This window comes from Photinus pyralis, unplaced genomic scaffold, assembly GCF_008802855.1.
Source record: "Photinus pyralis isolate 1611_PpyrPB1 unplaced genomic scaffold, Ppyr1.3 Ppyr1.4_LG6, whole genome shotgun sequence".
Taxonomy (NCBI): Eukaryota; Metazoa; Arthropoda; class Insecta; order Coleoptera; family Lampyridae; genus Photinus; species Photinus pyralis.
In genome coordinates, this window is record NW_022170663.1 from 37408368 (window position 1) to 37547547 (window position 139180).

Here is a 139180-nt window from a genome sequence, read left to right on the forward strand (position 1 = left end):
TTACATTTCTTACTGTCCGATATAATATTCGTTTCTACCATACATGGACGCGTTCAAATAATCTCGTATAAATCTACATTTTTTTCTTCGCTGAATTTTTGTCAAACAGCGTTAGCGTCCAGTGTTAGTTTCATTTCTGTACAGGTCAATATTCTGTCGCAAATGCAAGTAAAACAAAATCAAAAGAACGTCTCTCAAACCATGAGTTTGTTTTCTATTTTTTCTGAGCAATGACTCAATGAGTGATAGAAGCTACGATAGAAGGGACCAAAACAAACGTTTTTCCCACTGAACTGAAGCTCCAAAAGGGCTTCGTCCCCAAAAGTCCGAAAATTTGCGTTCATAAAAAATTCTGAAATGTACCATTTGGGGTATTCAATTCGTTTTTACACTTATCACCCACCAAAACGTAAATCCATATCGCCAATTGTATCAAAACTACGCAGGGGTGCGCCTAGTTTGGTTTACACATTGTATGTTACTGTCCAGCGACTTTTATAAATAGATCAAGAGCTTGGCATTTCAAAGCCTCTGAAAAGTTCTTGGATCAATAAAGTATCAAGTATCAAGGCTCTTGAAACTCCTTCGAGGTACTTTGAAAGTTAAACCTCTTCAAAACTAAATGTTTATTAAGGGCTCCGCCAGGCTTTGGAAGACTTTTAGAGACATCCAAATTAGTATAGTGTAAACCCCCAGGTTCTACGCTAACTTCACACTACAAAAACACGGAAATAAAGTCAACCCGGCAACGTTTAAAAATGGCCACCCGAATGACTATTCCCTCCAAAACTAAACAAGATCTCGCTTGAATTTGAAAAGTGGCACGTGATAAAACATCTAAGTCAGGGACCCCTTACGTTAGTTGTAGACAACGCTTTGACCTTAAGCACAGTAGAGAAGGATCGTAAAATAACACACTCAAATTGTGAAAAGTTTGTTTAATAATGATCGCAATTATTAAGATTGTGAAAGCTCGGAAATTTAAGTCGAAAAAAATTACATTGCAAAAATAAACTTTGAAAATGGTAGTTCACCGAATAAAAATAGAAATAGGCTGGGAAAAAAAGAACTTGCCAATAAAAAAACCAGCCGTCAAATTAATATCAAATTGTTTGTAATGTTGTGAATGCGTAACATAGAATTATAACATCACAAAAAGTAGCAGGTAAACTTGAAGAGGTAACATACAGGTTAAAAACAAGTTTTGGTAATTATGGGTCAGGTAAGCAGGTACCAAGATTCTAAGAAAGGGTGAAATACACAGGATGTGACTCATCTTTGGTGCAATAAAGTCCTTTTGTTAAAACGCATGATGGAAAATTACATGGGCTTGTAGGCAAATTTAACTAAAAACAAGATATGTGGAAATTATTGAATCGCCACTCATTTATCGCACATAGATTCTAAACTGAAGAGCTTTGATTAGCGTAATCCCGCTCCTGCAAGATAGGTAGCCCGCCCCTGGTTTCGGGGTTTCGAGCCTACAGTTAAATGTCGAAGACAATCACGGAATTACGTGTCGTAACTCAATTTTGACTACAGTTTTTACCACCCCCGTGACTGCTTCATTCACGGAGAAAAATGGTTAGTTACAAACAACAAGTCCGTACATACATCAAACGAATCGGTAATTTCCACATATTAAAATAAAATGATCAAAACTTATATGAATGTTACTTCAGGGACAAGACCAAATAATCAACATCAATAAACATATATTACGCAAGCATTACACCAAAAACGTAAACAATTACAAACAATAGCATAACGGTATCAGATATGTGATTATGCATTGCGGTTAGAGCAAGTAAATTTCAAAAACAAACATTCAAACACACACAAAAAATAAAATGCGGCATACAAAACATAAATACGATATAAAGAAATGCAAAGAGTACTACCTGCATTAAAAAAAACACAAAATAATAACAAGCATTTATGGAGCGACGCGTTCACGAATCACGACCTTCATTCAAGACAAGATGCCAAACGTAACCCCCGTTCGTGCTTTCTAGATGGCGCAGGCAGCTTTTCCCCACCATTGCATGGTTGCCAACTCTCAAAAATGTATGTATCGTCGTAAGTTGTATATACAGGGTGGAATCTCTCAATAGGAAAGAACTATTGGTATGACCTAGGTATTTGAGGCGTTCGTTTTATTTTATTCTGGCTCTCAATTTAGTGTTAGAAGACCCTTCAAGTTCCTTTAAACACTATTAAAATTTGTAGGGCTCATGTAGGCACGTTGAAACTGTGGAAGACATTGGAAAACGTAAGTGTTAACTCACAAAAACTTAAAGGCTCTTAAAGATTATTAAAAGCGTCTTGAAGTGAGGAGACATTGTCTAGGACTCTATGTAGCTCTTGGCCATTTTGAAAATGTATCAAGGATTTTTAAGGCTCTTGAGGAATCAAAAACACTTTCAAAGTCTCTAGACGTTTTTGAAAGCCATTGGGAACTCTTGGAGACTCCAAGAAGCGTCCAAGCCCTTGACCTGGAGGCTTTTGGAAGCTGTTAGAAATTGTTGGCGACCCTCAGGGCGCTCGCACACGAGCCACATTTTGCAGACCACAGAATTGACCCAACAACATTTTTGGTGGTTGACTTGCTGTCATATGAACAGCATTTGTAGTTAAGACGACTACAACGTGACCACCTCAAACAAAATAGGAACGTTGTTTTGTCCTATTTTTCGTGATGTCACGTTGTGGTTGCCAACTTCAATTTTGTGGATTTCTACCGCCATTTCGCTGCGATCGTAGGGGTAGAAATGAATTCCGGCTCGTCTCGGTTCAGTTGAGTACAATCGCAAGCGGCGACAGTGGACGAGACGACCATTCGGTGGAGATCGGGAACGGATTGACTGCAGATGCGCGTTCCGACTACCGTAAACGTTATTTCGTTATCGATCCGACTGCAAAATGCGGCTCGGGTACGGCCACACTTACAGGCTTTTAAAAACCTTTAATTGCACTTAGAGATCTTTAAAGCATGTAAAAGGCCTTAAAGCTCTTCACGATTCGGATGTAACAGATTTTTAAGAATTTTAAATGGTTCTTAAGCGACAATAAAGATCTTAAAGACTCTTAAAGTCTAATGTCTCAATAAGATTCCAAAACACTCCCTTTGATGACTGTTGAAAAATCTCTTGGTTTGTTTTAAGCCTCTTGAAGGCTGTTAGAGACTGTTGGATGCCCCGGAAGATGTATATAGGATTAAATATCATTATGTCCACCTGATTTTTTAGAAGGTCTCCTATGTTTTGGAAAGACTCTTGAAAGTTATCACAGGGTTTTAAAAATGCGTTTAAAAGTTTATAATGACCTCGAAAGATCTTTAAATAACTTTGAATACTCTTATATTATATCGACACTAATTATTAACGTGTTTATTGATTATAAATACAAGTAAAGTAAATTTGATTTGGCGTGGATATTATACAGGGTGTAGCACCTAAGATCCCTCGGATCATAACTCATTTACCATAAAAAAGACCGAAAAAAATCTTAGAACAAAATTGTACACAATTATCGCCGGCATCTTTCTAAAATATTTTTGATCACCAGGGACGTTCTGTATTCCAGTGGCGTATCCAACTTGCATTTTTTAAAATGAAATACCCCATCTTTATTAAGCGGCAAAGCAAAGCGATGAAAGCTTTATAGGGAAGTCGATGGTGTCCGTCTGTCCGTGAACACGATAACTGTCAAACGCTTGGACCGATTTTGTTCACTTTGCACAGTTGACCTACATGCCACAAGTAATAAGCGTATTGAAAATAGGTCAAATCCAATGACCCCGTGGGGTCACACGACTCTGTCCCTGCCAAACGTTTGAACCTATTCGGTTGAAACTTTGCACAGTAGACTTATATAATAATAAATAATTTCAGACAAAAACCAAGTCGAAACGCTACTTTGTAAAAAAAACGCTCTTTTCCGAACCCAAGTGTGCCATGATGAAACAAAAGATGTTCAATTCTCACAATTAACAGTACAGTGTCGGCAGTGCATGATTGTTAGCGCATTTTTAAAGAATTAAAAAAAAGTGCTATTGTTTGCGTTTTGTCCGTCCGTCCGTCCGGACCCACTTCTGCCGTTTCGAACTACTTCTAGGAGAATGATCCTAGAGTCCTGGAATTTTTTGCAGTAGGTAGCCTATACCTTGAAGGTTTGCCAGACGGCCATAAAATATCGCTGTTTAAAAGCCCCCCCCCCCCACGAATTATTTCCTGAGATGCCGTTTTTGAAAGTAAAACGTGCATAACTTTTACATACGATAACCAATTGGTCTCAGATTTTTGCATACGCATGCCTTTAGTGGTGCCAAGTTAAACTTTAGGAGGGGGGGGGGATACACATGTTGTACCCTTCATGGTATTCTAATGACAGGTCTCATCGAACCGTAAATGACGTAGCTGCTTAGCAACACCCGAGGGGTAGTCAACCCTGACTCAATGGGCTCACATTGTACCCGTACACCACGAAGATTAAATCTTAAAACGTGGATCTTGAAACTCGAGTCTTTGGTCATGAAGATTAAAGTTAATTCTCAATTTCAACCTTGATTCAATCTCAAATCATTCACCTTGACACTTAAATCAAAATGGACTGTGAAATTCAAGCTCCAATCTTAAAACAAAATTTAAAGCTTGAATAACAAAATGTGAATGATGAATGTTGTTTACATATACTGTTGTGTAAACAACATCATGTAGACGTTATTTCGGTCTAAACACCAAAAATAATGACGGGACATCTTGTATATAACAATATTTCAATTTACTAAGTGTAAATCGGGAGGAATATTTACGAATAAGCACAGAGGTTGGTTATTTGATTTGAATTTGTGTCTCAGTATTTTTTTCCTTCCAGAATTGTTTGTAATTGCGTTTTTTTTGTTTTCGCTAATGCACAAAAGGTTTTATCTGTTTCTTTTGCCACAAGTCATCTGACGAAATTTAATTATCGCACGTGTTCTTAACACCGATAAGATGTTTGGAATAATTGAGCGTTATTTTCGGCGTAATTGGGGAGGCGCGACGCGTTCTTTTGGAGATGGCGTTATCAAGTCTAATTATGATTGGCGTTGATTTGAAAGGTCTTGAGGAAGGCGATTATTTTATAGTGGAAGTGGTGTTTCTTTAAATACTGAAATCAAGGAAAAAATGAGGCTGGTTCGCGACGGTTGGAGAGCTCTTTTGTTATTCGGGCGCCCGATGTGATTGGTTGAAGACGTAATTTGGATTGCTATAATAATCTTGTGCAGAAGCAAGTTAACTGAAGTTGTGTGAGAAGTTTAAAATGGTGTGTACGTTTTTTTTAAGCTTGTAAAGTTGAAAAAGCATACCGCAAACCTTTATATGACCTAATCTGTATTATTAAAAGAGAAAAAAGAACGGTAAGTAGTTTTAAGATTTCTTATGTTATTTGTCGAACGCCTGCGTGAGGGATATTATGTCCAAACTTGCTAAGCTTTTCTTTCGGGAATTTTGTTTTAATCTTTCATTTCATTTTCATATGTTCAGGGTGAATTCTTGTCTTCTTGTCGTGTTCAAAAATTGTTTGAGCTGTTAATAAAAATTTCTGTAGTGACTTTTCGGAAGTTGAGGATGAGCTCTGCACATATTATTCAAGAAGTAATCTCGGTGTGGCTCCCTGTGACTCTTATTTCTTTCCAAGTCTCACAAAACACTCAAAGGGGCGTCACTTTTTATCGAATGACAACTTCGAAATTGCTGTGGAGTATATTTTGCATAATTGCCACAAGAATTTTTTTAAGGCATAGTGGTATTATAAAAACGATAGAATAAGTGTATTAATGTTAAATGGTCTTACGTTGAAAAATAAAATGTTGTTTGTCCTCTAACCCCTAGGTAGTAGATATTATAAAGTATACTCCGGTCGTAAATTCAACCTTCAAAATTGAAGATGCAACTTAGTACTCAACCAACACGTCAAAATAAAGCGAACTAAGGTCGTATGTTAACACCTTAACTAAATACCTAAACATGGAAGAATTATATAATCTCCTATTTTGGTTGGAATTTACAATTCAAATTCATGTTTTAAAACTCATCAGATTCATAAAACGATAAATGGACCACTCACAAACCAATATTTAAGGTACCCATTAACATCACAGCGCCTACTACTACGCATCAGCAGACGCACAACTTAAGGAAACATAAATCAGTAAACATTTCTTCTTCTTTAGTTATCACATCAATTTGTCTGTAGGTCGAAAATGTAGACAATTACGGCTACTGCCTTTCAACGTGGACCATTAGTCGCCCCTATAAATATGTATTAGATTATATTGTGAGGAATTTCGCCGGCAAGCCATTTGCTATCGAGCGAAGGCGAGATCTCCCTAGTTATGTAAGCTATTTCTTAGGACTTAATGGTCGAAAATAAAAAGAAAAACTCGTTTAGCGACTTGTGTAAAAGGAATCGCCGTCTAAAGTTTTATATTTCTTGTGCGTACGGTTTCTTACTTATTTGGCCTGTGGTTTACTCCGAAAAGCCGACACCAGAAGTCGCATGTTTTTGAAGGGGTGAAACTGGATAGTCTCGACATTCATATAAATCAACACTCGTTTCATAAATTTGTAAGTAGTGCGGACTTTCTGTCTTGCCGCTGTGGCGATAAAAAATTATGTCATTAAAGAAACCGCGCGGTAGCTGTTGTGAAAGAAGGGAAATGGTGATCATAAATTCTGCAATTTACTATCCAGTGTCATTTTCATTTTACTACTAAACTAATTAGCACTCTTTCTACAACCGGTACGGCAACATAACGGAAAAAAATATTTAACTCTTACGTAGATCTGTAGTCATTTAAAAGGTACATACAGGGCGCTTCAAAATACCCGGGCCAACCACTGTGATTCTCTTTTCATAAATATTGTTATTGGATAAATGGATTTTTTGTGGTAAAATAGAGTGACAGAAGAACGATTTTAGTCCATTCATGCCCACCATAAAAGAAATTTCAGAAGTGTAAAAATATATCGGGTGTTTAGACCACTGAAACCGGAAGTGTTATTTCGAGCACTCTGTTTTTAGCGCATTTCCACAAAAATAAAAACAAGTTAAAAAGTAATCGTAAACGATTTACATAAAGCGCATTTCCACTTGCATTCATTTCCCATTTGTAAGATGCAACTTCTGTTAAAATCGTAAAAATCCGGCCACAAATATGAAAGATAGCGTTGCACATGGGCAATCCATTGTTGACGTGCTACTTCAATTTCAGTTTATGAGAAGAATTTCATGTCAATGCTTTTCTAAATAAGAAAGTTGGAACTGCGCATGCGCAAACCTAAATTTTGAAACTAATGTTAGATTTTCCTTTGTTCCAAGCGCCTAAGTATCAAATTTCACTTAAATGGTTCCATAGATAAAAAAGTTGACACTGCGCATGCGCAAAACCAAATTTTGAAATTGGCGTTTGATTTTCCTTTATTCCAAGTGCCTATGTATCAAATTTCATTCAAATACTTTTATAAGTAAAAAGTTTGCAATTCGGTTTATAAATGGTCGAGATGCGAAAAGGGCACTGTGAATTTTGAATCGATTCGATCCAACTTTTGGCATTGCGTATTATATGGCTAAAGCTATGCCCCTATTGAATTTCATGCAATTCAGTTCATAACTAACGGAGATGTAAAAGCGATCGAACATTTCTAAACAAAGTTATCGTTCACACGGACAGATAGAGGGACAGACAGACAAAGGAACAGACGGACAGACCAACAGGCAGACGACAGATAGCAATGCAAAATTATAAACGATCTCTAGGATCGTTAATAAACGGCAAAAGTGTAAAGTTATGGAACATGTAAAAAACGGTTTTTTGTTTTTTTTACAATAACTTTTTTTGTAAGCGGTACAGGAAAAATTCCTTCCTTGGTACAAGACTCGACACCATAACGAAGCAAATAGCGAAAAAAGTAGAACAATAGCTCTTAAGATAAAGAACTAGTAGCGTCGCAAAACGAGCGGACGGACGGACGGACAAAGTGGCCACAATAGCGCATTTTTATTTTTATTTTTGTGGAAATGCGCTAAAAAATGCGCCATTGTGGCCACTTTGTCCGTCCGTCCGTCCGCTCGTTTTGCGACGCTACTTAGTTCTTTATCTTAAGAGCTATTGTTCTACTTTTTTCGCTATTTGGTTCGTTATGGTGTCGAATCTTGTACCAAGGAAGGAATTTTTTCTGTACCGCTTACAAAAAAAAGTTATTGTAAAAAAAACACAAAACCGTTTTTTACATGTTCCATAATTTTACACTTTTGCCGTTTATTAACGATCCTAGAGATCGTTTATAATTTTGCATCGCTATCTGTCGTCTGCCTGTTGGTCTGTCCGTCTGTTCCTTTGTCTGTCTGTCCATCTATCTGTCCGTGTGAACGATAACTTTGTTTAGAAATGTTCGATCGCTTTTACATCTCCGTTAGTTATGAACTGAATTGCATGAAATTCAATATGGGCATAGCTTTAACCATATAATACGCAATGCCAAAAGTTAAATCGAATCGATTCAAAATTCACAGTGCCCTTTTCGCATCTCGACCATTTATAAACCGAATTGCAAACTTTTTTACTTATAAACGTATTTGAATGAAATTTGATACATAGGCACTTGGAATAAAGGAAAATCAAACGCCAATTTCAAAATTTGGTTTTGCGCATGCGCAGTGCCAACTTTTTTATTTATGGCAGAATTTAAACGAAATTTGATACATAGGCACTTGGGATAAAGGAAAATCAAACGCCAATTTCAAAATTTGGTTTTGCGCATGCGCAGCGCCAACCTTTTTATTTATGGAAGAATTTAAATGAAATTTGATACATAGGCACTTGGGATAAAGGAAAATCAAACGCCAGTTTCAAAATTTGGTTTTGCGCATGCGCAGTGCCAACTTTTTTATTTATGAAAGAATTTAAACGAAATTTGATACATAGGCACTTGGAATAAAGGAAAATCAAACGCCAATTTCAAAATTTGGTTTTGCGCATGCGCAGTGGCAACTTTTTTATTTATGGAAGAATTTAAACGAAATTTGATACATAAGCACTTCGAATAAAGGAAAATCAAACGCCAAGTTCAAAATTTGGTTTTGCGCATGCGCAGTGCCAACTTTTTTATTTATGGAAGAATTTAAACGAAATTTGATACATAGGCACTTGGGATAAAGGAAAATCAAACTCCAATTTCAAAATTTGGTTTTGCGCATGCGCAGTGCCAACTTTTTTATTTATGGAAGAATTTAAACGAAATTTGATACAGAAGCACTTCGAATAAAGGGAAATCAAACGCCAATTTCAAAATTTGGTTTTGCGCATGCGCAGTGCCAACTTTTTTATTTATGGAAGAATTTAAACGAAATTTGATACATAGGCACTTGGGATAAAAGAAAATCAAACGCCAGTTTCAAAATTTGGTTTTGCGCATGCGCAGTGCCAACTTTTTTATCTATGGAACTATTTAAGTGAAATTTGATACTTAGGCGCTTGGAACAAAGGAAAATCTAACATTAGTTTTAAAATTTAGGTTTGCGCATGCGCAGTTCCAACTTTCTTATTTAGAAAAGCATTGAAATGAAATTCTTCTCATAAACTGAAATTGAAGTAGCACGTCAAAAATGGATTGCCCATGTGCAACGCTATCTTTCATATTTGTGGCCGGATTTTTACGATTTTAACAGAAGTTGCATCTTACAAATGGGAAATGAATGCAAGTGGAAATGCGCTTTATGTAAATCGTTTACGATTACTTTTTAACTTGTTATTGATGTTTTCAGTGGATTAATCGTTTTTATTGCACATAATAAAGTATGATTAAAATATCTTTTCTGAAATGGGTTACTCACACCTAATTAAAGATGAGTGTCGATGCTCTATTATATACATTGTACATCTAAGAAATGAACTTGACTTTCGGAAGGTTAATCCCTTTTCAGAACGATTTCGCTGTCACCGTCATACGCTGCGTGATCTACTCTACATAGGTAAACACGTGAGTCACTTCCTTTTTTAAATCCATCTTAAACCCTTTTACAGAAACAAGATAAACTCATCCTTGTCATGCTTCAGACAGTAAATAAACAATATAGCTGAAAATAGCAAGGGGCGCACTGCACGTCCTTGTGGTGCCCCAGTCTTGTTACAAATCGGCGATGTTTTTTCTCCTGAGAACTCGCATTAACAATGAGATTGTTCTCATGCTAATTGCAACCTTACTCGTTTGAGCATAACGCTTTGAAAGATGAATGAATATGACGTAAGTAACTTAATTGTGTTTTGCTACAATTTTACGGATGTATTTGACGACACCGGGAATATTCTCAACTTGATTTTTGGTTTGTTTTCAAAATTTCATCCTAGTCATCCACGTTCAGTTATTTTTCTCGTTATTGTTTGCCTAGTCGAAAAGTTCTGAACCTTTCAGAGCATTTAGAATAGTCCGCTGGCTTGCGCAGTGGAATGAATGCCCCAGTATGGCACTGGGAATATTTGGTCGATTCAGCGCCTTACAAATGTCAAGAGGCTTCCAAATTTCCAGAACCTTCTAAGAATCTTGAGAATCTTCAAAAAAGTTGCCTCGGGATTTTCAGAATTTTGCTCAGGGATTCAAGGATTTTTGGGAATCGTCCATGCAGATTCTTCAATACTGTCATCGCTTTTAAAATTGTGAAAAGTATCAAAATTTCCAAATCCTCGACGAACTCAAAATTCCCGAATTTACAGAACCATTACTTTATTTAGCCATTGGGAAGAAATAGATTCCTTGAATATGTGTAGCAATAGTAGCTTTCAAAAACTTCTATAAGTACTTCTAAAACCAAAATCTTCAGACTCTATTCATAGGTTTTAGAACCTCCAGATTCATTATACATGTTCAGAAAAATTTTGACGCTTCAAGACTTTAGAATCCTCAACACTTTTTACAAGATTCAAAACCTTTCGGGTCTTCCAATACAAAAGCTACCTTCAGAAACGATAAAATCTAGACGGTAATTCGTATATGAGTTATCAGACAAAATTATCGGCATTATTTTAGATCAATACAAATAAGTAGATTAGAATTAAAATTATCTCAACCATACTTTGCACATCTTTTGTTAAATAATACCTTAGATTATTTACATTAGCTATCTTGGCATACGTGTCTGTTAAGAAAGATATAATTAGACATTTACAGTTACTTTCCATCATGTGTTTACTTTTTAATCTTAAAGTAGAGATATAAATTGGCCTGTGTAATAAGCAATAAGAACGATGCACGGTTATCGTCACGTGCAGAATACATACAATAAATAGTTACGCACCGTCATGCGTTAGGAATCGCGAATGAATTTATTTATTTTAAATAAGAGAAAGTCACCGTATTCCTAAAATAGTATATTAAGAAACAAGTCTTTAAAGCACGTGCAAAGCCACGACGCGTAGCGGAGTGCTTATAAATGTTGCAAGTACTTTAAACACCACTTGTTTCTTATAGTATTTTTTATTATACCTGCAATATAATTTAAAAATAAGGGACATTGACGTTATATTCCTAATTAAGTGGGCTGATTATTCGGAATTGCATTGGAAATGTCACTTGATTTTTGCTTATAAAAACACCGTCTTTGTAAATAAAATGAGTTCGGTTGAAAAAGATACCGTCCATTCAGTGGCTTGTTTCAGAAGCAGAAAAAGTTGGTACCTGCAAAACCAAAATCCAGAAGCCTATTATAACGAATTTGAAACGCTGTTGGCGTAGATGAACAGGAAGCATCTTTCAAACAAAGACTTAAATGCATTGTTAATGCTGGCATATACGCACTTGGAAAAAGCGATCTGAGAGTATTTTTTATCTTTTTCCTAAATAAATAGTTTCATGTGTCATATTTGAAGTGACGTTAATTAGCAACGTTTAAAGCTCGGCGTTCTTTAATCGTCTTTTTTCGTACGCTCAGGCGTATGTTTTAAACAACCATTCTGAAGTTTGAGGTAAAATAAAAAAATTCGTTTGATATAAATGTTATGTAAATAACGACCGTGCTCTGAAGATGAAGCTGAGGGTTCTGCAAGACCTTGCAGAGGTTTCTGACTAACAGTTTTTCTAAACGTGGGATTGGTAAAAGGAGATGAAGTTTATTGGTAGAACGAATAAAAATGGCTGTATTTGTAAAATTGGGAAAAGTGGAGATTAAAAGCGGGAGCTTGCGGGAAGGCGTTCAGTGTGAATCTACGGTAGAGTTCGTGACGATAGGTTACATGTTAGCGCCGCAGAAGTGTCAAGTCAAGACAATTTAGTGAGCATTACCTGATGAGACCGCGTTAATCATCAAAAAGAAAGGAGATCATGTTAAACCGTGTGAAAAGCAGAACACCTAATTAAACTGAGGGGCGGCAAAGTAACAGCGGAGTGACAAAATTTCGCATAAATATTAAGACAAGAGTGCGCACTCCAGCAAGAAAAGATAAAAGTTATTAAATCAATAATACACGTACCGTGCGAGTTGAGTTCGAAGGGGTGCATTTTTGTGTGGCGGACCAATATTATATTAGCCAATGTTGACTCCACCATCATGTCCAAGGCTACCGCATTTCCTTTGTCGGTATACCCACTTCCGACGTTTACCCGCAAATCGCGTTTGAAGTTTTGACTTCACCACCAGTCAGATCTTGTCGTGGAGTTACCACATTCCCTTTGCCGGCACCCGCTTAGTATAACACGCTCGGCGATGGCACCCAAAAGTCGCCGACCCCACATCATGTAGGTCCGTCCCTAAGTTGCTAATTGCACGACCCCGGTAGGTACATTTACACTCCTCGCCTTTCTAGAAGAATTTTTCTACGGACCCGCATTTTCTGCCAGCCAGCAAGCCAAAGTGAGATTAAAAGCTACCTTTTTACAAATAAATTTGCAAAAAAACGCTAAAAAGTGACTACAGGCAGTCTGGAATTCTGTAGTCGGTCCGTGTGCTTTTAACTAGATTCAAGTCAAAGAATCGAAACCAAAAACATTTCCCGAAAGCGCATCGAGAACTCCTAGTGCATAAACAATCAAGGACGTACTTAAATTTCCCCTCTAATAAAAAATATTTCCATATCAAGCTTATTAAGAATACAAACCCCCAATGAAGACCAAACTAATAATTTCCCTAATCCAATAGTGATCGCCATGTTAATTCATAACAATTCCTAACATGTAAAATGACGAACAAAAATCGCACCGATAATGTAGGTACATGTAACAAATGAAACAATATTAATCTTACCTTGACTGATGCAAACGTTGACGTTAAAGCAAAATGAAGAGAAATAGACAACCCGATCTATGTCGGTAATTAACTAATTAATACTTGAAGAGCTTAGTACAACGGCGCTAGTAAGGTACAACGGTCTCTTCAGGAGATCAGCGTACGCAAACAAAATTGTAACGCGTTTCAGATCAAATCGATAGGCGACGACAATGAATTAGTATCAAATGACATTTAGCGTTATAAGAAAATTTACGTTAACCCTTGTAGAGGAATTATCTAATAATTATGAACTTGGTTAATCCCACAATTAATAACTTTTTCTAATTGACCTATTGACCCAGTTTCTTATCTCAATAGCAGATTGGGCGAGATTGCAGGTTGAACTTGTATTCGCTTGCGGATTCCATCGTCAGCCGTCTTGCAAATCAGGTGACCTTGGGACGTAAAGTTGAATTTGAAATTACACTTGAACTTGAAGAGATGCAGAACACAGTTGAAACTGAAAATTAAAACCCAACTAAAAACCCTGAAAGAAATCACATATACCAACGTCGACCACAAATATCAACATACATGTAAACAACAAGAAGACTATTTCCTAAAAAGAATACACGAGGTAACGAACAATTTAGCAACTGGATGCCACTTAACGTATTAATAGGTCCACTTGTAGGCTCCAAACTGAGAGAGAGCCCGCCCAGAAAATAATATACGTAGCAATTTGAAATTTTTAACCATATGAACATGTGCACTTGCAAAAATAAATCTGTTAAATTTTTAATAAGGGGTTTTTAAATATCGAACTAGGGCGTACTTTCCACTCAGATTTGTTTGGATTGATTATTTAATATTAAATATTCCGAAGTCTAGATTCCAATGCTATTTCACTACTTTCGGAGACCAATGATCTACATATTAAATTTTCTTTTTTTCCTTTGCTAATACATACTGTAGCGAAGAAATCCGATAGACATCGAGGCGCCATGAAAGATTAGTCATCGACGATCAAGAACGAAGGCGGATGTGACGCAATATGTCCGGGAAATATGACGTGTTTGGTTCTAGAACAATTGAGAACATTCATAAGCGCCTGAGAACGCTCGAGTTGTCTATATAAGCAAATCGAAGTAATAAATACTACGCGCTGTTATAAATTATGTAACTTTTCATACAAAAAATCTTCGATTTTCATTTGCAACTTCCCTTACAAAAGAAACCCCATAACCAATTCGTGAACTAGATAGATAGTATACTATTAGAAAACCGAAGCCAACTTATTGAATTTTATTTTGCAAATAACGGTTTTCGATTAATTGCATTTTAGGTACTGTTTTTAATGTAGTTTCCTTCTACAAGTTTTTTTTAGATAACACCCATGATACTTGTTCTATTAAATTCGAAATATTTTGGAGGACAGTTTACAACTGCAAGAGGTTAATGAACAAATAAAACGACTATATGCACCAGCGAATGCTCGGACCAAGAATTTTAATGCACTAAAAATCCCAGTCAACTTTGGTAATTTACTACTTAAATAAAACACTAGAGAATTATTTCCAGTTAGCCTCAGATGGTTATTCAATTAAATACGCGATTAATTAACATTAAATCCGGCGTTGAAAGTTCATCAATTAATAAAAATGGATGTTTGGTCCATAAAAATTAACGAGAACTAAGCAGAATTTCGTGACAAAACGAACAACTTTGTATTATTAGCAATTTGTATATAAGATAATTGTAAAAAGCATTATGTTTAGGTAGCAAAGGGGATTTTTGTAGCAGGTTTACCCTTTATGTGTCGTTTACTCTCGCGTCCCCAGCATTTCATTTATTTTACAAAAAACTAAATTTTAAGGCAACCATTTTATGAAACACATAATTATAATTATAATTAAATTAATTAATTATTAAATCAACATATAAAATATATGAATTTCCACCTGGAGCATTGCGATGATTGATTTTTTTTTAAATATTTACCAAGGAAATACAAATTTGACAAAATCTACAAGGGTGGCTACTTCCTAAGCAAATAACCTTGGGGACAACCAAGGTGAGTTTAATGTAAACGTATTTGTAATATAACTACGAGTATTTATTCGGAATTACCCTTCACCATCAAGATTCAAGACAATGATCTTGACTTCCACGTGAACGAATTCTAAAAAATACAGCACGACGTTAATGGACCAAAGTTTTTAAAGATTAAAAATAAAAAATCTTAAATTGCGGCTTTGGTCACTATTTATTTGAGCGGGTTAACGAAAATATCGCCCAGAACGTTTCCGAAACCTTAAGCCTTTATCTGATCTGGGTCAGGGATACTTTTGTCTAATTACACCGCTCAAAACAAAGGAATTAGTTTTAATTCAGGTAGATCAGGAACAAACTATTTTGATATCGTTTTCTTATCAGACAGTAAATTTCCATATAAACTTGAATAATTCTACTCATAGTAGTTGCTTTTACTGCGGAAAATTTCCTGAGTTTACGACCCTTCACGTGACCATCTCATTTACTCATCTTCCCACAACTATTTCATGAAAGGAAAATAGAAACATACTTCACCTTTATTTTTAACGTGTTATTCAGGACAATATAAGAACCCAAAAGTCGTATTCCGGTTCATTCGATTTTTGTTCACAATATTATGGAAAAACCTACAGAATCTCCAAATTCCTCAGATCCACAAACATCCAGATCCTTCGGTTCCCTAAAATTTCAGGCACGTGGTGGAATGTAACGAGAGCCCCTTAACGTATTTCTTTGATTTGACTATTAATTTTTTGAGACTTATTGATATTTCGTGGTGCAGATTTACCCGTATTGGGACGGAAAAGAATAAACTTACCGCAGAGGGTGCTGAGTGTTGTAGGACAAGATTTTTGGTTTCTATGTCTGATTGTGACGATATGAGTCTTACGCATATTTGGCAGGAATTCTTAAATTTTTTGGGTGTATTACGTGGACTACCGGTGCTTGCATTCGGCCCTGACTTTTAAATACGTTGGAAAACTAAAGGCGCCAGTTAGTCGTGGTATATGGAGTGATTGTTTCAGGTTGCAGGAAGGATGTTTATTTTGCAATCGTCGTTCTGGGTTTCTGGGTCGTGTGAGATTTGAAGAATCAGCAGGCAATTATTCCAAATTGGGTTGATTTATATTCGTCACGGAATCTGGTTGGTTGTGTAAAGCCAGTTGATTGGTGCAAAAGGTCTGCATCAAGGTATTGGCGTTAATGAAAAAGTGAAGTAGTGGGAAACTGGTTATTTCGTCAGGCAGTTCGCGTTAAGCCGTGAGCAAAGTTGAGCCAACCACCTGTAAATTACCACCGGATGATTTTATATGTTCCGTCAGAGAATTCGCGTTAAGTCGCGACCGAAGTAAAGTCTACCACCTATAAATTACCGCGAGTATGATTTATTTGTAAAGAAAATTCGCGTGTATAAATGAGGCAGGGTTAAATTAATACCTTAAATGAGCGCAGGTTAGGTTTATATATTGATATGTTACCCTCATATAAGTTGCAAGTTGCAGGGAAAATCATGGGCTTGAACTATCCAGAAATAAATATTTTAAGGGCGCATGCATCGAGAACATACATTCGCGTGGCTTCCAGGGGACGGGGGTAAATTTTTTAATAGTCAAAATTTTGACGACCGCACGAGCAAGTATTTCGGAGGAGGCTATTTCAAGACGAGTGGGGATTAAATACTCTGGTGACAAATATTCCAAGGGGAAATAGTCGGGGTCGAGCCAACTATTGCAAGGGCAAGATTTTTTGATATAAAGATACTGGGGGCACTTTCGGGAAAAAATGCTGGTTGCATATTTTCGAATTCCGATTATAAATGGTTGGTAGGAAAACGTTCCAGAATCAAAAATCGAAGAAGTGCATTTTCTGTTGATAGATATTCTGGTGGCGAATATTTTCGGAACAAATACTTCAACAGAGGATAGTACAGGAGTACTTTGAAGATGAATATTCCGAGACCATTATTCCCCAGATTAGTTCTGTAAATGAATATGTAAAGCGAATATTCTAGCAGCGAATATTTCGGATGACGAATATTCCAGAGGCGGTTATTTTAATAGCAATGTTTTCTGGGTATGAATATCCCAAGGGCCAATATTCTGGAGGAAAATTTTCTTTAATTTGAGAGTATTTCCGGGGATCAAAATATTCCGGGAAATCAGACACGAGTTTCAAGAGCATAGAGAAGATAATTGAAAGGCGAGTTTCCTAGAGCAGGATTTTTGTGGTAAGGCTTCTGAAAGGGAATATTCCGGGCGAGTATATAAAGGGTGTACTTCCTAGCTGCAAAAAATAGTAAATGGAGATTTAGAGATAACATTTTTAAAGTTGGGGACAACCAAAGTGATTATAATGTAAATGTAATACAACTACGAGTATTTATTGCGAATTACCATTCACCATTCAATGGTCTAAATTAGACTTATCTTATCACGTTAACAAATTCTTAAAAAAACAGCACGACGTTAATGAACCAAAGTTTTAAGCATATCTGTTTAAGACTTTGAAAGGTGTAGTATATTTAACCCCAGGTTCTATGTTAACTTCACAGTACAAAAACACGGAAATAAAGTCAACCCGGCAACGTTTAAAAATGGCCACCCGAATGACTATTCTCCCCAACACTAAACAAGATCCCGCTTAAATTTGAAAAGTGGCACGTGATGAAACATCTAAGGCAGGGCCCCCTTACGTTAATAGTGAACAACGCCATGACCTGAAGTACACTAGGGAAGGAACGTAAAATAAAACACCAAAATTGTGAAAAGTTTGTTTAATAATGATCGTAATTATTATGATTGTGAAAACCCGGAAATTTAGTTGATGTACGTTAATGTAAGCAAAATAAGCAAAGCCAGAAGGGTGTCGTACTCTCGCAAAAGTAACTGCCAAGGGTAAAAAGAGTACGACGAAGAAAAACCTTGCAGTTTGATTAAAACAGTCCAAAAGTTAATTAACAAAATATTTTGTAAAAGTTTAAGCAGTAGTTAACAAAGATAGTAAATGCATATACACAAGGTTGGTTACGCTCAAGGTTAAAAGCAAGTTTTTGGGGACAATGGGTCAGGTAGGAGCAGGTACCAAGATTCTGAGAAAGGGTGAAATACACAGGACTCATCTTTGGTGCAATAAAGTCTTGTAGGCAAATTTAACTAAAAACAAGATATGTGGAAATTATTGAATCGCCACTCATTTATCGCACATAGATTCTAAACTGAAGAGCTTTGATTAGCGTAATCCCGCTCCTGCAAGATGGGTAGCCCACCCCTGGTTTCGGGGTTGTGAGCCTACAGTTGGATGTCGAAGACAATCACGGAATTAGGTGTCGTAACTCAAATTTGACTACAGTCTTTTTTTATCGCCCCCGTGACTGCTTCATTCACGGAGAAAATTGTTAGTAACAAACATCAAGTCAGTACATACATCAAACGAATCGGTAATTTCTACATATTAAAATAAAATGATTAAGACTTACATGAATGTTACTTCAGAGACAAGACCAAGTAATCAACATCAATAAACATAAAGTTTTCTGGCTATGAATGTTCCAAGAGCAAATATTCTGAAGGAACATTTCTTTTCATTTGCGAGTATTTTTAGGTTGAATGTTCCGGATCAAAATATTCCGGGAATGCAAACGCGTGAAAAACTTTTCCGGGATACATATTCTAAGGACGAATATCTCGGAGAAGATTATTGAAAGGACACTTCTCTAGAGCAGAGTTTCTTGTGGTACGGCTTCTGAAGGGGAATATTCAGGGCGAATATATCTTTTCTGCGAGTGAAAATTTCCAGCAGTAAAATCCTGGGTTCAAGTGTTGAATATTCTAAGAATGAATATTCGATGAAAATGGTTTTGAAGGCAAATATCTCGTAGGGCGACTATTGCAGGGGCGAGATTTAAAAAAGAGCAATTTTTAGAAATATACGGACTGTTTCAGAGTAAGCGTCATTTTTTAACCACACTATTTATATTTCAAAATGCACGATGGTCATATCAGATTTTCATTTGAATGAATTATTTCAAAATGGCGACTTCCAACTTTTGTTTTTTATGGAAAGCCACCATTTTTTCGTAAAATCTTAAAAACAATATTTTGGCGAGATAGTCTTTCGTTTTTCTTTCGTATTTTTTTCCATATCAAAAAGCAAACTAACTCCTTAATCTAGTAGCGCATGAATGTTTTACAATCGATGTTATTTTTGTCCAAATATCAAGTAGCTGTGGACACAAAAGAGGCATTAAACTTTATTTTGTAATTAGTCCTAGTCTGAAACAGGCTGGTTCTTCTGGGGATGAGTCAACGGACGAATACTCATCATTAATCATTATTGAAAGGCGGCGAAGGGGGGGGGCGGTATTTTCTAAACCCCCATTTTTCGGGGCAAAAATCTCGACGCAAGTATTTCTAAGACTAATATATCATAGGGGGGGAGTAAATATTTAGAACTTTAGAAACGCTTCGAGGGCGCAAAATGCGAGGGTTTTTGTAGATGAATATTCGAGGAGCGAATAGTTGGGGAGGTGAATATTCCAAAAATCGAAATAATCGGCTTCCTATTTTGCGAAAGAAACTTATGGTTGGAATTTAGGGGTGAAAATTAATCACTTGCGGTTACTGCTAGGATGTATTTTAAAGTAGAGGAATGTATACAGTATGTTCTACACAAGGGGTCCGAGGCTATAGCGACTTTAGTTATGTATGATTTAAACCTTATATTATGCTCGTCGGGCGTAAATGCCGGCCCCAGAACAGCTGATGCCGGTCTACTATCGTATGTTTTTCATATTAAACCATACGATTGTAAACCGCCATCAAGTGTGCTGTGACCGGCATTCTCTCCTGGCGAGCATAATATGTTATTAAATGGACAGTATTATCTACACCTAGTAAAAAAACAAATTCACCTTTATTTACATATTATGATGCCACTGGCATTTTTTAAACATTGATTGATAATTTGTTTGCGAATTTTAAGTAGTTGTCATTGGTCTAAATTTTTAGTAGGGTTACTTTACAAAATTTTTGTAAAAATATAAAAACATATTTTTCCAGCAAGACGGTGCCCATGCCCATAACGACAATATTAGTACAAATTGTTTGAACGAAATGATTGAGCAGAACAAGTTGTTTTGCCACCTGTATGTTATCAAAAAAAAGGCAGCCTTCCACGAGATCTTGAGTGCTGAGATCTCAAGCCTTCGAACGAACGGACGTACGTAACTCACGCCTTTGGCTGTACTTTTAATGATAAACATGCTAAAAACAAGTGTACACGTGCTGAATAATGTTGTGTATATGTAAACACTGGTGATTCACAACGGTGAGTGATCGTACTATGAACTCTTAAACAAAATAATTATTGAATTTTGAGAATTTATTCAAACATTGAATCACTCCATCACTCCAGGACATTGTTCAAGCGGACTGACTACTCGTAGCTGTAGGGTTTGGTAATCACACATTCAACAAAATCCCAAAGCTGGTTTTTATTTAAAAAAATTCATTTGCATAATTTATGTAATGTTTGTTCTTCTCTGATCCAACACACATTTATTATTGTACCACCTATACTTCCTATCAACAATTAAGAAATGACCTCACTAATAGGTCGGGATTGATAAGTATAATTAAACAGTGATTAGAAGTGCAATTAAGCAACCCGACCAAAACACAAAAACCGATTGTGGAAGCATCCCGAGGCGTTCCACAAATTATTTCGATTAGCCACTTAAACAACAATCTGCATTGCTATTAGACGAGTTCAAATCTACTCATATAAATATTCAATAATTTCCGGAATAAGTATTTAATTGTTCTACATTGAACCTTGAATAATGCAAGGTCATTTTCTTCGTTTGAATTAATTTGACGTCATAAATATAATTGCGGTTCCGAAATATCAATTAAAAGATCTTTTGATCAAATACAGTGTGTTCTGTTAGCACTTACTTAGAAATTTGAATTGAAAAGACCGTCTATTCGTTTATCGATTTGTCTATTGGCACCACTATCTCCGAAGGGTGTCAATAGCAACCGTTAATTATAACAAGAAGTCCATGGTCCATGAGTAATATTGTTAACGTTGCTGGAAGTGGATTTGCTGATGCTGATCTCCAAGTCTATAGAACATGTGATGAAATCATTAAATATCTTGCTGTAAACTTTTATAATGAAATTGTCTTCAATCCAGATGCAATGATGTCAAAATTTGATGTCCACTCAAATGTTTTCAAAATTGTTACCAAAAGATTATTTTGCTCACTTTCGTCTTATCCGTTCTTCTTCTTATGTATGTGTTTTCAATTTGCTTTATTTAATGTTTTGTTTATTGTAAATTTTATGTGGTGGAAATTTCAAAATCAATTGCTACCACTGTCAGAGCCATCCAACCTAGAGATCATGATCGATACTCGATACCAAGACTCAATACCTTTGAATATGGGGCCTATTAAATTAGGTGAAGTCTAAACAGCCCAAAAATCGCTATGCGAATAACGAGGACAACTAAAAATATTTGAGTCAAATTGTGCCAAAGTAGTACAGACGCAGCCATTTCGATTATTAATTTCCAAGTTGCTATTTTTAACTAAAAAAATATTAAGATTACGCAAACCGTTTGTTTTACTTTGAAAGTAAATCGAGCATGTTTGAGTGGGACACAATTTAGAAGAATACAAGTTTAATAATAACAAAACGAAGTTATAAAATGTATGAATGGCCATATAATTAAATTAATTCAATGCAAAAGGTAATTCGGACACGAATAAAACAAATTGAGTTAGATGATATGCGAAATGTAGTGCAATTTGAAAATTTTGTGGAAATGAAGAGGTACAGTCTACTTCAATATATTACTATGGAAATTACTACTAGTATCAAATACAACCACTGAACTATAATTATTATTAATTATTATATATTATTAATTATAGGTACCTATAATTATAATTATTAATTATAGTTCAGTAAATACAACCAACAGTAGACACCAATAGTGACTAACATCTTGTACAGGGTTTTTCAATATATTTTGACTCTCACTTATTTTCATTAATTTTGGGAACACAAAAAATTTTAAATAAAAGTTTTAGTTATTTTAGAGATAAATTGCTCCATTTTATATTGTTGGGACTCGATGGTAGTAGATGGTAGTTAAAAAACAACAATAAGTCGTAAGTAAGTTTTCTATTGGCGATCAATTTCGACGATTATTATTGTCATCTTCAGGCCATGCTACAAGTTATATAATGAGTTTTTAAAAATTAATTTTACAGTTAAATTACCGTCATGTAGTTATAAAAATTTTGTAAACATTTTTAAAAAAACAAAATTTTTATAACCACATGACGGTAATTTAACTGTCAAATTAATTTTTGAGATTTTTATTCAGTCTGGGGGGAGGGGGTAGTTTAAAAAATAAGTCATTTGGACTCGTTATGCTTTTAAAGAAGCGTTTTTTTTTGTTTTTTTTTGATATCTCTCTTTTAGCCATTGTTCTGTTTCAAAGGCCCACGCTGTATATAAAACAAAGTCGTGCATGTTACACCACTTATAACTAAAGAACGGCTGGACCGAATTTCATGATTTTTGCCTTCATGGATTCGTCTCCGACCCGAATGGCGGAATAACTATTAAAATATCCAAAGAATAACAAAAAATTTAAAGAAAATTATTATAAAAGTGATTATGATTAATGAGAACAACCGTCAAATCAAATCTTACCAAAAATGAAAAACTATCAAATTAAAAAGTGACAGGTATATGTTATTCGCTATTTCGATTAAATGTAAAGCACGTGGTAGGTAAAATGAGCAATCAACGCTTGCCGCTTAAAAATAGGTAATACTTCAAAGTATTTAAGGTGTAGACATTATAAATACCATATATAAATAAAAGTGAAAAAGGCTTATCTGTCTGTCTGTCCCTTATGTCTGTCTAAACTGATCATCCGATTGGGATGAAAACTTTGGGAAATGGTTGGACATCCGACACGTGCTCGCGAAATTTTCTGAGTTCCCACGGGAACGGACACAGGACAAAACAGGATTTTACAGTCAAAAAGAGACTGGACATTAAAAACGTAGGGTTTTTGGAGGTTAATAAGATGTACTCCGAAAGAACTTCCCGAAAGTTAACCACAGGAAAGGGAAAAGACGGGATTTTCCAAAGGTGGTAAGGGCGCCGGAACTGCTACTTATTGATAAAAATAGGAGCCCAAGCATAATTAAAATACTATAAAGGTTATATATGAATAATACGTTTCAGCCTATTGCGCGAGTGTGTACGGGGCGGTTTAACCCCCCCCCCCCCCGCTTCGAAAGATTCGGTTGCTGATGGCTGGACGTGGGCGATTGCACCGTGTTAAAGTCTTGGGTTGGCCGAATTCGTTGCGAAATGTGGTAGGGGGGAGGGGGAGTGGGGAAATGTTCTCTTGTAGCGTGGTGGAGTGGGCGAGAGGAAGTGTCTTGGTAGAGATCTGGGGGTGGCGATTTTCGTGTGGCCTTTCTACGATTGTGTTCTGGTCATAGGTCACAGGATCAAGTATGCGTTTATGCCTGCGTTGGAGATTACTCGATATTATGGTCCTTCCATTTTCGCTGGAATTCTCTAATTCTCTCGTTGCGAGGTCTCGGAATCTCCATTACATCGTCCCTTGCTTGGAACTGCACCCATGTTGATCCGAAGTTCGCGTACCTGGATCGGCAGCGGTGCTGGTTGCGGTGGACTGTACGGATCCGTTCCTCGCGTTTTTCATCTTGACCGATGGGCTTGAGTTGAGTTCATATCCTAGCAGGGCGTTGCTCGGCATCGTTCCCGTGGCGGCGTTTTTTCTCGTCCGGAGGGTGAAGAGGATGACGCGGAGCTTCTTGTCCCACATCTGTCGAGGTGTATGCGCAACCCCTTCTTGATTTCCTGGTTCCGCCTCTCCAGTGGGTTGGCTTAGGGGGGAAGATGGGTGTCGTCCAGTGGTAACACCCCCAGTGTCGGAGTGCGGCATCCCAGGTAAAGGAGGTGGCGACGGTGGTGATGATTTGTTTCGCTTCCGGTGCTGGGCCGGTGGAGGTGGTTACAGTGCGCCTTCTTCTTCCGTGCTGTGAGTTTTAATAGTAATCGTAGGTTGTGGTGTTTGGGCGCCACTTGACTGTTGACCGGGTCCAGGCTGTCGGTTAGAGCTGGTGGTGGTCCAGTATTGTATAGTACACTCCGCCTACTGAGTAAAGGTAACACGTAGTAGGAGTTGAGTGAATCCATTCAACGCTTTAGTCCGAAAGTAAAGTTTGGTCCTTTAGTCTATGCTACTCTAATCGATCAATTTCTAATAAGTTGTCAGTACACTTGGAAGTTTCATATCAAACAAGCAGCATTAGGTCATCAAACTTATTAGAATAGTCCTTGCGGTCAACATCAAAATGGGTAAATTAGCTATTGTCTTTTAATTAAGATGGTGCTTATTGATATGGAAATATGCACTAGCTCGAACTTCACATAGAAAAATAACTATTTGATTGCACAATTGTTTGGATACCAAAATGACGTCAAAGAAAATAGAACGGGCCCAGGAAATTAGCTACTGATATGAAGCACAAATATCGTCACCATGCAAAGTCCTTAGTGCTTCATTGTGCTTCACGCCAGAAACCGGCCACACCTACGGTTCGGTAGATAGCCTCGAAGTCGGGTACTGGAAGTTAGCCACAGCAGTTCTTGTTATTGAAGTCGTGATGGGTGAGAATACTTAGCGCTTGTGCAAAACAAAAAAACAAAAACAAAAATAAAATATCCATAAAAGAAAAATAGAATTTTTTTGGCACCATTCCTTTTACAGTTTACACTTTTACAGCTATACAGCACTGTTGGGACCACGAAAATTTTTACACCAAAAATTGACACCAGAAGGCAAAAAAAGTTGAGAAACGCTGTACTAAGTTTATGGCAACGTATAATGTTCGCATAATTCACTATACAGGGTGTCTTAAATTGAGTAGGATAACATGTTTTTTTGTTATTATTATAAGTACTTACAGATTCGGTTAAATGGCAAAGTTGTGTAGTTTTTGTGCTAATGGATATTCCAATGTGATGTTTTGAAAAAAATTAATCGTTTCGTAGATAATTCAGAAAAAGTAAAAATCGCCATTTTTAAAAAGTTCATATATTTTAGTAACAAAGAGAGCTATCGAAAAAAGTTTCAAATAAAAGTTGCAAGATTCGATGGGATAAATAATAATTCCATAGCCGTGTCGATGGTGACTATGCGAGACAATAAACAATTTGGTTTCAATCATAATCAGCCATGGAATTATTTTCATAAAAATACATTGTAAACTTCGAGGCAAAATGTAAGGTTGATTCCCAAAGGAAATACTCAGTGTTTAGTATAAGTGGATTTTGTATTTTTTTCTCTATCGAGTGACGTAAAAATCCAATATGGCGTCCATTTCAAATAAGGAAACAAGGAAATCGCCATTTTCAAAAAATTTTTTTCTACGTTCATTGAATTTATCCTATTCAATCTTGCAACTTTTATTTGAAAGTTTTTTCGATCGCTCTCTTTGTTACTAAAATATTTGAACTTTTTAAAAATGGCGATTTTCACTTTTCCAATTATCTACGAAACGTATTATTTTTTTCAAAAATATCGATCAGCATCAAAAACTACACAACTTTGCCAATTTAACCAAATCTGTATGTATAAAAATATCAAAGATAGACATGCTATCTTCCACAATTTAAGACACCCTGTATACGTTAGCGTCCCAACTTCAACTCCCGGGATTTCGCCCGCGGAAAAATTCAGCTGTTTTATTTATTTTCCCCGATTTCGAATCACCTTACCTACATAAAAAAACCCGGTTTGTTCGGGAACTAACATGATTAGCATGAACAACAATTTCCATGGAAATTATTAACGATCCTCGAGATCGTTTGTAATTTTGTATTGCTGTCTGTCTGTCCGTCTGTCTGTCCGTGTGCACGATAACTTTGTGTAGAAACGTCCGATCGCTTTGAAAATTGATACACATGTTCTTCAGGATATAAGAAAGGTCGCTATTGTTTTTCGGCTAGACTATCGGGCCAAAAAGTTACGGCCCAAACCTCCAAAAAAGGGTTCCTTTTATAATTCTTGTTACAAAGAACATATGAATGTCCGGTTTTTTGTGTTACTAAATATTCCTTAAACCTCAAGTAACCATGCAGATAAAAAAAATTGCGCATGCGCAACCCAAGTTTTGTATTTGCGCACGCGCAATTTCAAATTTTTTATTTGTGAAGATATTTTTTTAAATGAAATCCTTTAGATTTAGATAGGCACCTCAAATAAAAGTAAAACTAATGCCGATTTAAAAATTTGTTTTAAAGCTATGCAGATCTGATGGAACAGAATCAATCCCTTAAGGTGTGTTGTAAAAATATTTGCGAAAATCTCGAGGATCGTTCGGTATTCAGTTCTATCGGATTTTTATTCTCTGAAAATCTGTGCATAATGTGTACAGTGAGCGGCTAAAATATGGAACAAATTTATTTGAAAAGAAAGTGTTGGGCTAAATGCTCACCCACGTCTATAATAATTTTTTCTTGTGCATTTTTGCACTAAAAAGAAAATATACAGGGTGAGTCAAAAAATTTAGGATGTACCTAAAATTGAACTGTCGTTTTTTTTTACTTTTGCTCCGAAAGAATTAAAGATAGGTAAAGGATGTGCTACATGAATTATGCGTAGAATTTGACACAAAATTCAAAAATGTATTTGTAAAGATACTGTTCCATTTAAAAAATCAACTTTAATATTTTAACGCACCCTGTATATTTTCTCTTTAGTGCAAAAAAAATGCAAAAATGAAAAATTGTCATAGAGCTGTACGAGCATTTTTTTAAATCCACACCTGATTTTGAAATGAATTTATTCCATATTTAACCGCCGCATGTTGTTAAGTTGAACGCCTTTGGGTTCACAGTACAAGCAGGAAGTGTGACATAGAAAATAAGCATATTATTTTCGGTATTTTCGGACAATAAACGAGTGAATTTGGTTTCAATCACAATCGGCTTTGGAATTATTGTCAGGAAATACACTAACTTCAAACCAGAAATTCAAGATTAATTTCCAAATAAAATAATAAGTATTTGGTATCGCCGATTTTGAAATTTTTTATTCTATCGAGTGACAACATCAAAATCCAAAGAAATGAGATAGTTGATGTGATTTACTCTACAACCCACAAGTCATAAAAATTTTATTTTAGCACAGAAAGCTGAGAAAAAATCACAGGGTTGGTTAAATTTTGATATGAAAATAAATGAACATCGGTGCATTTTCGAAAATGACATTTTTCGGTTTTTTTGGCCATAACTTTGGTATTTGTAGGGTTACAAGAAATTATATATAATAATCAGCATAAAATTCTGCATAACTTTGCCCATTTAACCGACTTTGTATCTCTTTACGGTTTACGGTATACCTACTATAGTGGACGTGAAAAAAACTCACCCTGTATGTATGCTGCAGCTACTCAGTTAGGGAGAAAGAATGGCTTTTCGGTAAACAAGTATAAATTGTCCACAACTCTTGTACAGATAAAGCGCATTTTTCGTTGAGACCTTTAATTATAATACAATGAGAGATTAAATTAATTTTTAAACCCCCCCCCTCAGGCCCCGTCGCTCACTGATCTCGAAAAAGAGTCGCACGGGAAAGTGATAGTTTGTACAAACCAATTTATTTCGATTAGACCTTTCATTAGAATACCGAAAAGAACCGTTTTCTACCTACTGGTGCCCTTCTTTCTGTCCTCTGATCAAAGTACGGGGTGGAGGGGGAGGGGGGTGGAACTAGTTTTAGCATTCATGATACTCTAGTGAAAGGTTTCAACAAAAGGAATTAATTTCTACCAACCATAACCCCCCCCCCCCCCCCCCCAATGCGCTTTATCAGAGTGTGCACAATTTATACTTGTTTATTATTGTCCACATCAATTCATCAAAATCAATACACGGTAATAACTCTACAGGGTAATTACTGGTTTTGAGGTTATATACCTCTCAGTAGGTAGGTGTGGCTGGGTTCCAGTGTGAAGCACAAAGGAATACTAGCGAAGCACTAAGGATTCTGCCAGATCAAGACATTTGTGCTTCATTAATGAAAAAGTTGTGGCTAACTTCCGACCTCTAACTTTGAGGTTTTCTATCTCCTGAGCCGTTGGTGTGGCCGGTTTTTTGCTGTGAAGCACAATGAAGTACTAAGGACTTTGCATGGTGACGTCCTTTGTGCTTCATATCGGTGGGTAGCTTCCTGGACCTTTTAGATACACCACATCCAAATTGCGAGTGCACTCCAAGATCTAGATCGTGTAAGTCTAAAACCAGAACCACTTGGGAAAAAAGGTCCTAGCGTAGATCCCTGTGACGCACCACAAATTGCGTAAGAGCGACTAATTTATCTGTTTAAATTTGTTGAAATTAAAGTATGGGAATGCTTCATGCGGGATGTTTTGCAAAATTAAACTGATTATGTGTGATCATTTTCTCGTCAATCAAGTGGACAAGCTGTGTATTGCGAAAACTGGTTCTCATACCAGTCGACAACATACAAATTGCATCCTTTAACCTCGATGGGCACTCAGCAATGGTGAAAATCGAGTTTAATCACATTATTCCGCTTTGTCGTTACGTTATCATCACGTATGGTTTGTGGAAATTCATACAAAACGTTCGGATATGCACATTACACGCAAAAATACGATAACCACTTTAAACTGGAGATACCTACGCAAACAGAACTTTTCTAAATAGTGTCAGTTTCTGACGTATTTTTCACCTGAAAAAACAATACTGATACCGTGCAGAGCGGTGGCTCTCTGTATCTCAGTTAATGACGATTCGTTCGCCATTAAGAGTTGTATAAAGTACACAGCACGTGAACTATCTCTCTAAAAGTCAAACTCTGGGGGAAGTCGACAGCATTTGCAAATATCACCACAAAGAAATCAGTATTACTCGGTCTCGGTATTCACCTGTAACGGGCCACTCACTGTGTATGGTGCGGTCTTGTACTACTCGTTTATTCAGGTGCATTCATTATTTATAATTTTTTCATTTGTAATTACCGACATTGAACTTTTTTTTTAAATTTTTTTAAAAACTTTTACCTACTGTGTGAATATTGGCGGCGGTGTTTTTAGTTTATACCGTGCAGCGGTGGTTGTCCTTTTTATTTTTTTAACAAGTAAGTACTTTTGATATTTATTTATTTAAAGACGTTATCAAATTAACTTTCATTAATTAGAAAGTAACTTTACCTTGCGATTTATATTTGATAACATCGCAACAATTAATGTTGTATAAAATTTGTTCACGCTCGGTTGTGTTGTAAGATTTATCTTGTGGAATTTTTTTTGTAATTCATAAAATTCCTTGTACGCACTTGCTGTTGCAATTTGCAAACCTTATTGCACTCCTTTGTTTATCTATCGCAACAGACTAATCGCTGTCGGAGGAATTTTTGGATGGTGAATTAAACCTTAATGCCGCGGATTTAGATACTGTCGCGCTACTATTTTTGCTGGGGCTCAATATTCGAAATCGTTAGCTAACGTTATTTAGATTATAACAGAAAATTTTCCTTAATGAGCTTCTCTCGCAATTAAAACAAAGGAATGTTTCACCAAAATTTCTACCGACGAATTTCAATCACGTTACGTAAGTGCGCTTTTAGCAACTTATCCAAAAAAAATCGCATAGTCATTGTAAAAAAAGCGCACTAATTATTAATTATCACCGAGGTTGTGATTGTTTACGAATAATATCTGCTTTTAAAGCATGTAATGTTTTATTGTTATACACAATACGTTCTTCGATTGTAATTGAAATTAATTTTATATGATAAGAACGTATATAATGTCACGGTTACATCACATCAATATTAACTTACACCTATTAATTTGTTACATAATCGAACTCTTGTAAATTAAAATCTCCAAGTTGTTAAAAACGGATAAGCATCAAAGAAAAATTATAAGACGATTTGGCCCTCATTACGGCTCCGTCCCCCGATTGAACGACTAATGAAAATTTCGTTAATTGCCACAGCTTAATTTAATAGCCACAATATAAATGCAAATGCACAATTGTACATCAATTCGCGTTGGAAAACGTTCAATATCTTTTTATTGGCTTCCGTGACTGCGAAGCTCCCAAGCGACGGACTGTTAGCCGCTCCCGAAACGTGGGCATTTCTTCGGGACGATGTTATGCAACTTGAGGAAATTAAGTCGGTGGCATGCGAAATATCTCAAGGAAAATTGCAGTAAAATGTCGGCACTCAGCAGGGCCAAGCCAAAGTAGGGAGTGGTAGCGGTGTGAAGAAAAAAGTTCACAACTTTTTGGTATTTCTGACGTCTTTACTCGAGACTTGTTCCCTTTGTCTTTTCCGTTTTATTCTACCACTTTGACTGACCGAGCGCTCCGGTTGCCGAAGTAGTCACTTACTTTTCAACTTAAAAAAAAAATGCTAAGTGAGAGCTTGGGGATTTCCGAAAGATTTTGTTTTGCTTTTGGAACGACACTTGATTTTAGAAAATGGACAATTGTTTAATTATACTCGTATATCGCTTTTTAAAAACAAATTAGACTTGTTTTTGGTTTCAGTATTTTTCCAGTGGAATTTTTTTGCAATTTCAACCTTAGAATTTGTCTCTCATTAAATCAACAATCGTACAGTAATTACACATTCCTACAGTACATTTTTGATTCATTTGCATGAATGTATCTTGTTTCTTCTTCCATTGAACCTTCCAAGCTGTAACACCGATTTCGATTAGATATTGCGCTAGGGGGTAAGGGAGAAGAACCAACATATCAGAACGTTTATAAGAATTACCCAATTCCTTCGAAAAAATCAAGCTAACTTACCAAAGAGGGAAGGGGGGCTCTTCTGTTCTCGCAAAAATCTTAAATTTGTTTAACTTGCGTAACGTTCCCCAACGAGTCTCTGTTGCTCCTGCAGTTCGACCATTAACTTCTGCCGAATCCTTGACACACCTTATCTACAGTGTGCTCCAAGAAGTCGTAGCCGTACGGGTACGCCTAAAAGATTATTGTCATTTTAAAATGTGTGCTTCTTCCGAAAATACATCAGTAGGTCGAGCTGTAGGTTGATTTTCGCCCAGGGTGGTCAAAAAATTGCAAAATAGGAATCATTAAGATCCACGGCGTAAAATGAACTGCTGATTAGATTGTGTAACAAAGTCGTAGTCGATACAATGTAAGAAAAAGACGGAAGCCTGCATTCTATCACGCTTTCACTACCGAAGTCTTATGGCGTTTTTGTACGAAAATCGCGATCGCGTGCATTTACCTCAGAACGTAGGAAAAACCAAATTGGATAAGAAAAAATTATATAAGGAACATTGTAGATGACTAAACTTCACACGCAAAGCACCGCGACGGTATACTCAAATTTTCCTTAGACGTCGTCACTATGTACACAGCATCTTTGCAATCAATTGAAAAGAATAGGTAAGTAGTCATATGGACAGTGCTTCATTGTAAATTGTGAGATTGGCGCAATGTAAACGACAATTTCGATTGACAGGTAACCTGAAAACAGAAAAAATCCTTTGAAAAATGTAATTCCAATGTTTATTGTGGTTTGAAATGATTTTTTTTTAATTTTGTTAATACGTTGGCATCACAATATTCTCCAAAACAACAGTCGTTCGCGCAAACTAAAGATAATTCGGGTATATATCTCTTCTACCGTTTATGAATAACAAGGATTTTAACGAGTGAGTGCATTTTCGTGTTGATATCTGCACTACCTTTCAATAATTATTATTTGTAGATGGTTTAAGATTCTTAAGTTTTTTGTACAAAATTACATCCTTTATAATATGTGGAAAAAATAATCGCATGATTTTTCCAACGTTTACGAATGTGTAATCGATTCAAAACCAGCTTTGAAATCGAGAATATGTCGATCAAAATCACTAGTGGACTGCGAACATCAAAGAACTCACTTAAGTCGTGCATTGATAGATATTGTGGAGAAACATACACATATTTAAATAGAAGACATATATCGTCGCAGACTTTTTGTGAGCAATTTACTCTTCAACCATTTATTTTGTATAATTTTTTTCGGTTTGTCTAGCGTTTTGCATCAAATGCGCGCGATACTGATTTCCGTAAGAAAACACCAGTCCATACGCCCTTCTTATTTTACGGATTTAGCGAAATATTAAATTACATCCAGATAAGAACAAAAATTATCTAGAATCTTGTATTACATTAAGGAAACGTGTCTTGTCGTTTTCCTTACGAAATTGGTGAGAAAATGAAGATTTTGCTCTACCAACTTAGACAATAAGTGAGAAAGACAGCAAGATAAAAAATGTAGATCCCGAGGTAGATCCGATGCTTTAATGCAACGTGAGTGTATTTCTTCCAGAAAAATTGAAACACTTACTTCGAAGCTTTTGGAAACAAGCAAAATTTTGTCTGCCTTTCAAAACAACAAATAACGTTTTTATACGGTGTACACACTATATAATATACAGGGTGTACCATCCCCGGATACTATTTTCCTTTACCATAAAAGATATCAAGAAAATGTAGGAGCAATATTGTGCACAATTACTACGAGAGATTAATTAATTAATTAATAATTTGACCCTCGATTTGACCATTTTTCGAATTTTTTTTAGAGAAATTAAATTGCGCCGCCGCCGCAAAGTTTTGGGTTGAGACACAGATTAAGATCTCAAATATTAAGCAAAAGTATATGATCCTACTGCTAGAACAACTCTTATGAAACGTTTTGCTAACTTTTAAAGAGATTTAAAAATTCACAGATTTCGAAAACCATGAAATGATAATGGTATAACGCCATATGTGAAACACAAATAACTCTTATTCGTTCAGATCACAGATTTAACGTCAAGCTTCTGAATAACTTTCATAACATGTTCGTAATATCTACTATTAAAGGATATGTGCGATAATTTTAGATTGGAATTAACAAAACAATTACGCACTATTAAGTATGTACCGTATCGACAGTATCCGCGACTTTTCCTGAATCTACCGATTGCAGTCGAGTACGGGACAATCATCACTTGTTGCGACACCATTGACTTTTGGTTTTGAGCGAAAGTCGTAATTTTTCTACCCATATACGAACATAAACATTTCCAATGTTCAAAGTTTAAGATTTTTGTTGGAACAGAAGAACCCTCTTTAGTAATTTAATTTTGTCTATGTTTAATCCCATGTCGTCTAAACAGAGCGTAATTTTCGTTAGGATTGATTTTATCAAAGGAGAGGAGCAATTCTTACAATATATAATTTATACAGAGTATTTTTTAATAGATCCGTGGTTAAAAAGCTTCTTAACGGTAACAGTCAACATACAGAGTCGCTTTCCTAATAATTATACGTATGTGCAAGTGATATCTGTGCTGGTCACTGCAATTTTTTTCATTTCAGGTTTGTCCGGTTTTTTTTTAAATAGAAAGTGATTAATTAAAGACATTGTTGCTAGTATTTTTAAACGTAGGTTTTTATCGTATATTCAAAAATAAATAATATACAGGGTTTGCTATTTAAAAAAATGTTTGGGGTTATTATACCGGGTGTATATTTTAAAACCGAACATAGGCAAATTAACATGGGAATAACGTTTTGTTCAGATCGTTGCTCCCACTTAGAGCTTAGAGGGTTTAGAATGACACCAATCAAAAGAAGATTTTTTCTCTAACGAATTAGTTTATTTTCACTTGTATTTCTCATTTTTATTTTTATTTTATCAAAAATTCGGCAATAAATCCAATTAGCAAAATCATGTTAAGCTATGGAAATTTCCTAAAGAATTGAAATAGGTTTTCACACATACGGAATGGAACGCTCATTAAAATGCACCGAAAACAAATATCGCGTACTAGAGTAAATATTTCCGCTGTAGACGTTGTTTATTATAAATACTTTTCCCTCACTGAACCGCATTTTACAAAAAAATTAATGCCAGTTGTCATAAATTGATATTGATTTCGACGTTTGAATCTGCTTTTTGATTTTGGTAAGTGGATTTATTGCCGAATTTTTTATAAAATAGTGAGTAATGCACCTGAAAATGAACTAATTCGTATATCATTAGACGAGGAAAAAAATCTTCTTTCGATTGGTGTCATTATAAACCCTCTAAGGTAGCATGGGGAGCAATCGGGAGCAACTATCTACAAAAATCCCTTTTCCCATGTTAATTCCTATGTTCGGTTTGGGAATATTCACCCAGTCCAAAAAGTGCAAAAAAATTGCGATTATGGTCAAATTCTTTGCTTTTTACTCTAAAATTCTAATATAATTTGAAGAAAATCGGCTCATAGATAACGGAGATATGTAACCGTTCAGGGACTTTCGGTGCACTGTATACAGAGTGAAAATGTTGTCTGGAATACTGAATATATCTTCAAAATAACACTTTTTTAAAAGAAGCTGTTTATGGTATCCAAAATTACTCGTATAAACAGTTTGCTACCAATCTACGTACCTATTTTAAGTTTGTGGTCAGTGGCGTGCTTCTGCATGGTGGCGGATTTTCACCTGGGAAAAATGGGAGAAGGCGTGTCGAGACGGCAAAGTTAAGACGCCGTGGTGGAGGAACTGAGGCGTATCGACTATCGGTTTTTTGCGTTGACATCGTAGTTCGACGGCGTTTCTGAAGCGTCGACTCGCCCCCCCCCCTTCCTCCCCCCAATTGATCAAATCGGTTCGGAGTTGAATGGATGATTCTTGGTGCAAAGAACATGACATGGGAAGCATGCTCACTCATCAGCTGCACAACATTTACATTCATTTACAAATCTGGTTAAAAAAACAGTAAAAGAACGCGCCTGGAGTAGAGGCAACCAAAACTACTCTACGGCAGAGATGAACTTGAAGCGGAGGTGCGAGAAGGTTAGCACTGTCATTGGAAGCACTAACGACCCGTGTCCACCGTTAGTGCTTCGTTAGTGTCTTTTAGTGCTTCATATTTCGCAACTACGCACAATGCCGTTTCACAAGTACAGGGACCCTCCGATTTGAAAGCACTAACGACATGGTCCGTGTCGATTGTTAGTGCTTGCTTAGTGCTTCGTATTTTGCTTGAGCGCAGAAAATCGTTTCGGAGATATAGGTAGGGGTCTGATGAAGTGCTGATTATATTTTTTGAAAGCACTAACCAAAACGGTGTCGACTGGCTCCGTTAGCGGCATATAGTGATCCATACCTTACATAAGCGATCAACGCATTAGCAGTCCAGAAACAACATTTATTTTGTAATTCGTAGTCGTCGCGGTACAAACATAAAATTGAATTCTACAGCAAAAACAAGAAAACTGCGTCCATGGAATAAGAGAGAAAGGGGAAAGGGAAAGAGGCACAAAAGATATATAGTTTTGGACACTCTGGAGTTGTATAGAAGGAGACCAGAGGAACAAGGAAAAGAAATAGGAGGAGTGAAATAGTATGGGGGGTATTAAAAAAGCAATAACGTGGAAACAAATAATTGAAGAGGAGAGAAAAATGAAAAGAGTGGTGAAACAGAGAGTGTACAGGAGAGAGAAATGATGGCGAAGGAAGAGAGGAGGTTAAAGGAGATTAGATAACCAGAGAGGTGATGGAGCAGCATTTAAAAAGGTCAAAGAGAGAGGAAGCGACAGGGAGAGAGAAATACGAAATAAGGCCACAGATAGGGGCAAGGAAACGATGCGGAATCTAGTAAATATGATATGGAAAGAAGACGAATTACCTGAAGAATGGAAGAACAGGGTAATAGTGCCGATTTTCAAAAGGGGTGATAAAGATTGTGTGGAAAATTATAGGGGAATCACGATAATGACGAATCTATGCAATGGTACCGAATGAAAAATTAGAAAGTGAAATGGAAGAGAAAAGGATGTTGGAGGAAACAAATGGGTTTCACAAAAGGAAAGGAACGATCGGCTGTATATACAGGGTGGCCCAACGAAAACGAATAAAAAATAGGTTTTGAAACAAACGCAAAACGCGCCGATTTTGATTGGAAGGGCACCATCTTTTACTTTAAAATTTACACCTCTGCTGTCAACCCTCCAAGCAGGGTTGCCACCCCTTCGATAATTTAAATTGAACGTTGGGTCGAGTGACATATCATTGGAAAGGGCTCTTCATTTCCCACACGCCTATGGTTTTGTTTTCAAATTTGAGCGACTCTACATAATAGTAGATATGGAAAAAGTAAGACAGGGCCCAAGTGGAGGGGTAGTAGTGATACGAAGAAAGATATGTTCCCTAGCATACGCGGTCGGCGTAGTGATCATGGCAACAGAGGTAGAACAAATGAAGGGGTGTTGGGAAGAATGGGGAGGTATTGGGAAAACGAAAGGGGTGGAGTTAATTATAGAAAATTTCAACATATGAGATTTGGGGGGAGGGGGGGGGGAGAAAAAAAGAGATGAAAATGTAGGGAGCTACCAAATGCCAAAAGGTACAATGGGGCACATGCACAAATCAGAGGCCTATTGAAAACAGGTATAAATTGTGCACAACTCTTGTGCAGATAAAGCTCATTTTTTTTAACCGAAATAGCTTTTGTTTTGACATCACCAATGGATATATTTCTTGCAGACGTCTTAATCGCCCTTTGTGAGTACCCTATTCCGACAATCCGTTCTTAAGGTATAAGGGAATATTCCCGATCACGATAAGAGGTCGAGGTGGAGGGCTATGGTTGATAGAAATTAATTCCTTTCGTTGAGATCTTTCATTAGAGTACCATGAAGGATAAAACTAGTTCCGCCCCCCCCCCCCCTCCCCCTCCACCCCGTACTTTGATAAGAGGGTGAAGGACGGCTCCGTCGCTCTCTGATCTCGAAAAAGAGTCGCACGGGAAAGTTATAGTTTGTATAAACCAATTTATTTCCATGAGACCTTTCATTAGAATACCATGAAGGGTAGAAAATGTGCCCCCCCCCTTTCCTAAAGTGTAACTTGGCACCACTAAAGGCATGCGTATGCAAAATCTGAGACCAATTGGTTGTCGTATGCACGTTTCTTCAAGATATAGGCTACCTACTGCAAAAAAATTCCAGGACTTTAGGACCAGTAGAAGTGGGTCCGGACAGACGGACGGACGGACGGGCGGACAAAACGCAAACAAGAGCACCACATTTTTTTTAATTCTTAAAAAATGCGCTAAAAAATGGCCATGAGAGACGTGTGAGCGCAGAGGGGTTAAGAACGACTTCAGAACGAGAAATACCTGGCTTATGTACGAAACGGAGATGTGGGGGTGGAAGAATAATAAAAAAAGCTGTTAGTGCTAAACGAAAAAGCACCAAATTATACATTAGAGGATGAAACAAAAATGGAGAAGATAAGGATAGCGTCGGGATTACAGGCGGTAAGGTTCAAGTGAAAGAGAAAGCGAATTAGAAAAGAATGCTTGACAACGAGGATGAACGAAAAAAGAATGCGGAAAGAATAGAAATGGATATGTCGAAAGCAGGAGAGGAATAGGAGAAAGGATGTCAAATGAGCTGAAAAAAGGGACATTGATGCACAAGTTCAACAACAGAGGGCGAAGAGTGCACGAGAAAGCAGTAGTCACAGGAACTAATAAGGGCCTGGTTACCAAAACACTTATACGGTGGAACAAAGAGTATTGAAACAATGGCGAGATTCAGATGCGGGAATGAGGAGAGAGGGAAGAAGAAATGGAAACAAGAAGAAGAAAGAAAATGTAAAATCTGTGGAGTTACCAGAAGGTGGAAAGGACAAGGCGAAGCAGGAGTGATCTGTTGGAAGAGGAGAGGAGAGATGAGAAGTGGATGGTCCATAATAAAGAAAAGAAGAGAAAAAACGCATTTTAGTGTTATTTTGTTGCAATACAAAATGTAAAAACTTGATTGATTGTTGACTAACAAGCCACAAACATTATCATACAGGAGGATCTGAATCGGCTAAAGTGAGTGAAGTGATATCGAAAGGGCCGTTGAATTTTGAACGGTTTGCGGGAAATGGAAGTCAATTTGTGCTTTATGGATAATTCGTCGCTGCTTCCCATCCCATGCACCGTTTTGTATGTATAGTACTTCAATGCGACTATTCCGGTCTTCGGTTTATCCCATACTTTTTTGGATTTTGGTAAGACTCGCTGCCTGGATGGGCTAGAACTAAATTTTGCATGTTCCAACGTCGTGTAACTAAAATGTTATTATGTTAGCCACATTTTGAATCATTCTGCTTCTTCTGTCGCATTTTAAAGCAATAAAATCGTGTACTAGTCATTTTTTTAAGCGAAATCTGGGAACGTGTTTTAAATGATGCTCCCAAATGAGGGCAAAACGACCTCTTATCATTGCCACATCGTTCCTACACGTATTCTCTCCGTCTCCATGACGTTAACATGTTAAAAACATCTTGTTTGCTACAAAATTTACTTAATTACCTACGTCTTTAAATAAATATTAAACGTTGTTAATGTCAAAAGGAGTTTTACAAACAGAGTGTACCGATAATGCTTCACCTTCAAACTGTCACCCCCGTATGTTATACATTGCAGTATACCCGATAACGCAAACTGCGCTGAAAATGACGTGTACTTACCTGTGATAAAAAAAATTGTTTTCAAAAATTGGTCATGCAGTCGTAAAGTACGTACGATAAACCAGTGATAACATGAAGCGTTGCATGTACGGTTATTAATGGTGCAGAATTTTGCTAATTGGCCTCTAATTAAATTTTATGGAGCGAACTCCATTAATTTATTTTGATTTCCACCGTTAATCTTGTAATAGGATTATTCAAACAACCCGATCCACAAACATATTCTAAATTCCTTATCTTGCATCTGGACAAATTTACGACAGGCACATTTTCCGCATTGTGCTGGGACGAATTGCCTAGATCAATATGTGCCCAGAAGATTTGCGCTAATTTACGCCTCGAAAATGGGCGCTAATTCACTGCAAACAAATCCATTATAAAACGTTTCGATTCCGACACTCATTAGAAAACCAAGTATGGTCTCTTAAGTAGGTAAAAACAATTACTGAATTATGTATGAGGTATCAATTTACCTGATAGTTTCGAACGCATGTCGAAATCGGTGCGCCTGCGATGAATTTCTAAGTTTTTTCTTAGGCAGTAACCCGAATTTCCTCCTTTTTCGCCGAGGGATCACTTACGTCTGGCAAGAGAAGGTGTGGGTGGCAAAGAGCGAAATTACTTGTAATTCACATTTCGTACGGTCGTATTTCATTTTGATTTATGTGTAATTACCGTCGATGTTTCGTAATTTACTGCCATTTCATGAAGAATCGATAAAGTTGTAAATATTATGTAAATCTTTATTATCCTTCAGGTACAGTGAATGAGCAGGCATGCTCGTAATTCATTTTCGAGTACTTTGTGCCAGTTGGTCAAAAGCACAAGCGTAAAACCTTCTCTCGCATTATCTGCATTAACACACCGGAAGCTCAAATAATTTTCCGTAGGAGCGCAAAAGCAAGTTTGACAGTGAATTTTGAAAGATGGTTGAGGATTTGAATTAGGAACAAACTGGGCTTCATGTTTCTCGAAATTTAGTAGATAACGTTTTGTTTAATCAATGGAATAATTTACCAATGTTCCGCAGTGTTGTAATGTCAATTTTCCCCTTGCACACTTAGGATTTTAATGGTGGATTTATAAATCATGATCATTGGTTCACTAATCTCAGGATGGTTTCGTTGGTTAGCAACGCGCAATAAACCTTTGTTTCTATTGGTTATTTGTTAATGATTGTAGAAACCCACCACAACAGTTAGCAAAAGCACTAATTAATCGTCTTTAAACTTTTTACCGGTTGCCGTTAAATCCAGAATCTTATCATCGCCCCGTATAAACAAGAGAGGTGGCCAAATTTAGTTGGTAAACTAATCATAACTAAACACTCCAAGTATAAACAAAATGAAACGTTCTGTATCGAGAAAAAAATTAATTTTCTGTAGTTAGCAAAATTAAAGTAAAATTTGTAAAATGGTCCAGTAGGCCCTGACTTTATTTGGATAATCTCTTGTTTTGGTTAGTGTAGCGAATATACCAGCAATTCCGATAGATATCCAGTCGGCAATCTTTGCGAGAAGTATGACGTGTTTTGTTCGAGAATCTTCTAGAATGCTCGAGAGCGTTCGAGAACTTTCGAGAAAGAAGGACGTTTGCTATGTAAGCAAATCGAATTGCGTTTCAGACAGTTCCAATTTCAACGCCGACGTAATAAATGGTTCGCGCTGTTATAAATTGTGTCATATTTAGGAACATCCATTATAATCCAAAAAACAACTGGGACACGTAATGTAAAACCATAGCATCTTGCGAATGAGACCACAGGTGCCCTGAATAATAGTACAGAATGTCAACCGGGGCACTTGAGCCATATAAAACAAGTTAGAAGGAAGATAATCACACATTTCTGAGTCAATTTCCTCTAAAATCGGGTGGCAATCATGGATTATCCAGAAGAAAACATTTTCAAATAAATTTTGTCCTGTACCGTGCGTCCTATGTTTGTGAAACTTTTAATACTATCAACAGAATCAATCTAGCTACGTTTGTTTCTGAGATACAGAGTGAAAACGAAAAGTTTTACGTTCTTGGATGTAATCATAATCTACATTGCCTAATTTAGATATTTTACGTACAATCCAGTGGCGTAGTAAAAAAATTTAAGATTTGAGAGAGATTTGATTTGGTATTTTTTTAAATGTAACACCCTGTACATGTTAACGTCAATTTTTTTGCATTATTTTTCTTGATTACATTGATGTACGACGAACTATATTTTTATAAATTTTAAGCATGAGTCAAAAATAAAAACCCTATTGTTTGCGGTTGCGAAACATCATTGTAATCAAAAAATGACGTTAACATATACAAGGTTTTGCATTTAAAAAATACCAACTTTGGATCAAATCTCAGAAACGGTGGTGCAAAAATTTTTTACTACGCCACTGAATTCTAAGTAAAAATATGTAAAATAGGCAGTTTTTGCCTTTTTTTCTATCTTACATAGGTAGACATCACAGTCTCAACAAAAATAGGACAAACGGTACAATAAAAAAATACGAGAATTGCCAAGATATGAGTACTACAACACAAGAACGGATTTAAAAAAAATTGTAGTCTTTTCTCTAAAGTTGAGAGAAAAATTGTTGCTGATTAACCGAGAAAAAAATCATTTTATTTGTCACTCAGTTGTAAACGTTGATTAACAAGACAAAACGCAAACGGGTAAACGTCATGTTTTAACGCTACTGACTTGTAAAACTGACGGCTGACCTGTAAAAATTTTACAAGTTAGTAATGTAGTAATTTCATTGGCCAGAATTAATGCTAAGTGTCTGTTACATGGATAACATGATATTTTAGACATTTCTTCAAGATCAATTTAAGAATTAATTATTTACGTTTACTATTGTTTATAAATGAGTAACAAATAAAATATTTGGGCATGTAAAATTTAAAAAATATTAATTTTTCAAACAAAAACAGTAAAGGCAAAAAACTATTTTGAATTAAATAAAGTTTGTGTCTAAATTAGAACGAAAAAAAGTTATTAAGTAATTGCGAACTTTTCTCAAGAAAGGAACGCTAGCAGATTATTTGTTGATATTTAACACGCAACTATCAAACAATAAAAAAAACTTTCCGCTACACTAGTGGATATAATACTTCCATTGACGTCCCCTTGAAATGATAATTCTATTTGGCAGATCTACTACTGTAGAAAACAAGATGTCGCCAAATGAATTGTGCGAATCATATACGGATTTAGGAAGTTATAATTCTAACCTAATTTTTTTAAATAAAGAATTTTAATATAAGAGTACATTAAATTCTCTTTCCAAACACATATGATATTAAAAAAAAATTAAAAAAATTCGAAATGATTAAAAAAAATTTTTAATTCAAAGAAATGTTAAAATAATTTAAAATGTCTAAAAATGATTTCAAAAAAATTTTTGAATTATTTTTAATTTTTTGTGTGTTTAGCATGAAGTATTTTTCAAATTTACCATAAAAGGTACCGAAAAAATTATCGCCGACATGTTTCTAAAATATTTTTGATCACCAGGGACGTGCTGCAGTATTCCATGGTGTATCAAACTTGAATTTGCACACCCCATATTCTGTTACTGATCTAGAAAGTACTTATTTTTTTATGTAACATGTTACATCCCATTTCTGCTTGATTTTGGAACATTTTCGCAACGCTGATTAAAAAACAATCAAACACTGCCGACACTGTACTGTTAATTGTGAGAATTGAACATCTATTGTTTCATCATGGCACACTTGGGTTCGGAAAACAACGTTATTTTACAAATTGGCTTTTCGACTTGGTTTTATCCTGAAATTTTCTTATGGAATGAGTGGTTTTCTTTGTATCAGTGGAAAATTTGTAGTTTTGGCTACCCAGAGGTATAATATGTTTAGGGGGGTGCCATTTAAAATTATTAAAAAATATGACAAAAATGTTATTTTTTTGATAAAGTACCTAAAAATGTGACCGTGGAAGAGGTCTTAACCTGTGCATCAGTTCAAAAATTACCGCCTGCGCGATTTGGTTTCCCTAAAAAAATTTCGAAAAACGCCACTGGAATTACAGTACGCCCCTGGTGATCAAAAATATTTTAGAAATATGGCGACAGTAATTGTGTACAATTTTGATATCTTTTATGGTAAAGGAATTATTCTCCGAGGAGTCTTAGGTGCTACACCCTGTATAGAGTAGGAGTTTTCACATTCGGTACGAAAATCGCTTAGTTGTTGTTGTTTGTGGGGCTTTTGAACAGATAATAACCTGGGGGGAGGTACCCCACAGATCACATTATATCTCTGAATACCATAAAATCATTATGTGATTTAATTACTTACCTTTGTGCTAATCATCAAGTTTGGAGCTAAAACACTGAAAACAATAGCGTTCATTTTCCTTTCGAAACATGCGCTCAAAATCAAACAAATCGGATAGTTAACTCCTGAATGCGGTTACCTGTGCCCCAGTGGTCGATCCCAAGACGTATTCTACACGTTTTTCATAACCATGGAGCTCGAAAAAATGGGCCAGTCATTAGCAATAAACATTTATTTAGGCAACCATCCCTAAAGGTGCCTTTAGTGCGACGGAGACTTGGGTATTATGTTATTGGTTAATTTGAAGAGTGGGGTGTTTTTTGTTTAGCAAATGGGGATTTCTCCTCGCGGCTTTTAGATCACGTGACCGCACTCACCCAATAACAGAAATTTCCAATGTGCCAAAACACTGTCGCACTAAAGGCACCTTAAAGGGGGCAAATGAGCGTGGCGCCACGTCGGAACTTTCAGAGGAAGGATCATAGAGCATATGTGCCAATTTTCATAGCTTTACTCAAAAGTGCGAACCTTCTCTCATTTTAAGCACCCAGACTATTATGAAGTTCAAGTCCCATAAAGTGTCATGTGCCAAATATATTTACTAGCCAAGCCATAGCTTTATTGTGTAACTTATGGGATATGATAAAGAATTTTCGTTTGCATTCAATAGAGGGCGTTTAGGCAGGTCGCCGCACAACTATAAAAGATATTATTATCGACGCGAATTTTGAGAGCTGTATGAATTTTTGGAGGATTTCTCGAAGGCTAGCAAGATTTAATTATGAGCATAGCAGAAATTTGAAGGTGCAGCTCGAATGGATAATGATTGCAGCAGTTGGAACATCACTTCTATTTGTAATTTTCATGGTGGAGAATGAGCGTTCACCATCCCTTATACATGAAAAGCAAAATATCTCAAATTTTTGGGTCGCAGATAAATTTTGAGTATTAATTTAGTAAAAAATAGTATGTGGCAAGATTAAAATTCCAATAGCAAAAGATTCGCATATAAAAATGCAAATAACCGAGCCCACCTATACATATAATAAATGTACTGCAACAATCCATCAACGTTATCATGACGACATTTTTGCATTTCGACATTTCTTGAATGGGAACGATCAAGAGAGGAGCGTTGGTGTCTTGCATGAATTGCAAAAGTGTTGGGCCAGCGAACAAAACATTAGCTTCGCATAAATTTCAATGGGTTAATTGTGCAATAGTTGATAAAATGAAATATTCATTAGTTTTTTATAATTTTATGAATGGCAGTTTAGAAGCAATCGATAGGTCGCGAACACCATGCATCATCAGTGCTAATTTTCGTTCTCGTTGAAGAAGCTCTTCCTCGCGCTACCAAACTCATTTATTTACCACCACTCCGTCTGCTTTGTTTTTTACCAAACACATTTTTTAATTCCTTCGCGTACTTAGCAGTTGTTAATTCGGCGGGCATCCTTGGTTGAAGTTATAGTTGAGTGCGAGCATTTGTTTTTTTGTAGATCCAGAATTACTTTTTAATGATTGTTTACATTCTTCATTGGCCAAAGAGTTAGGTAAGTTTTTTTTTGCCAACACACCTTGTTCATTTAACAAAAGCCAACGCCAAAAATCAAAAAATTTTCACCTCGTAATTTCTGCCATTGACGTCAACAATGACGTCAGTGAGGAACTCGACCATTCTTCAAGTGATTTATCATCTTCTGGAAGTTAGTGAAGCGTTTTAGTGGCATCTTCCCTAAGGGCCATGGTAGCATCATCTCGAGTTCGAAACAACTTCCTCTGCACATCAATTAACCTTCAACGGTTGGCTGCCAGTTTCCATTGATACTGAAAACAATTATGTCAATAAATCTCTTAATTATCTAATTGATGGCAGTAACCACAACCTGCGGTTAATAGTCAGCTACAGTAAATAACACTTGTAGATACGCCGTCTTCCGCACAACTTTTCCAAACAGGAAGAGTCCACTTTTCACAGACTTGAATAATTTATTTTTAATTGTTTGTAAAAACGTTAAATTGAATAATTCTTTCGAGGTGAATTTTTTTTAATATTTTGTCGTTAAGATCGTGATTACTTTTGCTATTATCGAACTTTAATCGTTTTAAAATATAGTGAGTGTGCGTTCAAGGATAATTGCAACCTGAAATTATATTGGTATCGTTATGCAATTCTTTTTGTAAACTGCACTCAGTTCACACACACTCGCTCTCAAGAAACGACATCGTCTCTCAAGTGTTGCTATAATGAGTTGTTTTGTAGTGATCTGAATACAAAATGGTGTTCGATTTTTCCAAGTACGCCAAAACTTATATACCATGGGAAGATCCGAGGGACTCGCCGGTTCTCCACCATATACAGCCACGAAAAGTATCCTACTATGTAAGAAATCATCACCAATCACTTTACTCGCACCCATCGCATGCGACTCGTCTCCTACTAATCCAAATTTTTCATCAGCAAAATTAATTGGGGGATCAATATTGCAAATTCGCTTCTTGGTTCAAGTAAACCAAGCCAAGTAAAGCTTCCTTCAAAAAACCGCAGGCGTCCATAAATAACTCCAGATTTGATACGCCCGCCGTGTCATAACGAGCAAATTTATATATCGACTGTACCTACCTGCAAAAAAGTTGCACGCAAATTCCTTGCGAGGTGAACGCCGGGTCGGGATGAATGACCCACCTTTAAGGGACAACAACAAATTTTGACTCCCACCACTTTGTGCAGAACAATAATTACATTGCCAGTTACCACAACCTTGAATTGGTGAAGAGTAGCTCATTTGTAAATATTATATAACTCGCGTCGTCTCCCCCAACCGCTTGTTATTACCAGAAATAAATTCCCTAATTAAGTATTTCGATGATTACGCTTGCCAAGGACTCTTCCTATTTTAATTGGAGCTTCCGATTATTCTGTGCTGCCTAATTAGTTTGGAATAATACACGTCCATAGCAATTGAACTTGCGTTGGGCCAATTCGGAAATAATTACTTCTTACGTTCGGCGCAAAAAAAATGGTAAAATAATAAGAGCTCATCTTCGCTGACCTTGCCCCATGTGGTACGGAAGTGTGTAATGGCACGTTTCCGACGCTCGAATCGCCAATAATGATACGAAAATTGGGTTTGTTCGAAAGACCACGTTGCATTTCACTAATTAAACGGAGAATCGCCGCATTTTGGTTATGCCCAAATGCTTTTCGGCAGGAAATAATACCATCAAGGTTGTCGAGATCCTTGTGGAACATTACATTACTATTTATTAATACGGTTAGTATTTTTCTTTGCCCATTGTTATTTTGTCAATTCCATAATGGTACCTTATTAGAACGATAATGATAGCTTCGTTTACTTAGTATCCTATCAGCGTCCTTGGTGAGCCAAAGCGGACACTCGAGTCCATAGAGCGCGAAAAAAAATCGCGCAAACCAAACTCGAAGAGAAAATCCCAGAGAATTAACATGCGTTCCAAGTGAATGTACTTTACATACCTTCGTAGAAAGTGCCAATAAATTAATTGAGCAAATTGGTGTTCCGGAATAGTCCAGATATGGGAAAACCCGCCGAGGTTTGACAGGGAATTAGCATAAAACGCGCGATTACGTCACCTCTTTCGGGAGGGCCAATTAATTTTTTTTTTTGCCGCGATGGTAATCTATCAAGAAGTCATGCATGCGCGCAAACCGAAACGGGTAGATGACAGCGATAAGTGATTGAGGGAAAAAAAATTGCAAGGCGTCAGATGAAGCTTTGGTTGCGGGCAGAATTACAGGTTTTACTGCCATGCCTTTAGGTACAAACAGTGAGAATCGACTTTGTAAATACCGTACTGGTTTTGACCGGATTAAACTGGCTTCGTGTACACGTTTCAAATATTTCCATTGGACTCATAGTACGCTTTAAAAATTTGATATTCCTAATTTAACCTACTTAGTGTATTTTGCAATTATTTTTGTAATTAAGAAAATGAGTAGGGTGACCAACATTTCGTGACAAAAGAGATTGTTCTGGGCTTCGACGCAATTGCAAAATTGTTCTATTTCTTCTAGATGTCCATGATAGTTACACTCAAATTGTCCGAAACTAAAACGCAAATTTTATACAAACTTGTTTAATTAGTATACACAAGATCGGTTATCAAAATCAAAATGGACTACTTATTCAAAAAATGCCTTTTTCTCTAATTTTTTAATAGGTTATGGTACCCCAAAATCTTCTTTACCCCAAACACCTTTCGAACCAGGTGACCTTTTGGTAGAGCAACGTTGCCTGAAACCCCGCCCGCTTAAAAATAGACCAAAAATAAAATGAAAGGGACAAGGGATGAAAAACACAAATTGGGGAAGCTGCTGAACACATTTCACTTATAAACCCCCGTAACGACCATACAAGGCTTTTGTGCTGAAAATTGAAGCACTAAACAAGAGAGTTGCCGATGATGGTCAGTTCCTAATAACACAAAACGCAAATGCAAAACTCAAAAAACCAATAGCATAAAGGACACAAAAAAATACAAAGAACCCAAAAGATGCGAATGAAAGGACACAAAAGCATAAAGTATATTTTAAAAAAACCAAAAAACATCAACTACAAATCAAATAATAAGGGGGAAAATATAGAGAACACGTCAACTGAAATGGACTATACAGGGTGGTGACTTGCATCACGCATCATAGAAAAATTTTTTACGCTAATCAACCGTATTAGTTTTCAATTTTTTGCATAATAAGGCCGGAAAATTGGAAAAATAGAACCCCCATCTTTTTCAATAATCTGTGATGCCATGGAATTTTATAATACAAAACTACGCCAATATCAGTTATGCCATGGCCATGGAATGTCTGCTATAAAACAAAGCAAATTCTATCAAAAATTATTATATTTAGAACAGCGAAATCAACATAAAGAAAGACCAAATTACTAAAAACGGTTTCCTAATATAACAATTTACAATAAATATTAACTACAAGACAGTAACCAAGTCGATCATAAAATCCATTTCGAACTGCTGCTAATTGATAACTGGATATCTTTTTGTTTTAGAAAATTCCATGGCACCGCAGATATTATTGAAAAATATGCGGGTTTTATTTTTCCAATTTTCCGTCTTTATTATGCAAAAAATTGAAAACTAATACGGTTGATTGTCATAAAATATTTTTTTCTACAAAAAACTTTAATACATTTTTACTCTAAAATAATTTGGGGAGCCAATAATCGCATGTTATGAATTTTACATTGAAATCCCTATGATGCGTTACGCGAGTCACCACCCTGTATACTATAAGATATACGATATACAGTTATTTAAGGACAACTTTGTGCTTACTTCTTCCCTCAGAATTCGATTATCTCTGATAATATCGTAATTTCTTGCTAACACTAAGCATAAAAGGTAAACAGAACAAAAAAGGGACAAGATACAAAATAAACAAACATTCAAACAACCCCAAAGTGATGAAAACATCAAAACAAACGCAAATTCAAAATGCAAAAACCATAAAGCAAGAGACTCACAAAATAGAAAAGTACCTAATAAAGGAAACAAATGACACCAAGCAGAACACGCAAACACAAAACAGCAATACACACTAAAAGCTGAAAATACGTCAATTGGTGATAGTAAAGTACTATGTGCTGCTTACTTCTGTCCTCAAAGTATTTCTTTGGTCACCATAATTGGTTACTAACACAAAACCTAAAATGCGACCAACATAACAGTTGCAAAGGCCAAAAGAAAAACAAGTTAAAATGGTATTCGCCCTAAGGCAAGTAATTTCACCGCATTTTACATGCATTGGTCAGTACTTTCCAAAAGACCATAGCTATGTATGTTATGTTTTCATTTCCTAGAGGCATTTATGGTTAAAATTGTAAAGAAATATCTTCAGAAATTAGGAAGTTGGCACTGCGCATGCGCACATCTATTGTTTACAATATGAGATATGTTTGCCTTCAACAGAAGTATCTGTGATTAAGATTTCAAAAAGATATCTCTATAAATAATTAAGACAGTTGATATTGCTCATCCTACGCACGTTATCGCAATACACACATATATTTACGAGGTCCTACCAACAATTTCCCTAAAATTTAGCGTACCATTACACACTGATGTTTACAATATGCGATACATTTGCTTTTACTAAAAACATCTTTGGTTACAATTTTAAAGAAGTATCTCCATGAATAAAAAAGTTGGCATTATGCAGTTTGCGCATGGACACATCTCATTTTTAGCGTATTTGTTAAGAATTTAAAAAAATATTATTTGCGTTTTGTTCGTTGGTCCGCCCGTCTGTCCGTCCATTCGGACCCACTTCTGCGGTTTTGAACTACTTTTAGGGGAATGGTCCTAGAGTCCCTGAATTTGCAATATGTAGCCTATACCTTCAAGGTGTGCTAGACGGCCATCAAATTTCGCTATCTCAAGCCCCTCCCCCCCCCCCCCATGAATTACTTCCTGAGATGGTGTCGCTGTCTCAAGGGGGCCCCCTGAATTATTTCCTAAGATTTTACTTGCGACAACCACCCGGTCACAGAATTTGCATACGCATGCCTTTTGTGGTGCGAAGTGAAATTGTTGGGGGGGGGGGGGGAGGATGAACACACGTTCATGGTATTGTCCTACGCGACTCCTGTCTGAGATCAGTAGGTACCCGGGGGAGGAGGGACGGGGAGGAATTAATTTTTTCTTTCATGGTTTTCCAATGAAAGGTCCAACAAAAGAAACTGTTTTCAAATACCACCCTAAATTCGGACTCAAAAGTGGGGCTGTTTTTATCCTACATAGTACTCTAATGAAAGGTCTCAACCCTGGTCTCAACGAAAGGCATCAATTTCTACCAACCATAGCCTCCTCTTCTATTCCTTATCGTGATCGTATCGAATGTAAATAATTCCTTATATCTCCAGAACAGATTGCCGGAGGATGGTATTCACAAAGGGCGATTGGGACGTCTGGAAGACATATTTATTGGTGATGTCAAAACTTTACGAGCGAATATCTCGAAAACGCTTTGTCAGAGAAAAGTACCCACGAAGGCAAAATGAATTGTCTGGACGAGGTGTTGGTGAAGTCTCCCCATTTATCATTTGACAAGAAAAAAAAACATGCTACTACCTTATAACGCAACCATTTACTAAGCTATTTCGGTTTTAAAAAATGCGCTTTGTGCACAATTTATACTTGTTACTATACATATGCGATATGTTTGCCTTTACTGGAAGTATCTGTGGTTAAAATTTCAACAAAATATATTAATATAAACCGGCTTTATGGTTCAGTGGTAGAGCGTTTCGCTATAAATCCGGAGGTCGGGTGTTCGAACCTGGGTTGAGGTGAATTTTTCATCTGTGGCAGACTTAAGACCTACTGCAGAGACACCTCTAAATAATAAATATATGATAATAAATAAAATAAATAAATAATAAATAAGAAAGTGGACATTGCGTATCCTGCGCATGCGCACATTAATCGTCAAGATTTTTCTTGCCTCAGGCGCCAGAGCTATATGCTACCGAATTCAAAAAGAACGAACTAAATATATTAATAACAGTTAAGGTCTCAGACGGACAGGCAGACGAACCCACAGACGGAGAAAGTGGCTGCAATAGCGCACCCAACTTCGTTGTAAAATGCGCTAAACATTATAATGAAAAGCAAAAAGCTATATGACGTAAAGGACACAAAGTATAAAAAAAGGTACAAAAGGCGCCATAAAGTTAAAAAACGCGAAAGAAGCAAAAACAATTGGCACCTTATGGTTTAATAAAACTAAAGAAAATAATCGGCATTCTTTCAAAAATCAATTTGGTATTAATTTGTGGTTTTAAGCAGACCTGGCCGGTGATAGTTGTAGGGTACAAACAGTACAAAATGCCCATTGGACAATGAACATAAAGAATACAAAAGACAATATATAGAAATGGCACAAAATACACCAGAGACGAAAAAGATACAAGATACACAAAAGACATAAAAGACACAAAAGATACAAAAGACACCAAAGACACCAAAAAACACAGAAGACATAAGAGATAGGGGAGGCACAAGAGACAAAAGACCCGAAAGACATGAAAAACACAAGGGAAAAAAAGACACGGCCGATACAACGTACACTTAGGACGAACGGTCGGGCAAAGGATAAAGATACTAAAGCTCACAAAAGCCAAATTCAATAGACACAGTACACTAAGAACATGAACGGCAAAGAATATAAAGGGCGCAGACAGCAAGGATACAAAGGGCATAATAATAATAATAATAATAACACAACACAAACACAGACACAGACAATCGTTACTTGATTTTAATCCGTGCGATTAGTTAACCAGGCTAGACCTGAGCTCTCACAAGAAACACCGACCATAATAATAATAGGACTTTATTGGACACAAGATATCAATATAATTGTACATTTACAAGACAGAATGACACAAAAAGTACAAAGGAGACAAACACCACCAAAGACAAAAGTAAAAAAAAAAAGTGGCACCAGGAAATGATACACATAGAAGACAAAAAACGCACAGGATCCACAGATTACAAAAGGGAATGCAAAAAAGTAAAGGAGACGGACACAAATCACGTATTAAAGGGCAAAGGACATAAAAGGCACAACAGGCAGAAGTCAAAAGATACGGGGTAGGCAGAGGGCCAAAAGACACATTAAGCACAACAGGACACAAAATATAAAGGCCAAAAGGCAAACTAAATGCAAACAAGTATAAATTGTGCACAACTCATGTGCAGATAAGCGCATTTTTTTAAACCGAAATAGCTTTTGTTTTGACATCACCATTGGATATATTTCTTGCAGACGTCTCAATCGCCCTTTGTGAGTACGCTCTTCCGACAATCCGTTCTTGAGGTATAAGGGAATACACCCGATCACGATAAGAGGTCGAGGAGGAGAGCTATGGTTGGTAGAAATTAATTCCTTTCGTTGAGACCTTTCATTAGAGTATCATGAAGGATAAAACTAGTTCCACTCCCACCCCCTCCACCTCCCGTACTTTGGTAAGAGGAAAGAAAGAAGGGCAGTAGTTGGTAGAAAACGGTTCCTTTCGTTGAGACCTTTAATTAGAATACAATGAGAGATACACATTAATTTTTAACCCCCCCCCCTCAGGCCCGTCGCTCACTGATCTCGAAAAAAGTCGCACGGAAAAGTTAAGTACATACAAACCCAAAAATCGAGACCAATTGGTATTAGTGGTATATGTAAAAGTTATTATACGTTTACTTTCAAAAACAGCAATCTCCAGGAAATAATTCGTGGGGGGGGCAAAATGTGATGGCCGTCTGGCACACCTTCAAGGTATAGGCTACCTACTGCAAAAAATTCCAGGACTATAGGACCATTCCCCTAGAAGTAGTTCAAAACGGTAGAGGTGGGTCCGGACGGACGGACAAAACGCAAACAATAGTACATTTTTTTTTATTCTTAAAAAATGACTAAAAAGATAGGAAACCAAGAACATAAAATACACACAAGAACACACAGAACACAAAAGATGAGGTAACAGGCAAAATAAGGGCTCAAAAGTTAAAAGAATCTGAAATTTCACAAATGGTGATGGGATAGACGCCAACGACGCCACAATATACGAACAACAGAAAATACAAAAAGCAAAGGAGACAAAGAACAGACAAAACACAATGAACAAAGAAGACGCAAAAGATGCAAAATACACCAAGGACAATAGGTAAAGCAAAAGACAAAGGAAACCTGCACAGAAAATAAGAAGTGCACGCGGCACACAAAACACAGAGAACCAAAACAATATAACAGTAGACAAAAGACACAAAATGTACCACAAAGGTACCATAAACACAAATGTTGAATCTTACAAAATACACTGCCATTTAACGCCGAGTTAGACCTTCCTAAAACAAATATTTCTTTCTGCAATAACATTTTGTTTATCACTGGCTGTTTGCAACTAAATAGAAATTTTCACACACCTTAAACACAATAATAAAGACAGAGATTTTTGCGATACCGAGAGCGAGCTATAATAATGTGGGGCTCTTATGATTGTAAAAGTCGCTCTGCACATCCCAAACTTTTTTTAATTTTGAGATTTCAAAATTTTGAATCTGATGTTTCCAGTAATCAACTTTTTTTTTAATTTAGAGGTCTCGTGATTTTATTGGACTTCATTGAACTAACTTCAAATTCCAACAAAGGATTTTTGAAGGATTAGACTCGGTAAACTTTTCGAATTTTGAGATTCTCAAATTTTGAGTCTGCAATTCAATTCAAACCGTCATTGGGTAAAATCATGATTTCCAAAAGTTGTAGATTCTTGCAGGATCTTAAGGGGTCTTCTTTCAAATTGAACGTCGATCAAACAAAATAAGCTACTTAAGAACACATTGAAATTATACTAATACTTTTCAGATATTGAAAAGTAATGGAACAATCAAATTTTTATAATGCCTCTAATTAGTATTCTCCTAAAGTTGCAGTTGGTAAAACGTATTCGTGGTATACGAAGTAGAGAAATTGTCCGAAATATGTAGATGAATTTGCCTTACATTGATTGAAGGATTTTCCCATATTGTTTATTACTGTACATAGTTATACGGCCCAGCTTTCCTGATGTCAAGGTGCGCTTTTGTTGGTCATAGCGTAAACTTCAAAGTTTCTCAACTTGAGCGCAATTTGAAACGCCGTGTAGAATATTTAATTTCGTGCGAGTTTTCTATAGGGGATAAAACGAATTTGATTTGGCGTTGCTCATATCTGCGAAAGAAAACCACTAATATGCCGCTCCGGAGTACGAGGTCACGTATTTCTCAATGAGAATTAAATAATGTGCTTACGGCAATGCACTAGTTTATTGTGCCTCTTGATTGTTAGTTTTATTTCTGTACCGGTTGCTTGGGACATGATTTGTCAAAAAAATCCAGTGCCTTCTTGATGATGCATAATGTGCAACGTACTTGGTGTAACATAACGCACCATGAAACAACATGATACATAATTTAAGATTACGTAACTTTATTTATCATAGTGTGACATAACATAATGTAAAACTTCTAAGTTTGTGGTATAGGTAATACATCTTTATCCATAACTCCTTCGGATGAATTAAAAAAAACTACACAACCGTCTTGCATCTACTGTCACTTGAATATCTCTTTATGCTATTTAATTTATACCTATTCACCTAAGCTACGTCTTTTCGGTAATCCAAATTACTAAGTTTGGTGATGGTGAATGGACAAGAAGCTCCATTTCCCTTTTCCATCTAACACTTTCAGTGAATGTATTGCTAATACCTTCTGTTCTGTTGCAGATAGTGGAGGGTAGTCGCGGCCTGGAAATGACCGCGTCCCTCGATCCAGCAAACAACCAAAATGGTTCACCGAACGGCGGATCGAACGAGGGCAACCAAGACGGGAAGGTCTACACTCTGAACGTAACGAGAGGATACGACAACGATGGTTTCAACAAGGGCGACGGCGACGCCTTGGGCGCCGTCATGAAACCACCCCGCGAACTGACAGACGAAGAGGCATCTCTACAGGGCAAATTTAAATTATCGCGCAAAGAAAAATGGCGAATTTTAAAGAACGTTACTATAATCTCAACGGCATTTATGATACAATTCACCGCCTTCCAAGGGACGGCAAACTTACAAAGTAGTATTAATGCTAAAGACGGACTCGGTACGGTTTCTTTGAGTGCGGTTTACGCGGCTCTCGTGGTCAGCTGCATTTTTATACCGACGTTTTTAATTAAGCGACTAACGGCGAAATGGACATTGTGCTTGTCGATGATGTGCTACGCCCCCTACATTGGGGCCCAGTTTTATCCAAAGTTTTACACCCTCGTGCCCGCCGGCGTCCTTTTGGGTATCGGCGCCGCTCCCATGTGGGCGTCCAAAGCCTCCTATCTCACCCAGGTCGCCGGGGTTTACGCGAAACTTACCGACCAAAGTGTGGATGGTATCATCGTGCGCTTCTTTGGGATCTTCTTCCTCGCGTGGCAAACCGCCGAGCTGTGGGGGAACCTAATCTCATCACTCGGTAAGTGAAGCGTTTAATGGTTTCTCGATAAAAATCGTATAAATTATAGCGTGTATAGTGTTTTGCAACCGAAAACCTTGTAAAACCGCCAACGTACAAAGTTCTATTGACAGACGGCCAATTTTGTTGTAGCGCTTTTGACGAGAGGTTTCCGACATTTTACGTTGTGGTTTGAACGGCAATTTACTATACACGTAATCATTTTTCGTGTCAAATCATTTATTGTTATGACTTATATTGCTTCGTAAAACTATTGCGAACTTCGGTGTTAATCAATCGCTCCCTCCTCTCCCCGATTTAATATGTTGATATTTAATGACGCGACCTTTAATTAGGTAATTACTCCTTTAAGATTTCCCACGTGTCCAAAACGGTGTATTGTTTCTACGTTTTTAATGAACTCGTCAGGATTTATTAGCCGATTCTCTAAACGTGTTTTATGTGATGTTAAACATAATAATTAAACAAACATTGTTGTTAAAAGTACTGGGCGTTTACTAAAGGTGTAACGTTCGTAATCATATTTGAAACTTTCTTTCGATTTAATCAAAAATTGAAGGGAAATAACCTATGACTATTTCAAATTGTTGCCATCCCTTTCTCACTCATGTGTGACATGTGATGGTCGAGAATAAAAAGTTCGCTTGTAATTGGTTCACAAACTAGTGACGTAAAACTCATAGTGCAAACGATTGTATACAGTTTTTTTCACTACTAGCCTAGGATGACTTAATTATCAACCTTTCTGTAAAGTCGACTTTCTCGGCAGTTTTTGAAAGTGGACTTTATGACGTCATTATTAACTAGCAGCCAATAATGTCAACTGTTACTCTGTCAATGTTAGAGATCACAATCCGAAATTTCGCTCGATAATAAACGTTTCCATACTTAAATTAAAACTGTCACATTTTTGAAAAAATTCAAATCAAATTACTCTCTGAAAATATGACAATAACAGAACAAAATACGGCCTGCTTAACATCTAAAATGAATAAACTATTAATAAACAAATCGTTCACTTTCTTAACAATGTAATAATCTATCTCAGTATATAACGACGGTATACAACATTTTTCTATATGAAAACTGTTTATTATTTTATTTCCCATGATAATATAGCATTTGGTTGTTCTTATTTCATAAAGAAGAGTAACGAAAAACAATTGAATTTTTTTAAAGAGCAATGTACTTTTTTATTAGGCTCGTTTGATTGAAATTTTTTTTATCTTTTCTATGACGTAACATGTTTGCCCTTTTTTTCAAACGTTTCGTGATAAGTTAGGTCACTGCCTTGCAGTTAATGGCGAACATTTATTGCTATGAAAACCGTTTTACTGCTAATTTAGTTTTGTTTTCAAGGTTTAATCAGAAACGTACACGTTCATTTTTTTCATTTTGATGTAGGATATCTAAATTAATGTTATTGATGTAATGACGTAATCAAGAGTTTCTAAATTTTTTGAAAAATTTTTTTGCATAAGGGCCGTTCTAACATGTTACGTTATGAAAAAGAGAAACAAAATCTATTAAATGACCCTAATAAAAAGATACAATACTATTTAAAAAATTCAATTGTTTTTGGTTACTCATTTGTTTTCTGAAATAAAAACAATTGAGTGCTGCCTTAAGAAATATACAGCCATTACATCTGTGCCAACATATGTGAGTGAGATAGCTAACAGTAGAATACCGATATTGCGCACTGAGTCAGTAGATATATTTGACATTCCCGGCATTTCAGTGGCGTGTTTTTTTCCGCACACAAAGGGGTTTACGATTGTTGTAATTCACATTTTCTTTATTACAGTAGAAAATACGAGATGTTTTTAAGAAATACTGGCAGTTGGCACAGATGTTTCTTAGTGCAAGTAAATGGGTGGCTATATCCAGGGGATATGATTATATGATCTAAAGAAATATAATATTAAACAACTTTAATATAGAAAAATCTTGTATAGTCGTTGATATATACTATATTACATACATAGTGGGCACCCTCTATATATCGCGGTAAAGAAGTTCGCACCTTACATCTTTCGACGCATCTTGATGCTCAGGAAATAATACCACACTTCTCTGCTTTGGTATATAACGACGAAGGAATCACTGATAAAGTGTTATACTTACACAAAACATCCATTTAGTGTGTATAAATGGACATATTTGAACAGCCTCGGAAATCTACGGGATATCCTTGAACATCCTCGGATTTCCAGGGACATCTGGGTGATATCTGATATTTTTTTGCAAAATCGGCCGATATATATACACGTAAGCGCATTGGAAAGCTAAAACTATCCACCGGTACTTAATGGCCAGAAATTAGCAAATGTTCACTGGAAATTCTTATTCAATTTATTTCGTTGAACCGTCCGAAATTTGTTTCAGTCTAAATAATTTTCATTTTCATGCCCACTTTCTGTCAGGAAATTTGAGTTTCCATGACAGAGGCAGAGCAGACTACGTTTCCTGCCCCTTGTCACTTTACTGGCCGCAGCTATCACTTTTCGGCGGCACCGTCACTTTACCGGCCGCATTTGTGACATTTGTAATGTCTATAATGACTCCTGTCATCACTGACAGATTGACATTCATCAAAAGTTTCATATACAAATTGAAATGTTATACTAAAATACGATTTCGGGTAAAATTTAGTACAAAACTCGTCAGTAAAACGACCTTACTTGGCTCGGAAATTAAAGTACTCGGCCCCAAGGGGCCTCGCACTTCAATATTTCCTCGCCAGTAATGTGTCATTTTCCTGACTTTTATGTAAATAACTATTATGTACGACTGCTTGATAATACGGTAATTACAGTCGCAATTAGCAGCTATAATTTGCAATATTATGACCTCGTCCATTTTGATAAAATAAAACGGCTGCTTGTCAATGTGACAGTCGTAGTTAGGTGTCGATTCAAGGTAAATTCAAGTATTTTAGAAATACTTGACAAATGCTTGACATCTGTTGTCAATGATATATAGATTTTATCGTTTGTTAAATTCCATGAAATTTTCTTCATTAAGGGTTGTTGCAGTCGTACATAAAGCTTTGTATATATCGCGTCCATAAATAGGTTTTATGTGGACTCGCCATGTTTATTTGCGCCTCGCTCGGCCAAATAACCAGCTCGTCCATAAAGACCAAGTTTATGTACTTGATATATAAATACCTATTGTGAGGTACACACGGTAGCTTTAGCGGACGACGCTAAATAAAATGCTGTTGCCTTTTATGGAATATACACGGGTGTAGCACCTAAGATCCCTCGGATCATAACCGTGAAAGATACCGAAAAAAGTTTTAAGGCAAAATTGTACACAATTACCACCGGCATGTTTCTAAAATATTTTTGATCACCAGGGGCGTGCTGTTATTCCAGTGGCGTATCAAACTTGCATTTTTTTTAAATTGAACACCCCATATTTTATTACTGATTTGGAAAGTACTTATTTTTTTATGTGACATGTTATACCTATAACTTTAACGGCTTCGCTGTTATAACCTTTTTTCTTCAAAATTTGGCAGTTTTTCGGAATTTTTTTGCGAGATACTAAATCGCGCAGGTGGCTAATTTTTGAAGTGAGGCGCAAGTTAAGACCTCTTCCACAATCACATAATTTTTTTAGGTACTTTTTTGGTTGACCTTCGCTATATGTCATATTTTTTTAAAATTTCAAATTACACCTCCCTAAACAAATTATAACGGTGGGTAGCCAAAACTACAAATTTTCCACTGATATAAACAAAACCACACATTCCATAAGAAAATTTCAGAGAAAACCAAGTCGAAACGCCAATTTGTAAAAAAAAACGTTCTTTTCCGAAACCAAGTGTGCCATGATAAAACAAAAGATGTTCAATTCTCACCATTAAGTGACGGCGCAGGAATGGTTGATATAGTGTTTATTCTTAGAGACCGTTACCGGAATTGTTTGCTTGCGTCACGAGTGTACGCTGGGAGATATCCTGGCCGCACACATTCAGATCCAGTATAACGCGATTCTAAAGTAGTAGTAGAAAAATAAATCTTTCATGACGATAAAGTAATATGAAATTTCGATTTTTCGAAATACTGAACTATAAGCACTATGAACAGCATATTTAAGTTATAGGTTTGCTTTTGCTGTTAAATGTTATTTTAAGAGAGAGAACTAGATCTATATATCTCACACTTTGTGATCTGCGACATGCCGAAATTTAGTCATACAATTTTGGGTATTATTTTTTTCCTATAATATATTTTTTATTCATTTATATCAGTACCCTAAAAAAGCGGAAAAAAACTGAAACCGGAATCGTTACCGGATTATAATAGTAGTGTAGAACCGGAACTTATATTTCATGTGGGTTCCAACCCTTGTCTGCAGGTTTACATATGTATTTGGAGTTTTGGTGCAATGCTACGATATTCGCGACATATTTTTTTATAAAAATGGTTCTATATTGTTCTACGATTATTTAGTTACAAATACAGACAACTGTAGGCGCACAAATTTCCCCATTTTTAACTGTCTTAGACGTATTAAGAGGGCTCATCCAAAATAGCATAGTTTATTTATTTATTTATTGTCCCTCTCTGGGCCCTCAAGAGGATTTCGTCCAATTACAGTTTAACCCGCACAATTCTTTTTAGAGGTGCCTTTAATTACGATTGTCTCAGAGCGATGCTAAAAAATTCGGCAGTATACAGTGTCTTCCAACTAAAGTCGGCACAATTGCAGATTTGGTTATTATGAACCATTTGTTCTCATTGTTACAGGTTAAATTGGAAAAAATTAACTGAGCATCGGATTACTAAAATATTGAAAGAAAGTAAGAAAAAAAAGAAAGAAATAAACATATTGAACAAAATATTTTTTTTCATCAAACACCCTGTACGTTTTTCCGAATTCTACCTCGCGACCCAACAGAGCTACAAAGCATTAAATAAACAATGTAATTTATTCCATTCTCCATGTGAAATTAGGAAAAATGGAAAATAAGATGAAAATTAAATAAACCTATAATCAAGGATTTTTTTGAATTTTTTTATACAGCAAGCAATCCTTAAATCTTCTACAGTACAATGAAGTATACGTATAAAACAAGTTAAAATCACCCCTGTAAATGGAAAACTTGTTGAGTAAAAACGAATTGATCGAAATAGCATATTCACTTCCGGTTTGTCAGAGCGGGGGCTTGCACGACGAGAATTATTAAGATGCGAGCGACTTCCGGAATAGCACCGAACGTTGAACGAACAGTCATTTTCTACGCTTCGCAAATATTTTATCCCATTGGCTGATGTGTCACATTCGCCAATTTCTCCTGACGGAATAGGTTTTAATAGCCAGATTTAGCCTTCTCTTTTTCAGTGTTCCAACGTGTGCGGGAATAAGTGGTGGCCACTGGTGATCAGAAATATTTTACCTATATAACGCGGCGACAGTAATTATGCACAATTTTGCTCCTACATTTTTTTCGATATTTTTTATGGTAATGGAATTATGATCCGATGGCTCTTGGATGGACACCCTGTATATTATATAGCTCGATATATAGTGTGTATACCGTATATCTATAAAAAATGTTATTTGTTGTTTTAAAAGACAGACTTTTTGGTATCTTTTATGGTAAAGGGATCTTAGATGCTACACCCTGTATATAAAATGTTTAATGCTTGGAATCGTTGCATAATATACAGGGTGTTTGTTAAACATGCGGCTAAAAATTAAAAAGGTTATTCCTTAGACTATTCTAAGGATATTTTGTCGTTTGAGAATTTTTGAAAAAACGCTTTGTTGCCAAGATACAGGGCGAAAAAATCGGACTGGTTATCTTAGCAATATTACGCGATTTCTTTTGGTTGATTATTTTGTTTGGCTTTTGCTTTTTATTTTTATCATTTTGACGTTTGGCTATCTGGCATGTAATTTCTGCTGTTCTCTATCACGGCTCATTACACGAATGCCGAGGTGGCTGACATGTAAGTGATTTATGGACTTGCTCAGGGCAATTCATTACAAGCTAGGCGACTGTACGTTGAATGATTTCCTATAACCGAAATGATACATGTAATTTTTAGTCGGAATGTTGCTAAAGTCCTATTTTTTGGCCTTGTATTTTTGCAACAAAGCACTTTTTCAAAAATTATCAAAGGATAACCTATGCCAAGGAATGACCTCTTTCATTTTTGGCGCATGTTTAACAAATACCTTGTATAATGGGGTATAAAGTGTTTCATTTAAAAATGTCATTTTGTTGAAAATCTTGAGAATCCAATACTTTAACCGAGGCTTTAACCATTGTAAATCTGATTCATATTTGCCAAACAATTGACTTCCTAGCTTCTGTAGCAACAAAGTCAGTAATAATGCCGATTTTAGTGCGACATGGAAGGACCTCAAATCCACTTGGAAGTTATTGCATAGAGAATGGTAATTTCTTCAGCTTAAAATTTCCTTTTCGTCATCAGTGACGAGTTTGAACTTTTTCCTGTGAAATTGGGGCTCAAGTGAGGATTTTGTCGCCTCTCCCTCAAAATGTTCAGAGAAGTAGGTCGACCGTGTGTTTTGGCCATAGCTCCGATGGCAACCAAATGGCTCCCATGGCGATTAGAAGTGAAAAAATATACCCGCCAAAAATTTGCATCATTTGAAATTAAACAATTTTGAAACAAAATAGAAGTATTGTTAAAAAAATAGGGCGCAAATATTGCTGGATTGAACCAAGCAAATAACTAACGTTTGATCCAGTTTTTGCTCGTGTGGACATGCCACATTTCCTATGTATTTATAAAACAAACAAAAAACTAACGTTTGGGAAATGTTTACTTCAAAATAGCTAACTTCAATTTACCACACGATCAATCACTTGCTGTCGGAATCGTTTCTTTTCAATCTTCTGTTCTGACGCAATTTGACCCCAAAACCGCTCGCGATTCGCTCGAAAGTTGTCCCGCGGTTATTCCAATCAAAAATAAGACTTCGATTAGCCACAATAAATCTCTCGTAGCGGTTTTCGCGCGTAAATTGCACGTCACGTAAATTGTGCTGGCGCCATTGGCACCTGTTGCTATAAATTGCACAGTCTCGCAGGTTGGGCTCGCCCCGTTTAAATATTCCTTGCACTTCATCCGTACATAATTTGTCCTCATGTGAGTAGTAGTAGACATTCTAATTACTGAATAAATTAAACTTTAATTTTTTGTTACGTGACCGGTTCGTCTGCGTGCGCCATCCTTTATCATAGTATGTCTGTGTCTTCGCCTGGACACTCTATTGGTTACATCGTCAAGATAATAAAATCCAAAACAATGTAAAAACTGATCAAATTGGATAGTTCATTTATGTAAATCCTTAACGAAATTAGCGGAAATCAATATGTGGATGCGAAAGGCGCTCCACAAGGGTCAACATGGGGTCCAATTCTATTTATAGAAACCGTTAGTATATAATTGACTTTAAATTATACTCTGGACGAAGGTGAACATACCTGTTAATCAGGGTGATAACCGAATCAATAATATAAGTACCTACATAATATGCATGCAAGGAGCAAAACGTTACATAAGAAAGGGTTAGAAGTGCTTACAGCCGGATGAGTGGTTTGCTCTTCGGAGCGGAATAATGACGTGCGATATCTTGCATGTAGTAGGGAAATAAGAATCAGTGATGCATTTAGCATTAATTAAATTATGGATTAAAGGTATAACTCGAGGACAGCGTAGTTATAGCATCACTTCCCATTATGCTCATTTCCTTCTTTTTGTATTTAAATTTGCGAGACATTCTAATGTGGAATTATGAAAGCGAACCGATATATGTATTATATGATGGGATCGAGAAGCGTTACTCTGAAGAAAGGTCGGCATAATTGGAAGAATGCAGCGATTATGCGCCTCTTGGGCAAGTTTATGTATTTTAAAACGATTTCTGAAATATATCGAGTGGACAGACAAGAATTAACACATTTGTATCTCCGGAAATTACAGAGGGAGTTTTGAGTTTTAAATAAAAGGGACGACGAAAACATACCTACTGGAAATTATTGTTAGTTCCATAAAAGCAGTCTAATAGATTTTTTTGCGCGATCGGTCATTTCTGACTATTTACCATGGGTGTTTCCATGACAGTAGGTAGAATTTACCAGTTGCTATGATTACGACGACGTCAAAATTACTTACCGATCTAAAAACAGAACAGCAAAAATACTTACCGACGCCTTTTTAAAAATCAACAGTCTTACATTACATTAATCTTTAATTATTGTTAGGTACATTAAACGTACAATTTGTGCTGTTGTTTCCTATAGCAAGACGCTCATAAAGTCATAAAGGAAGTTCAAAGCTAGTAAACTACATCAGACACATGCACATTTTTATGAAATTATTAACTTCAATTTTGACAAATAAACTGGTTACCTAGTGATATACACCATACCACTTCGATCATTTCGATTTATTCTGCTCGTTAATTTCTTAGTGCATATTATTATATTATATTATATTATATTGGTTGCATAAATTTAATTTCGATCGCGCAAAAAATGTTATAAGCACGTCGAACGTTAAGCGTTACCGTTCTCAGACAATAATTGGAGTCGCTCCTCCTCCAAACAATTGTCTTCGAACGGTAAAAATCCCTTACCGTTCTCCATACTTAATATACTATTTTTTAAAATTAGAATATTATATCGGAAACGGTATGAAGATTGGGGAATTCGTAAAAAATGCTTGTATGTACTTTGTTATCCTGTCAAACAAGGGGCGAGAAGATTAGGTCATCAAAAAACACGAAGACTTACATACACAAATACCAAAAAGATCCCATCCCTCCAACTTAAATATTTTCTCTACCATTCTACTCTTTTCGCCTTTTTCTTTCTTCCATTTCTTCGTTGTTCTGTCCTGGTTCATCCTCGTTCTGATCTTCCTCTATTAATTCTTCTTTATTCATTTCGTGTAATAATTATTTCCTGCTTTTTTTCCGTATCAGTTCATGTATATTTTCCTATTTCTCACTACATCGTCTACATTTCTTTTCTTCTACTACTCTATATATTTTATGTCGTCTTTTTTTATTCCGTACTTTCTCCTCTATACCTCATCTCATCCATATTTGCTTTTATAAATCTTTATTTTTATTCCCACAATTTTTTTTCTGTAGCTTATATCTCTGGCAGCTCATCCAAGAAAAATCTTGACGATTATTTTGCGAATGCGCAAACAAACTTTATTAATTATAGAGATATTTTTATACATTTTAACCGTAGATGCTTCTAGTACAGACAAGCATATCGCATACTGCTAAAATCACATGTGCGTATGCGCACACTGCGCAATGTCAATCGGGTGCAGTAGGTATGGGGTCTTAGGACTAACTGCCTCTCTTACTAATTTGCGTCTTTCGTCGATAATGCTATCCTTGTTCCTCAGCAATGTTGCCAAATGATTATTCCTTGTGTTGTCATTGTCACGTTTGGCAAGCATGTACTGTATGTCCATAAGCACCTGGAGGTGCGAACGTGGAGTTATTTTGAGCGATTAAAAAAATGCAACATCATAGTTGGCAATGGAAGTTTATTTGTGAACATACCACGTAACTGACAATTCGCTTAATTAGACATTTGAATTTTTAATTTAATTAACGACTCGAAATAATTCTGAGGTTCGTTGTCGATAAACACCTTATCGCCGCCTACCACGGTGCTGAATTTTTTGAATCGCTCTTTACGTGTTGGCTTTTGAATTTGAAGCTCGAATCATCGCAATTACGCCTAGTAATACGTGCTAGCTCTCGTAACTTAGTTAAGAATTATTGTACGTGATCAAAAGGTTTCCCGGCCCCACGGAAAAACCGAAACGACACCCATTTTCTGATCGAAACAATCTCGACTATCATCCCACAATAACGAATAGAAAACCCGCATTTCGGCTCTTTCAGCCGGCTTAAAATGGAACCGACGCGTTTTTGAGGACCAAAGACATCGTGGCAACAGAGCATGCTTTCGCGATCGTTATTTTATCGTGGAAGATAAAACCCAGATATCTTTCTGACCTGCGTGCGTTTTATCACTAGACCTACTTACGTTCATGCTTCGTATGAAGCGGTATACATGTAAATTTTCCTATGTTGAACGAATTGCAAAATTCAAAACAAAACTTTCGAAACTGCAAAGCGACAACCCGTTACACCCGATTCTTGAGTTTATAGAAATAGAATTAGTGAGAGAAAAGGGACGGAGCCTTTACAATATCTTCTCAGAGTCATGTAAGACCTCTTCAAAGTTTCTCCAGAATCTTTTCAGTCTTTTCAAATTCATAATCATAATTCTTAATCTTCAAAGAGCTCTCCAGAATCGCTTTAGTCTTCACAGTTTGTTCATAATCACGTTAACAATTTTTCATTATGTATTTCCATACCGAATATCTTCGGAACCCACTTAGAATCTCTCGGAACCTCTTCAGCATTTTTTAAGAACTCTTGAGGATCTGGATCTTCCAAAATATAGCATATCTTCCAACTTGGGTAAAAATCTCTCAAAGTATGTACAGCCATTTCAATATTATTGTAAAGTTTTTTCATAATCTCCTAATGCATTTTTTATATCTTTTCAGAACCACAGATCTTTAGGGTGTCTTTAATTTTTTTAATGTTTTATCAAATCTTTCCAAGATTTTATACAATATTTGCAAGACGTTTTCGAAATCTCTTGATCATGTCAATATCTTTTTGTAATCTTATCAGAATCCCCCAAACCCCTTCAAATACTCTTCAAGTTTCTTTTTGTTACTCTAGATGTCTAGACAGAGTTAAAAATCTCTTTTTGTAAATTAATTTGTAGACGAGGAGTGTACATGTATATTATGTAGCTATCAAGGTAGTGTAATTAACAATTTTGCTACATGATGTGGGGTCGGCGACATCTCGGCGCCAGCTCCGAGCGTGTTATACTAACGTGGTGATTTTTCAGTTTTTTTCCTATCTTCTTCTATAGTTTTGGTCCGATCGTTGTAAAGTTTTTTTTTCCTAGGAGTGAAATTAACTACCTTTCGCAAGGCGCGCGTCTTCGAGGAGCAGTCGACCAAAAGTTTCTTAGAGCTCGAATCGCGGCACCCACAAACCAGCTACCTCAAATTTTAAAAAAATAGAAACTTTTTTTATGATCTCTCTCTCTCTCTCTCTCTCTCTCTCTCTCTCTCTCTCTCTCTCTCTGTGTACAGCTCCGGCATTCGCTACAAAGTAAAAATTCTAATAATCAATTTCCGAAAATTCCAAAGAATCAATTACACAAATTTCTTTTAACACCTGAGATAAATCTTGAGCACAGATAGAAAAATCAGAACCATGAAAACTCTATCTGCGTTGTACCATGGATTCAAATAAACACACAATTAATAGATTGACAATGACAATAAAACAATGTTATTCTGAAACACATTCGCAGAAAATCAGCAAGAAAAACCTGGAATGAAGAAGGGAACAAGTCCGTTCTTACATTTACCCCACACAGGTGTTCGATCACAAATTAGTAAGGAAAAACTTAAAATTACTTATTTTAATGATCCAATCTGACCAAAATAACGGTTGCGATAATCAGGCACATATGCAAAAACACTCAATCAGTCGAACTTTGTTGAATTAAAGGACAAAATTTCTTTCTTATGGCTATTCAGACGGGAAACACTTTAAACTTTTGTTGATAAAATAACGTTCTAAAACGGTTTTATTATGCAGTGCATTGCTTTTCCAAAATCAACGTAACTTTCTTCCGTAAACGAACGAACCGCATTAAAGTTTGCACGAACTATAACTAAACTGTATCTGCATAGATTATTTTGGTTGCGACAAAACTGCGTCTTCAAATAACCAGAAAGGTCAATTACTTAACAAAATTAGCGTACAGAGACGTACACACTCTTTTTCCCGCATTTGCCTTATTTTTCCTATTTAAAAGAACACTACTTGAGAGAAAATGTTTCTAACACTCTGTTATTATCATTTCAAACACCAATATCTCTTCAGAACTTAACACCATTTCAAAATTCGTTAAATTTTTTACAGTCTCAACAAAATGTGGTAAATTCTTCAGCGATCCTAAAGAATCTTAATCACTTTTTTAAAATTACTTCTCTTTTTCCAATCGCTTCAAAATCTTTCAGAATCGTTGCACATTACTTCACAGACCCTTTACAATCTTGTCTTTCAAGCATCTAGACACTATTTCTTCAGAATTCCTTAGAATATGTTGAAAATTGTAATAACTCAAGGTGCAGCCGAGAAGCGACTGCACAACTCAAAACCAAAAAATCAAAACTCCCGCTCAAAACTAACTGAAACTCATGGCACATGATCGCCATGTAACAAACCTGTATAATGATAGGACCTACGTTGTGTTGTGAAACGAGGTGCTCGAGGGTGTGTTGCTCTAAGGATCGATTACCACTAACATAAATAAAACACAAGAAATGGCGAAGAGTGACTGTTAAATAAATAAAAATTTAAATAGAAGTTGCCCTCTCACAACCGATAGTAGCTCTAGGGTTTTCATTGATTACAAGAAAGGAAAAAGAGCTACTGAATACCTTCCAGGAAATGTACTCTCGTACGGTCTTATTTCTTTTCTAAGTTGCATTTTACAATTGCATTATAATAGTTTTCAACCTGTACGACAACATCGCAAAATTTCATTTACCTATATTTAAAATAGTATGCCACCATCTTTCACCGAAATGAATATGTTTATTAGGCCTGTTATGAAACGGAGCTCTGACGTTCACACTAGTCTCACAGATGAAGAATACGCATCAGTATGATTTGTGTTCATGGTTTTTGGTTAGAGCTCCAACGTTTTTTGCCCATAACATAACCTGTCTCATTGTAATAATACAGGGTATAATGCATATAGAATAGGGTTTCGGGAACCCATCATATAACAGTTGTATCCAAACAACATAAATATGCAGGAGTCATGAAAGTAATCACATTTGGCATTTATTCAAAATGAAATAGGGGCAAAATGCCATTGTCTTGTACAGTCATAACTTCAAAGGAGGGGATAAAATATTTAAATATTACATAATTTGTACTCGAACATAAGAGGGTGAAAAGAACGCAAATATAATATGCAATCTTACTTGACTCACAGGCCAAGAAAGGCAGCCCGGAACTGAGCTTCATAATCAGGTACAAATCATTTACAATTAAAATAGAATCATAAACATGGGCTCTAAACTGAAGAAGAACAAAGTAGTCTCTAAATCAAAAATCCTCTACTCATCGCACAAGTCGATAACAAAAATCATAATTGAATTTTAAAGTCACCTTTCTGCGAAATGTTAAAATTATAAACACTACAATGTAGAAAATTCCACTAAAGGTAAATACGTTCACCAAATCTGCAAAATACCCTAAATTGTATCAAAGCCCTGTATATTAATTAATCTTCAACCTCCAACTAACCAATCAAATCTAACTCTGAATTCAAAACAGAATATTAGTTAATCTATGCGAAAATTGCACAAAATTAAAACGATTGCACAAATTTTACAAATGTAATTGAAGCTACGTTTTCAATCAATTTGCTATGTACCTACTACATGCGAAAGCATTATGTATGTGCTATTTATAACAAATCAACAAAACTACTTCTAAATGAATTAATAATACATTTACAAGCATTGCGCAACCTTTTCACAAAAGCCCTGCAAATTCAAATTTATAATATCAATCACCGTAAATCAACAGCAAAGGCAATTACCTACACCCTACTTATTTAATGGTACAAAAACAAAGAAAAATTTTTCACTTGAAGAAAAGCAATACGCGACACGTCTTCGTCCTTGTGCAATTTGAATTTGTTAGATTCGCGCCAGTTAAATGTACAGTGGCGTAACTTTCGCCTGTATGTATTATGAATGTATGAATTACTAAAGAAGGTCTGAATTCAAAATCCATGCTGTATGTAACATTCATCAGTCGATTAATTATCAAAATGGCGTACGCTAAATGTAATTTCGTATACATCTGTGCATCTTTAATACCCAAGCCAGTTTATATACATATTATAGGTACCAGTTTGTGGAAAAAACCACATACTTTTGGCCGACCGCATCTTTTTCTCGTCCTTTTTTTGCGCGAGGATGTCATGAACCGGTATATAGTTATAAATCGGTCTTGCCACTTTTTCTACTGTAAAATAAGAAATCAACACAAACCAGCTTTACGAAATAAAACTTATGTTGCCAACTGCTCGGCGCAATCGAGCTTATTTTTATACTTTTCAATAATAAGGTCCCTAATTTCGTTTGTTTTCTATTTCAGTATTAAGCAACCCGCATGGCGCCCACGGAGGATCCAGCTCGAATGGGTCGATCGAAACGTACGACTCCTGCGGTGCAAATTTTTGTGTTATGAACCTGAACAACAACGACAACTTGGCGCGACCAGATGACAAGGAAATTTTCGAAATATCCGGAATCTATTTATCGTGCATCGTTCTCGCTGTTATTATCATCGCATTGTTCGTCGATCCACTCTCACGGTAAGTGCCTGCGATTTAATTTGCGCTTTTTTTTTGTGGAATTCCCCTTGTTAGACAAGCAATTAATTTAAACTTGCTAATTATTGTTGTTTGACTACGAAGATTCGAGTAAGAAACTCATCATTTTTATCATTCGTGTAAACCAAAGGTTGTACATGGTTACACAATTGTTTGCAGTGGTTATTTCAGAGCCTGAGAAAAAGTTTTGGTTATAACATTATCACCGGATATTTCCACTGATGTAATGGAGTAAGCGCCAAACTTTCCAATTTTTACGAAGAAGCGTGAACCACCACCCTTATAATTTTGCACCACCTTGCAAGCAATTCCGGGACGTTGATGAGTGGAAGAGAGGGGGGTTTGACAAGAACGAACTGATTCATTGTAGAATTTGCAAACACGTATGATTTCATCCTTGGTATAACCTTATAATTAGTGGGTATATGTAAAGGACCATAATTACCCAAAGATGATTTACGATCCCTGAACATTTCTTAATTTAATACTTAATAACACGTTTAAATTTTTTAGACCTGTTGATGACTTGTTTATCGCTCACAGACAGTAGGTATACAAGAAGTTGCAAAAACACTTCAAATTTAAAAGGTCCCAATTTTAGGAAGCAAAAATTGCGTTTTTGAATTTCGATGCGCAGTTATGCATATTATTACCCTATTTACAGTTGCAAAATTCCCGAAATGTGCAACTCGGGCACGGAAGGTTCTGCCGGCATGTCTCCAAAAGGTCTTTGGATGGAAACTTATGGACCTCGTAAAGGAATTCGGCTTCGCTTTTTTTTTAATTTCATGTGATTGCAAAAATTGCGCAATCCGTCGGAGGACAAAAATGTCATCGAAACTTTTCTTTAAATTAAACAGTATTTACAACTTTGATTTACTCGTTCAATATTCACTCGTACAGATCAAAATTTGATTTAAAAAAAAAGTCCCTACACAATCCAAAGCTACTTCTGGTACTCTTCTCGGTACGCCACAAACGCTCTGACGACCCGTAACACGAAATAATGTTTCGAGGCTTAATTGAATTTTTACAAATATAAAAATAGGCTGGGGAAAAAAAGAACTGACCAAGAAAAAAAACCACCCAACAAATTAATATTAAACTTTATAGCAAAATTAATTGTCTGTAAGGACATAATAGTTATTTATGTATTAAGGGCATAATGGTGATGTTTACATTCTCGAGGGTGACGAGTTAAAAAGCTCGAGGGCCTATGGCCCGAGAGCTTTTTAGTCGCCCGAGAGTATAGACATCAGTTTATGCCCGTGGTACATACACAATTTTATGTTTTACAAATAGTTTTCTTCGTCAAAATTCGTTTACAAAATAATTCATTATGTTTGATCGAGTATGCGTGGTTCGAATTTGTTAATGTGATTGAAACCATCCAAACGTCAAACGTAATTTTAAATAATTCAATTCATCGTGAATGAGCAAGAAGTTCCAGAAACTATACGAAATAAGGCCAATCTTGTGATTTAGTAGGTATTGACAATTAATAATTGACATTTCTAATTTTCAATGACTTGCAAATATTTGTTTGTTTTGTCATTAAGTATAAATGAGTTACTATGGTGATACTTAATGCCCTAGGGCATAAAGTGGTACTTTATGCCCGCGTATCACAGATATAAAATGTGCTATTATAGGTTAGTAAGACATAAATGCATATTATGATGGTTGTCAAGTAAATTAATATAATGTCGAATCATAGACTCCACTGGAATTCCTAAAGAATGTCAGCTTTGTATGAAAACCCTAGGGGTTGCCCTCTCAGAAGAACATTTCGCTCGGAAAGGATACCCCAATGGATACAAAAACAAAGGACAGTTGACAGTTGACATATTCGGTCACTACATGTCAAGGATCGACTAAAGGAATTAGCAATATCGACAAGATGGCTCTTTTCTAAGAAACAAAAAAACAGTACATATCGAGATTGATTATCGGTATCAAATACATATTAGAAAAAAGTTACCCCGTCAAATATTCATAATTACCCAGTTCAAATAAATAGTAGGAACATAACGTTAAGTATCACATTGCAACAAAACAAAAGAACATGTCGTGGCAAAACATTAGTATAAAGTAATTAATTCTCAACGCCAAGTGCAATATGTAACAATCAACGACCTAACATACGTCACTCGCCCCCAGATGAAGCACCCTGTAAATAAACAGAACATATTCATGCAAAAGAAAGAAAATATGCAATACATTTAATTATAGATTAACAATGTAGTGACGATGTGATAGCACCATCCACGAATCGCTATAATATTTATTAGATAATTCTGCATACTCTTACTCACATTGAACATCATTCCTAAGAGAACATACTGTATCTAAATATAAATAAAAACACATGAATCTGCGGGTTGGATAGTGTAAATTGGAAAACAACATATTTACGCAGGAAACATAATGGAATCTTGCATTTAATTCAAATTATGATCATCAAAATTATAAAGGAGCAAACTGTATTTGTAATGCGCTATAAATGACAATGCCCATGCTGTACTGGAATGTCATTAATTTGGCAAATAATCTAACACGATCATATAATTGCTAGATGGATGCAATATACGTAAAGATAAAAAAAATAAAAATACAACACCTGAATAATAGTTGAGACTCTCAGTAAGTCTGCATGCTAAACGTAAAAATTACCACTGCCCTCAACAAAAGCACCAAAACATCTGCTCAAATTTCCCCTTTAAGCAAACCCTAGACGAAAATTGTTAACATCGACGTGCCCAGTGTCGGGCGATATGGATCATTAACTTTGCTCGTGTAGCGTTATGACACATTTTTTTGTAAATTATGGCCCATTTGAATTTAGGGTAGGGAAAATAACACGTGTTCCACGGAAACGAAACAAAGCGCAATCTTGAATTCTTTCGTTGCGGCCGGGGCGGATTCGATAATATTTAAATCGAATTTTATCGAGCAAATTTGGTTCCATTACAACGTTTACTTCCTGGTGACCTTTGAATTTGACATTCATGCATTTAGAGTCACTAGTAGATCCTCTAAAGGGATAATCAATCTAAAAACACTTGATTCCTGCAGAAATATTGCCATCGATCTGCAGTGAGCAAGTAACAAGATCTGATCGTTCTTCTTGGAAAAATTATCAAAGTCCTGGTGTGAGATCGAAGGTACCTCAGCACATTTTTGTGTGGCACATCAATATTCTATTAGCTAGTAAGAGATCTTGTCGGGGCCTACCACATTTACTTTGTCGGTACCCATTTCTGACTCCTCCTCCTCCAACATATAAATGAGACATTTTGATGGATTTCGCTAAAAACCCTCCACAAAGTAGCATTCAATTTTTGGGACACTTCTCATAGTTCAAGCTTTTATTGGCGGCATGAGAAAGAGAGACCGCTTTAAGAAACGGCGTGACAAATTTTGGAGCGGTCCGAAATAGACTATCCCTTAAAAACGCGCGCCTTGCAAAGGGTGGTTAATTTCGCTGCTAGGAAAAAAACAATATTCCGTCACACAGGAGTTGTGGGCGTTTACAAGATCTTTCCGACACCATTTTGAAAATAATCTGACCAAAACTGTAGAAGAAGATAGGAAAAACTGAAAAATCACTACGTTAGTAAACCAGCTCGGGAATGGCGCCCAGATGTCGCCGGCCCAATATCATGTAGTCCCGTCCATAAGTTGTTAATTACACTCCTCGTCTTTGTACAAACGTTCTTTTACGAGCCCTCATTTGCTACCAGCCAGCCAGCCATCTAAAGTGAGATTAAAAGCTATTTTTTTACAAATAAATTTGCATAACTGCGCTAAAAAGGCACTATGGATTTTGAATCGACTTGGCTCAGCTTTTGTCATTGCTATGCCCAGTTTGAATTTCATGCAATTAGGTTCATAACTAATGGAGATGTCAATAGGGCCTTCCTTATTTGTTGGCCTACATCGGCAAGTCACTAACTCCGATCTACAAATTGGATAAAGAATCCACCTGCAAAATTTTATTGTACCTTTTTAAATCGATGGACATGAATCCATCGAGCGAGCAAGCAACCGGACGGTTGAGTGAAAGCATGAGCGTTTCGCTTAACAACTCGACTTATATTTCTCCCAGTAAATATTAATAACAGTGTTCTTATTTCTGCAATGCACTGGTGATCCTTCATGTTTTACTCGAAAATCGTCAAATTTTGAAAAATGTTCTTTTTGAAAAAGTATTTCTGATGGATCTAACGTGTTCCAGAAGTTGGAGTTTATAACGGTTTTTACTGGATAGTAGTTGTGGAAACTGGTGAAAAATGGTAGCGAATTTTCTAGAGCGACATCAAGGCGGCGTCAAGTCGCCATAAAGTCGATAAAGGATTAGTCACCGGCGATAAGGAATGAAAGTGCGTTCTTTCCGGGAACTATGATATGCTGACTCTAGAATTCTCTAGAAGCTTTTTGTTTGCTATATAAGCAAATTGAATTGCGTTTAAGTTCCAAGTTTCATCATCGTTGCCGAAGTAAACAGGGTTCGTGTTATACAAGACCGTTATAATCCGACGTTGATAGCTATTACGATTCTCGTGGTCTGATTAACACGAAACACAAGATACGAAACACGAGTGTTTTTCCTATATGCAAAATATGCTTCATTAAAATGATAAAAAACGGTTATGGAAAAGTACTATCGACGACTTCAGATTCAACCATATTCACAAGCGAAAAGGGAAGCACATTTTTCAACCGGACCCACCGGAAAATATCCCCAATTCCGTTACGATTCGTAACATGAACCATGGAATCTCTGATCTCGCCGACTGAGAAAATACGTACCGAAAAATTCACTATTCCGGTAGAAAAGGGTTTTACAAGAATTCTTTACTTCAAAGGATCATCAGGAAAACAATGATGAACACTTGGAGATGCATAGGGATTTAAGGAAAACTTGAGGGAAATGGGGGAATAACTTAAAAAGAATTTGAAATGTACTCTTACTTGGGTCCTAAGAAGAATGTGGTGTAATTGGTGGTAATTAAAAGAAGCTAGATGGAAGCTGATGAAGAAAGTTTGAGGAGCAGGAGAACTTAAGTATGTCTCTGATAGGAACTTAAGGAGAATTTGGGAGGAATTGAATGGAAATTTGAAGGATACGCGCTGGGGGAGATTTAAAGAAGAACTTGAGAAAAACAACAAACTTTAGAGAAACTTTATGAGTAATTGAAAGGAATTTGAAGTAGAACGTAAGAAGAATTTGATGGGATCTCGAAGGAACAGACAGACAGATGGCGGAAAATCGAATACATAAGCGTTACCTCAACTTCGTTGTGTTACGCTAATAAGTACGACAAAAGTACAGAGCTGAAAGGAGGGACACCAAGATCATGAGTCAAATAATAAAGATGCTTATTGGCAATCGAAACAAATTCTATACTATAAAATAGATAACATTCGAATGAATGTCTCACATAACGTTTCATAAATAAAACCGATTCATTGACAAGACGAGGTAATTAATTCGTTCCCATTTATTAACGTAGTATTAATAATTGTATGTTACCTGCTCATTTAATCAAAGAAAATTACTTATGTAAAATATTACCTTAGTATTAATGCTAATTATCTCCATTCTTTATCGGCCTGTGTTCCCTACCGCAATTACAATGATTAATGAAATACGGATCTATATAGCAAAACGCCATATTTCTAGTAAAAAAAAAGATAACCTTGGGGCATGTTTTCCTTTCCGTAATTGTTTTTTTTTGCGGTTTTTTGGCTTCAGGTCGGTTACGAAAATTAGATTTTAAATTACTTTTACCACTGGAATTTAGCTAACTAAATTTGGTAATGAACGTCGGATCTTTTTGAGTGCCCGTCTGTCCGCCCGTTCGCCTGCCGTCACTAACACCCTTTCAAAATGGGGCGGATCGTTTGTAAATCTGGTAGACATCTTTTTATAGAACAAAAATGACTTTCGATTTCGATCCTTCGAATATTTCAAATTTTCCCATTTCGTCGATTACTTTCTTCCGATTATTCTGTTTATTTTTAGCGCATTTTCGAACTCATGTTGGAAGACATTTAGTTCGTTCTTTTTTGCATTCGGTAGCTTATAGCTATAGCACCTCAACCAAGAAAAACCTTGACGACTAATGCGCACATGTGCAGAATGCGCAATGTCAATTTTCTAATTTATAGTGATATTTTTTCCAATTTTTGACACAGATGCTTCTAGTAAAGACAAGCATATCGCATATTTTAAACATCAGGTGTGCGCTTGCGCAGAGTCTGCGCAATACTAAGTTTCTTATTTATAAGAATATTTATGCCTTCACTGATATTCCTTGGTACACATACATCGTCTGTGATATGGCCTTTCGGGAAGTATTGATTAATTCATGGAAAATGCGCTAAAGTTACTCGCCTTGAGGCGAAAACCTTTTTTTCATTTTTTTAATGTTTATCAGGCTTTTTTTGGATTTTTCGGCCCCTTCAATTAACTCTGGATGCCTCGGATTTACTTCAAATCGAATTAATTAACATTGACGGTTTGGTTTTGCCGCATCTAGTTTTTTCAGATATATTTCTTTCAAAATTTCGATGATACTGAGGGTTCATTGGATTCTTCATAACATTCAAATCCTTTGAAATATTGGAAGTGGAAATGTAATTTACTGATAATCTTCCAATTACTCGACTTGGGTTTTTTTCGATGCTTCCAGTTTCTTCTCTGATTGGAATTCTTGTGGTCGTTAAAGTACTAACAAAGACTAAAAAACCACAACAAAACTTAAATAAATCAGAAAAAATTTACACGATTTTTATTACTAGGTACTGGCTATTGTTCTTGTTTCAGTACTTGTATACAATGTATTTTTCCGATTCTTGGGATCCCTCTTCTTCACGTTCATTAGTTTCTTCAAATTTTTCCGGGTTTTCAGTTTCTTTAGCTCCTAAACGTTTTTGGATACTTTCATTTCTTCGAATTCCTAAATTTTGTATCCTGAATATACTTTGGTTTCTTTAGACCCTTACATTACTTCTGATCGTTCCTAATACCTATTTAGACTCACTGTCTTCAAATCGTACAAATTTTCTTTCCTTCGTTTCTTTGAAATTCCTAGTCGTTTCATTGGAATTTCCAGATTCTTTCAATTTTGAGATTCTTAAGATCCTCCGCATTATTCAATTTCGCGTTTTCATGATTCTTCGGGCTTTTCTGTTGTTTCGCATTGTTCCGATTCATATAATGTTTGTCGAAGTTATTTAAATTTTCCCGATGTTGATTATTCATCTTTTCACATTCTTCCTTTTTTTTCAAATTTTTCCTATCCTTTTCTTTTTAATGTATATCATTCTGTCTCAGGTCCGTCAGGTACAGGGTGATTCAAATTCGCGACTCACCATTGAGATCTCCGTAACGATAAGAGACACAGTGTAGGTTAAATGGGGGTCAAGGTGCCCGTTTGTTGCTAAATAAACGCATTTGAAATTTTTGAAAAATTTTTGAAATTAACGGAGATATTACTGAAAAACCGATAATGTCTAAATTTGGTTTTCATTTTGCCTAGCTTAAACGGTCGGAAATGGGCGGTTCCCGTTACCACCTTCTATGGGCCCTTTTTTTCGCAGAATTTGAATCTGTTATCGCGGCATTTCCAAAACGCGCTAGATGTAGAAGCTACTCGAGAAACTACAGGCTACTACTTTCTCATTTCTTATTGGCGCCATACTGGATTTTTACGGAATGAGATGGAAGATAAAAATGAAATGAATTTGAATGCATCGCCATCAGCCCCATGTTGATTCAACGAGATCTAGTTACCCGTGGATGTTTGTTAACAAACAAAACAAATATAAATTACATTGCATTTCGAAATTTTTCTTGTAAATTTATGTAAAAGTGTAAAGTGTAACACGTCATTATTTTTCCTTTTTTGTTCTCTCGTAAAAATCCGATATGGCATCTATAAGAAATAAGAAAGTAGTAGCCTGTAGCTTCTACGTTCTACATCTAGCGTGTTATGCACATTCTAATAACAGATTCAGATTCTCCGAAAAAAGTACCCATAGAAGACGATAACGAGAACGGTCCATTTCCGCCCGTTTCAGTTACGGAAAATACAAACAAAATTTTACATTTTCAGCTTTTCGGTGCTGATATCTGTTATTTTGAAGATTTTTCAAAAATTTCAATGCGATTTTTAGTCACAAAAAGAGACAACTTTGCTCTCGTCTGACCTATACTGTATCGCTCACCGTTACGGAGATCCCAATGGTGAGCCACGAATTTGAACCAACCTGTACAATGTTTAAAAGTCGTTTGATTTTTTACTTTTATTCAAACTCTACGTAGTTTTTCCTTTTTTCAAATTCTTCAAAATCTTTAAACATATAATTCATTAACACCTTTACATCCATCAGATTCTCAAGATTCTTTAGTTTTTTAGACTCTTCAGACACTTTGAGTACTTTGGATGCTTCGGATTTTTCAGCTTATTGGAATTATTCAGATTCGTCGCATTTTTCCTCTTTTGTGGATTTTTAAAATTCTTTATTTCTTTGGACTCGTTCAAATTTGACACAGTTGAAACTCTAGTGCTTCCGAATGTTCTCGAACATTCTAGAACAAAACACATCATAGTTCCCGGAAATATTGCGTCACACCCGCCTTCGTTCTTTATCGCCGAAGACTAATCTTTCATGGCGCCTCGATGCCTATCGGGATTTCTGAAATATTCGCTACAATACTTTCTGGAAAGACCCTTGTTGAATTATTCTTTTTAGAAGCAATTACGAGTACAAGTCTATTTTTATGTGGATATAATGGTTATCTTTCTTGGAAACCGCTTGTAAAGTTTGTATCTTGAAGCGTTTTTTCTACTTTAACTTTCAGAATCGTTTCAGAAATGTTTACCTTAACTTAGGCTGTTATTGAAATCAGTTCGAATCGCTCTAGGGGTCTTTTGGAAAATGTTTTCGTCCAAAATCCAAAGCATTGTCAGTTTTCAAGAAAAAGTGGTCAGTTGTTTTAAATGAATATTCGAATCTTATATTGTTTATCTCGAATTTACTGGTATTTCCATAGAGTGCAACAGTATTTCCGAACAGTTGTTCGCTTTACTGTTGAAACGCGTTCAATTGTTTAGTGCATTTTCCAACTCATGTTGGAAGGCGCTCTTATGGCAACTTTCTCCGTTCGTCCGGCCGAGGCCTTAACTTAAGATTTTTCTTGGCTCAGGTGTCAGGGCTATAAGCTATCGAATTCAAAAAGAAAGAACGAAATATATTAAAAACTTTAGTAGGTTAAGACCTGGGACGGACGGATTGACAGAGAAAATGGCTGCAATCGCGCACCCAACTTCGTCAGAAAATGCTCTAAAATAAGCGTAAAATAAAAGATAAAAACCTCGAAGAAGTAAATGTACGGAAGGATGCCAGGATAAGATATTCCAGAGAAATAAATTAAACAAATATAGCAAACGAGCTCCTGGGCATGGCTATAGCATGTGCAAAACCATATTTTAAACCTGATGTTAGTTTTGCTTTTATTTAAAGTGTATATGTATGAAATTTCATTTACTTGCTTCTATAAATAAGAAAGTTGGCACTGCACATCCTACACAAAACCAAATTTGGAAAATGGCATTAGGTATATTTGGTTCTATTCCAAATGGCTATGTATCAAATTTCATTTAAATACCTTCATAAATAAGAGAGTTTGCAATTCTTTCTGTAAATGGTCGAGATGCGCAAAGCCAAAGGGCACTGTGAATGCTGATCGATTAGCCTCAACTCTTGGAATTGCGTTTTATATGACTAAAGCTATACGCATATTGAATTGCATGCAATTCGGTTCATAACTCACGGAGATGTCAAAAGGGCCTACTTTATTTTTTGGGCTACATTGCCAATTCACGAACTCCGATCTACAAATTTGATAAAGAATCCACCTGCAAAATTTCGGAAAAACGAAAAACTTCAAAAAACAAATATAGCGCTGTAATGAACAAAAAAGAACAAATTAAAAAAAGATAGAAATACTAGAGAAAATGGAAAAAAAAATTGGAAAATCAAAACATGATGCAACGACAAATAACCTCATCATAGGAGATATTAACTTGAAAGGGGAAAATATAAACAATAATTCTCTGCTGTAAATAATAGCAGAAATGAATGAAGCCTAGGCTTCTACTAGAAAAGAGACATAATGGCAAATAAAAGAATTAAATTAACAATTAAAATTAAAATAAATCACAGTCGAATATAAAATATAATAAACAATAATCACTGGAAAGAAAAATAACTATCTCGGCGAAGGGCAAAGTAAAACAGTTTGCAAATATGGACCTAGGAAATAAAGGAATACACGTAGAAAGAGAAAGTGGAACAATATTGAAAACGCAGTAGACCAGTAGTACTAGCAACGGAAAATACAATACAACAACGGAAGAATGCGAAAAACAAAAGTTGGTGGGATGAAGAATGCAGAGGGGAAACCGAAAGACAAGACATAAATTGACGCAACACGAAAAGCGGTGATTAAAAGTAAAAAAGAGAAATTGTTAAAAAAAGTTACAAAGAAGATCTTAAACAAAAATACATCGAAGTCGGCCACACTATACAAATGAAGAAAAGATGCAAAAGTACACTCTCAAAAGGCGTATGATAAAGGGGAAGAATGTATCTTGGAACAGGAAAAGCCATTAAGCGACATCGAGGAACCTACAGAAGATGAAATCTACGAAATAAAAAAAATGAAAAATTACAATTGTGCTGGACAAAATGTTATAACAGCATTGAAAATATAAAATATGGCGGAAAAGAACTAATGAAAATATATGTTTTAGTGAAATAAGAAAGAAAGTTTAAGAAATACCTCTATACAAAAAAGGTGAGAGAGAAAGATACTCCGAAGAATATATTATGGAAGAAAGAGAGTATAGCGTTTACGAAAGAACAAAGAAAGAATTATACCGGAGTATCAAGAAAATGACTAACCAATTCCAAAAAGGCTCAGGGCCGGTACCACCTATACTAGTCTACAGCCCGATCTTCCTCTAATCCGCATCTGCATATTAAAATGGGAACATTTCTTTGCAAGATAATGGGTTCTTCAAACTAACCAATCCGGCCAAAATTTTGACATACCAAGACCAACTGGAAATTAAAATTGCAATGTTTTCCTAAACTTTTCCAAATTTGATTGCATTAAGTTTGTCGTACTTTCAATTGACGCACAACCGTTCATTGCAAAACTTTAATGAGGTAGATCAATTTTGCAACTGAAAACGAGTTGCATAACTACCCCCGCACTTGATAGCTACTGTCTGACAATGAATTCTCCTTTCACAAATACAGTGAATTAATTCAGTTGCCTTGATTTTATTCATTAGATCTTCTCTATGTAATACGTATACTACTACATCGGATTTCAAATGAGTGTATATGTTTACACTGGGTATATACAAACTCCCATTATAATAAACAAATAATAAGCAAGGACGGTTCTTCACTCCATAACGTCGGTCACATTTACGATATTTTCAGTCAGGGACGACGCCATATTTACAAAAAATACATTGAATGAGATAGTGTAATGTAGTTTGTTAATTGTATTTATTTTTTAAAAAACGATAAAGGTACCTTAAAAGTAATTAACAAATTGTTGATACAGCACATACCGTTTTGTTTGGAATACAGTAGAAAGTACTGAAACAAGTATAAACACAGGCGATTAAATCGATGATTCATTTTTCAATCGTTCGATATGCATATTCATTGTTTTGCTTTCCTTAACCTTGATTTGGCACTCTTTTAATTTAAACGATCGGTACTAAACAAGTATTTTCACCTGTTGTTCATTCGACATTTTGTTCTTGAGTAATTTTTGTCCCGTTTTAGCTAAACATTGTTGCTTATGTATGAAAATTATACAATGTGTATCAGTAATAGCGCAAACTGAATTGATTAGAGAATTTTTTGCTTCACACTTTCATTTGAAACATTTTTTTGTAAAGTTTAGCTATGAAGAAAATGTCAATACTCGAAATACTTATCGGACATATTTTCCAGTATCCAGGAAATTTGTCCGATACGCATTCGGGCGTTGTGCGCTGGTGCACCATCCTGTTGAAACCAACATTTCCAACTTTTTTGTGTGCTGTATCGTTGTGTTCGCAATTAAACATTGTGAACATTTCTCAACGGTATCTTATAGAGCATACAAAGTAGCAGTAGGAAAGTGTTTTTCTTCTTGTATCTGTTCTAATAACATAAAAAAAAACAAATCTGCAAATTTAAGTTTTTCTGTTCTATTTTCCGAAGTAATCGGAATTTTCTGGTTTTCTTTAAAACATGATAATGACTTTTCAATTGGGCATCTTTTCTCTAATTGGACCATCGTCTATGGTTTCGGAGATCCCCGTGATAGACATCCTTATCTTAGGCACCGTATAAGTTTTCAAATGTCTGCAAGAGTTTTCAACAGCTTTCATGATTAAATTGATCGGAGTTTTTACCATCTCGTTTTGGTCGATTGACCCGCTCGCTTTACATACAAATCAAACATCTCAAGTTGTACAGTAAAAATCAGACAATCGAGCCAAATGCGGGCAACAACCCGTAAAATGATAAATTGCATGTACATAAAAAACCTCAAAACGATATGGCTCTACGCCAGCATCGGCTTTCATAAAAAAAGTGTGGCGAACTTCGTTAGTTCACGCATCAACCGTGAACTTTAAAATTAATTAAACAGAAAATTTAAAAAACTTTTATTAAGGAAGAAAAACAACTCAATAAGTTCCACGGCAGTGTACAACGGCGGATAGGTCAACTCGGGATGCTGCAACCTTTACTCCAGGTCGTGGTCGGGAGTAGGAATGGTTTGGCGGATCGGTCTCGGGAGACTCTAACAAACTCAATCAGAGTAAACGACAGCTCCAGGAATTTTGCCGGCCGATTGCTGGTGAATACTGAAACAAAATTAAAGCGCACAGCAACTTTCTTAAGCGGGAATGAAAGCAAAACAAATTAACGGTATCTACGAGAAAGCAAATGCAGGAAAGCAAAACAATGCCCCCCCCCCCCCCCCAAATCAATGGAACAGGAGATAACAAAAAGCTACTCGTAATTAAAGGGAGTGGTAAAAATTACTGGGCAAGAAAAAGCAAAAACTGTAGATACGGTGCGGTAAAAGCAAAATGCAAGAGAAATTTACGAAAAAGCTCAAAATTACGGTACTTACGAAACGTCACTTGCGAAGATGGAAAAGGCAAAAGATCCCGTCTAACCAACCTTTTATAAAATTCGGATATGCCATGGAGGGAACGACATCCAAAAATTAGAACTTCTTTCATTAATTGTGCGGTGTGCGGACGGCCCGTAATGGATCTTAACATTTAAATTAATTAAGAGCGCCAAAATCTACCAAATAATTACTTAACGGAGGTGAAATTCTAAAATATTAATTCGCTTCGTCTTCTATTACATGAGAGCTTTTGGACGCAACAAACATAATTCAAATATCTTGACGGGAACGATTGCAAACGGCGCATTAATTACAGTTATTGTTTACGTTAGCGGCGGTTGAAACACAACTGTAGAAATTAAAGCAAATAAATTTACCTTCTATCTTCAATTCCTAGAACCAACACAAATATTTTCGACACGATGCTTTTCGTAACCGGGCGCCTCTAGATACCGGATGTTCATATGCAGAGTGTTCACCAAAACTGGATGCTTCGTTACAAAACTACATGTGAAAATGCCATAAATATTCTTTACTTCTATTATCTCAAACAGAACCACATATGAACAGAAGAAAAGTTAATTAGAAGAACTTCCTTCTCGTATTGCTAAGACACCAGAGCTGCAGTCCGCACGAGATAAAAAAGAATCCAACAGCATGATGGATCTTTTTACATGGAAATAAATGTTTAATCGACACATACAGGGCAATATCATAGTGATAACTGATAATATACTTTCACCCGTATGCATAATTAATAAAATAATATACTGTACATAAAAAACAAACATGATTCAGGAACACTACTCCTACTCAAAACAAAAGCTTGGAACACGCCATGCGACAATAAATAAACATTCAGGATTCTGTGCAAAATCTAAATTATAATAAATTGTGACATGATTTCAAAGATTGATGGTTAGTAGGAGAAAGAATTACTATCTGTAGATACACTTTTCAAACAAAATAAACATTGAGAAAACCCCAGCAAGCGATCACACTACTCCGCCATCGGAACTAGTGATCCACGCACACTTTTTGGCAAACTTCGTCGTGAATATCTTCTGTTCTTCGGCATCTGCACAGAACAGTTGAAGATGAAGACATCACGATTGTTGTATACACAGAATGTTTCGTATATTTCCCATACTGACATTCTTTCAGATGTAAGGTGTGTTGCCTAACCATAGGGGTAGAAAAGGGAACTGCGAACAGACGTTGCAGAAGAATGACAAGCCTGTGAAATATCTGTCTGTGAAGAAGACGTGTAGAACAGATGGGGTAGGAAAGTGTAGAGAGAACTTCTTAAGAAAAAGAAATTAAACAAGGGAGATGTAAATGAAGAAATTGTGAAGGCAAAAAAACATAAACATGGTAAGATCTGTGAAGGAAGGACGAGTGAGAAAATAAGAACAAATCCCTGACGTAGACATAGCCTAAGCGGACACCAATGGCAATAGGTAACATCTTAAAGAGCCACAAAGGAGAAATTGGTGGACTCGCGAAGGAAGAATGCACTAAAAATGAATGAGGAATATACCTAATATACCTACCTAAAGAATATGGAGTCGTAAATGTATGTACATATGCACCTGATGCATGTAGTACCATATTACTGTGACTGTATCATTCATAGTAGTTTTTATTGTCAAAAAATGTTAAAATGCACTTCTCTTGGTCGATGACAAATTTATCAGTGTTTGAATGCCCAAAATCCGCAATTTTCTTTGTGGATACGGAGAAACGCTTTTTCGAAGGCTAAATATTTAGGGCTTATGATCACGATCAAGGTTTCGGTTCAGTAGCTGCTCAAACATTTCATTTAACTAATTTTTTTTAGTTTAAATATTAGGAAAATTCGTAAAAAAAAGTGGAAGATTTGGCCACTCGTATTTCCATTTGCTGTCTGAAAACCACTTACCCAAAACAATGAAAGATGAGATGTCGTAGAAGGTTTTTAGCAAATAGGTCATAAATAAATAATCCGAATGGACTTTCATTTTTCTTTTATGGCAAAGAATACACAAGGAGGAATCTAGCACCTAAGAAGTTAAACCGTTATGGTTATAAATTACAATAAAGGTCTTTCATGATATTAATTTACGCGAAACTCAAGCTCGAATATACCTACTGCTGATGATAAAAATCTAAAATTATGTTTACATGATCTTCTTGAAAAATAACGGTTCACTGTCTCTGTCTACATTTCTCCATATATAGCCGTTTTGCCGGCTGGAGTAGATGAACTCTGATATTTTAATGCATGCATCAAGGCCGTGTACTCGCGCGGAATTTACAAAATTTTTTCCCCTCCAACGGTGAATCTAGAGCAGGTCTCCTCCTCAACATTTGAATGCAAAATTACCATGATTTCGCGGAAGTTTGTTTGTTTCGATTACGCATTGTTGCAATGACGTCAAATTCGGCCGCCTTTCATTTCTGGTCCCGCGACCGTAAGGGTGCGGTAGGTAAGTAGAGCAGGAATGTCGTCATTCGACGTCAGTCTCGATCCCGCGCGAAGAATTTTGTCCAAATACAACGTACTTGGCCCAAATCGGCGGAGATGGCATTATCGAAAACCGGCCGACATTGGAATTTTGCGCCACACTCAAATAAATCGCAACATTTTTACCTTCAAACGCTATTGTTAATACCAAGGCAACTCTTCCGTTTAAACTAATTCATTTTTTTGCATAATCACATACCAAATATACGCATAAATGCGAAATTGAAAGGACGTGGTAATTAAAAAAAAAACTGATCTGATGGCCTTCAGTATACGTGAGAAATAATCGAGGTATTCTCTCATTTGCAGGTATGGTGAAAAACAGCGGCGAGCCAGCGTTGTGGAATTGACCGGCATTCAACTCCTCTCGGCTACCGCTTACCAACTGAAGAAGCCGTACCAACAGTTATTAATACCAATTACGGTATGGATTGGTATGGAGCAAGCGTTTATTGGAGCGGATTTCACCCAGGCATACGTTTCCTGCGCTTTGGGTATACCCTCAGTAGGCTACGTGATGATCTGCTTCGGAGTGGTGAACGCAATATGCAGTTTGCTGTTCGGATCTGTGATGAAGTACATCGGAAGGATACCGATCATTGCTTTAGGAGCGGGAATACATCTAGCACTTTGCACGTGGCTGCTACTGTGGAAGCCGCACCCGTCCAATCCCATTCTCTTCTTCGTCGCTTCCGGTCTTTGGGGCGTTGGAGACGCCGTATGGCAAACACAAATAAATGGTAATGCTCAATTTGCATACCTACTTAATAGGTATCATTTTCAGTAATTAATATAACTAGTTGAGAAAAAGGCAAGGCAGGTCGTGTAACCTACTCGCCTTGTCCGAAGCTAAAGACGGAACCAGTACAAACTGGATCTATTCTAACGGTTCTCTTTTGTTTAAATAATTGACGATCAAATTGCTTTGTTCTCAATTAATCCTTCTTGCAGGTCTCTACGGTACGCTATTCAGGCGAAACAAGGAGGCCGCCTTTTCGAATTATCGACTATGGGAGAGTTCCGGATTCGTTATCGCGTACGCCTATTCCACCCACCTTTGCGCGAAAATGAAATTGTACGTCATGCTTTCGGTGCTCGTACTGGGTATTCTCATGTACGTCATCGTCGAAATCCTGCACGCCCGAAAGGTCAGGAGACAGAAGGAGAAGGAGAGACAGGCCGCGCTGGACGAGGCGAGGAATAGGCCGCCGGAGCCCGAAGAGACTGATGATGAGAAGGATGATATTGATGATGACATTATTGTCACCCATCTTTAGATATGGTAAGTTGGGCTCTGTTATGCAATCGTGATCAAAGGGTGCAATTAAATTTGTTGGCGGTTCAAGGTACGCGTATACAACAGAGAGGTACGCAATTACCATATTTTGACCTTGGGATGCGTTCAATCTTCAATTACTGTCAGATCGTGTACCTATAAGCAATACTTTCTATCTTGTTTTGCAAGTATTGCATCACTACCATTCATACATCGATCACTCTACGATACCGGAGCGTTCAATATCGCACCAAAGTGCAAGTGTGATTCCAGTAGGTAACTATTGTGTGGAACTGTGGGTTGTAGGCAACCAACGTGCTAGTTCTGTACATAACAGTCGCGTTCCTCACAAAAGAATAAAAAATTGGAAACCCATGTTGAGATCAAAGCATCAAACCCAAGCTGCATGTTGACCGTAACTCACACCTTGATGTGTTGCACTCAGAAACACATGACCCCTTATCAAAAAAATTATCAAAGTCCTCGTGTGAGATCGAAGGAACTTCAACGCATTTTGTGTGGCAGATCACTGATCAGTGTTTTTATTGACTCCACACTCCACCATCAATAAGATCTTGTCGAAGGCTACCACATTAACTTTTTCAGTACCCGCTACCCACTTTCCGTGCACCCACAATTCACGTTTGCAGTTTTGACTCCACCCAGTGGCGTAACTACAATGCCTCAAAGGTACGCAATGAGGACGGGCCGCGACTTAAAAGGGGCCCCGACAAAAAAAACTGAAAATTTCACGAACTTCTTCAATGGTATGCTTCTATTAATTATTTACATAGGTATTTTCCGATACTAAAGGAAGAGATACAACGTAAGAAGTATAAATTATGCACAACTCTTGTCCAGATAAAGCGCATTTTTTTTAACCGAAATAGCTTTTGTTTTAACATCACACATGGAGTAGCATGAAGGATAAAAGTAGTTCCACTCCCCGCCTCCTCCAACTCCACCCCGTACTTTGATAAGAGTACAGAAAGAAGGGCAGTAGTTGGTACAAAACGGTTCATTTCGTTGAGACCTTTAATTAGAATACAATGAGAGATAAAAGTAATTTTTACCCCCCCCCCCCCCGCCAGGCTCCGTCGCTCACTGATTTCGAACAAGAGTCGCACGGGAAAGATATAGTTTGTACAAACCAATTTATTTCGATGAGACCTTTAATTAGAATACCATGAAGGGTAGAGCATGTTTTTACCCCCCCCCCCCCCCCCCCCAATAACTTGGCACCACTAAAGGCATTCGTATGCAAAATCTGAGACCAATTGGTTGTCGTATGTAAAAGTTATGCACCTTTTACTCTCAAAAACAGCATCTCACGAAATAATTCGCGGGGGGGCCCCTCTTTTAGACAGCGAAATTTGATGCCCGTCTGGCACACCTTCAAGGTATAGACTACCTACTGCAAAAAATTCCAGGACTCTAGGACCATTCCCCTAGAAGTAGTTCAAAACGGTAGAAGTGGGTGCGGACGGACGGACGGACAAAACGCAAACAATAGCACATTTTTTTAAGCATAATGCAGATGCCGTTTTATTTACGAAGGGCCATGCGCCTATTTGTTTTTATAATTTCCAATTACAGTCCGATGAAAATTCTGAATCATTGTTCATGGAGGGTAAATATAGGTAAAAAATCTGTATATCTGCAATATACAACAAGTACAAATTGTGCATAACTCTTGTGCAGGTAAAGCGCATTTTTTAAACACCCCTACGAAATTTCTTCCATAAATAAGAAAGTTGGCACTGCACATGCGCAAAACTAAATTTGGAAAATGGCGCTTATTCATGTGCTTTTATTCCAAGTGGCTTTGTATCAAATTTTATTTAAATGCCCAATGGTTATATTTCTTCCAAACGTCCCAATCGCCCTTTGTAGATACTTTCCTTTGACAATTCACTCTTAAGATATAAGGAATTATAACCGACCACGACAAGGGATCGAGGAGGAAGACTATGGTTAGTATAAATTAATTCCTTTCGTTTAGACCTTTCATTAGAGTACCATGAAGGATAAAACTAGTTCCACTCCCCCCCCCCTTCCCCCTCCACCCCGTACTTTGATAAGAGGACAAAAATAAGGGCAGTAGTTTGTAGAAAACTGTTCCTTTCATTAGAATGTAAAAGTTATGCACGTTTTACTTTCAAAAACAGCCCCTCAGGAAATAATTCGCGGGGGGGGGGGGTCATTCCCCTAGGCGTAGTTCAAAACGGTAGAAGTGGGTCCGGACGGACGGACGGACAAAACGCAAACAATAGCACATTTTTTTAATTCTTAAAAAATGGACTAAAAAACTGAAAAATCTCCAAGTTGGTATAACACACTCGTTTCTAAAGATGTTCATTACATAGCTCCGATATGTGCATGTACCCCATGTACACTCCTCATCTTTTTACAAGCGTTGTTCTACAGGCTCGCATTTACTGCCAGCCAGCCAGCCAGCCAATGAGAGATTAAAAGGCTACCTTTTTAGGGCATTATTGCAAATTTATTTGTAAAAAGGTAGCTTTTAATCTCACTTTGGTTGGCTGGCTGGCTGGCTGGATGGCAGTAAATGCGGGCCCGTAGAAGAATGCTTGTAGAAAGACAAGGAATGTACATGGGCCGTGTAATTAACAGCTTTAGGGACGGAACTACAGGATGTGGAGTCGGCGCCATCTGCCCTTCATCCCCGGGCGTGTAATTCTAACCTGGAGATTTTTCAGTTTTTCCTATCTTCTTCTACAGTTTTTCTCCGATTGTTTTCAAGTTGGTGTCGTCGGAAAGATCTTGTACGCGCACAACTCCTGCGTGGCGGAATTTTGTTTTTTTTTCCTAGGGGCGAAATTAACCACCTTTTGCACGGCGCGCTTCGAGAGGTTGTCGACTTTGGGCGCCAAAAAGTTTTTTAGAGCTCGAATTGCGGTCTCTCTTTCTCGTGTTGTTAATAGAAGCACGAGCTATGAGAAGTACCCAAAAATTGAGTAATATTTTGTGGAGGGTTTTTAGCGAAATCCACTAAAACGCGAATTGCGTCGTCGGAAGTGGTTACCAACAAATGGAATGTGGTAGTCCCCGAAAAGATTTTACTGATGGTGGAGTCAATACTTCAAACGCGAATTGCAGGTGCACGGGAAGCGGGTACCGACAAGATCGTATTGATACTGGCTAATAAAACACTGATCTGCCACACATGCGCTGAAGTCCCTTCGATCTCACACGAGGACTTCGATAATTTTTAGAAATAAATTTACTAATCAATCACTACACCTTCGTTGCCATTTTGATTCCCATATAACAACATGCGAAGCCATCTAAGAAATAAAACGTGTGTAAAACGGAAATGACAATAGATAATTATTGAATAACAATACGTTCAGGTCGCGTAGCCGTGACTAACAATACAAAGTTGTTTATTATGTTTTTGAAATATTTTTGCTTTGATAACAATTTATTGACTTTTGAAATGGCCCCATTTTTGTTTTAACTTTACTATATTTGGATCAACGGAGCGGACTGAAATTCTTCCACGTAGGTATATTGCGTTTTTCTGAGTCAAACATCTGTTTAGGTATGTGGGCTCTTTTATTTCCTCACGAACCAAAACCATAACACTCTGAAAACCAGAGATACATACAGAGCTTATTTTGTGACTAAAAGTTCATAAAGTTATATGTTTAGATACTGCGTTTGTCGCTATTAATATATCGTCAAAGTACAAAAGAATCATATTGTGCGTAACGCTGAAATGTACGTGGGGCATTTGTAAGCCCAAATGGCATTCAAACCGCCCATAGGGTTGTAACCAATAACGTGTATTTTATGGAATCCTTGTTCATATTCCCATGATAAAACGAATTTTTAATGTTTGGTTCTCTATTGGAGGTGTTGAGAAATTATCTTCATTGTTTTTTCTAACAAGGGCAATCGGTGATGCATACGAAGAGTCACGACATCTAATCATGTCTCTAATTAATTCATCAAAAATTTTATCTGATAAGAAATTCTACGTGGCCTAGGACTAGAACATTATCCTTGATCTCCTCCGAGTCCCAGCTTTTCACAATCATTAATGTTAATCGCCATAATTTCTAAAACATAACGACTTATGTAATTATTATTTGTTACAACATTTTTGTCTGATTTTTTTGTTATTGTAACATTATCTTTAAAGGTAATACCTAAACTGTCGTGGCCAATAACATCCATAAGTAAAATTGAACTAACAGGTGATATCTGGTACAACATAAAACCGAAGTTTTAATTACATTTAATTCGCTACCGTTAATACCTTTAAAGCCTTATATCTTCTATTATAAGGTACATATTTGTTCTTAATTCGACTGATAACACTTTGCTTTCAACAACATGGTGTATTTATAAATTATCAATAAAAGTAATATCAAATTTGGTTACATACGGTCTGATAAGTTCTGTTTCGACAACACTCACAGTTGTGCTGTCTGCAGCGGCAACATCTGAACAACGTGCCCTTCGAGCATCACACTCCGATGGTATGCAGTGCCGGATAGGGGGGGGGGGCAGAAGGAGGCAAGTGCCCCGGGCGGCACTCAATAGGGGCGGCAAAAGTCGGCATGGTTCGTGTAATTTTAATTTGCCCTGATCATTTGCATGTGGTTAGCTGTGTGTTAGTTTAGAAAGAAGGGCGGAAAAAAACCAAATTTGCCCCCGTGCTAAAAACTTCTAGATCCGGCACTGATGGTATGGTCGTGTCTACCACAGCGAAAACAGCTTCGTCGTTCCCTCTCCGGTTATCTACAATCTCACGATTTATGTCCATACCTGCCGCAATTGAAACACTTTATAGTTTTGCATTTCGGCTGCTCACTGGTTGAACCTGAGGTGTCATTTCGAACATAAAGCTTCCTCCTAGTCACGGTACTTTCGTTTTGCCTGTGTGTCACACAGTTCATAACGCATAACGAGCCTGCGATTGTAAATGTTTCTGATTAAATCCATCAATTATTTACGAGAACAGATCCTCTTCATTTAAATTTAAAGGGTTTCCTTGTCATTTTCTCATTGGTAATAATTTCCGAATGGTTCCCCACGTTTCCATCTTTTCTTTTCGAAAACTTTCACGGCCACGGTGTGTAGTAATTTATCTTCTATATTAGAAATTTCTCGGACCACGAGAAAACGTCGATTTGATCATTGTTACCATTAAAATTGGGAACCAATTCTGGTAATACTTTGCTTGAAATATTCGATTTCTGTAGCGTCCTTGCTTGAAATTCAAACTGCCCAAATATAGCACCTCGGGTCAAATCAGACCTGGGTCGAGCGTTCTTAAAAACCGCACGAACGACGAGCGCTCTAATTTTCTTAAATAATGCTCGCGAGCATCGAGTTGTTTTGCAAAGCGAAACCCCTTGCGAGTTCCGAGCACTCCTAAAAGTGCTCGAACGGTTTAATGTGAACGAATGCTCGGGAAAAGTACTCGTGAGCGAAAAAAAAGCGCTCGGGAGCGGAAAAAACGCTTGCGAGCGGCGGTTAATCCTTCAGCACTTGAGGGCGGTTAAAAGCGCTCACGAGCGCAAAAAGCACTCGCGAGCGGAAAAAGAGCTTGCAAGCGGAAAAAAAAGCTCACTAACGGAAAAAGCGCTCGGGAGCGGAAAAAACCGCTCGCGAGCAGAAAAAGCACTCGCGTGCGGAAAAAGAGCTCTGCGAGCGAAAAAAAGAGCTTGGAAGAGGAAAAAACGCTCATGAGCGGAAAAACCGCTCGTGGGCAGAAAAAAGCGCTCGAGCGCCGAGCAGTTTAAGTAAACGCTCGAGTATCAAGCACCAAGCGGTCGCTCCGAAAAGCGCTTTTTACGCTTGCGAGCAGTACCCAGCTCTGCGTCAATAGCCGGAATTTCACATTCCACCCCGAATCAATTGCCAAATTTGCCTTTGCACTCCGTGCCAATTGTCAAAATTTGACTGACCTTGCACCCCGGGCCGAAATGACTACTCATCGGTTAGAGTAAATGATCGAATCTTTAAGAGTTCTCCCTTACTATTTAATTGATAAAAATCTAAATCTTCAACACCCTTAAAGTATACGGTATGTCGGTATCCTACTGTTTTGAGTACAATACAACAATTTTTTCATTACCTTACTAACGTCATTGTCGCTTGTCCTTCAATCACGAAGTACTGATTGTTCCAATAGATTGGTCCAACTTTTGAAAAAGAGAATAAATTGATACCACGTCCTAGGTCCCGAATAATGAATGGCATCTTTGATTGCCGTTCCAATAACGGTCATCCGAAATTAGTTAAGTATATTATTCAATATACATTCAATTGCATCAGACGTGCAAAAGTTCACGACATGAAATTCTCCTTGGATATTAATATTACCAAATTTGATTTTGCGCTTCTAAGTGTATGCCGTTGTCCGTAATCGCAACAATATCCTCTATCTCGCAATTCTACTTTATTTAACACCCACACAATTTAAATTTTTGCACGTTTAATTTTTCTGGTGCCCGCATTTACAACTGGTCAACAAAAATTTAATTTACCAACTGCCGAAATATAAGCGTGCACCCTGGGCCAACTGCCAAAATTACCCCGGGTCAATTGCCAAAATTTGACCTTGCATCACTCCCGGGCCAATTGCCAAAGTTACCTCTTTATTCTGAAAATCCCACACGACACAGGGGGCACAGGTAACGACAAAACATATCCGGTAACCTGAGACAATCACACCGTATCCCACGACTCGCCGACGTCTTAAGCTTTCAAATGCAATTAACAAGTCAGGTCCGTATTTAGGAACTACTCGCCCGCACATCATAAAAAAAATTTAAAACATTCTGCCAAATAATGGCCACACCTTATGACTTAAAAATGACCGCGCACGTAACGTATGCCAGGAAAATGGTTTTACTTCCCTGATATAAACTTCAGAAAGGCAAAGATATTGGTAAACACCTTCTCACGTTTAACTATCCTAATACAAATCGCAGTGTCATCAGAGATATGATTCATATGCCACACTAGTGTCCTGTTTCTTGTCAGAGTTTGCGGAAACGGGCATTGGATAATCATGTAGATGTTACTGCAGTGGACTCTGACACCAACGACCAGTACATAAATTGTGGAATAGATTGCAAATAATAAATGATTCACTGCTATATAATATACAATTTCTTTCTCTTGACATTCATATTTGTTTAAAAAATTGTCGTATTACTTCCACAGAATAAAATATTCTTATGTATTATGCTCTGATTATGATACAAGGTACAAACTTGTATCAGTATCGTATGAACGCAAGGAGGTGTAAAATTTTTGTTTTTATATCGAATGTTTCTTTTATTCGTTTTTAAATTAATTAGTATAAGGATTCTCCATTTTTGTTGTATTAGGGTCACTTAAATGCAAGACAGTGTAAAGTTTATTGGCACTTATTATGCTCTCCTGATAAAATCGTCTAATTTTTCTGCCTTTCTTCTTCTTGGGCGTTATGTTGTCCTAATAGATATTTCTGTTGTGAATATGATGTATTAGTATTGCTGAAACAAGACAAACTTCTCGAGTATTATACTATCATGTTCACCAAATACAAACTTCCCCCTATCAAGGCCACAGAAAAAGAGGAAAACGCAACTTGGATTTCTATACAGGGTGATTCCTATAGTACCTGCCACCGTTTGGGAGCGTGTAGGTGGTGCGTAGGGGAGTATTTTGATATAGGACACTTGGGGTCGGAAATCTAAAATAAGGGTACCAGAGCCAAATTCACCTTCTGGAATTTCGCGCCTGTAGGTAGGCAACCCAATCGGCCGGCGGTGCACACGGATCGATCTCAGGCGGCGATGTGTGGCTGACACTTGATCAGAATTTTGTTTAAACCCACGAAATCCCGTCTGCAACGACGCGTATCAAGTGAATAAACAGTATGGCAATAGTATAATAATAGTTGGCTAGATGTAGGAAGTGCATTGAGAACAACGGTGGCCACGTTGAACACTTGTAAACGTTATTGCTTTTGACTGTCGTTTTCCCTCCTTCCCTCCCATGTCGCTTTCTCGCGCTAACTCGCTCTGCATCGCTCCGCGCGAAACGTCGGTCGGTTGGGTTGCCTACATACAGGCGTGAAATTCCAGAAGATAAATTTGGTTCTGGCGCCCTTATTTTAGATTTCCGACACCAAGTGTCCTATATCAAAATACTCCCCTAGGCACCCCCTATACGCTCCCAAACGGTGGCAGGTACTATAGGAATCACCCTGTATAGGTACACCATATTTGGATTTTGGTAAATACTCTGAATTGCCTGAATTTTACGAATTTTTCAAAATCTCGTTTTGGTCTTTTTTACATCTTCACTGAATGCCCTTATTTATTTGTATGGATCTTTAAAATCTTTCAAAAGTTTCTATCCTTGTCACGTGTGCAATATTCTATATTCCACTAATATTGAAATTATATCTACTACAACAGTATTTAGACGTTGATTCTGACTTTTATTTTATAAAATATTGACAAAAAACTGAGAAAGTGTAATGAATCAAGCTAAATGTTGAAAAATCCAAGATAATAATATTAGAGAAGAAGGGGAGGATAGAATAGATGTGGGCGCAAGAATGAGTTTAACTTGAGAAAATACACATACCAAAATGGTACCCAATACAAAAAATGGGTTGAACCATTGAATAAAAGATAAAATTAAATGGTTGAACGCAATTTAGTGAAATCAACGTTCATGATCACGTTATTTTTATAACTTTGCAAAGTAAACTGTTGTAAATTGTAAACACTAACATTAAGCTCTTTTTTGCAGGTTTATCCATTCCATGCTAGTGGAAGAGATTAGCTGAAGGCCTTTATTCTTCAGTTTAAATTAAATTGCAAGAGTAAACCGAGTTCTACATTGAAGATCATGGTGCCTACCAGTGTTATATTAGAAACTTTAAGAAGAATATCATTATTATTTAAGTATTTTATTATCACTCCTATGCTAGTGAATTAGACGCTTAAGACTATTACTATTATAGAAAACACAGTACTTATTCAATTTTAGATAGGTAGTCGTATAGGTTATCATTACAAGTCTGTGATGGTGAATATGTAGTAGATGATTTGGGGTTTTTAGACGATACCTATAACTCATAAATGAAAGTGGCATCCTCTTTAAATCGTTTCTTAAAATGGAGGAATTCGTACAGGTGCCATCGAGAGTTTTTAAGTACTAAATCAAATATGGGTTACTAGTTTTTATCGCATATGAAATGCTTGTATATCGTTAGAAATTAAAAAAATGCAACAAGTTCAATGCTACACACTGTGGTAACAACTTCCCACTGTAACATAATTTTATTTTAAATTGATTTAGCGAAATATTTATGTATACTTTTATTCCTACATGTTGTTAATTGTTTTCGAACGAGGATGTACTATCAATAACAACTATTTTAATAAAACTTTGTTAATTTAATTTAATTGTTCGTTATTATTTTTCCAAGTGAAGCATGGATTATTAAAAAAATTATTCTGGCTAGACATTTTTTTTTAATTATCCATGACAGAGTAAGACATTGATCAATTTAAACAAATCATTTGTTTAGTGCTTATGATTTGTCGAATATGAGAGCTTCACAAACGTATGGCTTTCAATCTAAAACGAACCGTCCTATACAAGGTGGTGACTTGCGTAACGCATCATAGGGATTTCAATGTAAAATTCATAACATGCGATTATTGGCTCCCTAAATTATTTTAGAGCAAAAATGTATGATGGTTTTTTGTAGAAAAAATTTTTTTACGCCAATCAACCGTGTTAGTTTTCAATTTTTTGCATAATAAAGACGGAAAATTGGAAAAATAAAACCCGCATCTTTTTCAATAATCTGTGTTGCCATGGAATTTTATAATACAAAAACTACGCCAATATCCGACATGCCATGGAATGTCTAATTACTAAAAACGGTTTCCTAATATAACAATTTACAATAAATGTTCGAATAAGTCACCATTAACTGCAAGACAGTAACGAAGTCGATCATAAAATCCATTTCGAACTGCTGCTAGTTGATAACTGGATATCTTTTTGTTTTAGAAAATTCCATGGCATCGCAGATTATTGAAAAATATGCGGGTTTTATTTTTCCAATTTTCCGTCTTTATTATGCAAGAAATTGAAAACTAATACTGTTGATTGTCGTAAAAAATTTTTTTTACAAAAAACCTTAATACATTTTTACTCTAAAATAATTTGGGGAGCCAATAACCACCCTGTATAATGTATTTTACTAAATAATTATTGAAAATCAATTTTGTTAAAGTGTTGTACAGGTGTCTTATGTAGTCACTAGTAATTATCCTAGGGATCCCCCAAACCGGCACTGCAATTTTGAGTTACCCTATACTTTTAGTTTGAAAACGATTCGAAACGGCGGACTTTTCGCGGCACTTTTGAATCTCGGTAGCAGTCGGCTAGGCCCGGATGGCACGAATAGGTCCTACGTTGTGTCTATTATAGCGCGCTCGCACCTCAAGACGATAGTGCTTATGGACATACAGGACATGCTTGCCAAACTTAACAAACGTGAGAATGACAGCACAAGGAGATCAATTATATGTCAGTTTGGCATCATTGCTGAAGGCATTTATGAGTTACGATCGCACTGTTTTTTAAATGTTGGGATATGAGACACAATCGGGAAGAAAATTGAATAAAATGCAGAATGTTGTGCGTAAGAAAAGACAAGAACAAATAGAATACGAGTATATTACGCACACAACAAGGACCAAGGTGATACCAGGAAGCTCTTTTATGGACAAAAACATGGCATAGGTAACCCATGCAAATAAAAAAAAATCATCGACGACAATAAAATGCAAAAGAGAAAAAAATCATACAATAGAAAATCATGGACACATCCACGAACCATTTAGGCAAATGGGTCGTTTAGCCTAGTTTTTGTCTCGTTTGGGAGTTGCGGCCAAAAAAAACCCAAAATTTGCGTTTTCTGTCCATCAACCGCAACACATAGGATGATTGAACTAACCAATCAAAAATTGTTTTCTAAAAGACCCTGAACAAATTTCGTTAATATCAAAATTACCTTTAGATATTAAAGATAAAATCACTAGATATAGAAAGTACCGCAATCCATTGGGCTCGTGTGTTAGAGAGAGAACGCATGAGTTTTGCCCAAAAATGGCGGAAGTTACCAGATTCTAGTAACTTTAATGTTAGGGATTGTTCCACCTGTTTGGAGATATCTGTATATATTTTTATAAAACATGACAGTAGGTACTATGAAGTTAGGTTATAAAAAATGACAGCTATTCAGATTTTATTTGTCAATTTTTTTAAGTTGGCAGCAAATTTGCCCAAAAATGGCGGATGATTGCGGTACTTTCTATATCTAGTGACTTTAATTAAAGGTTTAAGAGTGCGCCATCTAGCAGCTGGAAGTTATTTTACAAAATCGGAAAGGGAATGCCAATCGACCTGGGAGATCCAACATTTTATGTGCTACTGTTTCTGAAGAAAGAATTAAGGAAGAAACGCAAAGCGTGGAGCTTTCGGAGGCCTATCCCTTGAGCGCAAAAGTATATTGAACCGAATATTTTAATTACCAGTTGACCTGTAACCTAACCCCAAAATCGAACCTTTTCGACATGTGTACTAGATTTTACAGATCCCTTTATTTGCAAAACTGAATGAGTAGGGACATTTTAATATGTTACACCTACTATATACATAGAGATATCAAACTCGGTGGGTAGGACCCGTTATCGGACCACATTTACTTAGATAAGTGAATATGTACTTACTTTCCCCATACGTGCATCTCTGTTTAACTTAGGTGCTTAAGGTTCCAAGTATAGATAAAAAAGAAAAAGGAATTTCGGGGGTCCCCGGTGTGCTAAAAATAAACTTTTACGTTCGCCATCTTTCGTTTGTTCTCGATTAACGACCTTCGTCTTAATACCAAACGCGATTATGTATATTGTTATTAATAATTTCCCCGAACCGCAAATCTAGTCGCGCCTTTGTCTATAAACAATTCATTACGCGCGCAATGATGAACGAAAACAATAAACAATTGTGTGTCTTGTGCCAGAATTGCCAGAGTTCGAACAACGAGGGCTCAGCATCAGAAACTTCGGAATCGTGCGTGTCAAAATGCCAACAGTGGTTGGAAAGTTGCAGTTTAAATGACGAGACACGTTCCGAATCGTCGTGTGGATTAAGTTCGAGCATTTTTGAAAGGGCGGATACCGCGGATGGCGACTTTTATCAAAATGGGATCATTTACGACCGTGGAGTACTTGCTTTGTCTGTAAGTATAATAGGTAACTAGATACAGGTGTACTGTCATAAGTGTCACTTCAATCGGTTTTTAATTACCTGTAGTATCTATACTTATACAAATATCGTACAGAGCAACCGTAACATACATAGAAGGGTTTTCCAGTACCTACGCCTGTTATGGTTTGGTAAACCCTTTTCAAAATTTGTGTAAAACTAAACTTAATTTCAGAATTTTCATACTCAGTGATCCCCTTGTGGACCCTTTATTATATAATTAATATCTTCACAAAAATGTGTGCCATCTTGGGGTAGCAAAGTTGTCAAAATGTTTACAAAATCAAAAACCTAGGTAAAGACGCTAGCTCCATTCTCCTGTGTGTTATAGTAACATAAGAAAAAAAATTTTTGGACAAATTTGCGATTTTCAAAATTAAAAGCTATCACCAGAATAGTTCTTTATTTACGGGATTGGCCTCTGGGATTGCACTACGAAGAAGAAATGCTGCAGAATTAAAATTTGACAACTTCGGTTACTTGAAAACCATAATAAGGGGCCTATTCTCTAACGTGTAACGATGTCGTTACACAGCGGTTATCGTTCGGCAACAAGTATTCTGTATGACATATTAAGATATAACAGTAATACTGAGAATAGCTGTCATTCAAGATCAAATCGTTACCATTGCGTTATCGTTGGTAACGACAATATACAGACTAGACCCCTAAATGTTTAAAACTGCTGTGTGTATGTATAAAAATTACTCGTTGTCTAATTTAAAGAATGCTAACGGCGGCTATGTATACACATATTCTTTTTATCCCTTTTTCCGCCTAATTTTCATACATACTTCGCATTTGGTCTGAAAAGTTCGTAGGCTGACACAAATGGTGTTACTAAAATCAAATCAAATATGAGTTTAATTTATGATAAACGATACGTAGGTATGTATTTTGACAGCTGTTTGACAATTGGTCCGTGATATATAGGGTGCTTAAAAACTCCAATTAATGAAGATATTAATTCAATGACAAAGGATTGTATTCTGTAGACACAGCATTTATGTAGACGCCTAGGTACATACATGTTAAATTTTCCCGAAAAGTAAACGAAATAGGTTGGTAGCACTTATAAGTAAAGTTATCCAAAATATGTTGTGGATTCCAAAAATCTAATAAAAAGTAGGGTATTCCACTTAACAGAATCAAGTTAGGTAGCGCCACCTATCGCCTTTAATCTAAAAATGTGTTATCACAAAATATATGGCCCTAGCTTACATTTATAACAAAGTTTTTAGAATTTTAAAATCTGCATTCGTTCCCGAGATATCGCCCTTTCCCATTCCTCGCTGAACATTGTATAGTGAGCGAAGGAATTTTTGGTATTATAAAAAAAATGTAAAACGTTGATTTCTGGTGAAAAAATACTGTTGAAACTAAAGCCTGGCTTGATAAGCATTATTCGGACTCAACTGTTGAGCAGTGGTTTGCTCCATTTAAATGGGGCACAAAGTGGAGCCCTGAAAGAGGCTGTCACAGACAAAAACATAAAAGAAGTTCACACAAATATTAATAGTTAACATGCGAAATCTGTGTGCAGAGGCGTAACTGCGGGGGTGGGGAGGGGGGGGGGCACGTGTCCTAAGCGCCAATTATTAATTTTTTTTAATCAAAATAAACCACAACAAACGACATAACAAATAATCCGATAGAGTGAGTAGTGGGCGCAAGGGGTGCCGAAGAAGGATGCACTTGCTCTATGTAGTTTATTATCGATCTTCGAGATCGTTTATAATTTTGTATTGCCGTCTGTCTGTCCGTCTGTCGGTCCGTCTGTCCGTGTGCACGATAACTTTGTGTAGAAACGTCCGATCGCTTTGAAAATTGATACACATGTTCTTCAGGATCGCTATTGTTTTTTGGCTATGTAGACCAACGGGTCAAAAAATTACAGCCCAAAAACTGCCCAAACTTCCAAAAAAGGTTTCTTTTATAACTCTTGTTACAAAGAACATATGAATGTCCGGTTTTCTGTGTTAGTAAATATTCCTTAAACCTCAGGCAACTATACAGATTCAAAACAAGTATAAATTATGCACAACTCTCGTGCAGATAAAGCGCATTTTTTTAAACCGAAATAGCTTTTGTTTTGGCATCACCAATGCATATTGTTCTTGCACACGTCTCAATCGCCCTTTGTGAGTACCCTCTTCCGACAATCCGTACTTTGATAAGAGGACATAAAGAAGGGCAGTAGTTGGTAGAAAACGGTTCCTTTCGTTGAGACCTTTAATTAAAACACAATGAGAGATAAAATTAATTTTTAACCCCTCCCCCCAGACTCCGTCGCTCGCTGATCTCAACAAAGAGTCGCACGGGAAAGTTATAGTTTGTACAAACCAATTTATTTCGATGAGACTTCGATGAGGCTAGATCATGTGTTCCCCCCTCCCCCCCCCCCCCATTTTCTGAATTGTAACTTGGCACCACTAAAAGCATGCGTATGTAAAATCTGAGACCAATTGGTTGTCGTATGTAAAAGTTATGCACGTTTTACTTTCAAAAACATCATCTCACGAAATAATTCGTGGGGGGGGGGGGCTTTTAGACAGCGAAATTTGATGGCCGTCTGGCACTTCAAGGTATAGGATACCTACTACAAACATTCCAGGACTCTAGGACCATTCCCCATTTATAACATTTTGGGCCTAACTTCTTTGACTTGTCGCCATTCCCATTGCCCTTACCATGACTATTCCCCTGCTTGGGTTTGTTGGGATTATTTTTATTGGCCAAATAGGTAGCATCCTCAATAGACCTATTTGAGAAGCTTCTATCATTCAGCCACTGCTCAACAACACATAACCTCCCCCTAATGTAATCCGACGTTCGATTTTCTTTAGCTAGTGACTTCCAAGCATTAATAAGTGAATGGTATTCGGCAGGAATCGTGTTCAAAACCCGATTCAGGAACAGCGAATTGGCAATTTTATCGTGATGTCCTCCTTTAAAGTATCGTTTTGAATGTCCATAGCTTTTCGAGATTTTGCAACGTGTTTTTCAATCGAATCCTCAGGTTCCTTTTTCTCTTCGTCCAAAAGAAATGACTTCTGCCGGTAGCCGTGCAGGGCGTTTTTGGAATTGGATTTGATAGAGAAAATGTGTTTTTTTTTTACATTTAAAGTGTAAAGTGTAAAGAGAATCTTCAAATGAATGGATACAATCTGATTAGTTATAAAGTTTTGTATAAATAAATTTCCGTACACTGTTAGTAAAATTCATTTGCACTAAGCGAGAAAATTCGAAATTTTAATTCAATGAAGGGAGGGTCAATCCCTTTATTGCAAAAAGCCTATTGCACTACACAGAAATTTATGCGCTTTGGTTTTTGCTTTTCTAAAAATTCCTGAAAGCACAAGTAACATTGTGCACGTTGTTTCAGGATTCGTCGGGAAAAATTGAAAATTACAAAGCCGCTTCGAATCAATATCAAAATATAATAAAAGATTGCAAAAATGTCTTAATAGGTAACCTCACTAAGGTCTACGGCACTGTTAATATCATAAAAAATGAATCTAACACGGTGAACAATATGGTCACAAATAATATCTTTTTGAACGGAATCGCTGGTAAGCCGAAGATATACTGTGTGGAGCAACAACTGACAATATAAATTTTTAGAAATGGCTCCTACGAAAAAAGTGAATGTTGTTGCAAGGAGGAACTGGGTAGCACAGTTTCCTATAGACCAACCAGTCCCGTTAGCATCCCCCGCTAAGCTTGTCATCATTGGTAAGTCCCACAAACAAATGCCTAAACCAGGCGTGGGCAACCCACGGCCCGCCGATAGGTTTTGTCCGGCCCGCTAATATAATTCATAGTTAGGTAGTACTTCATAGGGCTCACCAGTTTCAAATTCTAATTAATTAATTAATTAATATGATTATGTTACACGTGCAGCATCTAGTGGACGTGATCCGAAGCTTCCAAGACGTTTGAAAGCCTAGTTAAAGATGCATTTATTGTTTCAGAGATATCGCCAGGTATTTTCCAGAATTTTCCTCGCGATAATACCGGGTGGGGCAATACAACGACACGTGATTTAGGGATTAAGAATCTTAAGAGCATAAATGAAAATTTGGATACAAACTGAATATGGGGATTTATTATCCACATCTGGCAAATTTTGTTTGCAAAATCGTGTCAATTTTCAGGAGTACTTATTGATTTTTTTTTAAATAATTTTTACGAAAGCAAAAAATAGATGAAGACCAAAAAGAAATAGATACTTACGTATTGATTTCTTTAAACATACTTTTTATTTGGATTTTCAAGTGTGGCCCGTGGCGCATATAAAAAATTTTATTTTGGCCCCTTGGAAAAAAAGGTTGCCCACGCCTGGCCTAAACAATACACACTGTACGATTTTAGCACATACCGCAACAGAACAAGCACTTACGCAGGCTGAAAATGTATTGCTTGTTCGTAACATTCAGACCTTTCATATTGAAAACAGAGGATGGAATGATATTACGTACAACTACTTAGTAGGCTGTGATGGACTCACTTACGAAGGACGTGGCTGGGGGATCATAGGTGCTCACACTAAGGGTTATAATGATATATCGATTGGAATTTCTTTCATCGGCTGTTTTTTGAGGACACTTCCTTCCGAATCGGCTCTGCAGCAGGCCAAGGCCTTAATTCAATGGGGCGTTGAGGTTGGAGCAATTGATAAAGACTACGTCTTGGTTGGACACCGTCAGTGTTTCCCTACGGAAAGCCCTGGAAGGCGCTTATTTGAAGAGATACAGACGTGGAATCATTGGAGGAGCACTGTTCCTATATAATTGTACTAAACAAAGTCACCGAGAGGATGCCTATTCAGAATTTGTTAGTACGAAAACGTGGAAAGGCTCTACAGTGATATTCATGTAGAAGTAGACATAGGGATTTCCTGTACGAATTTCCTATGTCTACTTTTACATGATAAAAAGTCTCTTGAAAGACGCGTAATTTTATGCAACCAAAATAACTTCTTGAAACAAATAAAGATCTGGCTCTCATATTAATTATTAATTTGAATATTGTTGCTTTAGCTTCACAGAAAATAAACGTCTTCCTTTAACTGGAAATACCAACTTTTTCTTTAGTTGAATACATCGCACACGAACCGAAATTAGAATAGGGAAGTCAAAGCGAATAACATTCAAAATGTTATAGGTTAGGCATCCTTTGGAAGACTTTTTATCATGTAAAAGTAGACATAGGCAATTCCTATAGGAAATCCCTATGACTACTTCTACATGAATGTCACTGTATATTTGTTGAGGAATAATTTTGTACCTGTCAAAAACCTAACATGATGAATGCCACAGCCTGTCAATCGACGCTAATTATTGCTTAACATTTATGCTTTTATTGACATCTGTCAACTGATAGTTATGTATCAATAAATGCTTATTACTCATCAATTGATTCTCATTATATGCCATACCTAATACGGATACATCTTCCACGCATAAAACTGTATGCTAGCTTGTTTATAAAAGGTCGTAGAAGGAGAAATTAATGGGTGGGCTGGGCACCCTCTTAAAGAAAGACAGCTTGCCTTTTTTTGGAAATTTCAAGATATAGCACAATTTACGCAATCTGTCGGTAAAATAAATTTGGCATTAAAAATGCTCACAACTCACTTGATTTCACTTTCACAATTTATTTAGTTCTTTGCAACTTTTTTTAATGAAAACATCAAAAACCTGGATTTACTTACTTCAAATCCAATCCTAGAGTGGAGTACCTACGTGTAATTAATTCCTAGCAAAGTCCCCACTGTCTTAAACTTAACAAAAAAAAACCAAGCATGGCTACGAAAAAATCGTATTCATTTCTTTTCACCGACCACATAACCAGGAAGGCCATTTGCCGGAAACCTCTAACTCGACAGTTCACATGCCCTGAAGAACGGCGGATTTAAATCAGTCGGACGATCACGTACATCCATTAATTTTGTCTTATGTCGCGCCACACTGCCGCTTTCGAGTTTAACACGTACTCAACTAGCCGAGCCGTACTCGGAAACCATTTGCCCAAAATGTTCGAAGAAACCTGTACTCTAATAGGAGACCGCGCGGTATATTTTGTAATACTCAATTTATCGGAAAAATCTAAAAGAGCTCCCGTTACAAGCTAGAGATTCTATCTTGGTGTCAGGTTTGGAGTTATTTAGATTACTTTCAAACACCGAACTACACTACATGTGATCTGCCGGTATGTGCATATAAAGCACCATATAAAGTAAATAGTATGAAGGTTGTTTATGCAAATCCAGGGCCGTAGCCAGAGGGGGGCACTTTGCCCGCTCTTGAAAATTGCCTAATATGACGCCATGTAGCATGATCAAACCTAGAGGAAGGTGCTTGGTATTAGGAATTATGTCACCTATTAAAATTGGACAATTTAACGTTTGTGTATAGATTATTTGCTCTGTATAGGGTGACCAAATTTGATCGTTAGTATGGGGTAACTACCTCCTAAACTATAAGTGATAGAAATGAATTAACCTTGCAGTCTCGATATATTTTTTTGAGATAAACTCCATGCTGAAATCCAAACTGGCCTACAGCAAAAGTTGCATTTTTTGATTTTTAGATAAAAACCTATAATTTCTTTGTTGATTAAGTTACCGGAAATGTGTTTATTACAAATAATGTTTCATAAACTACCATTTTCAAAGTAATTTTACGAGGTCAAGAAAAAACGTTATCGGACCTCACCTCATTTTTTAAGTGCAACGCCCTGTATATTTCAATCTAAACAGACAGAATACTAAAGGCTCTTTTCAAAACTACAGCACGCCAGAGATGATATTTAAAAAAAAGATTCAGACGATTCAAAAACATTCAAAAAAGATTAAAACGGTTCTTATAATAAAATAAAAAATATAAAAAAATTTTACATATTTTTTTAAAAAATTTTTAAACACTTCTTTTTATTCTTTTTGATTTGAATCCATTTAAAAAACGAGGTTAGGTCTGATAAGTTTTTTACCAGACCCCGTATAGTTATTTTGAAAACCGTAGATTATGAAACAATCATCGCAAAGAAACTTTTGTACCTACCTTCAATCTTAAAACAATTTGACGGAACTAATAAACATTTCATAATTTTGAGGGGAAGGGAGATTTAAATACGCATGACCAACATGGAAGCAGTTACTTTCTAATTTCGACGGCTCACGCGCCGCGAATAACAAATATTTAATATATAATTTAAAATATATACCCATAAACAAGAGGTCGCAAGCTGTCAAATGTGAAATTTTAAATAGTACCAAGTGGAGTTCCGCAGGGCTCGGTGCTCGGTCCTCTCCTCTTTTCTATTTATGTAGATCTCACATCCTTAGTGTAATAAAACATTGCAATTATCACATCTACGCCGATGATAGGCAATTTTATTATAGCACATAACTCTACCTTTCTGAGATAAAAAAAGTAGGTAATAGTCTGTGACTATCAACAATTTTAGTACATTCGCATTGATTATAAAAGTATATAATCTATGACATCAGTAAATTGTTTACCTATTAGTAGTAAAGTATGTAAGTATTATAAATAATATTATGTAAATAATAATAAACGGTTGAATAATGCAAAAGCAGGTAAGAATCTTTCCACATCTGAACTTCGCCTTTATCATTTTATCTCTTACTTTGTTCTTGTCTGGTCCAATCAAGTCCTATTATCATTCTCTGACTCTTATTTCTCAACTGATATTTGGCAATCAGTTTGAATTTATAGATGCTAAGTGGCAATTGACAGGTGCTTCAAAAAGCGTATCATTGTATTGTGGATCCTTCAATGCAAGCTATTTACTATAACAGTGTGGAACATTGGTTCAGGAGATGTAGAGAGTAGAATGATTTCGCAAAAATTCGGTTTTTATTCACGTGCGTTGCGAGTAATCAATTTTATTAAACTAAAGGAAACGGAAGAAGCTTTATCGCCCACATTGTTATTTTTAAACATTGCCATCCTTTCATGGTGTACGTGCGATATGCGATGTATCAATTAGCAAATAAAAACACAATAACATTACCATCGACATCGAAATTTGCTAATATTTGAGGTGCTTTGAGCAAGAGTCTTCGAGCGATTGTAATACTAAACCAAACTCTTGTGCAGATAAAGCGCATTTTTTAAACCGAAATAGCTGTTGTTTTGACATCACCAATGGATATATTTCTTGCAGACGTCTCAATCGCCCTTTGTGAGTACCCTCTTCCGACAATCCGTTCTTGAGGTATAAGGGAATATACCCGATCACGATAAAAGGTCGAGGAGGAGGGCTATGGTTGGTAGAAGGATAAAACTAGTTCCACACCCCCCCCCTTCCCCTCCGCCCTGTACTTTGATAAGAGGACAGAAAGAAGGGCAGTAGTTTGTATCTGACACCAATTGGTTGTCGTATGTAAAAGTTATGCACGTTTTACTTCCAAAAACAGCATCTCAGGAAATAATTCGTTGGGGGGCCCCCCTTTTAAACAGTGAAATTTGATGGCCGCTTGGCACACCTTCAAGGTATAGGCTACCTACTGCAAAAATTCCAGGACTCTAGGGCCATTCCTCTAGAAGTAGTTCAAAACGGTAGAAGTGGGTCCGGACGGACGGACGGACGGACAAAACGCAAACAATAGCACATTTTCTTTAATTCTTAACAAATGCGCTAAAAAACGATATTCAATTGCGTTGCACATAAAAATGTTAAAATATGCTAATTGATGCCCATAATCAGTATTTCAATAAATCAAAAAGCGACGTCAGCATTTGCAATACGTAGATTAGCGACTTGCTCTTGTTCGTAAGGAAGACTAAATTTCCAAAAAAGTAACCAGCACAGGAAAAGAACAAAATTACCTTAATGCCTTTATACCTATGTTTTACGATTACGCCGACGGAATTGAAGTAAAATATTGTATAATTAATTTTTGTATAAATATTTTTTTATCAATGATTAGTTAGCCGGTTGTCCTGAATATTAAATTCGAACTGGAATAAATAAGAAGTGTGTCCCAACTTACTGAAATCGTGGGGTCCACAATCCCACTATGATGATTCGCGATATTGTAGAACTTTAGCGTTTCTGAAGTCGAATTATTCATAGAACTTTTCGGCGTCTTAAACTAAATAACGAAAATGACGAACACGAAAGATTTATGACATTTAATTAATTAATGTTTTACCGATTCAACTTTTAATTGCAGATTATGTGGTGGTAATTTGGGCAATTTGTATTTAAATTCTGACCCATGTAGGTATTTCCTTTATAACCCGTTTAATAAGATGTAAGTTATTCCGGCAGTAAATTTGTTATCATCCTAGATTTTTATTTTTGCCACCAGAGGCCATCCGAGTGGTGTAGGGTTTTTATGAAAATACTTCTTTGTTTTGCCGCCAGAGGTCGTGCAGATGTTTTTCATGGTATTTCTAATACCATTAATTCTTTTTCTTTTCTTCTTACGCATATTCGTCATATTGGTTACATGCAAATTATTTTTTCTGTACGCCATTACATTTTTACTGAGTTTCGTCTACTTCTACGAGGGCTTTTGGTTTTGCCTGTTACCATATATCTTTGGGGTGGTTTCTTTTTCTCTTTTTTATGTCTGTGTCTGTGCTCCATTGAAGCGCTTTAGGCAGATTTGTATTTGCAGATAATCAGTACGAGGTACGTAGATTCATGATTCTTTATTACGTTTTTTAAGACTTTATCTTCCCTCAAAACTTTCTCTTAGTTTTCTCATTATTGCCTTTTACGTTGTATCTACCTGGATGTTACTTACTACCTACGCAATACGCGTAAATGAGTACGCATTTTTACCTGGAGTCACCATTTTAGCAACATAGATATTGGCGAACGTCACGCTAGAGATGAATTTCTACATTACCGGCAGATTTCACTGCCAATTCATTGAAACCAAACATGTTATTATAAGTATACCAACATTACCTATGACCTACTTACATGGAGTTTGTTTACCTTCACGTCCATATTTGTTCCCGTGGCAACCGCAAGTATAGTAACCTTGGAAATTATTGCTGTTGCAAATCGCTCCGATTTACTTGTTTTTACGTACTTTGCTTTTGTCGTTACCGAAGAATACACCTACCCGAAATCGAGACCCGATTTTATCTACGAAACTTTCTGATTACTAGGAAGATTCATTTCTGTTAGTCTTATTACTTTCTATCCTTAGGATTAGCTGTGTTATATGTTAAGTTTGCTTTTGGTGATTCTTATTGAGTATAATTACGGTTTAGTGTCCGATTGGTCGAGTGTCAGACGTTAGCATTGCTTTCGCAATATTTTATGTGCCGCGCAATGCACCAGCCCTCTTGTTTGTTTGTTTGTGTTGTTATCTGTTACAAATTGGCAGAAAGTACCCTTCTTGAGCTCAACAAGGCTACATTATAATGTGGCGGAGACTTGGTGTTGATTCCCTCGTTGACACTTAAGAAAATTGCAAATCAATCTTTGCAATCTTTTGATTTTAGGTGATTTTAGAGAAAATTATCCACATGTATTCTAAATTTTATGAATTCGCAGAAAGGCGATTTTTGTTATCGACTTGTGCGATGGGTCGGAGGTTTTTGTTTGTTTCATGTGGGGAACTAATATGTTAGTTAAATTACAATTATATTTCGCCACTATCTTGTGCTAAATGTGATAATTTTTCAAGACTCCTGAATATTTAGGTTATTTCAATACTGTTATGTGATGGTTCTGGAAATCCTGCGCGTGAGATCTTGGTGTCAATCTAAAGCTCCGGTACATAACATCCATAATAAATACATTCATTTCCGTGAAATGCGTTGGCAGATGATTACTTTAATATTTTAAATATCATTGCAAAATTATGATTGCGCGTGAAATAAAATGCTCGGTACAGGTTGCAAAATATTATAATGTAATTGTAAAATACAAAGTGGAAAAGAAGTAAGTGACCACATTTTCTGAAAGGTTTACAGTAGGTCTTTCTTATGAAGTCCCTAGAGCTACTCTCGCTTGTCAGAGGACAACCTTTATTTGAATTAATCGATCGTCTAAGCGACACACGCACATTCTCGAGAAACTCGTTTCACCACAGCGCGTGGATCCTATCCTACCACTAGACACGTTTGTTACTTGACGATCATGTGCCATTGGGTTTCAATTAGTTTTGGCGGGAGTTTTGATTTTTGGTTTTGAGTTATGCAACACGTTCGATACTGCACTTAGCAAGTGAATTCTGAGCATAACGTATCTAAACAAAATTATTTGTTTATTTTTTATTTAATCTCAAAAAGGTATTAACCCTTAATTAGAAAGCACATGTAACATTGTGTATTTTGTTTCAGGATACGTCGGGAAAAATTGAGTATTACGAAGCCCCCTCGAATCCAAATCAAAATGTTATAATAAAAGATTGCAAAAATGTCCTAATGGGTAGCCTCACTAAGGTCTACGGCACTGTTAATATCATAAAAAATGAATCTAACACGGTGAACAATATGGTCACAAATAATATCTTTTTGAACGGAATCGCCGGTAAGCCGAAGATATTGTGTGCGAGTAGCGGCTGACTATACAATTTTGTAGAAATGGTTCCTACGAAAAAAGTGAATGTTGTTCCGAGACGAAACTGGGTCGCGCAACCCCCTATAGATCCACCAGTAGCTTTGGCATCTCCAGCTAAGCTTGTCATCATTTGTAAGTACCATAAACACATATTTGCAGTTTTATACATAAGAAACATTGTAGCACATACCGCAACAGAACATGCGCTTACGCAGGCCGAGAACGTATTGCTTGTTCGTAACATTCAAACTTTTCACATTGAAAGCAGAAGATGGAGTGATATTGCGTACAACTACTTAGTAGGCTGTGATGGACTTACTTACCAAGGACGTGGTTGGGGGGTCATAGGTGCTCACACTAAGGGTTACAATGATATAGCCGTTGGAATTTCTTTCATCGGCTGCTTTTTGAGGACACTTCCTTCTGAATCAGCTCTGCACCAGGCTAAAGCTTTAATTGAATGGGGCGTTGAAGTTGGAGCAATTGATAAAGACTACGTCTTGGTTGGACATTGTCAGTGTTGCCCTACGGAAAGCCCTGGAAGGCGCTTATTTGAAGAGATACAGACGTGGGATCATTGGAGGAGCACTGTTCCTATATAATTAAATTAGAATTAGGTCTTGATGTTCATTTGTGATCTCGTAACTATGCCATATTTTTTAAATGTGTACTTTGCGCTTCAATATAGATTTTTTTAATTTTGTTAGAAGCTTTTATGACAGCAGAACGAAAGATTTCAGCTAGTCTCTTGAGGAGAAGAGTGTAAATCCGTCATTGATATCAATTACCAGGTGACCTGCCATATAGTCCAGGCTAAATAGCTCTAAAATAATTTATTTTCAAAAAAAATTAGTTACCGGGCGAAACCGGGTTTTTCAGGCAGGTGAAATGAATAGAAATTGGGAAAAAATAATTAAAACAGCTGAATTTTTCCGCGGATGAAATCCCAGGTCACTGTGTAATTGGGCGTAAGCCTGTTGAGGGCCTAGAACAAGAGGGACAATAAATAAATAAATAAAAATAAATAAATAATTGTTTGGGCCCGTAAAGTTGAACCGTTTCCAAGACCTCACGATTTCTGAAAAAAATGATGAAAAATCTATTTTTTTTTCATCGTAGCAAAATTTTCGTAACGACTTACATTTTAATAATGAAAAATAAAATATAAAACGGGGGGAACAGTTTTATATATATTTTTGCAAATAAATTAACGTATTGGATCCGCGCTAATAAAAAGTTTATTAAATCTGTCTTCTCTGTCCTCTTTAATGTTGCTAAAATATTTTCTTTTGTTTTCCAGTACCCAACTGCCTTAATTAAAGCATCTTTATTATTTCTTTTCTCGGCGCATTTTTACCGCAATAAAAGCAATTCGAAGTAAAATCGAATTCTTTTGCTTCCTGAACAATTTGTTTTTGTTCACTAACTCTTCTTCCTGCCTGTTTTACAGCTGACGGGATTAAGCTGGGCCTGTTGATCGTTAATTTACAGGAATTATGAACAAAATCCTCATAAAGTTTATTCCAGGTTTTACATCTCAAATCATTTGCTTTGGCCGATAAAACTAACGTTCTTATTGCAGATTTTTGCAAGTTTATCAACAGGCCCAACGCAATTGCATCAGCTATAAAACAGGCAGGAAGAAGAGTCAGTGGACAAAAATAAATTGTTCAGGAATCGGGACGCAAGATAATTCGATTTTATTTCGAATTGCTTTTATTGCGGTAAAAATGCAGAAAAAAGAAATAATAAAGATATTTTAACTAAAACAGTTGAGCATGAGATAACAAAAGAGAATATTTAAGCAAACATTAAAGAGAAGCAAGAAGTCAGATTTCGAAAAAATCTTTATTAATATCCAACATGTTGATTTATCATGTCAAAAACCGTGTATATCTTAAAACTGTTTTTCCAGTTTTTGGCGATTTTCTCGAATTTTTGCTATATGAATAATATTTTTTTATTTTTGTTTATTAAAATATAAGTCTTCCCGAAAATTTTGCTACCCCGCGAACCTTTGTACGATGAAAAAAAATAGATTTTTCATCCCCTTGAAAAAGAGGTGGTTTTTTTCAGAAATCGTGAGATCTTGGAAACGGTTCAACTTTACGGGCCCAAAAAATTATCTTCTTTTTTATCATAAAACAAGCTATGTTTCCTCCAAATTTCAAACCGCTACAACTTTTTTTCGCAAAAATAAGAATAAAAAACGAAAAAAAGCAGTTTTTCTGGTTTTTCTAGGAAAATTGAAGGTTATGTGAAAATACTGTAGATACAAAGTTGTTCATTTTTTTTATTCCCTATAACTTTTAGATTGAACATTTTCGTCTAAAATTAATAGTTTTGCCACAATTTACAAAACACCACTTTCCACCACTTTCAACCCCCGTGATTTCACCCGCGGAAAAATTCAGCTGTTTTAATTATTTTTTCCCAATTTTCTATTCATTTGACCTGCCTGAAAAACCCGGTTTCGCTCGGTAACTAATTTTTGTTGTAAAATAATGTGGGGAGCCAATAATCGCATGTTATGAATTTTACATTGAAATCCCTATGATGCGTTACGCAAGTCACCATCCTGTATAAAAAATATTATACAGGGTGGTGACTTGCGTAACGCATCATAGGGATTTCAATGTAAAATTCATAACATGCGATTATTGGCTCCCCACATTATTTTAGAGCAAAAATGTATTAAAGTTTTTTGTAGAAAAAATTTTTTACGCCAATCCACAGTATTAGTTTTCAATTTTTTGCATAATAAAGACGGAAAATTGGAAAAATAAAACCATCATCTTTTTCAATAATCTGCGATGCCATGAAATTTTCTAAAACAAAAAGATATCCAGTTATCAATTAGCAGTAGTTCGAAATAGATTTTATGACTGACTTAGTTACTGTCTTGCAGTTAATAGTGACTTATTCGAACATTTATTGTAAATTGTTATATTAGGAAACCGTTTTTAGTAATTTGGTCTTTCTTTATGTTGAATTGGCTGTTCTAAATATAATACTTTTTGATAGAATTTGATTTGTTTTATAGCAGACATTCCATGGCATGACGGATATTGGCGTAGTTTTTGTATTATAAAATTCCATGGCATCGCAGATTATTGAAGAAGATGCGGGTTTTATTTTTCCAATTTTCCGTCTTTATTATGCAAAAAATTGGAAACTAATACGGTTGATTGACATAAAAAATTATTTTCTAAAAAAACCTTAATACTTTTAGCTCTAAAAAAATTGGGGGGGGGGGCCAATAATCGCATGTTATGAATTTTACATTGAAATCCCTATGGTGCGTTACGCAAGTCACCACCCTGTATAGTGTTTTTATTCAATGGTCCTCTACAGGGCGCTTTACTTGCAAATCCTATCACGAAAATATAACTCTCGCCAGGAAAGATTGCCGGCCACAGCACACCTTGTGTTGATCTGCAATCTATATTTTTCTTAACATGCGATCGACTTCCGGAATAGGATCGTGTCAATGTTGAACGAAAAGTCTTTTTGTTCAACATTGACATGATACTATCCCGGAAGTCGCTCACATCTTTAGAAAAACATAGATTGTAGACCGGGATCAAGTGTTCTGTGATCGGCAATCTTTCCTGGCGAGAGGTTTAGGTATATTTTGATATCTTTTGCCTAGAAGAGATATAAAGCGTGCCATGACCGATTAGGTTAAGTGAATCATGTACGTACTTCCCATCTGAGCGTCTTTTTTTACTTATCTAAAAAGTTGTTGTCTTTAAAATACGACTGCATTCCTACCATAAAGATTTGACCAATCGATTCACAATTGGATAGAAAAAATAAATGATTTTGGTGGGTTCCCAGTGCTTTAAAAATAAACTTTTACGTTCTTTCGTTTGTTCTCGATTAACCACTTTCGTCTTATACCATAGGTACGTGATAAGTATATTGTTATTAATAATTTCCCCGAACCGCAAATCCAGTCGCGCCTTTGTCTATAAACAATTTATTACGCGCGAAGTGATGAACGAAAATAATAAAAAATTGTGTGTCTTGTCCCAGAATTCGAGCAATGAGGGCTCGGCATCAGAAACTTCGGAATCGGGCGCGTCGAAATGCGAAAAGTGGTTGGAACGTTGCAGTTTAAATGACGATACACATTCCGAATCGTCGTGTGGTTTAATTTCTAACATTTTTGAAAGGGCAGATGCTGCGGATGGGGACTTTTATCAAAATGGGATCATTTGCAACCCTGGAGCATCTATTTTGTCTGTAAGTATAATTTTATAAAGCGTAACTAGATACTTTGTAATGTTGAGGACCCAGAGGGACAATAAATAAATACATATAAACATAAATACATAAATGCATAAATACACAAATACAGAAATGTATAAATACCTGAATACATGAATACATAAAAGCATAAATACACAAATACAAAAATACCTAAATACATAAATCTCTATATATAAAAATGAACCCCGGTTTCTTCTGGTCACGCAATAACTTTAGAACGACTTGACCGATTCCATTCATCTTTTTTTTTAAGTTTTCTAATACTGTGTAGAAGGTTCTTACGGCAAAAAAAGCTAAGAAAATCGCTCAGAAAGTTGGAAAATTGGAGAAAACTTAACGACTATTTAAACATCGCGCGTTTGACGGTGCGATGGCAATTGTTTTAACACCTACATCGATCGGCAATGGATCGGCATAATATATCCGTCAAAAAATTAATTTATTCATATCATAGTGTGCTGTCAATTCGATCGGATAGTTTATCCCGAGGTTTATCCAGATTTCAGTGAGTTTTTTGAGAAGCTTCAAAGTTATTTCACCGCAATCACGCCTTTTATATTAAAAGTTTGATATACCTAATAACCATTTTTGGTAAGTGTTGACAGACTAAACATGTGGTTTACACAGAAACACTAAGGGAGTCAATTTCTATTTGCAGTTGAATTTTAGTTTTTTTAAGATGCTATTTATTAGACGTACCAACATATGGTACCAACTTAGGTCGCAGAATTCGTAATCCTACAAGTCAAACATATACCGGGTGGTGCTCGGTAAGTAAGAACATGGGGATTTAACATGGGAAATTAGTTTTATGCACTATCCTACCCTCCTGTACATTTTACAGAAAAAACTGTAGAGTTTAAGAGTCTTCTGTACCCACTGCACCCAATGTAAATTTCCATAAGAGCGCCCGCCATAAAAACTCTAGTTGTTTAAAATAAAAAAAATTTTTTAAGAACTATTTTATAAATTTAGACCTTTATCTACAAAATGTTCGGGCTACTTTTTTAAAACAGTTTATAGCAACTAAATACCGATTGTTTAAAAATTAGATGTTTTGCATCGATTATTGCGCTAATCTGTTTTATTTTTTACTCTGAAACAAAACGGTTTATGGAAAAAGTAAACCAACAGTTTTCTAGATAAGTTACTTCTAAACATTACCCCAAAATATTAAATCATATTTTTTGTAAATAAAGTCTGTATCTTGGCGGGCGGTAAATCAACAATTTGAGGGTAACAAGTAGCGCCACTGCACAGTGTCGATGGGAACTAACTAAGGACCAAAATAGGAGTTGACTAAGCAAGAATATCATCTTGTTTCTTGCAACTATAATCATCTATACACCATAATGTAAAAAAGTTGCGTTTAGGTAAAGAAGACTCTTAAAGTTGTTCAGAATTAAAAGGTGCATACAAAACTGTTTTTACATGTTTTATTAAGCTTTTGGTATACCCGCAAATTTTAAAATAACCATGACTTTTGTTGTTTTATGAATTGCTACTAATAACAGAAATGTTGAAATTTATTTTTCCCCTTTCGATTACAGTTTACATTAAATCGTTGCTATTAGAACAAAGAACTTTGTGTGTCCACATTGCAAGGCTACTGAAGGCCCTGGATTATGTTGCGCCAGTGGCCAAGTGAAATTGGTGCCATAGGTACGGCCACCAGAGCCACTACAATCCTTGGTTTCCGGAAATGGGCCAGATTCTATAGGTACATTTTTTTTATTCATATCCTGAAATACAATAATTGCTTTCAAATTACGGCATTTGGCGCAAAAAAAGGTACGTTGCTCGCTCTGAATCACCAAAAGCAACTATAGAAGTGAGTGCGTCTATTTTTTATTATATTGGAGAGAGATGGGGAGATTTTGTGGCAAGTGTGTCAAGATCTCTTTTCCGACTAAACAGTTGAACCGATTTAAACCAAATTTGCTACACATTTCTTAGACATAAAAGGGCAGAATCGCGCATGCACAGGTGGGGCGGGTGGTACCTGTGCTAGCCACAGCAAATTTTTTTGTTATTATTTATTTCAGTCAGAATTGAATAGGTATTCATAGCTAAGAAAGAGGACAATATCCGGTCGGGTCAGCTAGTAAATAAATAAATGTCAAAGGTACCATTTCAATTCGTTGTTTATTGTACTCATATATTGTATAGATCACATACTTACCTTCAAATTAAATTTATTTCGTTCAAAATGCAAAATCGTTTTTTTATTAAAGTTTTTTTTAAATAAATAATACATTATTATGGCCACTTTTTCCTTCTACAAGATGCTAGTTTTACATTTTAAATCCGACGTTTCGTCTCTGGTTAACCATCATCAACTTTGTTTTTTCTTGTAGAAGTAATTTTTACTGTTTGTGTCATTTGATAGAGAATTTTTTTATTTCGAAAATGTGAACATACGTAGTTTTATTTCTTGCGTTTTTACAAAATAATAGCGCTATTTCTTATTAAAAGAAAGTTATGTTTACATTTTTGAAATCAGAAAAAATTATCTATCAAATGACACAAAAAGTAAAAATTGCTTCCATAAGAAAAAACAAAGTTGATGGTTAACCGGAGACGAAACGTCGGATTTAAAGTTTAAAACTAACATCCTGTAGAGGGAAAAAAGTAGTCATAATGTGATATTTATTATTAAAAAAATTTTAAAAAACTTCAGTAAAAAAAACGATTTTGCAAAATTTCGTTTTTTCCCGGATATCTCCGAAAATAGTCGGAATTTTTTCAATTTCAAAACCGCATTTTGTTAAACATCAAAATACGCAACTTTGACAAATTTAAACTACCTACCTATCTCGTACAGTTCCCGACTCAAGTTGCATCGTTACGCGGAACTGTTTTCCGTTGACATTCCCATCAGTAAGTTTGATTCTTAAAGATTTGTACAACTGGGCGCCGGCGATGCTGGTTTTTGAGCCCGTGTCAAGAATATCAATTTCGCATTGGTAACATAGGTCGCTCTTGTTCCGCGACGGTAGGAAACAAGGAATAAAAATTCACCATATTATAAGTCGTCATAGACGGTGAAGATACCGCTTGACCGCTAGTACTGCATGTAGGGCAGTTGCTCCCAATATAGCCGTGATTGCCACACTCAAAACAGTTCAGTCTGTGAGCGGAGCTTTTATTACTTAGTGCATTAGTTTCTGCGGATCGGCCAATATGATGGTAAGTGTTGAAATTTCTTACCGTCATTCATCTCGAAATACGATTTTAGTCTAAGGTTACTGTATCCAGGACCTTCAGATACCTTCTGGCCTGGAGGAGATGCGGCCAAGTAACAATGTATTACATGTACTTTATGTAAGAGACTTCGGAATGTTATTTTCCACAAATGGCAAAGGAGTGGAGTTGCTTTGAAATCTTTTTGAGCTGGCGATTCTTTGTCCTATCAAATGTATTAAATTAACGTCAGATTTAAAATTATTCAAATTCAAGAATTACTTTCCCAGATTGTTAATTTTTGTATATTGTAACTGCGATATAAAATGTGTGTTCAGAGTTTTCTTTTTATTTATTTATTTATTATTCCTCTCTTGTTCTAGGCCCTCAACAGGCTTTTCTCAATTACAGAGTGACCCGCATAATGCTTTTTAGGGGTGCCTCTGCAGAAGGTCTTAAGTTGTTTTATACTACTCCGGTATTTACGTTACGAATTAGGAAAACTGCAGGAAAACCTAATTCAGAGTAGCCGGCGGAATGCTCGAAACTGGTTTAAGGTAATTCCCATCTCTGCCACAGATGAAAAAATCACCTCAACCCAGGTTAAATTCTTTTCAGTGCGGTTCTTTTGTCCGATGAGTTCTAGGGGAACACGGTATGCCTTGGGCTTTAAATGCATTCTATTTAAATTTGTAGAAACTCTTTCGGCATTTTGATTTTATCGATTATTCAACTTTCTTTTGCTTTTCAAATTTGTACTGATCTTAATCCAACCCCAGGTTCGAAACGAAGATGACAGATTTTAGTGCAACGTGGCAACTTTGCAATCGTAGCATCAACACACAGTTTCCGCTTAAATTTAAAATAAAAGAATGGCACTTGATCGGATCGTCTAAGATAGAGCCCCCTTACGTTACACGAAGATAATGCAATGATTCGGGGCGCAGTCGGGCACAGTCAAATACAACGCCTGTAAAAGTCTCCTAAGTAACTACTATCTGTATCACCTCGTAACACTCCCCTACGTTAAGACACTCTAAGAGATGGGTCGCCGCTCATGGACAAGGCGGTCCTCGGTTACGGATGCTTCGCCCCTAAACCAGCGCTTGCAACACAATATAACAAAAAATATACGTCCAATAACAATAAGTTGAGCAATAAACTTAAACTATCCTTCAAACTTAAATATGACTGAGCGCCCTATTATAAGTTGTAAGACAAATGGTGTTCAAGCCATTATCAAAAGAACCAGATTCATGTTTTATGTATTCATTGTTACGCCCATTAATGGAATTTAATTATTAAACGAGCGGCGCAGTGCAATAAAAGACATTTTTTTGTTGCAGGATTTGCAAAAATTAGCGAAACAGTCTCTCCCGCAATCTCGCCCTTCAAAGGACTATAGCCAGGTTATGATGTATAAATGTAAGAAAGTTCTCGTAGGAGACGTGATCAAAGTGGATGGGCCAATCTACATCAACCAGAGTGCCGCTAGTCCAATTCAAGAAATCGTCACAAACAAACTTTTTGTGAATGAAGTTGCCAGTGAGTGATTGTAGCTATGAGTTTTATTGCACATATTTTAACTTTCAGAAAGGGAGGAATACAAAGCGCTGAATGTTGTAAAGCGGGAAAATTGGTGCATGCGAGATCCTATTGAAAGTCACGAATATTTAAAGGAACCTGCTAAATTTGTTGTGATTTGTGAGTATCCGTATTTATGAATGTTGTTTCATTAAGAAATGTTACAGTGGATACTCAGACGTTGTGTTCCTTTACAAGGGAAGGAAATGTGATGTTAGCACAGCAACTGCAAGATATACATATTGATGAAAAAAGGTGGAATGACATCGCGTACAACTTTCTCATAGGGTGCGACTCGCGCGTCTACGAAGGAAGGGGTTGGGGAACAATTGGGGCTCACACAGGGGGGTATAATTCAAAAGCTGTTGGAATAGCTTTCATAGGTACTTTCGACAATAACCTACCGACACCATCAGTTCTGGATCAAGGAAAATCGTTAATCAAATACGGCGTCGACATTGGTGTCATTGATCCAGATTACAAGTTATACGCTCACCGTCAAATTAGGCCCCAATCGGTATACCCAGGGGAGCAATTATTTAAGGAGATACAATTCTGGGACCATTGGTGCGATCACTCACGCAAATAATAATAATCATCTACTGTATTTATTATCATTCAGTCGACATTTTTACATTATATAGCCCGTACTCCCCCTTGAAAAAATGGATGCGAAAGCAAAAATTCCTTATGTACCTACTGGTAATATGTGCATGTCTATGACGTCAATAAAAATACGCAATTATCTGACCCATCGAAAGGTGTCTACGATCTACACCCTGTAACCTTAAGTTAACCCTAAATTAATGCTTCGTTTATTATAACCTAAGTTACGAGTAGTTTTTTATTATTAAACCTCACGAAATTGAAAAGGAGATTACAAACGTAAAGAAACCTTATGCTAGTGCGAGTTGAGTATTTAAATGATTTGTCATTGTAAGATAAAGCGATTGGGTCAGATTTTACTATGAGGATATCTATAAATACAAGTGTAAATAGTGGGAAAGGAGCATTGGTTCAACGTCGTCACGTAGTGCAAAATCTATGCTGGTCGTTTCAAAAATGGCGCCGTCCAATCTTCAACCAATCGGTCCATTGGGTGGTTCCTGAAGAAAGAAATTAAGCCACGAGCGAGAAATCATTTCCTAAGAGCCACCGTCAAGCTGTGGACGTATATTTTCGCAGAAATTTTAAGAATGAAAGCAAGATCAAAAATATCCACTGCCGAACATAACCGTGTTACCGGATTTACAGTGGTGGTCGGCAACAAAACTGTATTTATATACTATTTACAACACCATAATATTTACACGATAAATGGGGTGCCCATTATGTATGGAATATAGTATATATCTCGGTAAATCTAAAGAATGTAAAACAAAGAATCACGAATGTATAGAGTACATATAATAATGACTGTCAATGAGTATAAAAATATCGAATGTACACAAAATTTTTCTATATAAAAGTTGTTTAACCTTTTATTTTCCATAATAAGGCAGCATTCAGTTGTTTTTATTTCAGAAAACAAGTGAGGAACGACGAACAGTCGATTTTTTTTAATGGCACTGCACCTTTTCATGTGGCTCATTTGATAGAGATTTTTTTTCTCTTTTCGATGATGTAACATGTTACACAAACATTTTTCAAAAAATCTTATAATCACATCAATAACATTAATCTAGTTATCCTGCATCAAAATAAAACAAATGAATGTGTACGTTTGTTACCATTTTATTGCTGTACATGTTCATTTGTTTTATTTTGATGCAGGATATCTAGATTAATGTTGTTGTGATTATAAGATTTTTTGAAAATTTTTGTTGTATTAGGGTACTAACACGTTACACCATCGAAAAGAGAAACAAAGTTTCTATCAAATGAGCCTAATGAAAAAGTGCACTGCTATTTAAATAAATTCATTTGTTTACTCATTTGTTTTCTGAAATAAAAACTGAATGCTGCTTTATTATGGAAAATAAAATGTTAAACAACTTTTATATAGAAAAATGTTGTATACGTTCTAATTTTACCGAGATATATACGATATTCCATACATAATGGGCACCCTGTATAACAATCAGAGACCCGGACCAGACCAAATAGAACCGAAAACCGAACCAAAACAGGTATTTTTTTCAGAACCGAAAACCGAACAGAAACCGTTATTCCCTCATAAATAGATATTTTTTGAGAACCGGAACCTTATTATTTTTTCGGTTCTTTTCGGTTTTTTACGGTTCTTGGCAGGTTATTCGAAATTGAAGGACGCGTCGGCAAACACATTGATAAAATACTCTAATATTGCCATCGGTGGATTATAAATGTTTAATAAGGTGTCGAAATTGAAGGCAGTACGAGTGGCGGTGGCGGTAATTTAGCCACTACTGTAAATGTAAATAATAAAAGAAGGCGCGAGGTTTTAGAAAAAAAAATACTCAATACAAAATTTGTTGCATAGTTCTGTGTATTTTTTCTGTTTTTTTATTTATTCATGACTTTTTACGTCTTTTTCACACCTATTAATTAACAAATTATATTATTAGAATGAAATTTTTTAATGCTCTACTTTCCAAAACACTAAAACCGTTTTGGGCCGAAAAAAATGCGCAGAACCGAACCGTTGTTTTTTTAGAGCCGAAACCGGACTGGAATCGTTATAAATATTTCTGCTTAAATATTTCATTTAGGCATTGAATAAAAAATTAATTTATTCAATGATTTGGGTCCCGATAACAATCTCTCTGATGTTGCGAGTAGCGGAGTTATCATTCGTTCCAGATCCGGGCCTGTTTCCTCAGGGACTGTTTCCGGGTTGCGAAATAGGTGATCCGCCAATGGCTTCTCTTCCCCAGCGCAGGTGTTCGACCGAGATCATGAACCGTTGCAGAAAGACCGCCCATCTACTTAATTTGCTTCTGTCGTCCTTCGTCCTGATGTCTAGCCATAGCAGGACTCGGTAGTCGGTTGTCGGTGCGTAACGTGATGGTGGCTTAGATCAGCGTTGTCATCCCCGGCTAGCACTTCTTCGTGGATAGTCTCAAGTTTTGTTGTCAGAGACGTTCGAGGTTCAGGCGTGGATGGTCCAGGTGTTTGAATAAATAATAATGTCGTTAAAATAAGCCATCCCAAATTTGCGCAGATGGCCGGGGAGGATTTTTTGCGTCGTTAATTTTTGAAACGTTGGTGGTGCGTTTTTGAGCCCAAATGGCATTACCCTCAATTGGTAACCGACGCCGTGTGGACAGGTGAAGGCGGTGAGCGGGAGTGATTCCCGGGCAAAACCGTTGTTGCTTAGTGCGGCTGGCGTGTTGATTGCCGGGGCGCCGTGGTGGTCCCAGTACGTGTTCCTGCGGTGCGTTTGTCCCCAATGTATGCATCGTCGGGTATAGTCGGTGACGACGTGCGTTGACATGCTAGCCCTTCCTGGCTCAGGGTGAGGGGTGCAATCACCTCGCGTGCGACTAGGAAGCGACTCTGTTGGCGCTGGCCCTCCATTTCAAAAGAAATGCTATCCTCTTCGATCGACTGCAAGAACTGTAGGAGTTCCAGGATGGTGGTTGCTGCTCTTAGCCGAGTCAGCGGTCTACTCGGGAGTGGATAAGATCTACCAGGAGCTGTGCCTCTTTATTTATGACTAGTCCGAGGCAGATAGCTACTTTTCCCTACAGGAATGACAACGAGAATTCCGGTTTCCTGCTTTTCCGCCGTTTTCCAGGCTGTCCGCTTCTGCGAAATGTTTCTCCAGGCCTTGGAAGACTGGGGTCGTATAGCCAGGAAAACTTCTGTCGAGGTGGTGGTGATTTTTAAGTTCTACAGGGCTTCCACCAGATAGTCGATAATCTTCTGCAGCGTGACCGCCGTCGTTGCACTTTGATAATGTCTGTCGGCGTGGACCTGTTCCGGCTATTCTTCTATGGTGGCGGTTGGGATTTTGGTGGCGTGCGTGTCGCGTTCTTACAGTTGGCGCTCACGCCGTTGGGATGGTGTCAATGGTGGTGGGTTCTCATTTCTCAATTCACGTTGGAGTCAAAGTGTCCCGACACGTTGAACGCCAATTGTTACCGGATTGAAAGTAAGTCCTTGAGCAATGCTATGTGCTCGTTTATGACGATGTGCAACCGCGTAGCGAGCCTGAAGGAAGACCAGGCCGGATTCGTACTTTTGGTCGCCGTTGTAGAACTCTGCGTTCAGCCTGGAATCGTTGGGCTATCGTAATACTCCATTACTCACTGTCGCACTTTGGTATACGTCATGAGGAGTTATCTGCGGGGCTTCCATCATCCATCATCTGGCGACCGTCTTCTGTAGTTGGTCGCGTTGGGCTTCGCCGGGAACGGCGTTTTTGACGAAGTATTTTTCCAGGTCGTCGAAAAAAGTAGCAGAGTTTTCGAGTGGGTCCCTGGAGAAAACGAGAAGGCCGGTGGTGGCGTCCTTTAGTGCTTGGAGTGCAGCGGCTAGATGGTGGATAGGTTGAGTCCCCGTGGCCAGAATCGTTGTTGGCTCTGAGGTCGAGCTAGTGGTAGTGGCGCCCTTGGTGGTAGCAAGAGATGCACTAGCGGTGTGGTAGGTGACGCACTTGTGGTGGTAATAGGCAATACCCCAGTGATATTCGGCAACGCGCTTGTATTTGGAGATGCGCCGCTGGCGATAGTCTGAGACCCCGTGGCACTGGTGCCATGCGCCGCACTGGTCTCTGGAGATGCACCGGCACCGGACTTGCGGGCGCGGCGGGGTTGCGGTAGCGTTGAGAGTGGTTCGGGGTACAGCAAACTTATGGATTGACTTAAGGCCCCCCTTCACGTGCAGTTCTTATCTTCGCTCCTGGATTGAATTCCGGGCGCGTGTGACATGCGTTAATTTATTTCAGTTTTATTTTGTTCCTGAGTCTGGTAGTGCAACAGTGTTGTTAAAGAACGAGTTTGAAGAAGAGGAAAGCAATTGCTTTTTTGTTTCTGGTGGACGACGAAAGGGAAGTAAGAAGAAAGAAAAAAGAGTATTGGTCGAAACCGTGGTATTTGAGAAGAAATGAATCCACACATATCGATTTGTTAAAGGAGATAATTCAAACAAACCCTGAGGACTATCAAAATTATTTTAGAATGGACAGTGGAACTTGGAAAGACCATCTATACAAACAGGATACCGTAATGCGTGAATCATCAATTACATTCTACTAAAGCTGTCTCTCTTTTGCACATCTTAAGCGTACTACCTCCACCTTTGTCATATTGTGTCAATCCCGATGTGAGAACTGAGCCGCAATACATGCTCACATCTTGCTGTCGCTGCATGTCAGTTCGCGCCAGGAATTTAGTACGATTTGATTTCTTCGCTCCGCGCCGCAACTGAAGCGCGCTTGGCATGCTTAAGCCCTTCACGTGCGAGTTTGGATTTAACTGAAGGAGCGTCAGTCCCAAACTGACAAAACTGCACGTGAAGGGGGGCCTTTAGACTTTCTCTAACCACTCGACGCGAGCGCTATTGTGACTTGACGCGTATTATCTCACGGCGTCCAAAAACTTAATCGCCACCACCTTAATAATGGAAAACTACGCCCATTGATCATGCGAATCTATTTTACCAATCAGCTAACTTCTGCTCAACCAATGAAACCTCAGAATCCCAAACTGGCAGATGTAACACAGCTCCGCGTGGTGGCATACCGTTGAATCAACCAAAACCCATTACCCACGACTTGCCCTATAACGATACTACTTTATATTTTGCATCGCCCAATACTACTTTATATTTTGCATCGCCCAATTCCAAAAAACCTCGCAACCCCACAAAAATTTAACTGGACACCTAGATTGGAAGAAACCACATTATTAGAACCTATTTAACTACAGAACTGAAATTAAATTCTCGCCCACACCCATTTGTGTTCTTTTTACTTTAGCGAGTAGTACCTGACTAAAAAGCGTCTAGGAAAGAGCCCAACTTTGACGCTGCAACCAAAAATCTGTACCTATTTAGGGTCGCTAGATATCCTGACAAGAAGTGCTGGACTTAAAACGGGGGTAGAAACCACCCGAATGTTACCCTGATTACCGAGAAGCGCAACGGTTTGAAAACCCTTCAGAGGAAACCAACTCATAGCTCCCTTATAATAAAAAATCATATATTCTGCAGCATCTCAGCATCTTTAAAGCACAATTACTCGCCTACGGTTCCAGAATCTTCACACATTACTGATGACATAATATTACACAAAAAAAATCCCATAAATATTGGAGCACTCATCCCTTCACAAGACCTTTTATTGAAAACTACAGATTTTTATATTGCATTAAGGTCTGTACCTCGGATAGGCCCAAATTGTTAAGTCTCTACTCGCAGATTGATTAATTTTGATTTTTAACATTGGTATGGTGTGTAAAGGGTAAGTCAAGTAGGTACCTAAAAACCGGTAAGTACAAACTTTATTGGTAAAAAAAAGTTATATAAGACTGTTGGTGGAAAAGTTCTATTCATCTCAAAATTAACAATTACGTGGTAACCCATAATTGTTTTATTGGGATGTGAACTGTTAGATATTACCTATAAGTATCTGTTTACAAAACTGAGTGTATTATTTTAAGATCCTTAAATATTAATGCCAAATAATTTCCGAGGTGCACAAGCGGGCAACTGGCAGGTCTTCTCCTCCATTTCTGTTTCCGCAATGTCGCAGTCAGTCAGACAGTGCCTCCATCGAATCTTCCTACCTTTCCCGCAACTGACACTACAGGAAGACCAACCGTTCCATTCGCCCCATCTGGACATCATACCATTCACCGCGTCGTTGCGTTTTTTATAACCATAAATTATGTCGGGTTGCGTGGTTTCTTGAAATATTCAAATAGGATCCACTAAGATTTCGAATAGATACTTACCTTTCCTCGTCGAAAAAATGTCGTCGGTTGTGGGAAATCTATTGAAACTTGTGGAAAATTGTGACCGCGAGGTCGATTCCAAAGTTTCCAGTTTGTTTAACAATTGCTCGAAAACTACCCTTAACTCCTTTAAGGTGGGAGATACACTTTTCGCTCTCGAAATATCTACCTTATCGTGAATACGATTAAATAATTGTGCGTCGCTACTCACAATAGGAGTTAGTTTATGTGTTATTTGCCGCTTTAAAATTCGTTTGTGCTTTGGGGAAAAAGTGTTATCCCCTGCGGCCGCAGAATCCGATTTGACCACATTGTCATGCCCAATTATTAATATCACTATGAAGGTATAAAAACTAGGAAACATCAGTCGGATAATTTTTGTCCATGAAAGTTTTAATTTTGACAACTAATTTGATGACAGGAACTACTTCTACTTACTATGTTTTCTTCATTGAACTGTATACTATGTTATCGATGGTTTTCTTACAAGCAGGATCGACTGGCCCATTAGTTTTCTTTCGATCATACCTATTGTGCACCCCATCCATAATACTTTTTTTTCGGATATTTAAATTCAAAAGGGAAGTTCCCAGGAAAATCTGTAAAATTGTCCTACATGTTTGAACCTACGTCCCCAATCGTACCAAAATGTCTATTTCTGAGTGCAATATAAAATGAAACCAAGGAGTTTAATGCAGGTAGTAATCTTTGCATTTCTTTATATCGTATTTGTGTTTTGTATGTCACATTTTATATTTTTTGTGTGTTTGAATCTTTGTTTTTGATATTTACTTGGTTTAACCGTAATCCATAATCACATATGTGATACCGTTATGCTATTGTTTGTAATTGTTTACGTTTTTGGTGTAATGCTTGCTTAATTTATGTTTATTGATGTTGATTGCTTGGTCTTGTCCCTGAAGTAACATTCATATAAGTTTTGATCATTTTATTTCAATATGTCGAAATTACCGATTCGTTTGACGTATGTACTGACTTGTTGTTTGTAACTAACAATCTTCTCCGTGAATGAAGCAGTCACGGGGGTGGTAAAAATCTGTAGTCAAAATTGAGCTACGACACCTAACTCCATGATTTCTTCGACATTCAACTGTAGGCTCGAAACCCCGAAACCAGGTGCGGGTTACCTATCTTGCAGGAGCGGGATTACGCTAATCAAAGCTCTTCAGGTTAGAATCAATGTGCGATAAATGAGTGGCGATTCGTAATTTCCACATATCTTGTTTTTAGTTAAATTTGCCTATAAGGCCATGTAATTTTCCATCTTGCTTTTAACAAAAGGGCTTTATTGCACCAAAGATGAGCCACATCCTGTGTATTTCACCCTTTCTTAAAATCTTGGTACCTGCTTACTTGACCCATAATTCCCAAAACTTGTTTTTAACCTATATGTTACCTCTTGAAGTTTACCTGCTACTTTTTGTGATTTATAATTTTATGTTAAGCATTCACATTCATTACAAACAATTAATTTTACAACACAATTTGATATTAATTTGACGGCTTGTTTTTTTATCGGTAAGTTCTTTTTTTCCCAGCCTATTTCTATTTTTATTCGGTGAACTACCATTTTCAAACTTTATTTTTGCATTGTAATTTATTTCGACTTAAATTTCTGAGCTTTTACAATATTAATAATTGTGATCATTATTAAACAAACTTTTCACAATTTCAGTGTTTTATTTAACGTTCCTTCCCTACCTGTGCTTCAGGGCAAAGCGTTGTCTAAAACCAACGTAAGGGGGGCCCTGCCTTAGATGTTTGATCACTAAGATCACGTGCCACTTTTCAAATTTAAGCGGGATCTTGTTTAGTTTTGGAGGGAATAGACATTCGGGTGACCTTTTTTAAACGTCGGCTTGACTTTATTTCCGTGTTCTTGTAGTGTGAAGTTAGCGTAGAACCTGGGGGTTAAGTAGACTACAACACACTTATTGAATGTGAACGGCAAAAGAAAGTAAAATGCCAATGAGGACGTAACTCTTGATTCTTGAATTTGAATAATTTACATCGGATGTTGAATCTTTCCCATTTGTGAAAAACAACATTCCGAAGTCTCTCACATAAAGTACATGAAATACATTGTTAATTAGGCGGACCTTCTCCAGTCCAGAAGGTATCTGAAGGTCCTGGATACGGTAACCTTAGACTAAAATTGTATTTCGAGATGAATGTTGCTAAGTAATTTTGACACTCCGGCATTTATTATATGTATGAATATAATAATGTTTATTTTTTTTTAATCCCTCTCTTGTTCTGGGCCCTCAACAGGCTTTCGACCAATTACAGAGTGACCCGCATAATGCTTTTTAGAGGTATTTATGCATGCAAAAGAAACATTGCGTACAAATGTCAATAAAAACTAAATACAATTCAAAATTCGTAACTAAAAAATTCCGCATATGTCGTGAACGTCTGAATTATAGGTGTAGTTTTTGATATTTAATTTAACATGACAAAGACAGCTTTATATAAAAATATATGGCAAAATTAAAGGTTAATGCCATATTTCTTAATAATCGTTGCCATAGATTTTAAGTTCGACTTAACTTATTACGCAAGGCTTAATTTTGATGCTGCAACTGGGCATCAGTAGCATAAGAGAAGAGGCTGTGAAATGAACAAACTGCAAAGCTAAATCAAGCCTTCATATACAGACTAACATTGTTTAAAAAATGCTTACCTCTGAAACTTGGTCCATTAAAACTAGATTTTGAACTAACACTTGAACCTACAATGGGGGTTTACAGTATAGTTGAATTCCGCAGTTCTAATTTAAGAAGCGTGTACCTGAAACCATAAAACATTTTTTTGGACAGTAAAAGTTTATTTAAAAATAGAGGCTGATTAGCAAAAAAATAATGAACATGTGCGGTTTTAAAGGTTTATTCAAAACGATATGATTGTGGCGGGCTCTGTGACGTAATATGCCCGACCAATCAGCTCCTAGAACCATTCAGATGACATAACGACTTGGCAATATTGCAGGAGAATGGCATTTATAACTTGCGTCATCTGTCACTTTCGTGCTAGATGCAGTTAAACATCCCTCTCAAAACGTCAAATGTGACAAACGTCAGACCCTCGCGTAAGGTTGCCAGTTCACTTCTACGTGATTGGTTGTAGGTTTGTGACGTATTTAGTCTGAAGCGTTTCAAATTCGGACTAAAAACACAGCTTTTCAACAATTTATTTTGGGTTTATTTTACTCGCAAATAAAAATTGAGGACACACGGGTCTTTTAATTTGTATTGTACTTTGTGGATCAGAAATAAAAAATAAAGGCGGGATGACCCCATTAAAACTCGAAATAAAATCAAAGGTAACCCCTCTTTCTTGATAAACTAAAATGTACATATGTACCTCTTAAATAAGAGGGCTAATTGTAGATGAATGAATCATCGATAGAATTTGTCAAATAACAGATAACGATAAAGAAGAATAAACGCAATTACATCCTCCTACGTTAAAGGCGAATCCGTTCACTATAATTATTCCAGAGTCCCCAATTTAATGAATCCAAATGCCAGAGATTAATAAAATATGGATGATGGCAATTAACATTCCATGCGTTCTAACGCCTCAGCTGTATAATTAAAATAAAGTGTAAGTAGTAAGTAAAGTGTAAGTGTAAGTAAAGTGTAAATAATTTAAAATAAAGTCACGGCTCACAAAAGAAAAAGAAAGGCGAAGGTCGACAACGAAAAATTACAGCATGGCAAAATACGCGCTAAAACTGCTTGGTTCAAAAGTTAGGAGGATTTTTCAAGTAAATATACCGCGTACACAAATAATACTTGTAATGAAGAAAAATAAACTGTTACAATAACCGGGAGTATAGATAAATAGCATTACTTTAGAGGTTCAATTCGGGCAAGCACCAAAAGTAACGTGAAACGATAAAGCATAACTCGGGTTGTAACACTAAGCAGTTGAGTCCTTCAACATGTCCCGACAATGCATTTTAAATATGTCCGTTAATAAACCCACAATCTTCCATACACACACTAATGGTCCACCCTGTATTAGATATACTTACCTGCATTGCTCTCCAGGAAAGTGATTTGCCAACATATTTTCATTTAAACAGGACATAAGTAGAAAAAGGTATCCATTTTAATACTTTCGGTGTAGAAAGTCTTGTATCGGCTCCCTTAATTGTTTCCATAATTCAAATCATCCCTACCGAACAATGAATCTACTGGATAGTATAATATCAATTAATTTGAATGGATTTATAAAGTATTCATCAGCTTTTATAATGTTCCTTCATATATCTGTTGCATAGAAATACCTACTAATAAGTTAAATATTGTGTATTGCTGTCTAAGATTATATCCATAATCGAAATATTGGGCAAGTTGTTTATAGTGAAATTTTCATTTGTTAGTTACCTATACAACACAGAGTAATAAAATGTTTCTTATGATTTTAAAATGTGAAATGTAAATAATTTGCAATTGTTTAATTTCCTTTCCTTTAAATGACTTGCTGATTAAATTAATTTTAAGCAGAACTACTGTTAAAAGGGTGTTTCATGTGATCGTGGTTAGAGCAAATTAAATCTGATTAGAAAACATAACACGATTTTTTATTTAAACCAACAAAATATTAGTTTATGCACAAACAATAGAGTATTCATTAAGTACCACAAAGTAAAGTGGCAGCACTTACCAGAACTATAAATAAATAAATAATACTGATAATGTCAATAATACATTTGTAGTTGAAATCGATAAACATATCAATAGTTACTTGGTACTCAGTTACAATTGAAATGCTTTTTAAACCATTCCTGCCACCGAAATTCACCGAAATTCAAGAATAGTTGACCTTAGCTGCAATGATAATTATTTTAGAAGCGTAAATTTAAGAGTGCTTCAATTGAGATCCTATACAAGCAACTTTGTAAACTTCTCTTCATTTTGTGAGCAAAACACATTCTAAAAGAATTAAATATGGGGTTAACATATGATCTAAACAAAACACAACTAATTGACAGAAGGTGTGGATTTGTGGATAACTATCAGTAATTATCATCAAATATCTATGATTGATAAATGATTATACATTTCTATTATCAAATACTCTTACAGAGAGTATAAAAGTGGTAAGTTTCTGTCAAAATGTGTTAATTTCCTGCTTATCTTTAAATATGAAAACCACAAACCATTTGGCGATTAGCAATTTGAACAGAAAAAAGGGCCCCAAAATAAAATCTGCTCCATTAGGAAGTTACCACATTAGGCAATAGTATACTTACGCTTTTTTTAAATTGAAGTTATACCACAAACTCTGTGAAGAGTGTGAAGCACTTCCACTTAAAGCGACGATTATACACAACATTAGAGCACTATCGAAATCTAAGAAAATAAATCACAGACGAAATTAATATCATATGAATTTTATTAATCTTCGAGGTATATATATCACTATTTTTAAAATGGCTTACAAGTACTAATATGAAATGCGAGTTGATGCAATTAGAAAGGTTTGTGATGTACGGAAATTGTCATCAGCTTACATTAATGTATAAAATTGAAGACATTTAAATAACATACCAATTTTGATTGACTAGCACCTCGTCAATTAAAACGTGAGACCGTAGAACTTATCTTCAACTAATCTAAACGTGTCATACTCCCAGTTCTTCCAAAAAAACTTCGAGTGTCAGTCTCGACGCGCAGTCTTAGGCCTGCAATGAAAAACTGGCATATATAAACAATTGAATATATTAAACATGTTTATTAAAGTTTATATAAAAATTCATGAGAAAATATTAAAAATAATCACAAATCGGCGGGTTATAATGATATTAAACCTAGAAACCGATTGTCACAGCTATTTTGAATAAACAATTATTGTAACTTACATAAACAAAAACGAAAACAAATGGATATTGTCAATTCAATTTTTAATACTTTCTTTTATTAATAAACAGGCACTTAAATTTTAACTAGGAATGTAAAAAAATCTCGTTTTTTTATCAAAAGTGTGGTATTGCCTAGTTGTTTTTGAAAAAGTAAGGAGTGCTACAACTTCTATTTCACCCTGTACTGTACACAGAACTTGTTTCGACAAAAATGGCTTATCAAAATATTCGTTAGGATTACACCCGCAAACGCAAATAAATCAATTTAGAAAATATGCAGTCGAACGACATCGATAAATCACAGCCAGCTGCTTCACCAATAATTTGTAATAAACAGTTGTACAGTACTCATTAAAAAAAAACCTAACAGAAGGCACATCAATTTCACGAATTGAATTGGTCTGAATACGACGGGGCTAAATATTTTGATAAACATTTTTTGAAAATTTAGCGTACAAAAGAAAATGCCTACTGCAAAATAGTACATTTGACATTTAAGTCTTATATAAGTTCACAGCTATTACATACAATATACACGCCACCCATTATAATAACCAACTCAACAATTCGACTACCACCCTTAATGTGTACAAACAAAAACAAGTCACCAACGTAGATAAAAATATGTGCAAACTAATATTAAAAGTGGTAATCATTCTCAGTCTTTTTTCCATTCATTGCCTACGAAATAAAATGTTGAACGAGCACGAGACACAAATAATACATTCGTAAATAAAATTTGTACGTGATATGTAAGTTTAAATGTCAAATTGAATTTATAATTTTGCGTAAGTTCCCATTATACACAATATCCTCCGAATATTTGTAAAACTACAAAGAAAGAAAGGGGTTAATTCGATAATACATTAATAGCTGCATATAACATTTGTTTTTAAGACCTAAAATACAATATACTAACTAAAATGTATAAGTTTTTTTCATTTTTTAAATCATAAATACACATTGAATCGCTTTTCGTTTAAAATTCCTCTCAGCTTTTAGAGTATATATAAGCTAGGATGCCCCCGCCAACGGCGAGAGCACCCGCAATAGCTAAAGGTTTGAACAGAGACCTCTTCAGTTGTGTCCACTGCTCGTTAGCCATCTGACGTCTTTTCATATCTCGGACCCGTTCTGCCAGTTGCTCCTGTCGCTCGATACGTTTCCTATGCCGCAGCTCAGCTTGTGGCGAAATGCTGTAAAATAAATCGGAATTAATACGCAACTCTCGACACGTTTATAGGATTTATAACTGGTTTATTAAACCACAATAAGCGTTGGAATTACGTGTTTTGTTAGATTGAGCAATGTATTTTACAAAATATATATAAAACCAAAAACCTTTAGTGAAAATGGTTCCTTTTGTTTTCAGGTTACCTGTCACTCGAAATTATAGTAGTTTACGTTTACATTGCAACGCGACAAATTTGACAACTCTTTGCTACCGTTTTCATTATTTTATAGCATTTTGGTACATTAACTGATAAAAAAATTCGTTAGTTTCATACTGAACAATTATAGAAGCATACCTTCGGTAAATTGTATTCATTTATAACATATTTTGCAAATAAATTAAATTAAATTGAAATTGAAGTCTCATGCCATTGAGTTTACCAAGAAAAAGTAAGTAACTTATTTCTAATCTTATTCATTATTTTAGCGGTTAAGAAGGTGAGTGCTACTTTAGTAATATAACAATTCATATATGTTTCTAAATCGGACAAACCTCTAGAAAATCCTAAAAAGACAAGGCAATATAATAAACCCGTTAACAATGTTGATGGTTTCACACAAGCAGCAATTTGGAACTCCATTTACTACATGATCCAACCCAGTAAGTTAAAAACACATGTTGCATGTAGATAGGAGTTTCTGTCAATTGTGCTTCAAAAACAAATGATCCAGATTACCATGGGGAAATGAACAAGGACTTTTAAAGCACAACTTCAGGCATCGCTATAGCACAAAAATGTGTCTAAATGATACATTAAAAGTGGAATGGAAAAGTTTCCAGTTTTTTGTTGTAAATTAAATTTAAGTAAAATGAAACAAAACTGCGTAAGAATCATTAAAATAGCTCTACAAATGAAAAATCTGCAAAACTTTAAAGTTGTGCTATGAAAAATAATTTCGTTTCACCATTTGACGTCAGTCCTATCACAACCTATACTTTTGCTATACCATATATTACGTTTATATCATATTTTTAATAATTTTGAAATGACATGCTTACTATGGATACAATAAACAAAACAGCATCCCCCATAAATTCATGGCCTAATATTTCAAGACTGTGAAAAACACGGTTTTTGTTTTCATTTCATGGCTCAAACTAAAAAAAATATAGATTGTGATCCATGAATGTAACCAAAAATCCAAAAAAATGGACGTTAAGAGTGTTGCATTTAAAAAATACCAACTTTGTGTCAGATATCAGAAACAATGGACCAAAAATTATTTTTTACTACACCACTGGATTCTACACAAAAATATCTCAAATAGGCAGTGTTTACCTTTTTTCTATCTTGCACGGTTAGTAAGATATGATAACATCTTAAAAAGTCAAACTTTTGATTTTCACTCTGTACCTCACAAACGTAGCTACATTGAGTCTGTTTATAATATGAAAAGTTTCACAAAAAGGCCGCACAGGGTCGCGAAAACAGAAAGTCTCAATCTTTTAAAACAGCCAATCTTTGCATTTTTTTATAATTTATTTGTTTTGTGGGCTACATTTTATATTTTTCCATCATTGTTTTGGAATTGACATGATTTAACCTCAATGGATCGCGTACATAGAAAATACCGTTAATCTTTATATATTTTATTTTATTCATTTTTGGTGTAAATGTGTGCTGAATTTATGGTTATTTTTGATACATGGTCTTGATCGGAAGTTAAGTTTATAAATTTTGATCATTCTTTTAAATAAATAGAAATGATCGAATTATTTGAAATTTGATGTGTGTATTGACTTGTTTTTTGTAAACTAACATTTTTTCGCCGTGAATGAGATTGTAACCACATTAGTTACGACTCCTAATGCCCACATTGTTCTCGAATGTCAACTATAGGCTAGGAAATCCTGAATGAGGGTACATAATTGCTAGCTGTTCGAGTAGTGAAACTCTGCTAACACAAAAACTCTTCAGTTTAGAATCTATTCGCAATATTCCACTTTTCATGCAGTTTTAATATAAGGATTTTACTGCACCATTTTTAACCTTGACTGCAGCTAACTTTGTGTCTATGCATTTACTGTTTCTGTTAATCACTTCTTAAACTTGATAATTTTACAAATTATTGCTTTTGAATGTATTAATCAAATGTCAAGGTTTTTCTCAGTCATACTCTTTTTTCCTTTCTATTCGCAGATAAAACATCTTCCAAATGATTGGCTAATCCGTATTGTTGGCGATTTGCGTTAAAATTGGGACATACCACAACTATGTAAGACACTGTCAGAGGGAAGTTGCACAGATCACAGTATATTTGAGCGACTTGTGAATTTTTCAGTGATAGCTGATAACTGTCTGTAAGGGTACATTTATGTTGGCGCTGCGAACTGCGAACAGAGCAGTGATGAAAGCGAAGCAAGTTTTGCAAAATATAATATCCATCCTAAAAATAACGATATCAGCAAATGAATCTCTTTCCTCGCTCTTCTCAATGCAGCTATGCGTTTGCGCGATGCCTACGATACTTACAGGCCGGAACGCTCGAAAAAGTCACGTGACGTTAGGAGTCATATGAAATACATTACGGCTTATGGAAAATCCGTTCGCGGCTCCACTATTTATTTTTTTACTCCGGATCCGTTCAACATAGAGCCACGAAATTTCAATGAGAGCTTGTCAATAGTACACACAATCAAATTATGGTGTTCGTTAATTTTCGAGCGCTCCGGCCTGTAAGTATCGTAGGCCTCGGTTTGCGCCGTTCGAACATAAGCGCGTCCATTTACTAGAATATTTTGCAAAACGTCGCTCCGCTTTCATCGCTGCTCTGCTCCCAGCGCCAACATAAACGTACCCTTAGATAACAATGACCGATCCATAGTCGAGTGAGAATGATTTCTTGTCATGTAAGTAGTTCTACAGGGTACCTTTCATTCTCTGCTGTTCTTTTTATTGTTTTCAATTCACTGTCCCTTTTCCATTCTTCTTTTCCAACTCACATACAAATTCTTTTTATACACCTTGTACAGGGTGAGTCAACGATTGCGCGGATTAACTTAATGCCTTGAAGATAAGATTTTTCGATAGAGTGCTTTTGTATTATGATATGGTTGAATATTCTCCACATTTTAAAAATATTTGGAATTATACAGGGTGCGCCCACAAAGTAGGGCTCCAAAATGGTACATTTTTTTAAATAGACCCCCCTGTATTTGAATGCATTTTTGAATTCTACGTGTAATTGTACGTCTTTTTGATTATATGGTTAATATCGGAAAAACTAGTAGTTTTAAAGATAATTCGATCTGTATGAAAAATTGGGCATTTGCAAGCGTCAGTATATTGTCAAAATTATTACTTAAAATTTGATTCCAGGTTTTATATCTTTTATCCTGGGTTAAGTAAAAGTCAAATAAATACATCTACTATGAAACATTAAAAAATAGCTTACAGGGTGTTTTTTTGTAGGTCCAAAGTCACAAAACTTCATATTAAAAAATCTCACTTTTTTTAAATGGAACACCCTGTATATTTTTCTTTCATCTTTTAGCTCTTCCAAAAACCTTCAACTTTTGATAATAATGTCCTACCTATCTCTGATATTTTTCAAAATATCTTGTTTTCCTGGTTTTTATATTTTAATCTGAAATAAGTTCTAATTTACATAATAACGAGGTGAATATGAAAAAAAAATGAAACTAATATCACTGACTGGATGACATTAGGAGTTAAATTAAATTTGCTTTGTAGTCAAATGTTTTTACTTATTCTCCAGTTTTTGGACTTAAAATAAATTGTTTGAAAAATAAATTAATCGATATGATTATTTAAGAATAGAATATAAAAACCAGGAAAACCAAGATATTTCGAAAAATGTCAGAGATAGGTATACAACATTGTTATCAAAAGTTGAAGGTTTTTGGAAGAGCTAAAAAATTAAAGAAAATATACAGGGTGTTCCATTTAAAAAAAGTGAAATTTTTTAATATGAACTTTGGACCTACCAAAAAAAACCCCGTAAGCTATTATTTTTAATGTTTCATATTAGATGTATTAATTTGACTTTCACTTTACCCTGGATAAAAGACATAAAACCTTGAATCAAAATTTAAGTAATAATTTTGACAATATCTTGCAAATGTCCAATTTTTCTTAAAAATCGAATTATCTTTAAAACTACTAGCTTTTCGGATATTAACCATATACTAAAAAAGACGTAAAAGTCCACGTAGAATTCAAAAATGCATTCAAATACAGGGGTTCTATTTAAAAATTGTACCACTTGGGCGCCCTACTTTGTGAGCGCACCCTGTATCATTTCAAATATTTTTAAAGTGTGGAGAATATTCAACCATATGATAATACAAAAGCACTCTATCGAAAAATCTTATCTTCAAAGCATTAAGTTACTTAGCGCAATCGTTGACTCACCCTGTACAAGACCTCGGGAATATCATCTACCTCCGTATGATTGGCAGTTAGGTGGGCCTCGAAATCAGCTTGTTCAATCCCGAGAATTCCTACATACCTTGTCCTTGGGTATTGAGGTAATGTTATTTTTTGAACAAGCTGTGTTTATTTATAATAAAAACATTAACACACTCCACTAAATTAAATAACTACTCTCATATAGAAAAAATTGGCAATGATCATGTGTACTGCCAACAATATACAGTGCGTTCGAGATACGAGGGTCACCTCAATATCTCTTTTATTTGGCAAGATACGAAAAATTTGTCAAATATAGTTTTACGATCTATCCGACTGCATATTGAAATTTCCGGTATTACTTCCGGTTTAACCGGAAATTTATACAACTTTTGGTTTTTTCAATTCAATACCTATGTTTTTGCAGATATTTGAAAAGAGCAATCAGTTTTCTGTACGACAACATGAAATATGCATATGGTTAATCAACAAAAAAATGGAGAAATTAGTGCTTCAAGATTTATAGTATTTTCTAATAGTTTTTGTTTGTTTTACGTTGTATTGTATTGTGAATACCTGTACATTTGTGACATGTCCACATACATTTTTGAAAATGTCTTAACTGGATAAATAATTTTTATTATTATTAAAAAATTTATGAAATCTAGCATGCTGGGTGCCATATCACACCGAAAATACAGGTATAGGGCGTTCCATTTAACATAAGCAAGTTGGTATATCCGAAACTTGAAAATGTTTTAGATCAATGCCTCTTAGTGCAACATTTTCAAAAAAGTCCTAGGTCTCCCTTTAGAGATATGGATAGACGGTATTCCTCATGGGACACCAACATACAAGACACTGGCAATGTTTTAGAAAATCCAAAAACTCTGACTTGGAGAAAAGAATCAATTTTTTTTGTTTGAAGAATAAATCTTTCATAGAATAGTAGGTGAAAATTATTAAATTTTTGGATTGTTTCATTTTTTTGCCTTTATTTTTGAGTGGGCGGGGTTTCAGCCAAGGTTGCTCTACCAACCCAATCCACTATACAT

The 139180-nt window shown here is 36.4% G+C and overlaps 3 protein-coding genes and 3 long non-coding RNA genes across 11 annotated transcripts; 2 read left to right on the forward strand and 4 right to left on the reverse strand.

Moving 5' to 3' along the window:
- Window positions 1-29184: 29184 nt before the first annotated feature.
- On the forward strand, window positions 29185-96250 carry LOC116174933 (UNC93-like protein). 4 transcript variants are annotated; one of them, XM_031492972.1, is made up of 7 exons: window positions 44540-44770; window positions 45481-45600; window positions 54533-55265; window positions 69573-69792; window positions 85854-86284; window positions 86496-86826; window positions 95611-96250. In XM_031492972.1, exons 2-6 carry the CDS (start codon window positions 45496-45498, stop codon window positions 86819-86821), a joined length of 1815 nt encoding a protein of 604 aa, XP_031348832.1. In that variant the 5' UTR covers window positions 44540-44770; window positions 45481-45495; the 3' UTR covers window positions 86822-86826; window positions 95611-96250. The 4 variants fall into 4 exon arrangements, with proteins under 4 accessions (XP_031348833.1, XP_031348832.1, XP_031348834.1 ...); XM_031492973.1 differs by lacking the exons at window positions 44540-44770; window positions 45481-45600 and adding an exon at window positions 29185-29526; XM_031492974.1 differs by lacking the exon at window positions 45481-45600 and having other exon boundaries at window positions 44541-44770.
- LOC116174935 lies at window positions 38172-39547 on the reverse strand. The gene is made up of 3 exons (XR_004146198.1): window positions 39398-39547; window positions 38925-39283; window positions 38172-38521 (listed from the first exon to the last, which is right to left on the reverse strand). It is a non-coding gene; the product is annotated as an uncharacterized LOC116174935 (long non-coding RNA).
- LOC116174937 lies at window positions 44458-45370 on the reverse strand. The gene is made up of 2 exons (XR_004146199.1): window positions 45104-45370; window positions 44458-45044 (listed from the first exon to the last, which is right to left on the reverse strand). It is a non-coding gene; the product is annotated as an uncharacterized LOC116174937 (long non-coding RNA).
- A 2335-nt stretch (window positions 96251-98585) lies between the features above and the next one.
- On the forward strand, window positions 98586-121084 carry LOC116174934 (peptidoglycan-recognition protein LE-like). 3 transcript variants are annotated; one of them, XM_031492977.1, is made up of 4 exons: window positions 98586-99121; window positions 102533-102719; window positions 102772-102882; window positions 103522-103953. In XM_031492977.1, the coding sequence occupies exons 1-4, from the start codon at window positions 98861-98863 to the stop codon at window positions 103938-103940; spliced, it is 978 nt and encodes a 325-aa protein (XP_031348837.1). In that variant the 5' UTR covers window positions 98586-98860; the 3' UTR covers window positions 103941-103953. The 3 variants fall into 3 exon arrangements, with proteins under 3 accessions (XP_031348837.1, XP_031348835.1, XP_031348836.1); XM_031492975.1 differs by lacking the exons at window positions 102533-102719; window positions 102772-102882; window positions 103522-103953 and adding exons at window positions 119511-119709; window positions 119758-119868; window positions 119916-121084 and having other exon boundaries at window positions 98597-99121; XM_031492976.1 differs by lacking the exons at window positions 102533-102719; window positions 102772-102882; window positions 103522-103953 and adding exons at window positions 110487-110676; window positions 110728-110838; window positions 110890-111408 and having other exon boundaries at window positions 98627-99121.
- A 4988-nt stretch (window positions 121085-126072) lies between these two features.
- LOC116174786 lies at window positions 126073-127381 on the reverse strand. Its single transcript, XM_031492776.1, has 2 exons — window positions 126627-127381; window positions 126073-126578 (listed from the first exon to the last, which is right to left on the reverse strand). Exons 1-2 carry the CDS (start codon window positions 126988-126990, stop codon window positions 126337-126339), a joined length of 606 nt encoding a protein of 201 aa, XP_031348636.1. The 5' UTR covers window positions 126991-127381; the 3' UTR covers window positions 126073-126336.
- A 4654-nt stretch (window positions 127382-132035) lies between these two features.
- LOC116174252 lies at window positions 132036-134017 on the reverse strand. Its single transcript, XR_004146070.1, has 2 exons — window positions 133593-134017; window positions 132036-132342 (listed from the first exon to the last, which is right to left on the reverse strand). It is a non-coding gene; the product is annotated as an uncharacterized LOC116174252 (long non-coding RNA).
- Window positions 134018-139180: the final 5163 nt, after the last annotated feature.

Excerpts from the sequence above, each read along its gene's own strand:
- LOC116174933 (XM_031492972.1), top strand. The coding sequence starts at position 45,496 with ATGGTGTTCGATTTTTCCAAGTACGCCAAAACTTATATACCATGGGAA. Across the intron at positions 55,266-69,572 it reads GAACCTAATCTCATCACTCG|TATTAAGCAACCCGCATGGC; the intron begins GTAAGTGAAGCG and ends TTTCTATTTCAG. Across the intron at positions 86,285-86,495 it reads ATGGCAAACACAAATAAATG|GTCTCTACGGTACGCTATTC; the intron begins GTAATGCTCAAT and ends TCCTTCTTGCAG.
- LOC116174934 (XM_031492975.1), top strand. The coding sequence starts at position 98,861 with ATGATGAACGAAAACAATAAACAATTGTGTGTCTTGTGCCAGAATTGC. Across the intron at positions 119,710-119,757 it reads TTTTGTGAATGAAGTTGCCA|AAAGGGAGGAATACAAAGCG; the intron begins GTGAGTGATTGT and ends TTTAACTTTCAG. Across the intron at positions 119,869-119,915 it reads TGCTAAATTTGTTGTGATTT|TGGATACTCAGACGTTGTGT; the intron begins GTGAGTATCCGT and ends GAAATGTTACAG.
- LOC116174786 (XM_031492776.1), bottom strand. The coding sequence starts at position 126,990 with ATGTTTCCTAGTTTTTATACCTTCATAGTGATATTAATAATTGGGCAT. Across the intron at positions 126,579-126,626 it reads CATTTTTTCGACGAGGAAAG|AAACCACGCAACCCGACATA; the intron begins GTAAGTATCTAT and ends GAATATTTCAAG.